The sequence below is a fragment of the Balaenoptera borealis genome (assembly GCF_965194805.1).
Source record: "Balaenoptera borealis genome assembly, chromosome: X".
Classification (NCBI taxonomy): domain Eukaryota; kingdom Metazoa; phylum Chordata; class Mammalia; order Artiodactyla; family Balaenopteridae; genus Balaenoptera; species Balaenoptera borealis.
In genome coordinates, this window is record NC_138881.1 from 114,525,821 (window position 1) to 114,669,999 (window position 144,179).

At 40.5% G+C, this 144,179-nt stretch overlaps 1 long non-coding RNA gene across 3 annotated transcripts; it reads left to right on the forward strand.

The window, feature by feature from the left end:
* The first annotated feature begins 10,882 nt into the window (after window positions 1-10,882).
* Window positions 10,883-114,956, forward strand: LOC309621057. 3 transcript variants are annotated; one of them, XR_014239746.1, is made up of 3 exons: window positions 10,883-11,179; window positions 11,841-11,934; window positions 114,381-114,956. It is a non-coding gene; the product is annotated as an uncharacterized lncRNA (long non-coding RNA). The 3 variants fall into 3 exon arrangements; XR_014239747.1 differs by lacking the exon at window positions 114,381-114,956 and adding an exon at window positions 57,271-59,903; XR_014239748.1 differs by lacking the exon at window positions 114,381-114,956 and having other exon boundaries at window positions 11,841-13,619.
* The last annotated feature ends 29,223 nt before the right edge of the window (window positions 114,957-144,179 follow it).

The window sequence follows — 144,179 nt, forward strand, 5'->3', positions numbered from 1 at the left end:
TCAGTAGTTGTGGCACACGGGCTTAGTTGCCCTGCGGCATGTGGGATCTTCCCGGCCCAGGGCTCGAACCCCTGTCCCCTGCATTGGCAGGTGGATTCTTAACCACTGCACCATCAGGGAAGACCCCCCTTCCATGTATTTTTGAGAATCCTCATGGCATAGTGACAAATATGTCCTTGTTGTCACTAGTCGCCTTAGACTTCTGTACTTTTAGGCCACTTTGGCCACCCTCCCGTATTGCTGGAGCTGAATCATTTTCACAAGCCCTTCTTTTTATTGGAGGTTTGGAACAACAAGAAGAATTTTAGCAGGAGAAAAGCTCAAAATTGTATTTTAGACAATGTGGCTTCTACAGTCCATTTGCCCTAGAATCAATATAACTGTGCCCAGGCGATCTCCTACTAGCCTTCTCTCTTATTAGCTGCCAGCCCACCACTGTGGTGGGGAGCCAACCTACCTATCTTCACTGGGAATGACCTTGACTATATACTCTAGTCAAGTCCCAATACCCTCCCCCTGTACACCAGAGAAAAAAACTTTCCTATCATTATCAGAATCCTTAAAGAGATGCAAGCTTGTAATTAAGATAATTGATATCTTTTTACATTATTGTGCAAATCTGTTTAGCCCCACATTTCCCCAGACTTCTCCATTCCAAAATTGGATTCTGGCTTTATATTTGCATAGATAAACTAATCATCTCTATTAACAATCTATTGCTGTGTAAGGAATCATCCCCCCAATTTAGCAGCTTAAAACAAACAACATTATCTCACAGATTCTGTACATCAGGAATCCAGGAGTAGAGTAGGTGGGTCCTTATGGTTTATAGTCTCTCATGAAGTTGCAGTCAAGCTCTCAGCTGGGTCTCATCTGAAATCTTGCTTGGGGGAACATCTGCCTCTAAGCTTATGTGTTTACTGGTTAGTTCCTCACTGGCTATTTCCTCACCATAGGCTCCCTTGGGTGTTCTCTTGACATGCAGCTGGCTTCCCCAGTGTGAGTGATTCGAGAAGTAGCAAGAGCAAGAGAGAACCCAAGATGGAGGCCATTATATTTTTTAATTCTTATTTCAGAAATGACATACCAACATTTCTGCCATATTCTATTGATCACACGGACCAACCCTAGTCTAATGTGGGAGAGTGTGAATATCAGGAGACAGGAGTCACTGGGGTCATCGTGGAAGCTCGTGATCCAGATATTTACCCCTAATGAGAACTGTGCATCCACTCATAGAAAAACAGGAGAAAAGCTGCTTTCAACCTTAAAGTGGCCATTTTCTCTCTTCTGGCCATCAAGATTTTTTAAATTAATAGGGTCCAGTGTCAGAACATTTAAACATATCTTATTATTTCTAATTCAAATATATTTGGTAAGAAATAGCCACAAAGCTGAAATAAAGGGAGGTTTTTCTTTAACTACCTACATCATTGTTTGAATATACTTTTTTCCTGATCATATGGAAATCTAACTAAGGTGCAGAAAAATTAATTCTAAGTACACTAGCAGCTAGAGACTGCCCCATATCTAATTATGTTTTAGTCATAATTACTTGCATTAATTTTCACTCTTTTTATTAGTCACATCCCCTTGAAGCTGTAACCACTTGTCATATCAGTTTCTGGCTGTTATCTTTGCCCTGGTGCCCAGGCTCTGTAGAGAGAAATGTGAAATCCTTTCTCTTCTCACTGGAATCTATCAGAATCCATACTGCCCCCACTATATACTTTTTGGAAATTAAAATCACTTTTTCTCATATATGACATAATTTAATCCTCACAACACCCTTGTAAAAATGTTTTTTTTTAAATATTTATTTATTTATTTTATTTATCTGGCTGCGCTGAGTCTTAGTTGCGGCAAATGGGATCTTCGTTGCCGCGTGCAGGACGTTTAGTTGCGGCATGCATGCGGGATCTAGTTCCCTGACCAGGGATCAAACCCAGGCCACCTGCATTGGGAGCTTGGAGTCTTAACCACTGGACCACCAGGGAAGTCCCACCCTTGTAAAAATGTCGTTAGCCCATTTTATAGATGAGGAAGCTGAAACTGGAGAGGTTAAGTAAGTTTCCTGAGATCCTACACCTAGCACAGTAAGTGGCAGTGCCAGGATGTGAACCCAGATGCTCTGACCCTCAGGGAAAATTTTTTGAACTTTAAATTGAAATGCAACACCCATTTATAAAGGTGCATAAATCATAAGTGTAAACCCCAGTAAATTATGACAAAGTGAACACAGCTGTGTAAGCAGAGCCCAGATCAAGAAACAGAACTCAGCACCCAGAAAGCCCCTTTCTGCCTCCTTCTAGTCACCACTCCCCCAAGGGTAATCAGTACCTTGATTTCTAATGGCATAAATCAGTTTAGTCTTGTGGAATCATCTACTATGAATTATGTTGTATGGGGCTTCTTCCTTTGTGAGATTCATCCATGCTGTTGATTAGGGTTGTAGTTCATTCATTCTTATTGCTGTTATATCATGTGCTCCCTGCTATGATGCAATGAAAAGGGCACTTCACATCTGTGATATTCTTCTAAAAAATTCATAAGCTTAGTGTAATCATGAGAAAACATCGGCAAACCCAAATTGAGGGATGCTGTACAAAATCCATGACCTGTACTCTTCAAAACCCTCAAGGTCATGAAAAACAAGGAAATACTGAGAAACTGTCACAGTCTGGAGGAGACTAAAGAGACATGACGACTCAATGCCATATGCTGTCCTGTACTGGCTCCTGGAACAGAAAAAGAACATTAGTGGAAAAATTGGTGAAATCCAAGTAAAATCTGTAGTAGGGTTAATAGTACAGTACCATCGATAGTTTCTTAGTTTTGACAAGTGCACCATGGTTAATGAAAAGTGTTTATTGGAAGCTGGTTGAAGAGTATATGAGGGGAAAAAAGAATACATGGAAACTCTCTGTACTATATTAACAACTTTTCTGTAAATCTAAAATTATTCACAAATAAAAAAATTTAAAAATGGAAAATTTGAGTAACAGTTTTACCTAAGATGTACAAATGGCTAACAAACACCTGAAAAGATGCTCAAACTCATTAGCCGTTGCTGGTGGGAATGTAAAATGGTATGGCTGCTGTGAAAACTGTTTGGCAGTTTCTCAGAGAGTTACACATGAAATTACCCTGTGACCCAGCAATTCCACTGCCCAACAATATTTGATTAGGGTAATGTGAAGTGTTATGACTAATTTTATTTTAACTTTCCACAATTAGAGTTATGGATTTGACAAAGATCAGCATATAGATGCCAAGTAAAGCCATTGGAGTAGAGGAGTTTCCCCAGCTTTCTGGCTTTAGTAACGGGGTGGATGAGAGTTCCACCTATTAAAATGGGGAAGGCTGGAGAAAGAATAGGCTTTGGGGGAGAATGCAATTCAGGAATTTTCTTTGGGGTTGTTAAGTTGGAGATAGCTGTAAAGGAATGTTAAATGCACAGTTAGACATATGAAACTGGAGCGGTCTGGTTGTAAATATCATTTTGGGGGTAAAGTTGTATCAGTCTTTATTAAGCACACACTGTCCAGGACATGTTCTATTTGCTATGGCTGCTCTAGGGAGGTGATTTTCTGGGTCCATGAAGGTCAGTTTAAGGGTTCTTATTGTCTTCTGTACAGACAATTAAGATGGCATCGTCTGCTACATGAACTACAGTGTCATTGTCACTTCATCTGAGATGACTGCTTTCTGAAGGCGTTTTCAACCTGCTAATAACGGTTATTCTCCATCAGAGTGCTCAGTCTGTCTGGGGGAAGAATTTTGCTGACTGCGATTTGAAGTTGCCATTAATTTCAAGGTGAGTGTAGATAAGCTCACATGGGGGTGGGGCTCAGCTTGAGGGTTGACTTCCTACTCCCGGATATTGTAGGTGGACCTCACAGTCATGGTGGGCAGTGCCCCCTTTCAGGCAAATCCATCACCAGCACAGTCCCTCCAACAGGGCAAAATATAGAATCTTATAGAAGAGTGGCTCTTCAGTTCTCAGGCCCTCTTTATAGAATGGAATGGTTCCTGGTGTCATAACCAGTCTGAATTGTCTCAGACAGGTGAGGCTGGGAAAGACGGTCTTATTCCTGGAACAGAGGTCTGGTAGGGGAGCTGAACAAAGTGGTCAAAAGCAGCTGGCTTAGGAGAGGAGTAAAACTAAACACTGCATATGATCCTGGATTGAAAGAAAATTGCTATAAAGAATATCATTGATAACATTTGAATATGGTCTGTCTGCATGCTAGATAATAATACTGTATCAAAGCTAAACCTCCCACACCTAGTAATTTAGCTATATTTATCCAAGAGAATGTGCCTGTTCCCAGGAGATTTACAGGGAAGTGTCTAGGGACAAAAGTTCAGGATATCGGCAACTTACTCCTAAATAGCCTGGCAAAAGCAACAATAATAATGATAACAATATGCGCATGTGTATGCACGTGTGGAAAGAGAGAGATGGAGGGAGAGGTGTGGGATGTCAAGTGTGGCCATATGTTAACCATTAAATCTACACAAAGGGTAAAAGTTCACTACACTATACTTTGAATTCTTCTGTAAGTTTGAAAGCTTTTTCAAAGTAAAATGTTGGAGGCTCAAAACAAAAGAGAAAGCTGGTCTAGGTAGCCAGGAAACCTAGGTTCAGGGAGGAAAGAAGAGTCCGATAAAAACGTGGAGGGGTCTGGGGTAACTGCTCAGAGTAGGTGTTCTGTGCTTTTTGGTCTTGATATGTCAGGAAGTGAGTTCAGTGTGATCGAGCAAACCTGAGGCGTCTCAGAATTGAATCGCTTGTGAGGGTGCAGTTTGGCTGGCTGACTGTCTCACAGTCTACTAGTGAGCATGGAAACTGATATATTGATACTTTTCCAAATTCCCTTCCAGAAAGATATTATCAGGAAGGCTAACTTGTCCAGACCTTGTGTGTGTGTGTGTGTGTGTGTGTATGTGTGTGTGAGCACGTATCTCTGTGTTTTTATTTTTTCCCAGCTTTATTGGGGTATAATTGACAGATAAAAATAGCACATATTTAAGGTGTACAACATGATGTTTTGATATACTTACATATTGCAAAATGAGTACCACAATCAAGCTAATTAACACATCTATCACTTCACCAGTTTTTGGGGTGCAGTAAGAACACTTAATATCTACTCTTTTGGCAAATTTGAAGTATACCATGCAGTATTATTAAGTATACCTTTGTTTAAATGTAATTCCATTTCTTTTTGTTAATATATGTAATACACACACATGCAACTCAAAGCATAAACTCTCCCTGGGTATACAGATTTTTGAATTATCTCCCTAGAGGTGGCCATTGAAGCCTAGAGAGAGTATAAAGCGCAAAGATCAAGGAACCTGCAGTAGAATCCCAGAGGGTCCAATAGCAAGGAGTAGCCAATAAAGGAGGCCAAAAAAGAATCCTAAAGAGGTATGGAGAGAGTTGACAACTTTCCTAAGAGAAGAAAATGCTTCAAGGAGAAAGGAGTGGCCTACGGTCTAGAACTGCCTTGACCAATATGGTACCCACTAGCCATAAGTGGATATTTAAATTTAAATTAAGAATTCAGTCATTAGTCACAATAGCCACATTTCAAGTGCTCAGGAGCCATGTGGGCTTAGTGGCTACTGTATTGGACAGCAGGAATATATAACATTTTCATCACTGCAGAAACTTCTGTTGGATAGCATTGGACTGAAAAATCAAGTAAGTTAAGGACCATAAAGTGTCCATAAAGTGGAACTTAGTGATGGGGAGGTCATTAGTAATCTTGATGAGAGCAGTTTCAGTAGAGTTGATGCAAGCAAAGGCCAGAGTGAGAAGTCAGTGGAGCTGAGGAGATGGCGGTAACAAGATTAGACAGTTTCTTCAAGAAGTTGGTGGAGTAGAAACCAGATCTGGTGTAATGACTGAAAAAGGAGGCTTGGTTGGGGAGATTGTCAATTTAGGTGAGAGAGTAAATAATCATTAAAGCAAGGTTCCTGAGAAGCTAGAGAGGCTGGGACTCAGAGCTTGGGTGGCAGGACTGGCTTTATCTTCTTCCATTTTAATAGGAGAGAAGGACGGGCAGAACTCCAGGTAGGTCTGTAGATTTGGTGGCAGGAAGTTTAGGGAATTTCTATCTGAAGCTTTCAATTTTTTTATGTGAATTTGAATGTGAGTTCATTTGCTGGGAGTGAAGGGTGAGGTGGCTATACGACAAGGGGGTATGAAGAGAATGAAGGCTTGACATTACTTCTGTGGAAAGGAGGAGAGAGAGCCTTGTCTAGAGACTTGGTTCTCAAACTTGAATGTGTAGCAGAATGCCCTGGAGGGCTTGTTAGAAAACACTGAGTGCTGGGTCCCACAGTGCCAGGGATTCTGATTCAGTAGGTCTGAGGTGAGCTGAGAATTTGCATTTCTAGTACGCTTCCAGATGGTGCTGATACTGCTGTTTCAAGGACCACACTTCGAGAACCACCGGGTTTGCTAAACAACACTGACATCAGAAACCATAAATATTGATGGTGTTGGTAGGGCAGAGTGTGAGGACAGTCAGGAAGGTTTTCTTTTGTGTGTGTGTGGGTTTGGGTTTTTTTTTACATCTTTATTGGAGTATAATTGCTTTACAATGGTGTGTTAGTTTCTGCTGTACAACAAAGTGAATCAGCTATTTGTATACATATATCCCCAGGAAGGGTTTCAATTGTGGAGAATGTCAGAGAGCTGACTAGAGGAACAATAGTAAGAGTGTTGGTAGAACAGGATATTAAATTAGAAGTTTTGACCAAGGCATCAAGATACAATAGATATTGAAGTGATTAGTGAGACAGGCTACCTTGTATGAAGTTTAAAGTAGAGAACCAATAACTGACTTCAAAACTCTTAAACCCTTCACCCGTAGTAAGGATATAGAAGGATCTGGATGTTGGAGATTAGGGGAGGATTTGTAAGGAAGATTTCTTTCAAGAGGGCTGTGCTGTGAGCTCCTCTCCCCAAGGAGGGGTAGAGGGTCCTTCTTCTCCCTCTGCATCAAGTCAGGAGAGAGGAATTTCAAGAGATTACTTAGAGAGCTTGGTATGCATCCCCTGCAGTGAGGGAGACAGGATGAAATGGTGTCTGACTCTCACCTGGAAAATGTAAGAGGCCGGCCAGTGCTGTAGCGGCAAGAGCGAAAGCGAATTGCTGCTGTGTTGGGGTATACCTGCCTTCCCAGAGGCTGCCAGAGCAAGGCATTTGTGACTGTACCCCAGGGATCAGACGAGGGCCACACATGCATGAGAGATCTGCAGGCTAGAGGTCCTCTGCAATGCGGGGTCTCGCAAGCATCCATGAAATCACAAAAGCATCCAGGAAAGAGTCAGTTTTAAACACCTGCTGGTGAAAAGCCAATTTACAACAGTAGCAGTCAGGAAGGCCCTTCCTGTCTCCCTTACCTCTTTTTCATCTCCCTGCTTTGCTTCTGAACTAATGTTGCCAGATATAGCAAATAAAAATACGGGATGCCCGATTAAATATGAATTTGAAATAAACAGTGAATACCTTTTTATTCCGTGACTTCTATTAGTTCCATGACTTCTGTTAGTCCAACTTATTGGTTACATTTGTATGTGCGAAAGAAATAGGTCTGGAAGCGTGTATACCAAAGTGCTAACAGTACTTATTTCTGGTACCATAGTGAACTTTTACTTTCAACTCTCTTCAATTTTGTTTGAATTATTATAAATATGAATCACTTTGATAATCAAAATCAATAAATATCTTTTAAAACCTTTGCTTTTCACTTAGTATTTTGAGAATATCTTTACATGTTAATATTCTTCTCAAAAGTGTTTTCCAATGGCTGTTTAATTGATCTCATCGTATGGCTATAGTATAAAGCATTCAAGACCCCAATTCAGGTTGTATTCTATTTTATTAATATGAATAATATTGCAATGAAATCCTTGTAGTTTAATCTTGTGTAAGTCTTTAATTATTACCTTAGGATATGTTCCTAGAAATGGAATTACTGAACCAAAAAGTTGCTGTGTGTTTTTTTTCTTTTTTAACATCTTTATTGGAGTATAACTGCTTTACAATGTTGTGTTAGTTTCTGCCGTATAACAAAGTGAATCAGCTATATGTATACATATATCCCCATATCCCCTCCCTCTTGCGTCTCCCTCCCACCCTCCCTATCCCACCCCTCTAGGTGGTCGCAAAGCACGGAGCTGATCTCCCTGTGCTATGCGGCTGCTTCCCACTAGCTAGCTATTTTACATTTGGTCGTGTATATATGTCAATGCTACTCTCTCACTTCGTCCCAGCTTACCCTTCTCCCTCCCCGTGTCCTCAAGTCCATTCTCTATGTCTACGTCTTTATTCCTGTCCTTTGAACCTGTCCTAGGTTCATCAGAACCATTTTTTCTTTTTCTTTTTTAGATTCCATATATATGTGTTAGCATATGGTATTTGTTTTTCTCTTTCTGATGTACTTCACTCTGTATGACAGACTCTAGGTCCATCCACCTCACTACAAATAACTCAATTTCATTTCTTTTTATGGCTGAGTAATATTCCATTGTATATATGTGTCACATCTTCATTATCCATTCATCTGTCAGTGGACACTTAGGTTGCTTCCATGTCCTGGCTATTGTAAATAGTGCTGCAGTGAACATTGGGGTGCATGTGTCTTTTTGAATTATGGTTTTCTCAGGGTATATGCCCAGGAGTGGGATTGCTGGGTCATATGGTAGTTCTATTTTTAGTTTTTTAAGGAACTTCCATACTGTTCTCCATAGTGGCTGTATCAATTTACATTCCCACCAACAGTGCAAGAGGGTTCCCTTTTCTCCACACCCTCTCCAGCATTTATTGTTTGTAGATTTTTTTGATGATGGCCATTCTGATTGGTGTGAGGTGATACCTCATTATAGTTTTGATTTGCATTTCTCTAATGATTAGTGATGTTGAGCATCCTTTCATGTGTTTGTTGGCAATCTGTATATCTTCTTTGGAGCTTTTAAACTTGACAGACTTCCCTCTTGAAAGGCTGTTTGTCTACCTACACCAACTCTACTGCATGTAATTATCAATATGTATCTCATTGTTTCGATTGTATTTTTTATTATTAGTTACAATGATATTTTTAAGTGTTGTATTTTCATATTAGTCTGATGGATCTAACAAATGGATATTACATTAATGGGTGCTCGCAGGGTTTTTCTGTACATCATGTTGACTTTTGTCAACTCCAGCACCCTGTAACACACAGACCCATACACACACAACCATTCTGTGCATTACACAGTCAATAAATGCTGGTTGAATGCATGAGTGTATGCATGAATTATTTAAAGAATCTGGCCAAAGGAAACCCTTCTTGGTTATTTTACTATTGACTTTTTCATGATTTATTCACTCACTCAACAGTTATGGAGTGCCTACTGTGTACATGGCTCAATGCTATGCCATTTAAAAATAATAATAAGCATTGGGAATAATTTCAATCAATAAAATACAACTAGTGAATCACAAATATTCCAGGAATATCTCAGCTATGTAGCACCTTCAGAGGAATGAGCCTGTGTGAATTGGCAAATATTCTAGGTACTCTGAGGTTTATACGCTAACTTTAAAATTGTAAATGGCTGTTGATGAAAATATTTCTACAAGGTCCTCTATGTGTCTGTGCTTTTTTAAATATGGTGCTCCACAGATGTAACTATAAATGGATGGGATGCAGGGATGCGTGAATGAGTTTGTTCCTCGGCTCTGCATGTGGCAAATATCTTCTTCACTCTGTGAAACTTTATTGATTGGGATGCCCTGAGAAACTTTTGGGCGTCACTCCTTCTCACTTGTGATCTTCTGTTGCTGTCCCTGCCACCATCACCATAGCCTCTGCGTCCATCCCGACTTCTAATCTCTGCTGTTTCTGCTGTCAGTGAGTCTGCCCATTTTTGTTTCTTTCTTCTGTTCTTTCTCCAATGCCTCTTGGCTTTCAAGTGTGAAAAACAACCATATATATATATAAAATCTCCAGCTATAAATAGTGTCGCTCTCCTTTTGGGTTGCAGCCCAAGTTGTCACCTCACACTTGGAGTAATTCTGTCCCTTTTGGCCATGTTGTCTGATTCTGGATGCCAAAGGGTACCTTTTTCACTATAAAAATGTTTTTGAGCTCCTTCCTGAGGGTTCTAGAAGTCCAGGTGCTAGACAACAATTGTACTGTAGTACTGCTGGCATCGTATGAATGTGAAGTTTTAGACAAGGGGACCCCAGCCATGGGTTTGGTCCCACCGATAGCTCTTAAAGGCTGAAAGATTTTCAAGCCAGTTCTTCTATCATACTGTTGATAGGATTTTCTGCAGAAAGCCATTTCTGACGTCCCCTAATTCATGTTCTTTAGAGATTTTCTCATCACTACCTAAACCCATCAGCCCCACGGAGGGATGGGAGGTTTCCCCAGTCCCCATCCTGCTATGGTGGTTATAAGCTTCCAGGGAAACGAATCCTCGATCTTCTTCGGCACATGTTTGGAACCCCTTTCTCAGGCACATGAGGAGCCTGCATTTTCTTATCCGTAAAGGAGTCCTGAACCTGAAGTTGTAACGAGGAAGAGAGAAAAGAACCAAACTAATGTTTCAGGTAGGTTCAGACACCGCCGACGTGAGCGGGAAGGAAAACCGTATTGTTAGAAGAAAATCCTCCAGTTTTAGGGTCTTGGCGCCTATGCCTGGAAATTCTGACAAAGGACATTCAGGCACGGTAGATTCTTAATAAAGCGTCTCGCCTGTGCCACCTTTAACAGCCCTTCAGTGTCGCTGAAGCCCCTCTTTCTTCTGCCCGTGTGCCGTGAGGGCGTGGGGCGGGGGAGGGCGAGCGCCTCAGGGGCAGCCGTGGAGGCCGCGGCGGGAAGATGGCCGGGGCCGAGGTGAGTGGGAGGCAGCGGGCGAGGAGCGAGGGGCGGGGCCTGCTGCAGCCTGCGCGCCGCGGGCGGGGCGCGGGGCAGTGGTCGCGGGGATGAACGGGAAGTGCTTTCCGTCAGCGGCCGCCTGCGCCACCGCCACCGCCACGGCAAAGCGTAGCCTTTCCTTACAGATGATGCCACCTGCCTTTGACACCGGGAGCCACACGCCCCGGCCGGCTCGCCGGTGTTTCATTGAAATGGCCGCCCGTGTGGAGTTCAGAGGGGAAACTAATGAAGTAGGTTTTGCCTCTTCCCTTTCTACAGTAGCCCCACGAGAGTATACATTTGATAAGGGCCAAAGTCTGTTTGTGAAAAGGAACCTCTGAGGGGAGATACGGCACCTAAGACCAAAGACCTTAATTTTGCCTCAAATTTTGGCTCTACTGTTCCTATAGAGACCAAAGGGAAGCTTTGGCTCCCCCATTCAGCTATTAAAGTTTCGTGCATTGAAAACTGTCTTCATGCTGTGCTACCCTTTCAGGGAGGAGAATAGGGTCTGAACTAATCCATGAAAGTTGTCATGCTATGAACTAGTAGTCAAGCTTTTTCCTTTCAATTGAATCTAAAACTATACTGTACTTCACACTTGATTGGTCCTTCAGATGGAAGGATTCAATATCCCTGCTGGAAATCAGCTCGTCTTCTATCACACAGTGCTGTTGAACGTGGAAAGAACTTATTTCTGAGGCATAATTACCAGCTCTAACATATGAAAAGTCGTAAGGTTATTTAATTTTCTTCCTTTTCTTAAATTCTGGTCAAACTCTTTAAAGTGCTGACTTTCATTTCCCCCTTTGACAAGCTTGTTTACCAGACTGTGTCTCCATGCTTGGGCTTTTGCTGTTTGTCAATAGACGCTGGGACCTATACATGCCTCACCAGCCTTTCTTTCCCCAGGATGATAGACAGACATACAGCATAAATGTATTGAAGACAAAAAATATCTTCTGAATGCAGCCGTCAGCAAGCCATTGAATGTCCTGTAGCAAAGGTAACGGGTCACTTATTTACCATGAAGACTGGGACAAGAACTCGAGGAATCCGAGCGGTGCTATGCCGATTGTCTAAGGGAAAGGACGCTTTTCCTTTCCCACTCAAAGAGTTAGCTTTGTTTGTTTGCACATGTTTTAGATCAATTAACTGGTAAGAGTAAAGGCAGAACAAAAGCTCTAATAACCATGAGCCATCTGCAGTGTGAATCGACATTTCCCAAGTTAAACACTACTGTCTTGTGAATGAATACACAGAGTGTATATGATTTTTTTTTAATTGAAAAAAAAAATGCCTTGATCTAGCTACACCAAAAGGGGGCACCAAGGTATTAAAGAAGTTATCATGTTTTCGGAGACTATAAATGAAATTAAGTGAAGTTTGGAGAGGTTTTTAGTATAATTAATATGTACACGAGTTTTAAAACTTGTTATTCTAAAAAGTCGGTTGGGTGGTTTCAAGAATTTTGGTAAGAACGTTTTGATATCTCAGTGGAATTTTCTATTGGTTTGGGGTGATTTCTTTGGAGTTTGATGGCATAAAGGAACATATTTTACTTGATGAAAACTAATACAAAGAAAAATCGCATATATGTCTCCTTAGAATTCTATCGATATTAATACTCATGGTATTTTTCATTGAAAGTTTGCTATATTATCTTTAAAATAGAAGTTTGCCGCTTCTTTGTTGTCTAAGACACTTAGTAAATCTAAGAGTATCTGTTTTTATGTATCTGTGTCTAGGTGGAAAATATTCAGCATTCTGTATTGGCTTTTCTGAGAGAAGGATGCAGAAAGCAGGGACCTGGGGGTTATGTCAAATAGTAGCTAATTTAGAGATTGAGTACCATTGCTCCCAGAATCCAGAAGGAATAAGTAAAGAGAATAGAAAGCATTTTCTGGAAAGATTTTCAAACTGTACATTTTGGTTAATCCGGGGTTATTTTTGTGATTCCAGCGAAAAGAATTTAGTGGAGGAAAATAGAGAGAGATGAAATATCCTTAATGAGGTTGTAAATATATACAATGCAACTAGATACCTCTTCTGCTTTAATGTCACCTATGAGGAGTAAAAACCAGTTCGATTTCTAATTTTGTTCGTGATAAAGTGCTATTTATGTTGTCTTCCCCATCACCCTGATCCCGTATCCTTTTCCCTCCCCCACGTGAAATAGAGACCTTTTATATGTAATCAAACCTGAACTGGTTGGTTAGCTAATAATTCCTCTTAAAAATGGAAATCAGTGGCTGCATGATCCTGTTTTCTCTGTATATCTCTACCGTTTCTAAAGATGGCTGCAATCTAAACAAAGTGGGTTGTCTTTTCACAGACAATTTCTCCTTTTATTCTTAGATGTCCAGTCATAGCTTCTTAAAAAAAGATAAGATGATAAATTTAGTTGACATCATGTTTTATAGTTTAATTTTTACCCAGCCTTTGGTCTTGCTCATTATTTTATGCTTTGTGATGATATATGGAATCACATATTATGCAATGCAAGGCAATTTACAAGCTGCTATTACATCCCTGTAACTTTTATGAAATATGTGACTAATTAGTGTATTGTTTAACTGGGAGAATTAGATTAAAAAAACAAATGTCTTTCAGGTTTATTTGAAACATATGGACTTTATTCAACTGAAGTAAATATTCAGGTACAATAAATTGTTATGTGTGGTGCTGGTTGATAGCTGTAAATTTATTTTAAAATATGGCAGTACTAAAAAAAAGTTATAGACACCAAAAAATATGGCAATACTGAGAAGTTTTTATGACTCTTGTTTATTTGACATAAAACAGAATAGGATTATTGAATTTCATGTCTTTTTATTATCAACAGTATAGTGATTAGCATGTACAGAAATGTCCACTTAAAGGCAGGGAAAGAAAGTTACTGTCGATTTCTGTTTTTCGGGGTTCTCCCCACATGTACTATAGAGGATGTTTGGCTTGATCGTGAAATATTTAAAATGTGATCAACAAACACTGCTCCCTCTAACTGGGTATTTTCAAAGTTGTATTTTTAAAAATAGTAGTTGTTTAGTTAATAATAATTGCATTATTTTACGTCTGCTTTAAGGAATTCATAGTCCTTAGTGGTACTGAAAAAGAAAAATCCTGTTTTCAGGGTAATGCTCTGTAACTTGCTTATATATAAAATATTGTATAGATATATAGATAGATATTCATATAAACATTTTATTTCTCTGTGTGCTCTTCAGGAGGTCCTGCCACTTTGACAAGGGGTCGATATGACTGGCTAAATCAGTTGTTACACATTTTTGGAATAACAGAAAACCAGACTAGCCAAGATCTAAAAATGCAATTAATCATGACGCTGATGACCAGTGTTTTGTTGCGGCCTCAGTCTGTGCTTTAGGAGATCTTGTGTTGGGTTTCAGTACTGTTCCATTTTGGAGAAATACGCATATGGTGGTATTTGTATAAAGTCAGAACAGGCAAAATAATAAGAAGTAGGTCCGTTTTTCATCTATGCTTTTTAGTTCTTTTGCCTAGCATTTCTTATGACAAGATTTCACATCAGTAAGCCATAAAGAATTTTTCTTGCCTTAATTTTTTTCCAAAAAGTCACTTTATTAATGCTTAAAAATTTGTCCGTCCACATGCTCAATGGCTTATTTTTGTGGTGTTTTCAAGTCACCTCTCCATGGAAGCAAATTAGTGGCCAAGTAGAGCTTATGAAAGAACCTGAAACACAGAAAGGTCTCCAAAGGAGCTATTCTCCTTCAGGGAAGCTATCTCCGGATTAAAAAAAAAGAATCAAAATCACAGCTGAAAGGGTCCCTGATCTGTTCCCTGGCATGATGTGTTTGTTGAAAACTCTGTAAAGAGCGGTCTCACGTTAGATAGGTAGTTGCTTTTTACAGATCGATTGCCTACACAGGCACAATCTGTGGGAGTTTTCAGTCACAAGTTTTGGGTTTTTTTCCATAATCCAGCTCGATTCCTGTATGTGGAGTGAAAGGGACATTTTGGCCTCTGATTATAAAGACAGGAAAGCAGTATAGAAAACCTGATGGAATTAAGGGGAAAAGAGTGTTCAAGGCAAGTAATCAAAAGGCAAAATTTTCCTTTCAAATGAAGTTCTACCTTATTCTAAAACCAGACATTCCACATAAGAATCTTACCAAAAAGAGCTAATTTCAGAGACTGAAAAATGTGCATCCTGCCCAGCTTCTTGCAGCACCTTCTACAAGTTGGGTTTTGATGTTTGAGGCAGTAAACTAAAACCTCAGAACAAAATTTGATCCCAAAGAAAACAAATGGAGCTACATGTTGTTTCTCTAAAAGAGACAAGCGGAATAGCTGAGGTAAACTTGAGGACTGATTTGACTTGTCATTCGGCAGAGCTACAGTCTCTAAATTCACAATGGACTTTCCAGCTTAACTGGCCTTAATGCAGCTGTTTATTAGAAATTGCAGTGTTATGTCTCGGTGTTGGCTGAGTGATGTGATTAGGAGTGGGATGACCAGAATGAAATTAAAGAGGTGTTCCAAACTTCACAATTTAAAACATTTCCCCGAACTGATGTGGAGACAATACCAATCTCTCTATTTATAAAATTGAATTCTCTCAGTTTGAATAGTGAGAACAAAGGTGCTAATCTGTAGTTCTGAGAAAGGCCAATTATGCCCTCTGCATCAGACAGGGTCTAATATGATTCTAAATAATTGCCAAATCAGATGCACATGAATGTAGTTTTATTATTTATTCAAAACCCATTAACCCGGTGTTTATGTCATGTGGAATTGGGTGCATTTGCAATAAGTTCACCTATATAGAAATGCTCCACCTCAACTTGCAAAAACGTGAAGAGACATTGAGGATCTGTTTGAAGCCATTGGGACTGTTCTGAATTAGAATGAGCTGGTTAGGCAAAGCAGCCAAAGCTGGAGTATCTCAGGAGTCCCACCCTTTGTAGTTTAAAACCACTTTTCTTAATCATTTTCACATTTTTAATTTCATTAGATTCCTTATCACACTCTGAGAAAATAGATATTTAACCCCATTTTCCAGGTGAGAAAACTGAGGCCCAGAGAAGAAGTCACGAGACTTTCACGAAATCAGGTGGCTAGTTAGCAGCGAAACCCCAGTCAGTGTGACTTTGTTAAAGCGAGCATGATACATTGGCAGCCTGCAGACTTCTGCAGTGGGCTCACTGCCCTTGCACATTTGGCCCTTGCATGGTGTTAAATACATGTTTTTAAATTAGTTGCTAACATTAAAAAATTGAGAGAGATTTCACTTTATTAAAAATCAGGATTTCTGGATTTGGGGGAGGAGAAGCAAAAGATTTGGCAACCCTAGACCATTTCTCCAAGACAAGCCCTCACTAGGACTGAGCTGTGGCTCTGCTGCCCCACAGCGCAGACCTTCTCCACTTTGCCAGCCTCTGCCAGGCCCGGCTGGTTACTTGTCTAGGTCTTGTGAATATTTGAGCTCTAAATGCCCCACAATAAACCATTGATTAGCAACCTTTCTTGAGTGTGAGGGTGCATTTTAAACTGAAAAAAAAAATTGGCAACCTTTGCTTTAGATCTCTGTCTTCCCCACCAGGTAGAGATATCTTTAAGGCCAAGTATGGAGTGTCATTCCTCTTGGAGCCTCCCCAGATCCTAGCACGATGACCAGCACACAATGTGCTCTCAGGAAATTGCTAGGGTGGGGAGGGCGTGATAGTTGTCCTATCACTAGAGTTTTCACCATACTGACCTGTAGAGAAGTTCTATAATCGGGTTTTGAGAAGGGAATCAAGTCCATTAGACTTGAGAATTGCAAATCCTACTCCTAACTGAACGGAAACTCAAAAACGTGCATTTTGCTCATCTGATCTGGAGGCTACATCTGCAAGATCCCAGACAACTCTATGGATAAAATGTATCATTGAGATGATGCTCTGGACTTGTGTAGATGTTTCCGGTTGTGTAGACACAACCTCTATGGACTGACTCCTCCAACCTGGGCCCGTTACTCAGAGTATGGGCCGGTCACATGAGGTGCCTGCTTCCTTGTGACCATGGCCTGAAAAGTGCCGGTTTCAATTTTCCAAGCTTTTCCCTCAGAAATAATTTAATAATTTAAAGATGCCAGTCAGCACAATGCCATGTCTGTGTTTTGGGGGTGGAGAGGTAGGGGTTGTAGAATGTCTTTATGTACAGTAGCCTTTCCCCTCTGAACTTTTCCAGCAGTTATGATCTGTATTATTCCTGGGGTATTCACATTCACAGAATTAGAGAATATTAACTGGTGTCATGTTTTGGATACAAAATGGCAGCCCAGAGAGACTTGTCCAAGGCATCTGGTTCCCGGTTTGTGGATTCCATTTGTCTTCACTAGATGACAAATCTCCCTGAGGGCAACGACTGGGCATTAGTCATCTTTGTGCCCTTCCCAGCACATAGTATAGTGCATCTTGCATGTAGTTGGCACTAAGTCAGCTTGAGTTCTCATGTAAGCCGTGACATTTTCAGACTGACTTGGGATGTAAAGGCCATGATGATTTCCTTGTCAGGCTTGCGTTTTAAGACAGGAGACCCTCAGTATGGCTGCACAGTAGGATTTTCAGGTGAGCTCAAGCCAAGCATTTGGTGACATGTAAAATGGCCACCGAAGGCATGCTTTTGAAAAGGATTTGATTCTATTTTTTTAAGAGATTTTTTGGAGGAGTACAGGAGACAGAAAATTGTGTGTTTTTTTCTTTTATTAGTTATCCAATAGATATTCCTTTAAAAAATACTACACACAAAATTTGAAGGCTCCAAACTGATCTGACTCATTAGGTTTAATGAAATCCAGGAGAAAGTACTTCCTGAATCCCGAGACCTTTCATATTATCCTTTACCTAATTCTTTACAAGTGATTTTTCAGCTAGTAAGTGCCAGAAATAGGCCCATCTGCAGAAAGTGAGCACATTTTCCTCCACAATATGACAATGCTATCTGACAGCTATTAGAACTTGAAATTCAGGGGCTTGCAAAGTAATTCTTCAAGTGTAGCTCGTTTCCAATAAAAGCATTCAGTGTTCTGTTTTTTTCACTTCATTGAAATTCATTTAAATTTTCTCTTCCATGGAAACACTTCTGTGTTTCTATAATCATTATGTATGTGCTTTCTGGTCTTATACTTTAATTTGTTTTATTTCCATAAGATCTTTTTAAAATTTAATATTGAGACAACAGAAACATGGCATGTATAAATGTTGTTTTGTTTCTTAAAAGTATTATAAAACCATTCCATTTTTATTCTCCATCACATTTGGGTTTGGAGGTTCCCTCTCCAAATTCTGTTTCCAGTAGGAGTTGCTGAGAGATGCTGAGAACGGCGACTCAGTGCTATGGTACACACGTACAAGTTGACTAACTTCCAAAATGGCAGCAATCCCAAGAGTCCAGAAAGTTCTTTTTCTTTCCAAAGGAAGTATCACTCTATCTCGGGTCAAAATAAATTGGGTTCCGGCCTTAGCTCTGCCATTTCCAATTAGTGCGAACTTCAGAAGTTACTTAGCCTTTCTAGGCCTCATCTATAAAGTGAAGGGTCATCACAGGGACCAAACCCATAGGGTTGTTGTGAACATTAAATAGGCTAATGCAGGTAAAGTGCTTTGCCCAATGCCCAGCACAGTAAATAGCATTTTCAGATTATTATTATCAGTAATAATGTTTGATTCCTAGCTCAGTTCTGAGTGGTATTTGGAACTCTGGTACAAAAAGTCAGGGAGAAAAGGAAGTGGCTTCTCTGGCTGGTGTTATAAAAAGACACGAGGCTTTTAGAAGTACAGTCAGTCCATAGCTCTATCCTCATCCCCAGAGAAATGGCAAGAGATGAGCAGGACTGCACAAAACCACCCTTGATTGCTGCAAAACAAGCCTAAATCGCTCCAGTATATAGCTACTGGAACCCACGGGATGGTCAGCTACAGCAACCCCTGGCCTGCCTAGACCCCTCTCGCTCACTTTAAACTCGCTATCTTTAAGGCAGCAAGCAGGTGGTATTGCTTCTGTACCCACGAAGCTATCAAACACTCAACATAAATTGTTTCTGGGAAGAGATTATCTTGCAAACCTAAAGGGCAGTCTTCGGCCGGCTGTATATGTAATCATTTATCATTTTGCTAAGCACCCTTGAAGACCAGGGAAACATTTTGCTCTCAGGAGCTCCAAAACACGTCAGCATCTTTTCATTTACAAAAATAAAAGTTGGTTTAGAGTTTTAGAAAAGTCTTCATTTGCCAGCCAGTCTATGTGAACATGATTTTAGATTTGGAAAAGTCATGTTGCAATTGGAAGTGGCTTTGCTCTGTCTGGGCGTTCTGCCTCCTTGTCCTCGTCTTGATGACTTCTCTACCTACATGTCCTTTCAAATGCACACTGGCACCTCTGGGCCTCACACTGTAGATTAGACACTGGGTGTACCTTGTGCCTAGGGTTGGGGGGAAACAAGAGATGTGGCAAGAAGGAGAACTAAAAGTAATGTAAGCAGCCATTTATTAGGCATTTTCCTAAGCCAGGTACTGCAATGAATGGCTTTCATGAGTTCTTACTTAATAACCGCCCAAACCTGTATGTTGTAGGAACTATAATTTTCATTTTACAGAGGAGAAAACCGAGGCTCAGAGAGGTTAGATGACTTTCCCAAAGGTTATACGGCTGGTAAGTGATAGAAATGGAGATTCAAGACCAGGCTAGTTGCACTCTCATTCGTGTGCTTTTAACCACTGTGCCATATTCTTCTTCTGATAATATAAAAATATTGGGTCCCCTTCCCCCCACGTCTCAGGAAATCGGTTCACAGTTTGGATTTCTCATCTTTGTCTTGGAAGACTTTGACCTCAGTTCCCTTGGTTGAGTGAAGAGAGGACACAATGGTGAAAACTTGAGGCTAGAAGCCTTGTCCAGGTCAGACCAAGCAAATCCCTGTACCTTACTCTACCAGATTCAAGATGAGATTTTACAGAGAAACAAATTAACTTCAAATCCTGCTCTGTCACTTGCTAACTGTGAGAATGTAAACAAGTTTCTCTGACCCACAGTGTCCTCTTCTATAAAATGGGATAACTCCTACTTCATAGAACTAGTGAGAGAATTAAATGAGACATTGCACAAAAGAGAGATCATGGGGGTACTGCTTAGAGCCCAAACTACAGCACCAGAATCCCAGCTTCCCTGATTTACCAGTTGTGTGACCTAAGGCAATTTGCTTAAACTCATGTGGCCTCATCTGTAAAATGGTGGTAATAATAGCACCTACTTCATAGGACTGCTGTGAGGATTAAGTGAGTTAATATATGTCAAGCCTTTAGACAGAGTCTGGCCCATAATAAATATTCCGTAATTTTGCTCTTATGCAAGGTACTTGACACCAAAAAATGGCAGTTTCTATTGTCTTGGTATTGGCCACCAGTTCCAATTGCCTTCAGAAATTGTCCTAGCCTACACACAGTTCCTGAGAACTCAAACAGAGACCTATTTCAGATAAGTCCCAAACAACTTGCTTTAGTTTTCCTCAAGCAAGGAGCCATGGCTCCTTATCATATCATTATGTCCAGGCAGAGGGAGACAGAGGAGAGACTAGGAATCCATGGCCCCAGGATTTGGGTATGTGCTGGGGCAAAGGGGCAGGGAAGAAGATACTCAAAGTCACCCTGGAGGAACTCTCTCTGGAATTGTGATTTCCCATCTACAAGCTATCCAGAAGCAGGAACTGGCATGTGTCTCCTTCCTCTCAGGCCTCTTACAGGTCCTGGGAATTGTTCCCTTTCTCCTGAGGCACAGGATGGGTAGCACAGAATGGTCTGAATAATGTATAACTCCCACCGCAGACTAGATTCCCTGTGTAGGAGTGGAGTGGAGAGGGCTGCTAAGGGTGACTGGGGCAATCTTTCACTTCGGTGAAGAAACCTTCCAGAGGGATGCTGTGTGGTTCATGGATGTGCCAGATTGCTGTCGCGCAGTGTTAAGTAGTGGCTGTGAGCTCCATAAAGACAGAGCCTGGGTCTGTTTACCACCGTACGCCTAGCCCAGGGCTTGGTGCACCGTAGGAAGGCTCAGAAAGGCTGGGGAGCGTGAGAGGGGGGAATGATTTGCAGGGATACCGTCAGAGCATATACATTTAGCCTTCCCTCCAAAAAGAGGTGGCATTAAGTCCCAGCATCCATTGGTTACCTCAGTACCAACTTAGACAAAAATCTTTCCCCAAATCTCCCTTCTTTCCTGCCAGATAAACACAATTTAGGGCCAACCATTGTTTCTCCTCAGTTCGGGTTACAAGTTATTTTCCTTAGTTCTTTTCTTCCTACAGAACCTTGATTGCCGCTGGGCATAGCGTTTATGTAAATTTCAAGTGCCACTCCTATTTGTCTCTGGGTTAACCTAATGGTTTATGTTAATGTCAATCAGGTCTGCCACTCAGACCTCTTATCCCTTTCACCTTTCACCTAATTGCTGGGAGCCGATTTCCCTCAAGGACCTGGCTGTAGAGGCCCAGTCTATTTCTTCATTCTCTTGCTTCTTTCCTTCCTTCCTTCCTTTCTCCCTTCCCTTCCTTCCTTCCTTCCCTGTTGAATATCCTTTCCATTTGATTGTTCCCAGAAGCAGTGAGTGGATGATTTCCTGTGTTCCTGACACATAACTATGTGCAACCATCATGAAAATGTCTAATTGCTTCCAGAAAGGTCTATATGCACAGTTACATGCAATAACAGGACCGATCTTGCAAACACAATGTGAGTGGAAGAAGCCTGACACAAAGGAGAAAATACTATCATGCTGCAAGATTCCATTTATATGAAGTTCGAAACCAGGCAAAATTACTCTTTAATCTTGGGGGGCAGTGACTGGGAGGGGGAACTGGAGGGGCTTCTGGAGTGCAGGTCAGGTTGTATTTCTTGATCTGAGTGCTGGTTACGAGAACATATTCAATTTTTGAAAATTCATCAAACTAAACACTTGCGATTTGTGCATATTTCTGTATGTAGGTTGTACATCAATGACGTTTTCCCCAAATAGGGGTTTATCGAGCCTCCACTATGTAGAAACTCCTGTGCTGTGTGACACTGGGGATTCTTTTCCCTTCCAAAGAGGTCAGAAAATAAAATCTGAGATAAGCAAAGTACCCCTTGAGTTTCCCCTTGATGGTTAGAGTACCTGCAGCCAAACCCTAGTCTGTCTTTGGGGTCCTCCAAAGACCCATCCAAGTCTACCTCAGCCCCCTCATCTTCCCTTGCTCAAATGCTTTACTTTTCTACTAAATGCTGTTAAATAATGTCTCTTCCCTTGCATTGCAATTTCCCAATTTCCAGTGAACTCGCCTGGACTCCCCAGCTTCACTTTAAGCCCCTCAAGAGCAGAAACCTAGTTTTACAGTTCTTTGTAAATTCCCACAGCATAGCATAGCACAGGGCTGGGCACAAATGCCCCATTCATAGCTGCAGTCAAAATAGACTCTAATACCCAGACAAGAGGGAGCTGGAAAGCTCTTCCATGATCAGGACGGATCTGATTTTCCTTTCTCTTCCATTTCTAGGCCCACTCAACATATTCTCTGCTTTCACGTGTAAGTCGTGAGCCAGTAGTTTTCCAGATTTCATGTTGGCATAATGTGGTCTTTCCCTTGAATTGGGACCTGTGACTCAAATACGTATTCAGGTTTGGTGAGGCTGTCACGTAGACCCTGAGCATTTTTTGATATAACATCCATAGCTTCAACTATTTATGAGTGGGTCTTAAAGGCCCATGACATGTAGTAATTTGTAATTTTGCTGAGGCATAAATTTGAATTGCACACATTTCAAGGCTGATGTGATAGAGCAATTGGCTTAGTAAGAATGTGATGGTCCTTAGGAGAAAAATAGAAGTTTTATGGAGGAAATGTATGCCAATTATATAATTGTGGGATTTGTGAATTGGAGGGGGGTTAGAGATGAAGTTTTCTGGATGTCCTTCCTGAATGTCAAGGGTTCATTGTACTTAACAATTTCCTAATCCCAATAGTCAGAGATTTAGTCTTGAGATATTTATTTCTCTTTAGCATTCATTTGTTTAAAACGTTCTTAAAGGCAAGGCATATAATGAAATACTTATTGAGAGGTGGGAAGAGATTCAGAAGAAAATGAGCAGATTTTTCATAATGGGTGAGAGAGGAAGGGGGGGGAGAAAGAGAGAGAGAGGGAGAGAAAGAAACAAGAAATGACATTGAGCAAAGAAATTGGGGGTCAAGGATCTTGGGGTTTTTTTGGTCCCAGCTCTGCACTGAAATCTGTTTGATAGATAAACCGACCAGCTTTGTGGCTTTGGGCCGGTTGCTCGCCTTCTCTAGTCTTCAGTTTCCCTATCTGTAAAGTGAGGTGGTTCAAGCGGATTATCTCTTAGGTACTTTCAGGCATGACATTATAGGAATTTATGACCAAAAGTTGCATTTCTGTTTTCATTTGAGGCTCTGTTCTCAGTGATGCCCTCCAGAACAGATTGATAAGTGTAATTACTGAGTATCCACTGGGCTAAAGCCCTCAGAGCATGAGACTGCATTCACAAGTGGCTTTTCACCTCAGGAAAGGCGTGGGCAGCCCCTAGGGCACCATCAGGTTTAAATAAACAACCAAATGAACAAATGACTCATATATTTTAATTAATTTGTAATTTTTAAAAACTTCTCTGGATTTTCTTTTGATTTCAAAAGAGAAACATTTTTACACTCTCTGTCATCTCTTCTGAGATTTAATGTATAGTTTCAGGAACTAGAAAAGTGGACCGAAGTGCCGTTAATTTCAGGAAGCTCAGCAGATAAAATGCAGTGATCCAGAAAGGTTGCTGACCTCAGGAGTTGGAGGTGAAAAGTGGGAATGGTGTCCAACCTGGAATCACAAACTAGTCAGAAGTGGAAGAGAAAGTAGAACATTATCTATTCTTAGATGGAGGAGGAAATTGAAGCTTAAAGAAGAGAAATGACTTCCATTCAACTTTTATTTTGAAAATACATATTCAGTACCTACTATGTGCCAAATGCTGAGGATATAGCAGTGAACAGGGCAGACAAAGGCCCATCCTTACAGAGCTGACATTACGGTGATTGAGAGAGTAACATTATTAAGTCACACAAATAAATATGTCAAGTCCTAGAAAGGAGAGATACTTGGTGCCCTGGGAGCTGAGAATGAAGTGCTTGACTTGGTTAGGAAAATCAGCAATGCCTTCCTGAGGGAGTCATGTTATGGTGAGAGCAGGATGAGTAGGAGCTGAGCAGGTGACAGAGGGGTAGTGTGTTTGAAGGCTCTGTGGCAGGACAGAACACAACTAGACCCAGGAACTGAAGGCACGGCATTGGGGCTGGAGAGGAGAGAATCCGCGCAAGGGCAGTGCAAGATGAGGCTGCAGCTGTGGGAAGGAGCCAGGCTGTGCAGTCTTTGTCCTACGGGTAATAGGAAGTCATTGGAGGGTTTTAAGCACAGGAAGGGCGTGGTAAGATTTGTGTTTTTAAAAGATCACTCTGACTACTGTGGGGCTGAGAAGGTTATGTGGTGAGAGGCAAGGCTGGGGAAGTAGTTTGGGTCCAGCTGTGAAAGAGCTTGAACAACAGGCTAAGGTATTGGACTTAGTTCTGTGGCCTCATCAAAAGGAGAAGCTGGCACCACCAGCCTCTGGGCCACTCAGGGGGATGGTTATAAGAGAGGCCTGTGTGAACTCAACAAATATTCTCTTTTTTTTAATAATTTTTTTATAGATTTATTTATTTTTATTTATTTATTTTTGGCTGCATTGGGTCTTCGTTGCTGTGTGCCGGTTTTCTCTAGTTGCGGCGAGCGGGGGCTACTCTTCGTTGCGGTGCGTGGGCCTCTCATTGGGGTGGCTTCTCTTGTTGTGGAGCACGGGCTCTAGGCATGTGGGCTTCAGTAGCTGTGGCACGCGGGCCTACTTGCTCCGCGGCATGTGGGATCCTCCCGGACCAGGGCTCGAACCAGTGTGTCCCCTGCACTGGCAGGCGGATTCTTAACCACTGTGCCACCAGGGAAGTCCCCTCAACAAATATTCTTAATATTTGGTAGGCACCATGAAGGGGTAGATGAGAAATAGATGCCCTGGTCTTCACCCTCCATATTCTGATGTTAGCAGCTGACCCAGATAATCACTTAAAGTTCCTGGCCTTCATCTAACAAGAAGTGTGATGCTGTTTTCCCAAACATTTAAGTCACTGAAGAATATACCAAAAATATAATTCTCTCTCACATATCTCTGATTCAACAAGTGTTTATGGGGCCCTTGATATGAACCTAGTAGCAAGGTTCATAGTATTAGTTATCCATTGCTGTGTAACAAATTACCCCAAAATTTAGCAGCTTAAATCTAAACACATTTATTATCTCACAGTTTCTATGGGAGAGAAATTCAGGCATGGATTAGCTGAGTATTCTGCTTAAAGGTTTCTCACAGGCTGCAATGGAGGTATGGTCCAGGGCTGGAATCTCATTTGAAAGTTGGATTGGGGAAGGATATGCTTCCTAGATCATGTGGTTGTTGGCAGATTTCAGTTCCTGGAGGGTTGTTGGATTGAGGGCTTTAGTTCCTTGTAGGCTGTTGGCTGGAGGTCACCCTCAGTTCCTTGCCCTGTGGGCCATTCCATCATGGCAGCTTGTGGTAACCAGTGAAGCAAGAGAGACTCTTGATGCTTGCTCTCAGGGACTTTACGATCTCCTTGGGGAGGTGAGATCTGGATCTAGGAAACAATCAGCAACAATGTACATTACAGAGTATAATTAAATGCTCAAATGTATAATAGGCATGAAAGATTCACAGACTTTTGGTGGGGAGGGTTAGTGACACAGGGAGGGGTATAGTGTGTACAGTGATGTGGAGGCAGGACAGTATGGTATGTTCAGAGAACAGTGAGACCGGCAGCCTGCGTGAGTAGGGGGTAAGTTTGGGGGTGTAATGGAAAGCAGGAGAACTAAACAACAGACTCCAAGTGTACCTTAGAGATCTGAGAGAGAATCAGAGCCAATGAATGTTCCTGTTAATCCCCAAGGGGGTGACCACATGACTGGACCTCAAAAGCACACATGTTGATGAGTATGTACTTTGACAAGAATTGTGATTTTTAGCATTTACAGTGTAATTTTATTTAAGTAATCATTGCTACTTTCAGGATGTTTTTCTGAACACTTCCCTTTCAGAACAAAATAATTGGGCCGTAGCTCTTCCTTTGATTATTTTACATTTGTTTTGTTCCCAAATGTAAGTGAGAAAGCCTTTTCTTGTCGTGGTACTATATGATTTCTCTTTGAGGTCAATATTAGAATATCTTTCTCTCATGTCTGGTCCTCTAACCCTGAGCAGGCTCACGCCACTTTCAATACACAAGATTGTAAACTAATAAAATAGCCATCATTACTAAATAGTTGAAAATGATGGAGTTGGCGCATTTTATTTGTAGTTCTCTATGGGGATTAAAAGCGATTTGGGGAAATGATTTGCTTTGTTCCAGCCCTGAGCACAGTGCCATGTAGCATCTGATAAATGTGCCCAGCAGATGACTTACTGAGTGCAATGCCAATGATGGTTAAATTTGACAAGGAATTTGACTTGACCTGGTACAATTTTACCCAGTTCCTTGTGCAAAATGAGAAATCAGTCCAGATACCTATTGCATTTGTATCATTTAAAACTGCTCTGAGGGATCTCCACCTCCCAGGTAGAGGCTCTGTACAACAATAAGCCAGTTTATCAAAGATGGGATTTAGTGCTCGTTGTTTTTCTATTAGGGAGGAATTACGCTAAGCCCAGCAGCAGACATTTTGTGTTACCATGGCAGCCCATATTTCCTGCAGGGTTGTGACCCCTAATGACTACAGTGGGAAGGCAGGAAAAATAGAGACTCTTTGAAGATTAGTAAATAAATGCATTACTTATGCAAACCGTCTCTGAGATGGCACCACAGTACAGAGGGAAAATGAGGAAGCTCTTCAGATTGAACAAATGGTTATATGTAAATACCTGCATTGGAAGAAAACAAATCACCTTTCATTTGATTATTTCTTTAAAAGTCCGTTTGGTCTGATAATGAAAGTAATATAAACTGGACTTCATACTGAGAAAATAGTATTATTGTGCATGAAAATACAAACAGCCATTGATGTTTTCCTTTCATTCTCAACAACTAATTTTTTCCCCCATTGGTTCTTCGAATGTAATATGGCTCCTAGAATGATTTTGCAATATTCCTTGATGGATCACAGACAGGAAAAAATAAATGAGCCTATTCAACTTTATGTAGGCATTGAGAATTCTGTCCGCCTCTCCTTGGTGAAAGTGGTTTAGTATTGTTTTTGACAGACTTGATTTGTCTTAATTGACCTGATACATTTCTGAACAAGAGCTGAAAATAAGAGAAAATCAAGCATCAATCTGGGCCTACTGTTTGCAAGTGATTTTCTCAGTACATATTTCCTTTGAAGTCACACCTACATTTATTCATACAAGAAATATTTATTGAGTGCCTACTATACTACTACTGTTCAAGGCACTGTGTTCCGGTGAAAATGAATCTGAACTTGCATTATGTGGGTAGATCAAATACAAATGGATTGTGTTTGCTTGGTATACGCTCTGCTGCTCCTCAAATGAGTTATTTTGTTGAGAATAAAGAGGGAAAATATGGTATAAAGTGGTTAACCCCATGTCTGGGGTGTTGCCGGTCCATTTCTTTTCCTGGTGTATTTATATCAGAAACGTTTATTTACTGGGGAGCTGTTATGTGCCGGGCAGAGCTCCAGCCATTGGAGAGGGAGTTGTAGACAAGACCTAGCCTTTGCCCTCAAGGATAACACAGTACAGCCATGGTTGCAGCAGCTCACTTTGACTTAGCAGTTTGCCCTGCTGGTATTCTAGTAATCAGCAAGGGCTGCACTGGGTAGAGTGTTTCCAGTGGTTTAGGTTGATTCGTGCTAACCTGTCAGTGGCCTCTTACCTTGTTCTCCTTGTATTAAGGGCACAGATCTTGGCCAGGCAGTGTTCACTTCCTTTTTATTACTTAGTCCTTCTGTAATACTTTTTTTTTTACTATATCTTCTGCACATTCTCTCCAGTCAGGAAGATTTTTCAGAGCTTTACTCTCTATAGGTGATTTTTTTTTAAATTGGAGGAATATTGTCATTTTATTCCATACATTACCTCTGTCCCCTTCTTCAGAGATTCTGATATACCCTTCCTTTACCGCCCGCTACCCCAGCCAAAGACTGAGACTGACTGGGAGAACTAGTCTAGAGATCCATTCTTTAATTTTGGCTTTAATAGCTCTTGGTAGGTCTAGAATGAATCTGCTGAATGAGTAAGCCAGTATTTTAAGTACTTGAAATTCCTTGGCCAAAAGTGCTAAATAAAATTGTACACGTTACCACTCTAAGAGGCAGGATGTCCTTTTAAATAATAATAATAATTTTAAAAAACCTCAACTATCAACACAATCCAAAATCGTTGTTGCACTCCGGCCATAAAGTTATGAGGTTTCAGTTGGAACAGTCCATTCCTTGTATGAATAAATCTGTTTACACTGGTTCCTTCTCCATCCCATCCATCCCAAAGGGTTGCTAGAGAAGGGAAGAAAGCTGAGACTAGACAAGACCAGAGTGGGAAGGCGGTGCCCTGGAAAATGGGAAGGGTCGATTGGGTTGAACACTACTGAAAGCAATGATGTCCTGTCTCCGTGCTAACGAGCCACAGGGTGGTAAGCCTTGACTTGGCTGACTTGGCTGCAGCTGACTGTGCTCGTAGATACCATTAGGAGCTATCCATATGGTGGCCTCTGAAGCCGCCTCCTACTGCCTAGCTGTAAGGCTAATAAATAAATACCTCTATTCATCAAGCGAGGGACCAACAGACCATAACCACGCTCCTATCTTTCAGAGACAGCAAATAAGCATCATAAGTCATGGTGAAAATATTTATGAAGGTCCTTTCCAACTTTAAGACTCTTTGATTTTATGATAAAATCTTGGAGAGCAGTTTCTAAAACTCACTTAATATTCTGTCCTTTCTTGCCTTCTGGCTTTCCATACAATAATTCCACACAGCTTCCTAGATCATGGCCTTAGCAGGAAGAGAGAGCCTTTATCACTGTCCCTTTGCAAATTCTCTGAGATTACTAGGCTTAATTGCTGAGCGGCTGTGCAGCTGTCAAACACAGGGTTTGGAAAACACTAGGGATTGGCATCAGGAAAAGGGCATATGGAGGGAGCTGTGCCAGTGAGAGTGATGTTTTGCCTCTACCTTGCCTCTACCTGTTCCCACCAGGTTCCAGGCATCTTTCCCAGACACCCCAGTACAGCTTCAAACCAGAGAAGTGGAATGGCTGAATTTGGGTTGTCCTGGCCTGTAAAAGGAAAAGGAGGAAGGGCAGCCCAGCTTCTGCACATCCTAATGTGTTTGCTTATGGGACCTGGCATTGGTCTCACTCCTGTGTGTAGCTGTGACATCACAGAGACATCACATTTGAAGCCAGGAGTGAGCCTTCCAATCTGTTATTGCCTCAGAAGTGAAAGATTAGCTGGAGGAGATAATGAAGAAAAGAGCAAGTATCCTTAGCAGGCCACACATTCTAGAGAAAAATCTTTCAAAATCATATATGGATGGACTTGAGAGTAGTCTTCTTCATCTGGGCCAGAAGTGCTCGTAAGGGAAAAGAGACCTTAACAGTGTTCATAGCACTGAAGAACTATTTTGCAGGCAATCTCCATGACAAGCCTGCTGGTGGCATCCGATGGCAATTCTAGCGGGAGGGGATTTATGGAAAGAAAAATAGGGCTGTAGAGAGAAATCGGGGCTCAGAAAATGTAAGGAGACGGGTGAGGCGACAGGACGATGGATGCAGCATGTGGCGCTGCACACGGGCTCCCAGGAGAGGAGCCCATTCACCGACCAGAGGTGAGTCAGCCGGCAATGGTTTGAAATCGAAGAGCAGTGGTGAGGGGATGGTTCGCTGGCTGGCCGCCAGAGCCTGAGAAGAGGGCTTTGGAAGTAGCTCAGAGGAGGGTACAGTCACTGGGTCAGGACTAGAGTGGCTTGGGGCACAGATGGGTTTGCTTTGCATAAGATCAAATTTTCCTTTCATACTACAGATGTAAACATGCTGATAGTAGGAATTTTGGAACATGCAGAATATTATGCAGAAACTAAAAACAACTCATAATTCTACTACCCAGAGTTAATCACTATTAACATTTGAAGTAATCCTTTCGGACTTTCCACGCTAAACCCATACGTATATTTCTATACAAATTTGGGGTTGGTATGTTTTACAACCTGCTTTTATCCACCACTTAATAACATCTTGTGATTGTTCTCCTTTTCTTCACTTGTCTGAATCCTACTCATCTCTGAGAGCTCAGCCTAAGCCCCACTCGCTTATAGCAAATTCCCCTGAACCCTAAACATGGTGCAGTCCCTATCCTCAGGCCCCCCATGGCGCCCTGTTCTTGACATTTGACAGCATTCATTTCTTTTGTTATTTCTTATCTCTTCTGTGAGAGTACAAGTCTGTCTTGGGTGCTGCTGTGTCCCAAGAGTCTGGCCCATATGGGCAAGAACTCAAAAATGTCTTTGTTAAATACGTGAATGAGAGCATTTCTGACCTGCAACTTGGTGGCCCTATAATTTAGGGCCAACATAAATAGATTTAGAAATCCCGAGCTTGGAACCTAGGCCGTGGGTCAAGAGAAGAAGCAACCAGAGCCAGAGTGCTTGACTAATGATTTCTATGTGTCGTGCTGGCTTCGCCTACAAGGCTGTCCACCCACAACTTGCCCCATCGGAATATGGTTTGAACGCTGAAGACTCCTTACTTTGCAGTCGACTTACTTCATTCCCCACTGGCAATGAACCTGTGATGTGGGGAGGAGGTTCCAGAAGCACGATGCTAGGCTAAGGGAAAGGCTATGGTACAGAGGACATCATAGGCCATGGGGAACCTGGACACATTCATTCGATTGGCTTTGCTTCAGCACTGAGGTGCTGTCAAAAAACATTCATTGGGTCTTTAAACCCCAAGGTAAGGAGCTACTAGATGCAGCCTGAGAGAAGGCTGTGTGGATGGTGAGAAGATCTCAGCAGCTCAAGTACTTGATGGAACCCTAGCAAACTGCGTAGAGGAGGATTTTGCTCTATTTCAGGAAAGCAAGGCTACCTGAGTCACATCTTGCTTAGCACAGCGCTACTCTATATTTATGTAAACAATCCAGTCACCAGCTAGTTTCTTCTCATACTTTTGATGAAGCTGGAGAATAGTAGACTCTTCTGACAATAATTGCATTGAGCAGAGTTTTTTTTAAATGTCCAATAAAGTCTCACAAAGTCAATTTCTGTTACTGATGTTGTTCCTGCAACAATGAAGTTAAGAGAAAATGATCGTTTTGATTTTTGATGAAGAGAGAGAATTGTAAAGTACAATTCCTAAGCGTTTGATCATCTGATAAGACTATTCTCTGGCTTTTAAAGGCCAGTAACCTTTGCAGAAGTGGCAAAGCACATTTAGTCTCCAAGCAGTGTATGTTTCTTGTGCATTTCTACAGTTAATTACCTTTCTTGTTTTCATGTTCCTAATCAAGTTTAAGACTACACTGAAATGTCCTGTAAATTTAAAAATAATTCCATTTGGAATTCTCTCTACAAAGACTAACCTCCTTAAGGTCGATCATAATGACTTCATCCATTCAGGATCCTATCATGTGCAAGCACTGTGCTAGGAGCACGGTGACAGATGAAGGAAGACAGTTGAAGGAAGCAGGGCCCCTGCTGCCAAGCCGCTCACCATCCTGCTCCAAAGCTTTCAAGGGCTTTAATGTCAAAATTCTTCTGCTGGGCTTTCATGGCCTTTTGCCTCTGAAAGGGATACAATGCCACCTTCCCTGGCTATTCTTTCCTTTTCCTCTTCTTCCAGACACAGCCTCTGTTCCAGTCCTATTACAGACACCGCATGCCACCTTGCCTCCCTGTGCCCATGCTTGTTCTCCTCTCCCATCCTCTGAAGGCTCAGCTCAAAATCTCTTCCACGTGTCTTCTTGGCTGTACTTGCAAAATACATATCCAGAGTCTGATCACCTCTCACTGCCTCTACTGCTACCACCCTGATTCAAGCCACCATCGTGTCTCCCCAGGACTATTTGGAAGAGTCTCCTACCTACCTCTCTGCTTCACTTCTGCACGCCAAAGTCTATTCTTCACACATTAAAGTCATATCATGTCACCTCTCTGCTTAGAACCCTCCATCAACTCCCCATCTCACTCAGAGTCTAAGCCAAAGTCTTCTCCATGCCCTACAAGGCTCCACATGATCTGGCCCCTCTGTTACTTTTCTGACCTTATTTCTCACCACTCTTCCCCTCGTGTACTCTACTCTAGAGGATCTCAACCCTAATAGATCTAACACCCTCTTTTGATAATAAATACTTCTAATGCCCCTTTTACTACCTTGGAAGGAGAGGTATAAATAATATAACTGCCTATCCACATATTTGTAAGATATCAATGCCCCCAAAATAACATAAAAGAAATACAAGGAAGTAATTTACAATAAAATAGTACATATTTTAATATATAAATCCTGGGGCACAGCTACACTTGAAAATATAAAGAAGTAGGAAGAAGTTTTGTACCTCTAATGAAAAAGCATAGTGAAAGTGACAGCTCCAAATGCTGATTGATAAAAGCATGTTGTAGGGACTATTCTAATGTCCACAACTGCGTGGCTGTCAGTGATATGATTTTTTTCTGAAATGGTGAATTTTCTTGATAAAGTTCCAAACAAAATGAAATATGGTCTTTCCTGCCACCAACATCCCTCTTCTAAGTAACGTCCTCCAATCAGTGGAACCGTTAAAAATCAAAACCCAAAACCATAAAAAAAAAAAAAAATCCCAACACCACCCACTCACATTTTCAAAATGCCCTCTAGGGGGCACTGATGCCACATTGAGAATGATTGCTCAGCTCCTTGACCTTGCTTCTCCTCCACTAAGCAAAGCTTGTTCCCATCTCAGGGCCTTTGCACTTGCTGTTCTCTTTGCCTGGAAGGCTCTTCCCCCAAACATAAATAGATGACTCCTTCTCTCTTCCCTCAGGTCTCTGCTCAAATGACACTGCTTTAGAGAGAGCTTCCCTGACCATTCTGTCTAAACTAGTACCCCTGCTCCATAGATCTCTATCTTTTCACTCTTCTTTAATTTTCTTCATAATGCTGTAACTGTTGCTATCTGACATTACTTTAGGTATCTATTTGATTATGTATTTATTGCCTGGCTCTCCCACTAGACTCTAGTGACTAAAAGGAAATCTTCGAGACTTAAGAGACTTCCATCTTTTGCTTGGCTCTATTTCCAAAGTCTGGTAAATGGTGCCTGGCCTATAGTAGGTGCTCAGTAAATATTTGTTGAGATGATGTCTGTCACCTCCACCTCCTGTGCACTCTTATGCAAGTCAGCACCATTATGAATTATGTGTGGCCACAGTGAGGTCGGTGACTGTTTTCTTCTCTGTGGCTTTTCTTATTATGAGCAGGTACCAAAGTATCCAAAGGCAACCAGGTTGCTAACCAGCCAATCACTTGTCTGTGCCATGCTTATTTTTATCCTTTTCTTTTGTTCCCATCTAGGGTAAGCATTTATAAATCAGCATTTGAATTATACACAAAATGATGCTACTGCACTGCTTAGGAATGGTTTATTTTCCTGGATAGGCTAAAACATTGTCCCTATAGCCTGGGTTACCTCTTTGATTTACCTAGTACTTCAACAAACCAAACAAGATGGTGTACTGGGTGTCTGATCCCCGATGTGGGGAGGGGGTATCAGCCAAGTGAGAAGATTAGGTCCCAAGGACAGGGGCTTGATGAGCGGAGGGGAGGGGCTCCCAGAGTGGCAAGAGATAGAGGGGCCAGAGTGTGAATGCAAACTGCATACACGAGGATGCTCCAAGAATCAGGAGAAACATACCTTGTCTTTTGGTGGCAGGGACAAAAGAGAAGAGGGAAAGAAAGATAAAAGGTCAGAAGTTGGATCAGCATAGGAATAGAATGGTGGTTGAAGAACAAGTTTTGGCAACTTCTGCCTGGAAGACTCTTCCTCCAGGTCGCCATATAGCTCCATCCCTCACTTCCTCTGAGTCTCTGTTGAAATGTCATCTCATCCACCGGATCATCCCTGAACACCTTAAACAAAATGAGACTCCTTCACTGTCACACTGTATTCCTCTCAACACACCTCTTCTTTGTAGCATCATTACCACCTGACATCATATATTTAAATTGCTATTTGTTTATATTCTACCTCCCTGCCCAGCACACCCTCCCCCCAACTAGGATGTCAGAACAGTGGTTGTCACACAATCCTCAGTAAATTTTTGTTGAATGAATGAAAGAAAGAATATACCAAGGTATGACTGACCAGGATATTATTTGATCTGGGTACTCCCAAGAGATATCTGCTTGGTGTCCTATGGGAAGGTGGGAATACCCTAATTCCTCTATCCCAGTGAGCTATGAGAGGGACCAGAGAGTAACATGGGAATAAACGTGTTTGGGAAAGTGTGACCGCTGACTTTAATTGCAAGGGTCATCCGTAGATACATTAATTGTAATTGCTTACTTTTCCCAAACATATTCCTTTGTTCCCCTCCTTTCCTCTCTCTTTCACACTAAGATAGATTGAAAAACCACAGAAGAGGCCGTCACCAAAAGTGGTCCCTTGCCCTCAAATATTTGTGTAACTCAGACCAGCTTTTGGGTGATTAGAAATTCTACAGGATTGAAAGATTAGCATCCAGACCAAATTTTTCCTGGATGTCTAGTTCCTGCTCTTTTAGGAATTCATTCAAATACTGGGAGAATATATTAATGAATCCAGGTTTTCTATGATTCCAGGATGGGACTAACAAACAGGCTTCCTAACCATTAAATAATCATAGTAAGAGCTACAATCAGGCTTCCTAACCATTAAATAATCATAGTAAGATCTATGCTGTTTATTGACCTGTTGCTATACACCATGTACTGTGCTATGTTCTAACAACAGCACTACGAAGTACGTATTATTATCATCCCCATCTTACAGAGGGGCAAACTGAGGCACAGACAGGTTATTTCATTTGTCCAAGATCACAGAGCTGGTGATAAGTGACAGAGACCATGATTTTATTCATTACATCTTGCAGCAAGTGGGAAGGCTAGGAGTTAATGAAGAGGCAGTCCTACTCCGGACGGCTCTGCCAACCCAGGTCAGGAGTGGGGACTGATATCCAACCAGAAACCTCTAAAGTGATGCTCCACATAGTCAAACCTACAGAAATGTCAGCAAGCTTTGTACCCACCCAGCCTCTGCCAGGAGTGTTGGTAGGCTCAAAAACAAATGCTACTCCCTCCCCACCCCAGAGTCTCTCCAACCTTTCTGCTTTGTTGTAACAAGGAAACAAAGAATCAGGAAGACTGTTTTCTCTGCATGGGTACTTTCTGAACAACTGTGTGTTGTATTCTGCTCCCAAGTTCTTCCATGAAAGAGGTTTTAGCTGCTTTCAAATACAACTTTCTGCTGCACATTACTATTATTTGTTTATACATACCCTATGTTTCCTACTCAGTTGAAGCTCCTAAAAATCAGGGACCAAATCTTAGTCACCTTGTACTCTCCTCAGTAACCTTTGACCTTCAAGCCAGACTAATCCCCTGATCCCCCGTTGAACTTTATACATCTCACTAGATGGTTCCCAGAGCTCCATGTCGTGCCTTGACATGCAGTAGGCACTCAATATATACTTCTTGTTTGCTTACTTTATCTTGGTCCTCTTTATAGCAAAACATTAGATCCTCTCACTTTGTTTTTGCCCTTAATCATTCACTCATTCATTCATTGTTTCTTTCATTCTTTTATTCAACAAATCTCTCCCCTTGGGGTTCAGAGAGAGTAGGAATTTCTCTCTCTCTCTCACTTTCTTCAAGGTTGACTCCTATAGTCTGAGTTCTGTGCAAATATATACCCATTCCTTTACACCATCAGTGTCCCCTGAGGGGGAGAACACTCTCCCCAGGGGCTGGGACCCCCAGGTAGGGACAGCAATGGTACCTGACACTTAAATTGATATTATCAGTTTCCTGAGTACCTTCTTACACCTCTTGTTTGCACACTACAACATTATTGTGAGTTAGGCATATATTATAAGAATTCTCATTTTACAGATAAGCAAACAATCTTGGGGAATTTTAATGATTTCCCCAAAGTCACACAGCAAATTGAGTGGCAGAAGTGGGATTCATACCTGGGTTTTTGGATGTCTAGTTCAAAAGGTACTCTTTCCGGGGCATGTTGGGGAAGCAGAAGAACCTGGGAACCACCTTGCCTGCAGACCTCAAATCCAACTTGCTGTCCCCAATACCTCAAAGTTTGGATAAACGGGAAGAACAGTTTCACTCTTCATTAGGTCTCTGTTGGGCAGTGTCCAGTTTGTTTACTAGGAACAAAAAACCATAAGTAGGAAACTGTTCCAGATCTCCCAAGCAGAGATGTGTTTATATTCTCACCATAAGCCTGAGACCAGCCTTTCTGGACCAGGCTCCCGTCTAAGAGCTATTGCACTGGGGCAGACCACAAGGGGCCTCTGACATCTGCTGAACACCAGACCCATGCTCTCTCAGGCACCCCCTACTTCCATTCTGGGCTTCTTTTTCCTCGTTTGAAAATTGCTAATATCATCAACATTTTGAAGTTCATCCCCATTCACTCCTGTTGGCAGCATGTGCTAAATTCAGCCTGTGTTAATCTAAGAAGATGCCAGTCCCAACCCAAATGACTCTGCTCCAACTCACGTCAACACAGCTTCACTACAGTTTCTGTAGAAAGTTGAGCATCGAAATCCTTCTCCCTGAAGGAAATTAAAGAAGACCTAAATAAATGGAAAGGCATCCTGTGTTCATGGATTGGAAAACTTAATATTGTTAAGATGACAGTACTATCCAAAGTAATCTACAGATTCAATGCAATTCCTTATCCAAATCCCTTCTTTTTTTTTTTAAGAAATGAAAATGCTGATCCTAGAATTCATGTGGAATTACCAAGAATCCTGCATATCCAAAACAATCCTGAAAAAGAACAAAGTTGGAGGACTTACACTAGCCAATTTCTAAATGTACTACAGAGGTACAATAATCAAGTCCTTGTGGGCTGGCATAAGCATAGATATATAAATACATGGAACAAAACTCAGAGTCCTGAAATAAACTCATATATCTATGGTCACCTGACTTTTTTACAAGGATGCCAGGACCCTTCAATGAGGGAAGAATCAGTTCTATGGGAAATGGTGCTGGGACATCCAGATATCTATTTGCAAAAGAATGAAGTTGGGCCCCTATCTCATACCATATACAAAAGTTAAGTCAAAACAAATCAAAGACCTAAATGTAAGTGCTAATACTATAAAACTCTTAGAAGAAAACATAAGGATAAATATTCATGACCATGGATTTAACAATGGATTCCTAAAGATGAAGTTGTGATACATGCCACAACATGGATGAACCTAGAAAATATTATGCTAAATGAAAGAAACCAGACACAAAAGGTTATATATTGTATGACTATTTAAATGAAATATCTAGAATAGGGAAAACCATAGAGACAGAAAGCAGATTAATGTTTGCCAGGGGCTGGGAGCAAGGAGGGGAAGTGACATGGAATGTGACTGTGACTGTGACTGCTTAATGTAACAGGGTTTCCTTTTGGGGTGATGAAATGTTTGGGGACTAAATGGAGGTGATGATTGCTCAACATTGTGAATGTATTGAATGCCAATAAATTGTATACTTTAAAATGGTTAGCTCTTCCGAATAGCCAAAACAATCTTGAGAAATAAGAACGGGGCTGGAGGAATCATGCTCCCTAACTTCAGACCATACTACAAAGCTACAGTCATCAAAACAGTATGGTACTGGCACAAAAAAAGGCACATAGATCAGTGGCATGGTTTAGAGAGCCTAGAAATAAACCCACACATTTATGGTCAATTAATCTATTTCAAAGGAGGCATGAATATACAGTGGAAAAAAGACAGTCTCTTCAATAAATGGTGCTGGGGAAACTGGATAGCTACATGCAAAAGAATGACATTAGAACATTTCTGACACCATATACAAAATAAACTCAAAATGGATTAAAGACCTAAATGTAAGACTGGATACTATTAAAACTCCTAGAGGAAAATGTAGGCAGAACACTCTTTGACACATACTGCAGCAATATTTTTTTGGCTCCATCTCCTAGAATAATGGAAATAAAAACAAAAATAAACAAATGGGACCTAATTAAACTTAAAAGTTTTTGCACAGCAAAGGAAACCATAAACAAAACGAAAAGACAACCCTCAGAATGGGAGAAAATATTTGCAAACGAAGCAACTGACAAGGGATTAATGTCCAAAATATACAAACATCTCATACAGCTTAATATAAAAAAAAACAACCAACCCAATCCAAAAATGGGCAGAAGACCTAAACAGACATTTCTCCAAAGATACACCAGATGGGCAACAGGCACATGAAAAGATGCTCAATATCGCTAATTATTAGAGAAATGCAAGTCAAAACTACAAGAAGGCATCACCTCACACCAGTCAGAATGGCTATCATCAAAAAATCTACAAACAATAAATGCTGGAGAGGGTGTAGTGAAGAGGGAACCCTCCTACACTGTTCGTGGGAATGTAAATTGGTAAGCCACTATGGAGAACAGTATGGAGTTCCTTAAAAAACTAAAAATAGAACTATCATATGATCCAGCAACCCCACTCCTGGGTGTATATCAGGAGAAAACCATAACTTGAAAAATACATGCACCCCAATGTTCATTGCATCAGTATTTACAATAGCCAAGACATGGAAACAACCTAAATGTCCATCGATAGATGAATGGAAAAAGATGTGGTATATATACACAATGGAATATTACTCAGCCATAAAAAAGAATGAAATAATGCCATTTGCAGCAACATGGATGGACCTAGAGATAATCATACTAAGTGAAGTAAGTCAGACAAAGACAGATATCCTATGATATCACTTATATGTGGAATCTTAAAAAAATGATACCAATGAACTTATTTACAAAACAGAAACAGACTCACAGACTTAGAAAACAAAGTTATGGTTACCAAAGGGGATAGCAGGGGGTGGGGGGGAGATAAATTAGGAGTTTGGGATTAACATATACACACTACTATATATAAAATAAACAGTAAGGACCTACTGTATAGCACAGGGAACTATGTTCAATATCTTATAATAATGGAAAAGAATCTGAAAAAGATTATATATATATGAATCACTTTGCTGTACACTTGAAACTAACACAACATTGTAAGTTAACTGTATTTCAATTTAAAAAAATAAACTTCCCAAAGAGAAAAAAAAAGGTTATGTCTACGTTATGTGAATTTTAATTCAATTTATAAAATCCCGTTCCCATTCTATGCAACACTGTCACCAAGAGGGCCTTTCTCCACGTACCAAGGAGTATGGCAATCCAGCTAGAGTCACATGCAGTAGCTCTGCTTCTGTGGCCTTTCATATTTTCTCAACAGACTCGGCAGATTCTTCATGATCTGAGTTTCTAGCCAGCAGGTATCTTTGACTGAGGGACAGAATTCAATCACCCCTGCTCTGTGCACATAAATGATAGTGCTGAATCATCTAAATGAGGATATGTCACACTCAGAGTGCACATGTATCCCCTCCAGACTCACACATCATAGATACCTGTGAGTAGCACAGCAAACCCCCCATCCCATTCTTCCCATAACAACTTTCAAGATTTGAGTTTTCCTCTATCTGAAGAGTCACTTTGGAGTTGATGGGCTTACGAATGCCCCCTCCCTTGGAAGCAGGGAAGAGCACGTTCTGTCCTCAACAACAATGTCTCAGCTAAGCCTCCTTTTGTCAGTGGAATCAGAGGTTTGTAAATGATCCTAATGTGTTGAAGATGAGAAATCGGATCTCCGTTTCAGTGAAGGATAATGTTTATTGCATACTAAAGAGCACTCAAGGAGATGGCAGCTAATACAGTAGTTGTATGAACATGTGTGCCATTAAAAATTGTAATTAAGCCAGGTCCCTGAGCACCAATAACGAAACCCAATGAAATCGTCTGTGGGAGGGTTGGGTTACAATTCCACATTGTGAAGGGATTTGTGGCAGCATCTGCAATGGTGGTAAAAGCACCAGAGTTGACCATGGGTCTTGGAGCAGGAAGGCCCAGAAGATCCAGGGTCAGTGGGATTCACTTGCCTCCACTTAGGATTTGGCAAAAGTAGACACAGTGGCATAGATACAAATGATAGGAAGTTCTCAGGAAGTTATTGAAAGGGAAAGCAAATATGTTTGGAGATCTCAGAAGTAATTTCCAGGGAACACAAAAACAAATGATAATATTCACTGTTATTTTACTGTTAGCAAGCTTTTATTAAATGTTTACCACATGCAAGCACCCTGCTGAGCTCTTTATAGGAATTATTTAATTCTTACAACCCTGTAAGGTAGGTGTTGGTATTAGCCCAAATTTACAGATGAGGAAACTGAGGCTCCAAAAAAGATTAAGTCACCTGCCCATGGGTTAACCAGCTCATAAATTATAGACCCAGGAATCAAATCTAGGACTGCTGACTCCAAGGCAGGTAAGTGGGGCCTTGTCCCAGTCCCAGGGTCTTACTTGGTGCCTTGCTAGGGATGAAGTATGTGAGGGATGGGAAACCAACCTTTATTGATAGCATAATTTGTGTCATTTCATCCTCACAACACCCCTGGTGAGTTGGGTACTACTATTCCCACTTCATATATGAGGAAACTATTGAGTCTATCAGTGGCTGAGTCTCATGGGGAGAGCTGTTTTTCAGGATGAAGTTTTTTAAACCTTAAGAAAGAACTTTAGGGTACCTCCACTGGCATCCATAGACCTCCATAGGATGCTTTCAGGGTCTCCACTGAGCTTTCCTGATTTTGAGTACCTAGTCTATGCATATATGCACATAATGGCCATAATGGCCAGGACATAACACATTAGTGGCCCCACTACTCTAGGCCTGGCTATCCTCTAAGTGTGAACTGGAGGAGTAAATTGTGCTCAAGTGACCCCCTCCTTCTGGAGGGGGCGTCTGTTGGTTTGGCCATTTTATTGGGATCTCTTTTGATACTCTAAGTTTCAAATAGACTACTGGAAAACTACTGGCTGCTGAGAGGGCAGGGCTGACATCAGAGAGGGGAAGTTCCTGAGACTGGAGATGGGAAATAATAAGGACTTAGGTGGCTGGTTCATGGAAACCATCAAATTCATTCCTCTCTTCTTAGCCATCCAAATTGCCATCTAAAACACCACCAAGTTGCTCTGCTTCCTGTGGTCTAACTGGCGGTGGGTGGAAAAGAAGACCCCATTTGCAGTTACCTGACGTAACCATAAAAACAACAGTTGCAGCAGCAACTAATGTCATCGAGCAGCACCCTGTATGTTTCATGTCCTTACATGCTTGGATGTGATCTAATTCAACCCTCACAACAGCCCTCTGCAGTAGATACTATTATACCGCTAGACCTACCCTGCCCCATTTTTACTGATGAGGCACATGAGGCCTGGAGAAGTCAAGTGACCTGCCCAAGGGCACAGAGCTAGTAAGTGGTAGAGGCAGAATTCAAGTGCAGTCTTCCACTTCAGAACTAGTGCTCTGATGCTCTCCTGTTCCTTGGGGCTGCAGGATGTCTACTGCCTTCCATGCTGCCATTTTGTCATGGTCCTCCACCTCTTTGAGGATCTTCTTGAGCCTCAAAGCCATAAGAGATTGCTCTGAGTGGGCTCAGTGGACAGAAGTCAAAGATGCAGAAAGACAGATGCTGATGTAGGTGGGAGAGGCCGGGGTTGGGGGAGTTAGACAATTTAAACTGAAAATTGCCAGCTTCAGAAGTACATCAGTAAGTGGAGTTGGGGAGAATGGGTAGGGTGAATTAAATAAAATTGGTATTTGTCTTCCCTAATTCTTTTTCACTTTTGCCCTGAGAGGGCAATTAAGGAAACAAATGGTTTGTGGAGATTAGCTGACTGGTAGCTTTGCATATTAATATAATGACATTTGGCTATACCAGGCTGACTTTCTGTTTAAGGTAGCTTTGTCTTTTCAGGCTGAAGAACTGATTTCAGAGAATTAGCTCCTGTAGATTAAAAATAAAATAAAATTAGTCTGCACCCCATCTCCACCCTACTTGTGTCCCCACCAAGAAAAATAACGACCATTGGCAGAAAGCAAAAGGAATTTGAAAGGCTGAGATCCCTTCTGCTGACTGTCATCGGAGTGAAACCAGCCTAGGGGCCCACAGTGAGGCGAGAAGTGAGCCCAGGCTGGGGTGGGGGTGGGTGCCATCAGTTTGCAAGAAGATCCCCATCCAACATGAGTCAAAGTTTAACTGCATTCAGCAAACCTTTGCTGGGCCCCATATTTGCTAGGCACTGCAGGTGCAGAGAAGGTTAATGCTGGGCCCCTTCTCTCAGGAGGTGTCTAGCCTAGTGGGGGTGAAGGACACATGATACAGGCTATAATGTTGTCTGAGAGGCATCAGGGCGTTGACATCTGGCTTAGTCTAGAAGAATGGATAATAATTGGACAGCCATGGTACAGGGAATGGTTTCTTTCTAGAGGCAGAGGATGGTGATTCTAGTGCGTGGTGGGCACTGCAGTGCCCACAGTGACCCCCTCATAAGAAACCTGAGCATGCCTGTGCTGCCTGCCCAAGGATCAATCAATCCATTGGCAGTCCTAGCATCTGTGGCTCGATCAGTAAGCAAAATCTCAAAACACTGATTGAATCTTACCTCATGCCCACTCCCACTCCACCTGCAGTCCTTTTTAAGGAGCAGTTTGGAAAGTGGTTAAGTACATGCACTTTTGACTCAGATCCAGTCTAGAATCATGTCTGTGCCTCTGCCAAGCTGTGTGACCTTGGACAGGTAATTTAACCTCTCTGAGCCTCAGTTGACTCACTTTCTTCAGGTGAAAGTAAAGATAAATAATAGTATCTGTCCCGTAGGGCTGTTGTGAAGATTGAGATCCTGCTTATGTAACACAGATGTCAGCTGTTGAAGTCTTCTTAGCCTTGAGATCTTGGTAACATTGGCTTAAACTCCCATTCCCTCTCCCCAAGACATCTGCAAATTTCTGGGGGGGTTTACAATTGCATGGGAACCTCTGTCTCTGGCTTTCTCCCACTTCTGAGTTCCTATTCTTCAAATTATGGCCATTTGAGGTTTTCTAAACCTCTCTCCCAGTATTAACCCAAACTTAGAATCGAAATTCTTTTTTTGATTTCAACAACCCCCCAATATTAACAACAACAAAAGCAATGATTCACAGAGCCTGTATCGTATAACATACTTTATTGAAGGTTTAGGGAAGTAGAAGAAGTTGTTGCAGCACAGCAAACACCTTGAATTTGAAAAAAAGTCCTTTGGCTGCTCCTCCAAGTTGCTTAGCTGGCTTCTCTCAGCTCTCTCCTCTGCTCCCTCTCTTTTGTAAACAAAGGCACCAAATTTTTTCCATTTTCTGATGCAAAGCAACTCATCTCTCTTTAGCCCTTAATCCCCAAGCTTAGCATTGGGCTTTTTTTGTATTTGAATAAGCAAGTGTCTGGCTGAGGCTTAGAAATGATCCCCTAGAAGGACCTAATTAAGTTTTTGGACAAGTTGCCATCCACATCCCTGTTTTTATGGAGAGGAGGGTGATTTTTTTTCTCATTATACATGTTAAGCACTTTATACAAATCTCATCGATACTAGGCACACAATAAAATAATAGCTGTTGTTATTGTAATAATTTTAATATTTTGGACTGATTTGAGTATAAATTAATAAATGTATTATACATTTATATTGGTGGAAAAGTCAAAGGAGATTATCTCTAGAAGAGCCCTTAGAGATCCAGTATTTCTCAAAATGTGTTTCTTGGAACACTGCACAGGCTGTTTGTAGCTCATCCAAGAAATAAGGTTTCCTTCCTTAATTATATTAGAGTCATGCTGCATACTGTATCCCACTCTTGGAAATCTGAAATTCACATTAGCCCATTAAAGGCTATAAGAAATCCTGAAATAAAGATGATCTATTTAACTTTGTTTAGCCTTGTGTTCTCCAGTTATATATGACTACAAAATTTTTTTGTGTTCAACAAACAAATGCTGCAATTACTGTGTCATGAAATTTACTTTGGGATATGTTAACCTGCCTCCAACCTATCATTTTACAAATGATTAAAGTGAGATGCAAAAAGGGGAAGGACCTGAACCAAGGGCACCCAGCTAGCTAGCAGTTTCTGATTGTGAGGCAGCAAGTGGAATGGAGATTGTGAAGAGTGTCTCAGAAAAGATCTAAGTACACCCACAGTCTTTTCACACTATTCACCTACTTCAGTTTGATACAACCTGAAGGCCTTTGTTCAAAAAGAGTCTACTGTAAAGAGTTTGGTCTACATTCCCTGTCTACCTTTCTTTATCTCCTCCTATCTACACTAATCAGGCTTCAAATCCCACTGTTTAACTAAAACTGCTCTTATGAAAGTCATCAATGAACTTCATGTTAACAAATTCAGTGGTCATTTCTCTGTCTTCATCTTACATAACTTCTTGGCAGCATGCAACACATCTGACCATTTCATTTTTCTTGAAATACTCTCCTTTCCTGGTTTCATATACTATGGAATCTTCTGGTTTCCCTCCAGCCACTCTTGCCACAGTTCATTGTTGTTGCTTTTTATTGTTGTTATTGTTTGTTCAGTGACTTTTCTGAACAAAATATGTAAAGTCTTTATTCTTTGTCATGTGTGACCACTGAAGTCTCGTTTTGGTTAGTTTAGTGGTCAGCTAATGGGTGGACAGAGATGTCTTTAAATGTCTGGAAATGGTAAGTCCCCTAATCTTTTTGAGGGGCTATGTGTACATGTTGGGGCACATCGCCTACATTCTGGCAGGCAGTTGTCAACTCTGCCTTAGCCTTCACTTCCTGCTTGCATATAGCTTCAGAGTTGTTCAGAGGTGAGAGATTAGGGCTTTCTCAGGTGAGAGGTTAGGGCCTTCTCAGGTGTGAGTATGTGCACAACCTTGTGTTCATGTGCACAGTCCTACACATGCATATGGCCTTCTAGATTCCCAGGAGTATGTCAGGTCTCTTCAAAGGCCATTATGGACATCTCATTTCCCAGATTTTCCTTTTAAGCTTTTTAGTTAGTCTTTTGTTTGCCCCAGGTTTTACATACTGCCTCAGGAAGCTGTTTTGTTAAACAATTGCTGCTGATTGTTTTTGACAAATACCCCCGGGGAAAAAACTATTTGCTCTAGGCATACTTGAGTCCAGCTGGTGCTCTCTTTAGTCTATATCCTGAATCCCAGCACTTCTCACCACCCTACTGCCATCATCCTGATCCAAGCCACCATCGTCTCTCACCTGAATTACTGTCATAATCTCCTGTTACTCCTGACTCCATTCTTGCCCTCCTATAATCCATTCTCCACACAGCGGATCTTTTAGAAATGCTCTTCAAATGAGGTGATGCAACTGTTTAAAAACTTTTAGTGGCTTTTCTGTTGTCCTTTGGAGAAAAGCCAAGCTCTTCCCATGGTGCGCCAGGCCCTGCATAATCTTGCCCCTGCCTGCCTACTTGCCTCAACTCATTTTTCCCCTAAGCTATCAACCTTGTTTGTGTCTTTCAATTTCTTGACTACATCATACTCTTTCCCACTATAGGGCCTTCACACTTCAGGTTCTGACATGCCAGTTTCCCAGGGTTTTCTGGTTCTAGCACTGCAAGTCCCATATTTCAGGAATCCCTCAATCCTGGGCACACCAGGACAGTTGGTCACCCTACTTCACACACAGTGTTATCCCTAATTAGACTACTGCTCTCCCGATTCATCATGTGGATATATCCTGTTCACCCTTTAATCTCAGTTTCAATATTCCTCCTTTAGTGAGGTCTTTCTTGAACACTCAGGTGAAGTAGGGCCTCCCTGTTTTTCCCTCCTATTATTCCCTACTATTCTCCTTGGCACAACTTATAATGATTTATAATTATGTATTGATGTGTTTGTTACTTTTATTGCACGTCTCTTCCACTAGACTGTACCCTATGAGGTTTTCCTCTGTGGCCTATCTGTATTCCCTAGACGAGGTTAATGCACCCTTCTTAGATAGCGATGTTGTGTGACTCCTTCATACTTTTCAAAATCCTAAAAACCCAAAGAAGTAAGCAAGTCCAGTGGAAACTGTTTATGGTACAACTTTGATCTGAACAAGAACACGGCTAGCCCATATAGTGCCTTCATGTGAATTGGAGAAAAGTGTCCCCTCAACTTTTACAAGTTGGCTTTTAAAAAGCCATTTAAGGAGATGGAATAAAGAGAGATTGGCTCAGTTCTCTCAACTCATGTCTTACTCTCTAGCTGCATGGCCTTGTACACTCACAGATCGCACAACTGTAAGCCACAGCCCTGATTCTGAGGGAAAATTTGTTAGCAAGGTGAGAGGAAGAGTGATGAGAAAGCAACAGAGCCCCAGGAGATACAGTGCCTGCCTCTGGTAGAAAGTGGGCTTCTTTTGCAAGTTGGCTTTTAAAAAGCCATTTAAGGAGAGGTAATAAAAACAGATTGACTCAATCATCTCAACTCATGTCAGCGGTTAAGCATCAAGAGCTCATAATCTGGAATCCCACAGGCCTGGGTTTGCATTCTAGCTCTGCCTTTTACTAGCTGTGTGACCTTGGAGAAGTGCCTCCATTTTCTCATCTGTAAAATGGCTCATAAGGTCATTATGAACATTAAATAAGATCATGTGTATAATATATGTTTATTTCAGTGTCTTATATGTAGCAAGTCTTAAATAACTAGTTATTAGTAATATTGATACATAATATTATTTATATTATATAAAATATAATATACAGAATACTAGATTTCTAAGAAAAAGTCAGAATGAGCTTCAAAGGTAGCTTTGAACAGGCAGCCCCTTCCCCTGCAGCCAGCTTGGAGTTTGCAACTTGGGTTTTTATTAAAAGATAGAATTGGAAAGCTTCCCAGATTGTACAGCTGGCCCGGTCCCTAGCCAGCCTGGTGACGGTGTAGGGTGACGAGCAAGGTGACTCACTTGTCCCAGTAGAGGCCTCATCTCCTGTGAAACAGCAGGGGTGGGGGCGGGGATGCTGAACAAGATGTAAATAAGGCCCCCCAGAGCCATGCCCATGCCAAATATCCAAGTATTGTACAGGTGGCTGGCTACAGGCCTGTCCTCAGGAAGAAGGCACATAGGCTCCAGGGATGACTTATCTCTCTTGTAGTGGTCCAGGCTTCCAAGACAGCTCTTTGCCAGGGGAAGGCATAACCCAGAGCCCTGTGGTACCCTGGGTGGTGTCTAGGTGGCAGACTGGGTGGGCAACAGGAAGGTGTTGGGCCTAGAGGAGGCCAAGGACACGGAGAGGAGAGAGTCAGCCCAGAGTTGGAGCACCTCTGTGTGCTACCACTTTGTCTCCGACTCAGGAAGACATCTAAACCCAGGGAAAATGATTCAAGTGAACAGCCATAAAGGCAGCCTTGAAAGGGAAAGAAAGGATGGAAGAATAGCTTGGGGTACCAAGTACCAGGACATTTGAGTTTTGATAGGGATACCACATCCTTTACCCAAGATCACTCAGGCAGTGGAAATCTCCAAACCCGAGTTGGCTTTATAATACAATGGATAGTGACAATACTAATAACAATGACAACAATAATAATAGTTAGCAATTGATGAACATCATAGCCTGGCCCTGCACTAAGCGCCTGCACAGACTACCTTGTTTTGTCCTCTCAACAGCCCAGTGAAGTGGGAACCATTACCATCCTTATTTTACAGGTGAGGAAACTGAGGTTTAGAGAGACAAAGAAGTCTAGCCCAGGTCAGGCCACGGAACCCACATTTGAACCAAGGTCTCTCTGACACTAAAGTTCCTAACCCCAAATCAGAACACACAGCCTAACATTCCACAAACATGGGGTTCATCAGACATCTCCAGGAGGAAAATTCAGGGCCTTTGGTCACCACCTCCCTGCATAGCCTGGGCTCTGAGAGGCCCAGGTTTTTTTTTTAACTTGTTCACTCTATCATTTACCATCACGTAACTTTACTAGCCGTGCAACCTTGAGCAAGGGCTTACACAGAACCTAGCACACAGTCAGCACTCCATAATGCTAGCTGGTATTATTATTGTTATTAGCCTCCCTGAGCCTGTTTCACCTGGATAAATATGGGATAGTAGGGCCCACACTATCTCTCTCACAGGCTTATTGTGAGGTCAAATGAGATGATGAATGAAAAGGACTTCGTAAACTGAGGTCAGTGGGAATGCACTATGCTCTCATTAATGAATTCATTAGTTCCTTCAACAAACTTGTCCTAGATGATTATTGTGGGCTGGGGTAGACACTAAGCTGAAATAGACAGAGGCTCTGCCTTTGTAACCTTCACATTCTCCCTGAAGATCTTAATAATTATGTCTTTCTGTACCACAGGCTAGAGATTTTCACTGCCATTTCACAGATGAGGTTAAGTAATATATCCAAAATCATATAGTAATACAGAATTAATAATAATAGGTATCTGGGACTTTCCTGGTGGCGCAATGGTTAAGAATCCACCTGCCAATGCAGGGGACTGGGGTTCGAGTCCTTGTGCAGGAAGATCCCACATGCTGCAGAGCAACTAAGCCCGTGCACCACAACTACTGAGCCTGTACTCTAGAGCCCGCAAGCCACAACTACTGAGCCCACGTGCCACAACTACTGAAGTCTGCATGCCTAGAGCCCGTGCTCCGCAGCAAGAGAAGCCACCGCAATGAGAAGACCGCGCACCGCAATGAAGAGTAGCCCCGACTCGCCGCAACTAGAGAAAGCCCGCGTGCAGCAGTGAAGACCCAACGCAGCCAAAAATAAATAAATAACATAAATAAATTTTAAAAAATGATAGGTATCTGTGTGATCTTGGGCTGGTTACTTAACCTCTTCATGATAGGTTGAATAATGGCCCCCAAAATATCTAGGTCCTTATCCCTGGGCCTGTATATATTACCTTATGTGGAAAAAGGGACTTTGTCCATGTGATTAAATTAAGGATCTTGAGATGAGAAGATTATCTTGGATGATCTAGGTGGGTCCTAAATGCAATCACATGTATCCTTGTAAGAGAGGGGCAGAGGGAGATTGGACATAGACAGAAGAGGAGAAGACAATGTGATTGTGGAGTGATGGCACATTAGGGTGATTTGGCCAAAAGCCAAGGAATTCTGGCAGCCACCAAAGCTGGAAGTGGCAAAGAATGGATTCCCCTGCAGAGCCTTCTGAGGAGTGGCTCAGCTGACACCTTGATTTCCACCCTATAGTACTGGTTTTGGACTTCTGGCCTCCAGAATTATTCTGTGAGAGATCATTTCCTTTTGTTTTAAGCCAACAAGTTTGAGGTACTTTGTTACAGCAGCCATAGGAAATGGCTAATATACTCTCCATGCCTCAGTTTCCTCACTTGGAAAATAGGGTTAATAATAAGATCCATTTCATAAGGTTGTTGTAAGGATTCATGGGGTTAATACATGCAAATGACTTTCAAGCAGTGCATGTCATATGGAAATCACCATATAACTATTAACTATTGTCACTGCTATTATTGTTGTTGTCATCAACAGAGTATTTACTATACGCCAGGTCCTATACTTAGGTCTCTAGATACACTCTTCATGCAAGTGAAAGTGCTGGACTTGTAACTCAAGTTTTCTGGATTCCAAAACTGTGCATTTATTTTTCACATTTAATTATAGTTATTATCACATAAAGGTCCTATAAAAGAAGTTTATCTCCAGCCTTTGCAGCACCTCTATTCTACACCTGGCCCTCAACCTATTATCCCAGAATTCAGGCTTTATTGGGCAGGAACTCTACCTTAGGAGGGCAGGTGCTCCATGCTGAGTGAATCCAGCCCATCCCCAGCTCCGAGCTCCCTGCTGGAAATGCTGGAGAGGAGTGGGCTGGAATGAAGCACCGTTCCCTCCGGAGACTGAAATAGCATCTCATATTCGTAGGACCAAGGGCATCACTGCCTTTCTCATTTCTCCTCTGAGCATCTGGCACATACTAGCATTCCATAAATATTTGGTGAATTACTGAATCTCTCTGGGATGGTTGGAAAACAAAATTCCATTACCCAAACAGAGACTTTGAGGCCAACAGATGTTACATGAGTGGTGCATTTATCAGGGCACTGGGAGGAATGAGACGGTGTACCTAAAGGGGTAACTTGAGGAGAGTCTAAGGAGGGGACTACTTACAAAAGTGTTTGTTGGCTGGGTAAAGGGAACCCACAAGGGAAGGTGAAAAACCCCGGGTCTAGGCACAGCAGGGAGCTGTTCCCACCCCTAGCCAGAAGGAGCAAGGGGAGGGAGTAGACACAGAACCCAGTGAAAGCTGTAGCTGTGGGAGGGGGAGTACGCAGCAGAAGATGTGGCTTTTGGTGAAGGATTGCAGGCTCTGCCAACCTGTGGCCCAGTGTCTTAGTGTAATCAGGCTGCTATTACAAAATATCATAAACTGGGTGGCTTATAGACAAATTTATTTCTCAGTTCTGGAAGCTGGGAAGCCCAAGATCAAGGCGCTGGCAGATTCAGTGTCTGGTGAGGACCTGCTTCCTCGTTCATAGACTGGTCTTTCTGCTGTGTCTTCACATGAGGGAAGGGGTAAAGGAGCTCTCTGGGGTCTCTTTTATAAGGGCACTAATCCCATTCCTGAGGACTCTGCTCTCATGACCTATTCACCTCCCAAGGGCCCCGTCTCCAAATACCATCACATTGGGGATTAAGTTTCAATTTAGGAATCTGGGGGGAAGGGGGACACAAACATTCAGTCTATAGCACCCAGACAGTAAGGGAGCCAGGGAAATAAATACCCCATTTTCTCTCTCCTTCAACCGTTCAGTCTTCTGCCAGAGCTTTTCATTGACCGGATCCAACCAGAAGCCAGAGGGCTAGGGAACCCAGGTGCAGTCCTCTTGGGTCTGCCTCTTGGGGCACAGAGCAGGATGGAGAAGGGTGGAGAGCAGATCTGGAGGGACAAATGGAGAACATCTAGAAGGGCTACCGTCCCAAGGTCATCTAGCAAGACCAGTGCTAGGCTGAAAATAGGGCTTTTAGTGTTTCCAGGCTCATTTCCTGACACTTTCATGCTTGTAAACAACTTAGCCTCATGATGCATTTAGTGATTGGCCAGGTACTTGTTATTTTCATTTGGTCTTAGAACTTCTGACAGTTTTTTTCCCCATTGTCAATGGGTTTGAAAAGTAAAATCTCCCTAGCATTGCTCAATTCTTTTAATTGTTTTCTGTGACATCTCATTTTTAATTATACTTTCCACAGGCCATAAATGAATTAATATAGGGGATAAATTAATAAAATCTCTGTAGTCTTCCTACAGGCTATACTTATACACTTAGGCAAAATTAGAACTAAACTCTATAGATTTTTCTGAAAGTTTTAGTTGATGATAAATTAGAATCAGAAATGGGAATTTTTTTTGTCCCCTGGGAGATTGAACTTAATTGCCTGGAGATATGTTGGCAAAGGACAAAAAATCCTGACCTTGATGATGATGATTTCACCTCTGACTGCACTCAGCAGTCCAGCAGTGGATCCTGAAGGTACAAGTGACAAAGCTCGAGCTTGGCACAAAGGCACCCACAACAGACACTCTTGCTGCAAAGCCCCCTCCATCTTTGGGGCCCTCTTCCTCCACCCCACTAGCAGCTCTACCCTCTCCATCCATTCCATTCCCACTTCCAACAATGGCAACACTGCCCTGGAGCTATAAGGATCAGTTACCAGATGACCAAGCATTTGGTTGAATTTTTCACTTGTTCATTTTCCATTCATCTTCCTCATACTTATGTGAGTTGGGCCGAAAGCAGGGCTTATGGGTTTTTTATTTTGTATTTTTTTGGACAAGAAGATAGACCATTTTTTTTCTCCTCAGCAGGGTCAACCTGGCAGCCCAGGAGTTGCCAAGTGGGTCTCCAGCATAAGAGACCGTCCGGGCCTTCTGGATTTTCTTTTTTTTAAATATTTATTTATTTGGCTGTGCCGGGTGTTAGTTGCAGCGTGTGGCATCTGGTTCCCTGACCAGGGATCGAACCCGGGCCTCCTGCATTGGGAGCGCGGAGTCTTAACCACTGGACCACCAGGGAAGTCCCTTTCCGGATTTTCATACCATCATTGCCTGGCCTGCCTGGGTACCCCACGGGCTCATCCTTGTGGCGTGCAGCCCCATATCCATCTACAGTCAACCCCGAGGAGTCTGCTGTGGTCATCGGCCAGCTCCCCACATCTAGCAGATGGAGAGAAACCCAGAGGACAGAAGCAAGGTGACTTGCCCAAGGTTACCAGCCACTCCGTTGCCCGAAAACTCTGTCGCTTCTCATTCTAGGAGTAGTTCATAGCACGTGACAGCACCAAGTAGTTAAGAATGGGGGCTCCGAGAGAGTGGGGCTCCTCCTCTGGCACCACCTCTCATCACCTGGCAGATCTCGGACAGAGTACTTGACCTCATTGAGTTTGATTTCTCTGCTGTAAACGAGGAAGGATGGCGGCCTCTACCTCACAGGGCGATGAGGATTCCAGTTAGCCCAGGCCTGAGTCATGGTTCTGGTAGTTATCCGTGCACCTGAAAGGCCCTGAGGGTCCCTACGCAAAGAGTGAAAGTGAGACCCCACGTCACTCTGCCCCACACGGCCTGGCAAGTCGCTCCAAGGCCACCCCCTTTCCTCCCTGCCGGCATCCTTAGTGCGGCTCGTGTGTGAGGGGGCCATCAGCCTAGGTGCCAGCTTCCAGGTGAAAACGGCACTGACATCCCTTGAGTCCTCACTGGACCCTAACCAGACTGTGTTGTTCTCAGACAGCAGGAGAGTGACCCTGCCGCCTCCGCCAGGGGCCTCAGATCTAGTCTGTGCCGCCAGATTGGGCAGCTGCCTGCGGTCCTGCTGGTGCTTCCCTCCCCTGCCGCACCCCAGGGTGTAGAGGGACCACTTAGTGCCGGGCCCCGCGCTGCATGCTTCGCACACATTACCTCATTTAATCCGCACAGCCATCCCCTCCCTCAGCCCTGTCCACTCGTACTGGCTTCCTTGCTGTTCCCACGCCTGTCAGCATGTTCCCACCCTAGAGCCTTTGCACTTGCGGTGAACCTCTGCCTGGAACGTCCTTTCCCCAGGCATCCGCACGGCTTGCTCCCTCACCTGCTTCAGATCAACTTTTCAATAAGGCCTTCTCCGACTACCCTATTTAAAATTGCAATCCCCACTTCCCACCACAACACTCTAGCCCCCTCTCATACATGCATAGCATTTATCACCATGTAACATGGTACATATTTACTTATTATCTTGTTATTTGTCTGTCTCCCTGAGGACCAAGATTTCTGTCTGCTTTATTCTCTGCTGTATCCTCAGAACCTAGCACCATGCCTGGTACATAGTAGGCACACAATAAGTATTTGCTGAATAAATGGAGGATTCCATTTATGATGCCCACTTTACAGCCAGAGGTACAGAGAACTAATTTTAATTTGCTTTACGCCACACGGTTGGGATCCGAACACAAAGCAGTCTGATCTTAGAGCTCTAACACGCAACTCCTACACTGTGCTGCCTTTGGCCACACAGGGCTTCTTGCTGAGCCAAAAGCAGATCCTCAAACTGGAGCTGGCTGTGGAACTGGAAGCTTCTGTCCATTCACCAGGACCCAGCCCCCAACTCTGGGAAGCAAAGGGGGAGCCATAGGCAGGGTGTAAATGCCAGGGTGCAGAGTGTTTCAGCCTCTGATCTGGGGACATGTGGGTGGGTGGCCCTTAATCTGCCCATCCAGTACCCCACCAGCCTTCCAGACAGACATTTCCCAGAGACTAGAGAAGGCCCAAGTTTGTTTTTTTTTTAATAAATTTATTTATTTATTTATTTTTGGCTGTGTTGGGTCTTCGTTTCTGTGCGAGGGCTTTCTGTAGTTGCAGCGAGCGGGGGCCACTCTTCATTGCGGTGCGCGGGCCTCTCACTATCGCGGCCTCTCCTGTTGCGGAGCACAGGCTCCAGACGTGCAGGCTCAGTAATTGTGGCTCACGGGCCCAGTTGCTCCGTGGCATGTGGGATCTTCTCAGACCAGGGCTCGAATCCGCGTCCCCTGCATTGGCAGGCAGACTCTCAACCACTGCGCCACCATGAAAGCCCGAGAGGGCCCACGTTTGAATCCCACTTTCTTTGTCTCCATTACTCTCGCTGAAAAGAGCAGTGCTTCCTTGATACTGAGATCTGCTCAACCCTGTCCCCAGCCACCTGACATCCTGGCCACCTTTGAAAAGCCTCTGGAGCTTGCCCACTGCCTCCAGTCTCTAGGGCTTTGGCTTCTGGGTCATAGTCTGTCTACACTTGCCTTTGCCAGAATCTTTGGGGACTTATGTGTCTCTTGTGATGACCCTGCAAACACCCAATTCTCTGAGTTCCTTGACCTTCTTACGTTCAATGACCTCCCCCTTCCCTTCCCTTGGACCATAGAACCGCACCAAAGGCCTCAGCATCTCTCAGAACTGCTGCCACCACCCCCATGATCTCAAACTCCGCAGTTCCTCCTGCTCGTTCACGATCCCCTCGTCTCCTCCCACCTCTGCCACTGAAGCTGCTCTTGTTTCACGTCCCTTTCACTCTCCACTTCCCCTGGTTCCCTCCAACATTCCTCTTCTTCCAGACAATGGATCAAACTTCTAGTGTAGGCCATTTCAGCTACACTGGCCCCGATTCTAGAAACTCTCCTGCCTGAACTTCCAGTGGGACAGCCCTGCTGATCCGCGGCTGCACCCAGGCTGCCTGCCTGCACCTCTGCCCCTTGCGCTGCCCTCCTGCACTTTCCCTCCTGTGGACGCCGCCTCCGCTCTCTGCAAACCCAGGCCTCACCACGCCCCTTACCTCCAGCAGAGGCCCTCGCCTTTGACTGAGGGGGTCTAGGCTCTTCAGGTCTCTCTCCTGCATTTCCCTATGAACCTGTGCCCTCCAAAGTCACTGATGCTCTCCTCCCCAGCCAGGGCAATGGCCTTGTACATTCTTTTGTATTTCCTCAACGGTGGCGTTTAGTTTTTTCCTTTCAGGAGAGATAGGATTCTGGGGAGAGGGGTATGTTTAAAAGTCTTTATGTCCATCCCCGTGGATAATTTGGGGGATCAAGCTGGCAGACCATCGGTAGGTAAATAAACAAACCTCCTCCTTCATCCCAGGCCCTGCACTAGGTGCTGGAAGTGCTTCATAGATGAGACCCGGTTGCTCCCCTTAGGCAGCTCCTGGGCTCATGCGGTAGGCCCCTATCCAGGAGGGAGAAGAGTGCAGGGGAGGGCAACAAGAGGTAGTTTTGAAGTCAGACAAAATCAACGGCAAATTCTGACTTACTAGCTATGCTACTTTGGACAAGTCACTTCATCTCTCTGAGCCTTAGTTTCCTTGCCTGTAAAATGGGAATAACAGTAGTGCTCATTTTATTTCTGAATTATGTTTCCATTCTTCAATGTCAGGAAAGAGGTGACTCATAGTAAACTAGCTAAAAATGGGGAAACCTTTTAATAGCTGCTCTGGGCTGAATTGTGTGTGCCCCCCTCTGCCGCAATTCTTATGTTGAGGTCCTAACCCCAATGTGATTGTATTTGGAGGTAGGGTCTTTAGGTGGTAATTAAAGTTAAATGAGGTTATAAGGGTAGAGCCCTAACCTGATAGGACTGTGACCTTATTAGGAGAGGAAGATATTCTCTCTTTTTTCTCTCTCTCTCCACCATGTGAGGATGCAGCAAGAAGGCAGCCGTCTGTAAGCCAGAATGAGCATTCTCATCAGAAATCAAATCAGCCAGCACTTTGATCTTGTACTCCCCAGCCTCTGAAATTATGAGAAATAATTTCTGTTGTTTAAGCCACCAGTCTATGGTATTTTGTTATGGCAGCCTGACTTGTCTGATACCATAGCTTGCCTTGCAATATGGAGATATGCTTCAGTCAACAAAGATGGCAGGTGGAATCTAAAAAAGCCAAACTCATTGAAACAGAGAGTAAAATGGTGGTCATCAGGGAATGGGGGGTAGGGGGGATGGGACAGATGTTGTTTGAGGATACAAACTTGCAACAAGTAGTGAATAAGCCCTAAAGATCTAATGCACAGTGCAGTGAAAAGACAACAATGTTGTATTATAATCATCAAACTTGCTGAGAGACTAAAACTCAATTATTCCAACCACCGAAAAGAAAGGATAATTATATAACATGACAGAGGTGCTAATTATAGCTACATGGCAATCATATTACAATGTAAAATTTATCAAATTAACATGTTGTACACCTTAAATTCACACGATGTTATATGTCAAATACATTTCAATTAGAAAAAAACAAAGATGGTAGAACAGGCTTAACTCTAAGGAATGCACAGAAATAGTCAACCTGGTAGCTTAAGCTAAAGCATTGGTAAAAGCCAAAATGTTAAAACTTGGTGTAGACAACATCTGAGTGCCTAGGCTAAATTTGCTATAAATTTTAATATAATTTTATATTTATTTTCATGTATATATCTATGTACATTCACACCCAGAAAGCCTCAGAGTCAAATATTTGCAGAACTCCTGAAGCAATTGCTCTGAACACTTAGGTTCATGGCCACCATTTGCAAACTATTGCACTGGAAAATAACAGGTGAATGGAAAGCCAAATGCTTAAAATGTGTGGAAAGACTCTGGCTCCAGCAGATCACAGGGGAAGGAAATGTAGGCTAGTCTAATTCATAAGGGGGTGTTTTCTCAATAAATTCAAATAAGAAGCTTTCTGAGGCTGGACTGCATTGCAATCTTTTGGAAGGGGTGTGGGCAAGTGAATAGAAAATGGGCAAGGTTATTTTTGTAAAGGAATATGCTAGAATGGCATTCTGGAATTTCTGTCTCCAAATGATGCAAATTGGTAGCAGCATCCCCAAGCATCACTTCTTTTTAAGGTCCATCAATTGCTGGTATAACAAAACACACCTATTAAACCATTGAAATTTTATGCCCTCAAATCAATTGAGAAAAATACTTGGCAATATATTCATATATCATGAAAGGAGCTGTATTTTTTCAGCTGTTTTCCTTAAGCCAGTGAGCAACTGCCTTTCATTTCATGATTTATTTCTATTTTTCTCCCCATATCCACTCGTGCCACCCTAGAGTCCATTCTCCACATATCAGCCAGAAGAATTTTTAAGATGACCTTTGGGCATTTGAAAAAAACAATATGCCTTGGGGGCATTTGACATGACAAGCATATACCCCTTCCTACCTGCACCCCTTCCGGTTGAGTATCACTACTTTATTCCTATACATTTTTTCTCTATTTTTTCCTTTAAAAGATTTTCCTGAAAAACTATGGTTAATATGTCTAGACCATCAGTTTCCTTTGATCCCACTCCCCACAAATTTCTAGTATATGCTACTTATTGGTCATCACTTTGATGTGTAGCTCATAGAGTCAACTTTGAAAGGGAGTGACACAGGGACTCATGAGGGGACTCATGAGAGTCATTGAGTGTCAAGACACCTGAAGTCAGCGCAACTCAACAACTGTTTACTGGCCTTCCATGGGCAAAGCACCGCACATAGCCCAGTGGAGACTGCAGAGAAGATCATGTGTTCTCTGGCCTCATAAGCTCTCAATTTAGTTCAAGCCCCAACTCTGCCCCTCATTTGCTCTGTGACCCCAAGCAAGCCCGTTACTGTGCTTGTACATCAGTTTCTTCATCTATCAAATGTGGGGACTCACACATGACCTTTCAGTTTCTTTGCAGTTCTCCCACTGTAGGAGACAGTGGTGCCATGGAACTCTGCTTCTTCACCTTGCATCATGGAACTTCCCTGGCCTACTTAAAGGCAAGGAAGCAATCACACTGACAACCACATGCCCAGTCAACGTGTTAGGAAAATACCTGTGCTCAACTCCTTCTACTCTCTTCTTTCCTCCTAGGTTCTCCTCACAACTCCCTAGATTCTCTTGTGTCCATTCCTTTTCATCCTGCATCCTTATACTTTAGGAGGAGACAGCGATCAGGGCATCCTCTGCGGAAAGAGTCCATAGATACATGTGCAGAGAGGCTTAAAGATGCCTCTCCCCTTACTGAGCACTCTTCTCTTGGGAAGGGCTGTCTCCAGAACGGCTCAGAAGAAAGCCACTGTTTTATCTACCCGCATATGCCAAATTGCTTTAAAATAGAAAAAGTCTCTTTCATTATCTCAATCTAGATCAATCCTGATAGTCTCCTCCCTATGGGACATTAGTGAATAATAGAATTAAGTGCTAATAAGTTACAGAGAAAGGAGGAATATTCCTAATGGTTAGTCTCATCTTTTTAATATTCGTGGTCATTGGGTTCCTTATTAATATTAGAATTAGGTACTGTTAAATATGGTTAAGAATAGTAACCTTTCTAGGCATTTCATTTCTTCTTCAATTGGGACTTACTTATGGTGTATTACATTGTATATAAACTTTGCCCCAGGAATTTTGATAACATGGGTCACTCCATTCCTCAAGTACACATGCATTCCCTGAAATAATGAAAGAGTTGCTATTAGAAATATGTGGGTGACTGTGCTGAATACAACCTCCTCTTCTGATTTTCCCCCTTGAGATGGAGTTGGTTATGGCATCACTGAAACCCCCATCTTGGTGCCCTAGTGATGTGATGTGAAGAGGAAGGAAAACATTTCATTTTACAGACTTGTTCCTTAGGACTTTATTTAACAGTCTGATAAAAGGGGAGGTGATGAGATGATATGGAATATTGAAGGACACTTTGCTAAATGACCATTTGGGAGGAAGAGGAAATTCTTTTCAAGTCAAATTCCTAGCTATCTTCCTATTCTGGTTCAAAAGAGGAAACCCAAAGCTGTACATGACCATGAGTATTCTGTCTGCAGTGTTCAAGGGAGAGTAGAAATGGGCAAGTTTTATGCACTATTATATCAATATAGACATATAAGTATGGATAATTGTGCTTCTTGAGGTACAATTTTGGGTGACTAAATAACTGAATCCTTGAAGTAAATTCTATAATATCTGGATTATTGAGACTGCCTCTTGGCATTGATGGAATTAGCCAGATAATTGCCAGCCCTCATATGAGTTTGTACCATGGAGTACACTATCTGGGCTGAACTTTCCTGGAGGTTGACCCGTTCATCAGACACTGCAGGTTAAGCTAAGAGAACAGGCAGCCGCTCCACATGATTGGGTTTACCAGTTACAAGAACTGAGCATTTAGGTCAGGCCCTTACATTTGACTGGTTATAAGCCAGGATGCACAGTTAATGGAAAGTGTCATCATTTTATCTGCTATGATAACATCCAACCATGCATTGTACTATCCAGAAAGACTTTGGAAATAATAATGGTAATATAATTTTGTTTTGGCTTTAGCCAAAAAAACACCTCAAATTCATCTGACTAAATTTTGTTCCACTAACATTTACTCATGTAATGGAAATTTACCTACTGGGTTTGGCTCATGGACTGTGTCCTCTGCTAGAGTTTCTTTTTCTCCGCTCTGTTGTTATAGTAACTGAACATACAACAGCAAAAAAGATTATAACATGCTTCTTCAAAAGTTCTCTTTGTTACTTGAAATATTCATCCACACCACTCGCTTTGCACACCCTTTGGGACAACCAAATAATATAGAGCTGGGAAGTGGTCATGCACCCAAGAGAAGAAGAATAAGAAAAAAAGGAGAGAATAGGTAAGAATAATTAAAGGCCTGAGGGTCATTCCATTACTCTTCACCAAAACACACACACACACACACACACACAATAAAAAAACTGCTTTTATTATGCAAACAAAAGGGATCTTACTCTCTACCTTATTCACTTTAAAGAAGATAAACGCAGGAACAAAACATGCTTTTAATATTCAAATTGTCTGACAGAAGCAAATAGCGTATATCTCACACCTTGTCTTCAAAGGGATGATGTATTATTTTTATTTTTACCATGTAGCATTATGTTTTCCAAAGGCTTTTTGATCTTTTCTTGCTACTCTTCCCCCAACAGTCCCCTGGACTCAGCATAACCAACTCATTTTGGGTTTCCAGAACAAAAGAAGTAGTGGATACGGGCCTCCATAATGGATCTTCCCAGAGACCTGGGAAGTCTCCAGTAGCAGGATGGGCCTCTTCACTCTTCCTTACCATAGCCACTATTCATTGAGCACCTACTTTGTACTACTATGTGTGAGGCATTTAGCGTACTTTATTGAACTTAATCCTGTCAGCAGCCCTGAAAGATAGGTAGTGTTTCTGTTATCACTTGCTTTTCTAACTTCATGTCTTAAATTGTTAAATGGCAATAAGAACACAGCTATAGGTAAAAAGCTACTAAGAAACATTTATTATAATTGTAGCTCCAGAGATATTAAATAATTTGGGTACCCCTGATAGAAACATGGAAAACATCAATTGGAAAATTTGCTTAAACTTTGTGATAGGCAAAATTCTAAGAGGGCCCCAATAATTCACATACTCTGATACCTACAGTCTTATATAAGCCCCTCCCCTTGAATGTAGGTGGAGCTTGTTACTTGCTTCTGACCAATAGAATATGCAAAGGCAGTGGGATTTTGCAGATGTAAATAAGGCCTCTAGTCAGTTAACTTTGAGTTAATTGAAAGAAGATTATCTTGGGTGGGCTTGACCTAATCAGGTAAGCCCTTTAAAAGAGGTTCCAGGCCTTCCCTGAAAAAAAGAGACTCAGACTGTCTCCTGCTGGCCTTGAAGAAGAAGCTGCCATGAGTTTTTCTGCAGCAAGAAAATGAATTTGGCCAACAACCATGTGACCATGGAAGAGGACCTGGAGTCTTAGATGAGATCCTGGCCCCAGCTAATACCTTGATTGCAGCCTTGTGAAAGCCTGAGCAGAGGACCCAGCCCCACTGTCCCCAGATTCCTGAGCCATGGAAGCTATGAGATAATACATGGGTGTTGTTTTAAGCCACTATGTTAGTGGTAATTTGTTACATAGCAATAGAAAACAAATACAAAGTTCACGAGCCTTACTTATCTCCTCTAAAAAAACCAGGAATGTTTAGTCACACCTCAAGAAGAGGTTGAAAAGATTCAGGTAGTAAGTGCTTTAGCTATTTCAGCATTATTTGGGTAGTGATTAAGAACATGGACTCTGGAGTGAGATAGACTTGAGTTCTGACACTTACTAGCTGTTCGACTTTAGCTAAGTCATTAGATCTCTCTGAACCTCTGTTTTCCCACTATTGATGCCATTTCCCATGGCTATGTTTCTGTTGCCATTAACAATTAAAGACATGAAATTCCAAAGAGTTTGACATGTTTACATAAGCAAATAGAGTCTAATTGGGGTTAATCCAAACACTGAATTCTCCAGGCCAGGGTTTCAATGGGGAAAAGTTTTGTAAAATGAATTCCTGGGCCTTTCTTGTTTTAGACAAGGTAGAAATGGTGAGGATTGGGATTAGCGTAAATTCATTTTAAGGCCTCTTTAGTTGCTCAGTTTTTAGGCTTCTAGAATCTAGCTGAGTGTTTGCTGACCGCTCTTACTCCCTGTTTGTTATCCAAAGGCAAATAAACAAATCATCAAATTATAGAGAGGGGAAGTGGCCTGTTCAAAGTCACAGACCCTACTAGCGTCAGAATCAGGACCAGAACTCATGTTCCCTTGCCCTCCCTACCCTGCTCCTTCAACTATATCGTCCTGCTCTTCCTAGAATTTCTCCTGATTTGCTGTGAGGCCCCTAGAAAATAATTTCCACACTTGGTTTCTTTCTTTGTTGTTTTGCCCAAGGCCTGTATCCTTTAACTTGATTACATCTTGTCTGCCTGATAGAAAGTAATTTCAGCAAGTGCTTAGCTCTAATGGTTACCGCCAATGCAGACTGCCAGCACCCGCTCACACATCCCACAGCGCAATTCATCTCCATGATTTTTCACTTCCTGCTTGCCCCAAGATGCATACATGGCTCACATGTACTTTCCGTCGAAAAGTAAAGGTAGAAAAAAAAGACATAATGAAAAATATACTCACTTGGAAGTGAAAAAAAAAGTGAAGATAGAGCTTACTGGATTGCTGGAAGGGCAGTGTTGTTCTTGACAAAATCCTACTCATCTTTCAAGACCCAGCTTAGTTGACACCTCATCTAGGACTCATTCTCTGTCCCACCTCAGGCAGAGTTTATCTCTTTCTTCCTCCACCGTGTTCGCATTGCATTTTGACTAGAACTCTTCCTCGGTATTTATCAAGTGTTGCCTTGTAGTAAAGTCATTCTCCCCAACACAGAGGCGGTATACTCTCAGAGAACACAGACCAGCTTTCACTTATCTTTGCATCAGCTACCTGTAGTGCAGTGCCTGGCACAGAGAAGGCACTCAATCACTCTTTGCTGAGTTGAATCTAAAATAAAAAAATTTTAACTTGGAAATTTGCTGTAGCATATTTTGGATAAAGTTTCTTTACTGATTAATGAAATTGTTTATATTTTCAGAGTTAAGATCTGGGCGGGGGAACGTGATGCATAAACATCTTCCAATTATAGACTTTCATCAGCATCTTACATGCAAAAAACCAAAGTTGATGAATGCACTTTTGTTTTCAGTCTGCCCTGTTTTCCATTCCATATGGGTGCCATACACAGTTGGTATATCAGTCAGGGTTCAGGGCAAGAAACAGAAACCACTCAAGGTATACTAATCAGAAATTTATACAGGGAATTCATACTGAAAAACTACTTGAAGGACTAAAGGAGGGGACTCTTTGCTGGACATCCAAAAATGACTCCCAGAGATTGGGATTGTCATGAATACACTACTATATACAAAACAGATAACTAATAAGGACTGACTGTATAGCACAGGGAACTCTACTCAATACTCTGTAATGGCCTATATGGGAAAAGAATCTAAAAAAGAGGGTATATATATATATGTATAACTGATTCAGTTTGCTGTACACCTGAAACTAACACAACATTGTAAATCAACTATACTCCACTAAAAATTAATTAAAAAATAAAAAAATAGAGAGTAGAGGGAAAGGAGGAAACTCTTAAACCCGATTGAATAAAAATTCCTGGGAAATAAATATAGCAAGAAATTGTAAAAAAAAAAAAAAAATGACTCCCAGAACAAGGCCACCAATGGAATCATCAAATTCAAGAACACACTGCTGTTGCTGTTATCCTGGAATCAGGAAGATGGAATTAGGAAGCTGCTGCGGCCACCATTTCTACCCCAACTGCCTCTAGGCCCACACGGAAACGGTGGCTGGGCACTAGGCCATGCACTGTGGCAGGTGCCTCGGCTGCAGCTGCTTCCCAACATCCAGGAAGCTAGAGAATGGACAGAAGATCACCAGTACAGAAAAATCTCGCACCTCTGAGACCATGCTTGCTAGCAGAACACAACTAAAAGGGCAGAGAGATGGCCTCCATTTCACTTTTGTCTTCAAAAAACCAAGCAAGTGCATCCAATTGGTAGTGTCTATTTTGCATTCAGAGCCCCAGTTGCAAGAGAGAATGGGAAATGTAGTTTCTAGCTTTCTTCTGAAAGTAGGAGGGTGGGATGGAGACTGAGTGAGCTAAAACGCGACATCCCTACAAGCCGATTCTGGGATAGTCTGTCGGCCTTGCACGGCCGTGGCACTTAGGAGCTTCCTGCCCCGTGGTCAGATGGACACATTGTCCTAAAGATGCGATTGTACGAAATATGTCAGTCATTGTCCGCTCTGCCCACAGCAGGAGAAGCTTCAAGGGAAACTTCCTGTCCCATAGCCTTGTTGAGTGGTCAGTGGATTATGTGGCCTGGTCTCCTTTCTGTACCCTACGTGACCAGGTTGGGCCATTGGCCCAACTGTGTCTCATATATATAGGCTGGCCGGGGACCCAAGTGGCTCAGATGGCCTGGTTTGAAAAAAGGAGCTGAGCCAGTAGATTTCTGCCCTCAGGAACTTAGTATGGGAAACTGAGAACCTGTGCTGGGACAGCTGAGCCGGAAAGTCATCAGGGAGACTGAGGGCTGGAGTGGCCATTGTAGGCTATGTACAAGGTAGAATTGTTATGAAATCAGATGGCTAAAAAGGTGAATGAAGCACACAGGCAGCTGTGAAACAGGCATGCCCAAGAGGAAAAAAAGCAGCCTCTGAGTGATCCCCAGAGAAAGTAGCTGTCTCTGTTCTTGGCATCTGTGAGGCCAGTTCCAATCCAAGCTGCAAGACTCTCTCCATTTGCCTTGGGAGTAACTTGAGTGGGCTTACCACGTAGGAAAAGAGCCCTGACTAATACCAGCACACAAGGGAAAGTGGGAGAGTCACTTCTTCCCCTGGACCATGTGGCAAAGACAGTGCCATGTTCACCACCCTATTTCCTCTTCCTTTAGCAGGAAGAGTACATTTGCCAGCCTTTCTTAGAGGGCTACTGTAAATTCTTACCAATGGGGATGTAAGCTGAAGTGATGTGTCATTTCCAGTCCAAGGTAGTTTTTTTTCATATATTTTTAAATTAATTAATTAATTTGGCTGCGTCGGGTCTCAATTGCGGCACGCGGGATCTTCGTTGCGGCATGCGGGATCTTTCACTGTGGTACGTGCGCTTCTCTCTAGCTGTTGCAGCGTGGGATGTGGGATCTTAGTTCCCCGACCAGGGATCGAACACGCATCCCCTGCGTTGAAAGGCGGATTCTTAACCACTGGACCACCAGGGAAGTCCCCAAGGTAGTTCAAAATGGTGTGATCTCTCTTGCTCTGTTCCTCATCCGTGCAGCTGGAAGGTAAAATCCCTGAGATGGCGGCATTGCACTATAGAAGTAGCCAGGATCTCTGAGTCACTTGTTGGAGGAAAACTGCCAAGGAGATCTGCTTAACCTTCATCAGACTGTAACATGACCTTTGTTGTGCTAAAACACAGATTAAGGGGATGGGAAGAATGTGTAGATTGCAGCAACTAGTATTAATTGCCCCAATCAAGACAGGCTGACATCCTGGACCACCAGCCCAACACAAGAGCTGCTGGTGTCATGTCTGCATTGCTCTAGGGATGCTGTCGTTCATTTATGCTTGGGATCTATGTGTTGTCTGTCAGTTGCCAGGAACACGCTTAGTCTGATTTGGATGTGGGAAGAATTAATACCAGCAGCTGAGAAGAACTGAGTTTGCAGTGACATACCCTGGAAGCATTCCCTTACAGCTCTCTGAAAAACAAGTGAGGCACAAAGAACATTTAAAGCCCTCTGTATGCCCAGGGAGTGTTTCTCCCTTTCAGCAGATGGAAGCTACTTCTACCTAAGGGAGTCAAAAAGGGAAGAACGTGGGCTCCTTAATTGAAGTCAATGGCAGTATTTCTGTGTAATTCAGTGAATGACTTGACCATGCAAACTTCATAAGGAAGGGACCATGACTGCCTTGTTCAGCACCGTATCTCCTGAATCAGGAACAATGCCCACTGTAGGTGGTCAATAAACATTTGTTGAATGAAAGAGTGAGATGAGATGAAGTCAGATTCTCACATCTTCGATTAGGAGATTATTTGACTTTAAAATCTCTGTAAAGGACTTTTAGTTAGCCAAGAACTGTAAGCTGGTCCTCGTGAGCATTTCTAGGTGTTCATGAAAAGCTCATCAGAAGCACCCTTAAGTAATTATTACAGGCAACACCTGTAGACATGGGCGAGCTAGCTCTCTCAGCAATTCTCCTAATTTGCTGTGTGAACTTGAGCAAATGATTTCACTGAGCCTCAGTTCCTTCATTTAAAAAAGAAGTTACGAATCTTTGCCCTGTCTGCCTCAGAGAGTTGTGAGGTTCAAATAGCCCAATGGCTGTGGAAGACCTTTGTAAACTATAAAGTGTGTGAGGTTTTGTGTGTGTGTGTGTGTGTGTGTGTGTGCATACATATATACACCTATGTGTGTAGGTATGCATATGTAAAATAAATCATTAGCAGTCATGTGTTCCCCAAAGAACATAAAGCCTTATTCCTCCCACAGCATTTATATATTTTTATTACTCCCTTTGGATATATATCCCCAAATTCTATGTCAGTGTAAGGGCAATTAGCTGCCACATCTGTATAATTGTGGACAGATGAAGAAGATAAAGGGGAATAGGTGATCCGCACGTCTCAGGGTTACAAGTGAAGGACAGGGATGAGTGAAGCCAAGGTAAATCAAATAGGTCTAAGTGGTGTAGGAAGCAGAGCTGCCATCACAGATTTGGGTACTGTTTGGACTTGGTAATTTGTGTATACTTACAGGTGTGCCTCACTCTGTATAATGGATGAGTTCTCATGACTAGATATGTAGACATTCAGTCACTTTAAGGGCAAGAGGTACTCACTAATTCATTCACTCCCTCATTCATTCCCATGGAGCACCCCTCCTGTGGTTTGATAAAGCAAGAATTACTGTTTAAAGGGAATGTTTACTCTCTGATTTTTCTAGTCAGCAACTTTCATCTATTCAGTGCTGTTCATTGTGTGAAGCCCTGCATGAAGCACAGTGAGGGGCATGGTGATGTATAAGGCATGCTCCCTGTTCTCAGCAGACCATATTAAACTGGGATTAGTTAGGGAAGCCTTGTCAGCAGAGGTGGTATATTCATTTTCAACAAATTACCATATATATAGTGACTTCAAATCATACCCATTTGTTAGCATGCACTTCTGTAGAGTATAGCTCAAGTGACTTCTCTGCTCAGCATATCACGAATCTGAAATCAAGGTGTTGGCTGGGCTGAGTTTTCATCTGGAAAGTCCGGGAATAATCTGCTTCCAAGCATATTCAGATTACTGGCTGAATTCAGTTCATTGAGGTTGCAGGACTGAAGTCCCTGTTTCCTTGCTGAATGTCAGCCAGGGATCACAGTCAGCTCCTAGGGCTGCCCACGTTCCTTGCCACGTGGTCTCCTCCATGTTCAAAGCAATAGTCATGTGTCAAATCCTTCTCAAGCTTCAAATCTCTGACTTCCTCCTCTGCAACCAGCTGTAGAAAACTCTGCTTTTAAAGGGTCCACCTGATTAAATCAGACCCACGGAGGATAATCTCCCCTTGCCATATAATGCAACGTAAATGTGGGAATGTTATCTCACTATAGCCACAGATTCCACTCACACTTAAGGTTCATGGAGGGCATGTACACTGGGGGCAGACATCTTAAGGGCCATTTTAGGAGCTTACTTACCAGAGGTGGATGTCAAGCTAGTCCTTGAGAATGGCAAGCTGTACATGCTACAAAACCACGGTGGAGAGATCTGGAAGGTGCAGTTTTCCTATTCTGAGTCTCCCATACCTGCTTCCTTCATTGTTTTCTGATGATGGCTCTCCCTTCTTTACATTACTGAATACCAAATAAGGCCAGTTGGACCAGTTAGTGTCTATATCAGGTCTTTGGGAGTGGTTTTCTGTATGACAACTTTGAGGAGTGCTTCTCTCTGTAAATGCCTAGAAGGCAGGCACTGCATTTCTTTTATCACTCCCACTCACAAACTAAGTCAGAACAACAAATTTTCCCCAATCCTCATATTTCTGACAGTTTTCTCTCCAAAACTTGATAGCCGGGCTTGGAAAAGAATCGTCTGTGTTTCCCTTCTTTGTCTCCTTGCTTACACATATCTCCCCCATCCACTGCAATCTAGCCACTGCCCCCCACCATTCCATTTGGTTTGGCCCAACAAAATAGACTGACCTGGATTCAAACACTGGCTCAGTCACTTACCTGATGTGTGACCTTGGGCAAATTACATAAGTCCCTTGGCCTCAGTTTCCTCTTCTATAAAAGGGAATGGTATCCATGCTGCAGTGTCGTGATAAAGTTTAGCGATATTGCATATGAAGCACCAACACATGGATGCTATTACTCTTTCATGATTCTAAGCTTCTTGGTAGCAGAAACCATATTTTAAAGGGGCACGGGACATTCTGATGCAGCTTTTTGGTGCTGGCACTTTGATAAAATAGGAAGAAAATGCTCCCATGTCCAAATGAGTCTAGGAAAACATCCTTATTGAGAATTTCACATCCTTATCTCCCACATTTCCTTGCACAGTGCTTGACGCATAATAGGAACTCCATCAGTGTTTGTTAATGGTAGAAATGATGAATTAATCTGTTTTCTTCATCTCAATTGTACTCTTCTTGAGGGCAGATAATTTTTTCTTGTTACTAAGATCCCATGTGTTTTGTTCTCTCAAAAGGAAATATTAATTTTATCATGACATTTTTCAAAAGATAAGCAACATTTGGTGATGGATAATTCCTTCATTCATCCAAATTCTTAGACTTAGGTGAACCCTGAGGGAAGGCTGAACTCAAGCATCCCAGTAAGAAAAGATTAGCTCTTTAACGTTTAAGAGTCATCAGGGAAAACGAGATTCCACAACCTTCCTCAGTAACTTGGTTCAGAGTTAGTTTAGATAGAAGGAAGACAATAAGGATTATTAAAATCCCTCACGCTCTACTTAAGTCTATTTCCAAATGCTAATGGGGTCCCCAGGAAGTCAGGCAACTTCCTTTTTCCTTCTTTCCGGTGTGTGTGTGTGTGTGTGTGTGTGTGTGTGTGTGTGTGTGTGTGTGTGTGTGTGTTTAATGGACTGGAGAATGGAGAAGAGATTGTTTGCCCTGCCTGAAGTAGGGAAGGAAAATGGGCTCCCCCAGAGAATCTGAATCAAAGTTTTCCTATAGCAAAGTGGTTAAGAAATAGAGCTTAGGCTTTCAAAAATATGGATTCTGTTTCAGATTCAAGCTCCACTGTCTGATTTTAGGTAGCAGGTTATTTAACCCCTCTGAGCTTCAGTTTCCTCATCTGAAACAGGGGGATGATAATAGTAACTTCCCCAAGGATGGTCATTAAGATTAAATGAGAGAATTCATGTAAAGCCCTTAGCACATGCTTAGTAGTATAACAATAAATGCTAGCTGTTTATATCACAAGTAGAATTCTCTTTGAACAAGAGTATTTTAATGCCTAACTTGATATTGCGGTCATCATGAAGTTATTCCCGTGCCTTGGCAGACAGTCAACATTATACTGCTTTGCTGATGGAAATAAGCAGTCCTGTGTGAGCACCACATTCCAAAGACCCCCATCACTTAGCAGGGGGATAAAATTATCGTTCTGTGAAACCAAAGGTAGGTCTGTGTTAGGACCACGTTTGGACAAAAGCTTCACGTTAAATACCATGTTAGTCATAATAAAATGTTATGCTTTTCCCAATGGGTTAGTGATATTTTGGTTGGGTGGATTGGGAAAAGAATTAGAGGGGTTGTTTTGGTTTTGTTTTAAGAATAAGTACTTCCTTAGAGGACTGAAAGATGCCTGGTCCAAATGGAGTTCCTATTTGGGGGCCTAATCCTGGCAATAAAGTACCTCCTTCCTTTAAGGAAAAGGCAAAATCCAGGGCTGATCGGATGTTTAGCTGGATGAGACATAAGGCTGAGTTATTTAGAGGGCTTGGAACAGCGGTTTCTGATTCAGTAGGTTTTGGATGCAGCCTGAAAATGTGCATTTCCGACAAGTTCCCAGGTGGTGCTAGTACTGCCGTTCCAGGGAGACACTTGGAGAACCACTGCCTTAGAATACAGTGAAGGAATAACAGCCCTTTCCACCTGTATAGTGTTGTTTACTTTTGCCAGTCCTGTTCACATCCATTATCACATTGGAACCTCACTGATGTCCCGTTTGACAAAAAGTACTGTGGATGTCAATTGCTCGTGAGAAATAAGAGGTTAAACAGAAATGCACAAACTGTGGATTCTGCAGTATATTGTGATCCATATCTTATAAGCTGATATCCTATCTGTGGGACAGTGATATTTTGTGTGTGGCGGAAGGCCCTGAGGGAAAGACAACTCTAAAAAGGAGATGGGGAATGTGGGTCACCTATGCTTACTTCTCCCCACTGCATCCGTGAGAACGTTGCCAGCAGTCTTTTCCCATTGGGCCCACATTTGCTCTCAGAACCCTTCTGACCAAGGTGCTCCAGGCAACCACTACCAGCCAATCGGAGTTGACACAAACTGCTATGTTCCATTCATTCTCCAAAGGGAAATGAAGATGAACTAAATTGAATGGAACTGACTGTGTAAATTACCAACTGTAGCTTAAACTGAAGATACAGTCACAAGACACAGTGATTCTAGTGACTTTCCAGGTACTTTAGCAGCCTATGAAGTCCTTTAGAGGAAAACAAAGCTATTCTGGTAAATGAACTTCTCCAGACCAGCAGATTCCAAGAACAGGCCAATATCAAAATATCATTCATTCATTTATTCAACTATTATTTATTGAAGCCCGCTCTTGTGCTAAACGCTGTGCTAGACACTTTAGGCTACACAGATGGGTCGAACACAGATCCTGCCTGATCGAGGAGAGAAGATAAAAGATGTGCAAAACTATACCTTAGGGCTTCAAGAGGCAAAGGTAAGGGGTATGAGATGTCACTTTCAGGTGTGAACTTAGATCTGCCTGTGTTGTACCCATTTCCATGCCTAAGTCACAATGTCTCAGGGAACATTAGTTAACTCCCTAAAACCTCTGCTCTTTTTGGTAATTGTTATTGAAGCAGAGGTGTAGCAATTGGCAGGTGACCATTAGCTCAGTTCCCTGTTTAACATTAGCCAAGATTGAGACTAAATGGGATGGTTCTTTGTCATGACTTTCATGATTTAGCTGCAACCATCTTGGGTTTTGGTGATGAGAAATCATAGGTGTATAACATTCCCACAACTCAAGTCTGAAACAGAATTTGGGTCTGGATGGGAGTCTTCTGCAAGAATGGAGGAAAATGCGACCTAGAAAGGAAATAGGCTCTGGGGGAAAAAAAGGGCCATTCATTATTTTTGAAGGCCAAAGATTAAAAATTTCTTGTTGACTACCTGGAAATGGGTTTCTGCAGTAATACTGTAGCAGCAGGGCCCATAAAACAAATGGTACAGGCTTCAGAAGTATTGGCAATAGCCAATTATTGGTAAAGTCCAACCCAAAACCTCTCTCTCACTCTCTCTCTCACACACACACACATCACTGTTGTTTAAATATACGTACTCATATGTTTATATCTCTTTTTGTGTTTTATAATAAGGAGAGAGACACTAGCATTGCTTCTAGAATCATGTCAAACAGCATGAGGAATCAAGAAGCCATGGAAACAGCATCTCTGGTTATATGTAACTATAAAAAGCAATTGGATTTTTGAAAAACTAAACAACAATAAAAAAACCAACTAAGGGTTTTCTTATGAACTGTCTCACAACTACAGTAATGATTTGTTCATTTGTACCTCATTCCATATATATATATATATATGTATACACACACACACACGCACACACACATACATATATATATAAAGAGAGAGAGACTGAGAGGGATATATATTTATATTAATATATATTAGAGTCATCCTGAAATAAGCCTTAGTAGCTTAGCTTTTCCCTTGATTCTGAGATTTTGTTTTTCTGTAAAGTTTGTGCATTTTTACATGTTAATAATCTCTTACACATGTACAACAAAGTTCTTTCACATTTGCTACCTCGTTATGTCCTAACACCTTTGTGAGGCAGATAAAGCCACCAAATTTCAGACAAGGAAATTGAGGCTCTGAGAGGTAAAATGGCCTGTCCAAAGTCACATAGTCACCAAAAGTTGGAGTCTGGACAATGATCCCTATTCTCAGCCTCTCAAAGCAATGTTCTCCCTACTCTACTACCTGGGAGTGTGTAGTATCTGTATCTGTCCCATTGAGTAAGTGGAACTCCCCCACTGGCCATTCAGATCCACTCTGTGGGACCTATGCTTTATTCCTCCCCTGGATGAAAACCAGGGCTAGTCCTGTGACTTTTCTGGTCACTCTTGGATAATGAAAAGTTCTCTCATCACTTCTGGTCCCCAAATATATCCCATTTTCAGTAAAGAGTCCAGTCCAGTCTCACTTAAGATTAAAACCCCAACAATCTAAATGTCCATCAACAGATGAATGGATAAAGAAAATGTGAGATACACACACACACACCCAACACACACACACACAGGGGAATATTATTCAGCCATGAGAAAGAAGGAAATCCTGTCATTTGCAACAACATGGACGGACCTTGAGGGTAGTATGCTAAGTATATAAATAATAAGTTAGAGAAATATAAGTACTTTATTGTGGTAATCATTTCACAATATGTATGTCTGTCAAATCATCACAGTGTACACCTTAAATGTACACAGCGCTATATGTCAATTATATCTCAATAAAGCTGGAAAGAAAATACATTTTAAAATTTAAAAAAAAAGTCAAAATCCCTATCTTCATTTAAAGCAAAACTGTCTCCATTCCCTCAACTAGAGCCTGCAGTGGAAAGGGGGATAGTGGTCATCTTATTCTCAAGTTCCATGCCTTGCACTTCTACTCCCCACCCTTGCTTAGCTAACTATGGCTTCTGAGTTCCTCAGATGTCAAAGCAGAGACAGAAGTAAGGGGGCAAGAAAGACCTTATTTAACCAGTGCTGCCATGATAACCCAGCATCAGCGCTCTCTGATGTATTATGTAGTGTTATATTATGATCTTCCCATGTCCCTGCTTTAAAAAAAAATACTCCTCTACCCACAATCTCAACTCCTTCATTCTCAACAAACCAACTTACTTTCTTCCTTAACGAGTTGCTTGAGACTCTTTAAAGTACATTGATTTAAGAACAGAGATTCTGAAATCACAGCAGCTTAACTTCAAGTCACAGTTCTATTCCTTACTAGCTGTGTGACTTTAGATAAGGCAGCCAACCTGTTTGAACCTCAATTTTCTCATCTGTAAAATGGGGACAATAATAGTGTTACCTTGCAGGTTTATAGTGAGGATTACAAGAGATAATGTATATAAAACACTTGGCATAAGTCCTGGAGCACAGTAAGTACTCAGTGAATGTTGCCTCTTATTGCTTTTACTATTACTCATGCAACAATCATTTATTGACTACCTACCATGAGCTCCTCATTGTGATAGAACTTAGAGAGAGGAAAGGCGAAGACCCAGTTCCTGCACTCAAGGAATTGACAGTCTACAGCAGAGGTCCTCAAACTTGCACATTAGATTCACCTGAAGGGCTTTTAAAACTGTCAATGCAATTAAATCCGAATTTCTGGGTGTGTGTGACCTGGGCATCAGGATGTTTTCAGGTGATATGACTATGTGGCCAGGGTTGAGAACCACTGATCCAGAGCAGCAGTTGGCAAATGTTTTTTGGAAAGGACCAGAGAGTAAATACTTTTGACTTTGTGGGCCATGTACTCTCTATTGCAACTAACAAACTCTGTGGCAGAAGCACAAAAGTAGCCATAGACAGTACATAAATGAATGGGCATGGCTGTGTTCCAATTAAACTTTATTTACAAAAACAGAAGCCAGGCCCTAGTTTGCTGATTCCTGGTGTAGTCTACTGAAGTAAATCAAAGATTACATTAAAGCATGGTGGGAGCAATGATAGGTCAGGCAGCACATTCCAGAAGCAGTGAAGTCTAAGCTGGATCTTGCAGTGTGTGTAGCAGCTAGTCAGGAGAGGCACGGGGTGGGGGGCACAGATGGAGGATAGATCTTCCAAGGAGAAAAAAAAGGACAGTAATAGCTATTAGGTAAACCTGGAGAATTGGTGGACCTGAAAATAGTTGGTATAGCTTGAGTGTACAGTAGTTGCTAGGGGAGAGGTAGTAGATAAACCTGGAGAGATATGAACAAATATGCAGGAGCCAGACCACGATGAACTTTATTTGTTGAGTTAAGGAGTCTAAACTTTATCTTGTAGACCATGGGGAATAGTTGAGTTATGAGAGTCACATTTTTGAATGGGCACTCTGGCAGGTGAGGATGAGGGATGGGGGGATGTGTCACAGCAGACTGGTAGCAGTTAGGAAACAATTATAGTGATCTTGTAAGACGTAATGAGTGTGAACAAAGTAATTGCTGTAGTGATGAGAAGTAGAGGAATTCAAAATACATGAAGAACTAGACTCGACAGCAGGAGATGGATTGATTGAATTGAGAGAGGGCAGTTTAAGGAGAGGAGTGCATCAAGAATGGAGCCTACCTTTCTGGCTTGTGCAGAAAGCCATTAGAGCATTTGGTGGTGTTTCCTGAGATAAGGAGCACTGGAAGAGGAGCACTGATGAGAAGATGACAGGAAGACCATGAGTGTGATTTCAAACATGTGGGGTTTGCGATGCCAGTGGGACGTTCATGCGGCTATATCCAATAAACAGTCTTGAGCAGAGGAGTGAGGTTAGGATGGATAATAGAGATGGGCAGTCGATAGCATATAGATGTAGTTAATGCAGTGGTTTTGGATGAGTTCACCCATGGACTGACTCCAGAGAGGACTATGGTCACCGCTTCCATTGCGATGGGGAAGAAGGAGGAAGGGCTACATGAGGAGTCAGGAAATCATTGCAGGTTTTGAGGGAACTCCTACCCAATGGTCTCTACTGTCTCTGAAATAGGAGATCTATGCCTCCAGATCCACACTCCGCCCTTTTCCATCGTGCTCTGTAAGCAAGAGGCTGGCCTCCATGACACTTCAGGCTGAGTTTGGTCAATGGAAGTGAGTAGCAGGAGACAGAAGAATGTGAGAAGAGTGAGCCGTGGGTATTTGTTCCCCTAGTTCCTCCCTTACTGGGTTGCTTCAGGCCAACTCTTTCTCTCTACCAAAGTCCATAGCACCCATCAGTTGCCCTCCCAAGTTCTGGTGACTGCTTGTTTTCCTAGCCCCTGAAAACCCAGACATCTAACACTGCACACTGTTGCTAGCCCCAGAGTCTGTGCTATGTCATATCGGTTTCCTGAAATTCTGCCCCCACCTTTCTAAATGATCCCTTCATTAAATTAATTTTAACTATCCAGTTTGGATCTGACATCTGATGTCTGCAAGGACGCAGACTGATAGAGGAGGCAAAGTCATTTAGCGAGAATGAGGGAAATGATGTGAGAAGTAGTTTAAGAAGAAGGAAGAAGGTTTGGAATAACTTTCATGGGGAACGAAAGAAGGGGCTGATAGGAGACCTTGACAGGATTGCTGAGCAGTGTTGAGGGAAAGCCCCAGTGGTGGCCGGAAGCTGCTCTTATATAGGATCAGAGAAACAGATGGTTGGCTTGATCCATGGGAAGAGTTATTTACCAGAGGCCAAATGAGTTCAGAGTATTGGTAAAGAATAGTTGCAAAGCAAGCTAACTTAGAAACAAGACTGGAGAGAGAAGTCATAAAGCTATCTGGTTACTGATAGACTAGCGAAAATGGATAATATAATGACTACATTTCTCCCTACAAGTACACAATCCAATAGTCATTTGAAAAAGGGTTATCTAAAGAGTTCAAACCTTCACATCTCAGTCACCCTGGCAGGGCCCAGACTAGGATGAGGCAAGCAAAGTGTCTAGGGTCCAAACATAAGATGCACTCACTGTCAGGTGCCAATGCTGCACTTCCATGACCCTGAGAGTGAGTGCCTCCTTATATTTTGCACCCTTAGTGCTTCCGTTTCTCACCCGAGGAGCCCCTGGCACACAGAATCCTGATCCCGGACATAACCATTAACATTTTGGTACATTTCCTTCCAGTCTGTTCTCCTAATCATTTATCTGTTTCACTAAGTTGAGGTCATACTGCTCACGCAGTTTTGTATCCAGCTTCATTTATTTGACATTATAATGAAATTGAGTCTCCTTTAGAACTGCTTTTATGATGTTGCTGTTCATTGGTAATGCATACTCACTGCAGCAAAACCAGACAATACAGATAAGCAAAAAAGAAAAAAAAAAGAATCATCTGTAATCTCACCATCCAGAGACAATGACTGTCATCACTGTGCTGCTTACTGAGATTGATTCATGAATCAAAAAAGTATTTCTGTTGTAGAAATATACTGCCAGCTTGTGGAAGGCTGTGCAGAGAAAGTTTGCAGTTAATCAAGTATAGGGAAGTTGGGAGAAGGATTTGGGGGAAGAAGGGAAGGCACAGAGCCACAACCTCGAGTGGAAAACAAACACACCCTGCCAAAGGACCCTACATTTTACTCCCAACATCAAAGAGTCTGTTCTCCCACTCAAAGTGAAAAGATTTCATCTGTGGTGAAATTACATAGTAAAAAAAAAAACAAAACCCTGTTGGTTTGAATACTTTGTAATAATGACACACTTCTTAACACTCTGTAAGCTAGTTTTTCTTTTGGGAGGGTGGGCAACTGTTCTCCTGTAGTCCTCCAAGTGAGAGATACATGATGTCACATTCCCCGGTGAGAGGCAGGATGTCTGGTCATGGCCACGATAAATGTGACTTATGATCTTCCTTAGTAATATGTGACCGCCATTTATAGAAGTATTTTAGATTCTAGTTTTCCATTAGAAAACTTTGGTAAGTCTTGATGGCTCCTCCATTACCTAGAGAATAATTTTTTAAGAACCCTCCTCATTATCTGGCCCTAGGCTAGCTTTTCAGCATTTTCTCTTTCTCCACTACCACCACCACCTTCGCCTCCATTGCTACCACCTCTTCCCTTCCTCCTGTAATTCTAGCTAGTGGGGTTAGTCCCCCGCCCCAAATTTATCCCTATTTTCCAGCTTCCCTCTCTTGTTCTGCTCAGATTGCCTCTAAAGCCTCACCTTCCCCCAGCTTTACCTGTTGAACTCTGCCTTCCCCAAAGATCCAACCCAAATGATAATTCTAGTGTGAAGTCTTCCCAGATCCAGCCCATCAAAAGTATTATGAATTGGATTTCTGATACTGCTCAGGTTCTTATTGAAGTAAGGGATATAGTTTTGAGTAGAGTCAATAAGTATTTTCTTGTTAGGATATTTGATGTTAAGGCACAGAGATAAATAGGAAATTCTAATCAATAAGATGCAGTCTATAGATATTCTGATAAATGACGATGTTTATATATGCAACCTAAGCAGGGTGTCACTTTGAAGGGTTGATAGGTGCTGAGGAAGCAAAAATTATGTCTCATGGAGGTGGATGGTATAGGACCAGTTAAATAAAAGATGAGAATTGGGACCCACATGTGGGGATGTGGGTGGAGAGAGGAAGACTAAGAGATATGAGACGGGAAGGAAGACTAAGAGATAAGACAGAGAGAGGTAATATCCTCTCCCTTCACTAACAGTAGGTATAGTAGGAAACACCTGGAGTTTGGAGGGGAGGAATCTGAGAGCCGGGCCAGACCTTGCACTAAACATTTTATAAACACTGTCTTCTCTAGTCTCAAAAGCACACTTTGTTGGAATTGGCCAACCTAGATGTGAGTCATGGGTCTATCACTCACTAGCTTTGTTCATTTGGGCAAGTAACTTCATGTACTCCCAAGTCTCAAATTTCTCATCTGTAGAATAAGACAAACAATGATGGCTCTCCAAAGGGTTCCTGCAACAATCAAATGAGATAATGTATGTAAAGGATCTCTGTATACTCTATATGCATCACCACAAAAATGCCTGTTATTATTATGATGGGACAAGGTACAAGTAAAAGAAGACATTTTTTATCATTACTTTATTCATTCTGTCAATAAATTTTTCCCTGTTTGCCAGGAATCAAGGATATAGAAGCTTTCTTCACCAAGTACAGTCTATGACTGCTAGGACCTAGCTGGGACTTGTCATTACAGGGGACCTGGGTGCTTGGGGCATTTTTCCTGGGTTACAGTTCATAACTTGGAAACCTACCTATGGGAATCTGCTTCCCTGAGGGGCTGAAGGGACCAAAAAATCAGAAGAGAGTGCAGCTGTCCCAACAACCAGGGCCAGAGCTTACCCGGTTGAGTCTTCAAAGAGCAGGACCAAATGGTCCAAAAGCTGACTTGTCTCCCACCCACTGGATGAGTCTGGATACCAGACATGTATTGCATGGACATGCTGGTCTGCTTGTCATGTGACATGCACCCTTATCAGTGTCACACCTACAATAATGCATCTGGGCACCCAAGACTGATGCAGTTGTTCTTGAGGATGGACTTGGATGTGAGAAAGATAAGAGGCTCAGGGCTATTTTTCCCCAAGGCAGTTCCTTGCAAAAGGAGGCCCCTAATCCTCAGCAGTGTCAGTGAAAGTAAAAGTAAACACAGGTTGATAAAAGCCTAAACCTGGAATTTGCTCACAGGCTGAGTGAGTGGGAAATTTATTCTGGTGCTATTTCTACTCCTAGCTAGATTTGGACCTCTGCTTTCAGGTGGAAGGGACATCCTGGCTCCAATGCCACGCTTTCTCTCTCTCTCTCTGTTTCTCTCTGCCTCTCTGTCTCTCTCCCTCCCCTTCTCTCTTTCCTCTCTCTTCTCTCATTTTAACAGCTTTATTGGCATTCAATAAAGGGAACATATTCAATATTGTACACTTTGATAACTATCGATGTATATATACACTCAGGAAACCATCACTACAATTAAGATAATGAACACATTAGCACCCCCAAAATTTCCTTCCCTTTCCTTCAGTAAGTGGCCTTTTTGTTTTGTTTATGGTTTCCTTTGCTGTTCAAAAGCTTTTTAGTTTGATGTAGACCCACTTGTTTATTTTTGCTTTTGTTTCCTTTGCCTGAAGAGACATATCCAAAAACATATTGCTAAGACTGATGTCAAAGAGAATACTGCCTATGTTTTCTTCTAGGAGTTTTATGGTTTCACATCTTACATATAATTGTTTAATCCATTTTATTTTGGTATGTGTTGTGAGAAAGTAGTCCAGTTTGATTCTTTTGCATGTAGTTGTCTAGTTTTTCCAACACCATTTATTGAAGAAGCTGTCTTTTCTCCCTTGTATATTCTTGACTCCTTTGTCATAGATTAATTGACCTTGCAAGTGTGGGTTCATTTCTAGGTTCTCTATTATGTTCCATTGATATATGTGTCTGTTTTTGTGCCAGTAACATACTGTTTTGATTATTGTAGCTTTGTAGTATAGTTTGAAATCAGGGAACATCATACCTCCAACTTTGTTCCTCCTTCTCAACATTGTTTTAGATATTTGAGGGTTTTTTGTGTTTCCATTCAAACTTTTGAATTATGTACTCTAGTTCTGTGAAAAATGCCATTGGTATTTTGATAGGGGTTGGATTGTATCTGTAGACTGCCTTGGGTGATATGGTCATTTTAACAATATTAATTCTTCCAGTCCATGAACATGGTTTATCTGTTCATCTGTTTATGTTGTCTTCAATTTCCTTTATCAATGCCTTATAGTTTTCCAAGTGCAAGTCTTTTACCTCCTTGGTTAGATATATCCCTAGGTATTTTATTCTTTTCGATGCAATTGTAAATGGGATTGTTTTCTTAATTTCTCTTTCTGATAGTCCACTATTAGTGTATAGAAATGCAACATTTCTGTATATTAATTTTTAATATATTTTTATTGAAGTATAGTTGATTTACAAAGTTGCTTTCTGACTTACTTCACTCTGTATGACAGATTCTAGGTCCATCCATCTCACTACAAATAACTCAGTTTCGTTCCTTTTTATGGCTGAGTAATATTCCATTGTATATATGTGCCACATCTTCTTTGTCCATTCATCTGTCGATGGACACGTAGGTTGCTTCCATGTCCTGGCTATTGTAAATAGAGCTGTAATGAACATTGTGGTACATGACTCTTTTTGAATTATGGTTTTCTCAGGGTATATGCCCAGTAGTGGGATTGCTGGGTCATATGGTACTTCTATTTTTAGTTTTTTCAAGGAACCTCCATATTGTTTTCCATAGTGGTTGTATCAATTTACATTCCCACCAACAGTGTAGGAGGGTTCCCTTTTCACCACACCCTTTCCAGCATTTATTGTTTCTAGCTTTTTTGATAATGGCCATTCTGACTGGCGTGAGGTGATACCTCATTGTAGTTTTGATTTGCATTTCTCTAATAATTAGTGATGTTGAGCAGCTTTTCATGTGCCTCTTGGCCGTCTATATGTCTTCCTTGGTGAAATGTCTATTTAGGTCTTCCACCCATTTTTTAACTGGATTGTTTGTTTTTTTGATATTGAGCTCCATGAGCTGTTTGTATATTTTGGAGATAAATCCTTTGTCTGTTGTTTCATTTGCAAATATTTTCTCCCATTCTGAGGGTTGTCTTTTTGTCTTGTTTATGTCTTCCTTTGCTGTGCAAAAGCTTTTAAGTTTAATTAAGTCCGATTTGTTTATTTTTGTTTTTATTTCTGTTACTCTAGGAGGTGGGTCAAAAAAGATCTTGATGTGGTTTATGTCAAAGAGTGTTTTTCCTATGTTTTCCTCTAAGAGTTTCATAGTGTCTGGTCTTACATTTAAGTCTTTAAACCATTTGGAGTTTATTTTTGTGTATGGTCTTAGGAAGTGTTCTAATTTCATTCTTTTACCTGTAGCTGTCCAGTTTTCCCAGCACCACTTATTGAAGAGGCTGTCTTTTCTCCATTGTATGTTCTTGCCTCCTTTGTCGTAAATTAGGTGCCCATATGTGCGTGGGTTTATCTCTGGGCATTCTATTCTGTACCATTGATCTATATTTCTGTTTTTGTGCCAGTACCATACTGTCTTGATTACTGTAGCTTTGTGGTATAGTTTGAAGTCAGGGAGCCTGATTCCTCCAACTCCATTTTTCCTTCTCAAGATTGCTTTAGCTATTTGGGGTCTTTTGTGTTTCCATAAGAATTTTAAGATTTTTTGTTCTAATTCTGTGAAGAATGCCATTGGTAGTTTGATAGGGATTGCATTGAATCTGTAGAGTGCTTTGGGTAGTATAGTCATTTTCACAATGTTGATTCTTCCAATCCAAGAACATGGTATATTTCTCCATCTGTTTATGTCATCTTTGATTTCTTTCATCAGTGTTTTATAGTTTTCTGAGTACAAGTCTTTTGCCTCCTTAGGCGCGTTTATTCCTAGGTATTTTATTCTTTTTGTTGCAATGGTAAATGGGAGTGTTTCCTTAATTTCTCTTTCTGATATTTCATTGTTGGTGTATAGGAATGCCAGAAATTTCTGTGCGTTAATTTTGTGTCCTGCAATCTTACCAAATTCACTGATTAGTTCTAGTAGTTTTCTGGTGGCATCTTTAGGATTTTCTCTGTATAGTATCATGTTGTTGGCAAACAGTGACAGTTTTATTTCGTCTTTTCCAATTTGTATTCCTTTTATTTCTTTTTCTTCTCTGATTGCTGTGTCTAGGACTTCCAAAACTATGTTGAATAAGAGTGGCGAGAGTGGACATCCTTGTCTTGTTCCTGATCTTAGTGGAAATGCTTGCAGTTTTTCACCATTGAGTATGATGCTTGCTGTGGGTTTGTCATATATGGCCTTTATTATGTTGAGGTAGGTTCCCTCTATGCCCATTTTCTGTAGAGTTTTTATCATAAATGGGTGTTGAATTTTGTCAAAAGCTTTTTCTGCATTTATTGAGATGATCATATGGTTTTTATTCCTTCATTTGTTAAAGTGGTGTATCACATTGATTGATTTGCGTATATTGAAGAATCCTTGCATCCCTAGGATAAATCCCATTTGATCATGGTGTATGATCCTCTTAATGTGCTGTTCGATTCTGTTTGCTAGTATTCTGTTCAGGATTTGTGCGTGTATGTTCATCAGTGATATTGGTCTATAAGTTTCTTTTTTTGTGATATCTTTTTCTGGTTTTGGTATCAGGGTGATGGTGACTTCGTAGAATGAATTTGGGAGTGTTTCTCCCTCTGCAATTTTTTGGAAGAGTTTGAGAAGGATTGGTATTAGCTCTTCTCTAAATGTTTGATAGAATTCACCTGTGAAGCCATCTGGTCCTGGACTTTTGTTTGTTGGAAGATTTTTAATCAGAGTTTCAATTTCATTACTTGTGATTGGTCTGTTCATACTTTCTATTTCTTCCTGGTTCAGTCTTGGAAAATTGTACCTTTCCAAGAATTTGTCCATTTCTTCGTGGTTGTCCATTTTATTGGCATATAGTTGTTTGTAGTAGTCTCTTATAATCCTTTGTATTTCTGCAGGGTCAGTTGTGATTTCTCCTTTTTCATTTATAATTTTATTGATTTGTGTCCTCCCCCTTTTTTTCTTGATGAGTCTGGCTAAGGGTTTATCAATTTTCTTTTTCTTCTCAAAGAACCAGCTTTTAGTTTTATTGATCTTTGCTATTGTTTTCCTCGTTTCTATTTCATTTATTTCTGCTCTGATCTTTATGATTTCTTTCCTTCTACTGACTTTGCGTTTTCTTTGTTCTTCTTTCTCTAGTTGTTTTAAGTGTAGGGTTAGATTGTTTATTTGAGGTTTTTCTTGTTTCTTGAGGTGAGGTTGAATTGCTGTAAACTTCCCTCTTAGAACTGCTTTTGCTGCGTCCCATAGGTTTTGGGTCATCGTGTTTTCGTTGTCATATTTTTCTATGTATTTTTAAATTTCTTCTTTGATTTCTTCAGTGATCTCTTGGTTATTTAGTAGCGCACTGTTTAGCCTCCATGTATTTGTGTTTTGTACAGTTTTTTTCTTGTAATTGATTTCCAATCTCATAGCATTGTGGTCAGAAAATACGCTTGATACAATTTCAATTTTCTTAAATTTTCCGAGGCTTGATTTGTGACCCAAGATGTGATCTATCCTGGAGAATGTTCTGTGTGCACTTGAGAAGAAAGTGTATTCTGCCACTTTTGGGTGGAATGTTCTATAAATATCAATTAGATCTATCTTGTCTATTGTGTCATTAAAGCTTGAGTTTCCTTATTTATTTTCTGCTTGGATGATCTGTCCATTAGTGTAAGTGGGGTGATAAAGTCCCCTACTATTATTGTGTTACTGTTGATTTCTCCTTTCATGGTTGTTAGCATTTGCCTTATGTATTGAGGTGCTCCTGTGTTGAGTGCATAAACATTTATAATTGTTATATCTTCTTCTTGGATTGATCCTTTGATCATTATGTAGTGTCCCTCCTTATCTCTTGTAGCAGTCTTTACTTTAAAGTCTATTTTATCTGACACAAGTATTGCTACTCCAGCTTTCTTTTGATTTCCATTTGCATGGAATATCTTTTTCCATCCCTTCACTTTCAGTCTGTATGTGTCCCTAGGTCTGAATTGGGTCTCTTGTAGACAGCATATATATGGGTCTTGTTTTTGTATCCATTCAGCCAGTCTGTGTCTTTTGGTTGGGGCATTTAATCCATTTACATTCAAGGTTATTATCGATATGTTCCTACTACCATTTTCTTAATAGTTTTGGGTTTGTTACTGTAGGTCTTTTCCTTCTCTTGTATTTCCTGCCTAGAGAAGTTCCTTTAGCATTTGTTGTAAAGCTGGTCTGGTGGTGGTGAATTCTCTTAGCTTTTGCTTGTCTGAAAAGCTTTTGACTTCTCCATCGAATCTGAATGAGATCCTTGCTGGGTACAGTAATCTTGGTTGTAGGTTTTTCTCTTTCATCACTTTAAGTATATCCTGCCACTCTCTTCTGACCTGCAGAGTTTCCACTGAAAAATCAGCTGATAACCTTTTGGGGATTCCTTTGTATGTTTTTTTTTTGTTTTTCCCTTGCTGCTTGTAATATTTTTTCTTTGAATTTAATTTTTGTTAGTTTGATTAATATGTGTCTTGGTGTGTTTTTCCTAGGGTTTATCCTGTATGGGACTATCTGTGCTTCCTGGACTTGGGTGACTATTTCCTTTCCCATGTTAGGGAAGTTTTCAACTATAATCTCTTGAAATATTTTCTCAGACCCTTTCTTTTTCTTTTCTTCTTTTGGGACCCCTATAATTCGAATGTTGGTGAGTTTAGTGGTGTCTCAGAGGTCTCTGAGAGTGTCCTCAATTCTTTTTATTCTTTTTTCTTTATTCTGCTCCTTTCCAGCTCACCTATTTGTTCTTCTGCCTCAGTTATTCTGTTATTGATTCCTTCTAGTGTATTTTTCATTTCAGTTATTGTGTTGTTCATCTCTGTTTGTTTGTTCTTTAGTTATTCTAGATCTTTGTTAAACATTTCTTGTATTTTCTCAGTTCGTGCTTCCATTCTATTTCTGAGATTCTGGATCATCTTTACTATCATTACTCTGAATTCTTTTTCAGGTAGATTGCCTATTTCCTCTTCATTTATTTGGTCTTGTAGATTTTTACCTTGCTCCTTCATCTGTGACATATTTTTTTGCCATCTCATTTTTCTTTTTTTATGAGTTAGTTTGTGCTCCTGTTTTACTGGTTGTTTGGCCTGAGGCTTCCAACACTGGAGTTTGTAGGCTATTGGGTAGAGCTGGGTCTTGGTGCTGAGATGAGGACCTCTGTGAGACCTCTCTGTGCGACCTCACTCCTATGAATATTCCCTGGGGTCTGAGGTTCTCTGTTAGTCCAGTGGTTCGGACTCAGAGCTCCCACTGCAGGAACTTCCGCCTAACCCCAGGCTCGCAAACCAAGATCCCGCAAGCCTCGTGAGGTGGCAAAAAAAAAAAAAGAGAACAATAACAAAGTAAAAAAAGTAGACTAGGAAACTAACAGAAATGTTAGAAAGAATGTAAAAATAAAAATATAGATGAATCAGCAACCAGAAGGTACTTCAGTACCACAGTATTAAAAAAGAGGACAAGGGAAAAGGATAAAAAAAAGGGGAGGAGGCCTTGGCTGTGGAGGGCGGGGCCTAAGCAAGGGCGAGTTTTGGGTGGTGGGCGGGGCCAATGCTCAGGACCCACAGGGCTGGAAAAGGCCCTGGGGACTGTGGGGGGGTGGGGCTTAGGCTCAAGGAACAGAAGGGGCCCAGGCGTGCCCCCCACCCCTGGTCTCAGCGGGCATGGGACTTCATCTGGGAGCCCAGCAGGCTTCCTGGGCTCGAGTGGGTGGGGCAAATGCCCTTGTCTCCTGCCCTGCTCCTTCAGTCTGGGGTCTGGGAGGGCCCCTCCCACCTGCCTCTCCTGATCTCCCCAGTCTCCCTCCTATGTCCCCCAGCCCAATGCAGCTGTCGGGGGGGACTTGGAGGGCAGGGTACCGGCCTGGGAGCTCAGCAGGTTCTCTGTGCCCAAATGGGTGGGGCAAATGCCCTCCACTCCTCTCCTGCTCCTCCTGCAGGGCCCCTCCCACCTGCCTCTCCTGATCTCCCCGGCCTCCCTCCTATGCCCCCAGGACCCACGTGGCCTGGAGGGGGCTTTGGATTGCAGGGGACCGGCCTGGGAGCTCAGCAGGCTCCCCAGGCCCCAGTGGGTAGGGCAATCGCCCTCCGCTCCTCTCCCACTCCTCCTGGATGGCTCCTCTCGCCTGCCACTCCTGGTCTCCCTGGCCTCCCTCGCCTTCCTCCTATGCCCCCAGGACCCACGCAGCCTGGATGGGGCTTTGGAGTGGGGGGAACCGGCTTGGGAGCTCAGCAGGCTCCCCAGCCTGAGCCCTCTGCTCCTCTCCCGCTCTTCTGGAGAGTCCGTCCCACCTGCCTCTCCTGATCTCCCTGGCCTCAGGGATACCAATCCTGTCTGGCCTCCACTTCTCCTCCTCCCTCAGTCCCCCTACGTCCTACCGGTTCACTCTGGGGTTCCTCCCGTCTCCTTGGGCACTAGAGTCCCCCACCAGCGGTGGCAGCTGCCCTAGTTGTGGGGAGACGCTAACTCAGCATCTTCCCACACGGCCATCTTGACTCCGCCTCCCGGGATTGTTTCTTAATTTCTCTTTCTGATAGTTCACTGTTAGTGTATAGAAATGCAACATTTCTGTATGTTAATTTTGTATCCTGAAACATTACTGAATTCACTTCTTAGTTCCAATAGTTTTTTGGTGGCATCTTTAGGATTTTCTAGGTATAGTATCATGCCATTTGCAAACAGTGGCACTTTTACTTCTTCCTTTCCAATCTGGATTCCTTTATTTATTTTTCTTGTCTGATTGCTGTGGCTAAGACTGCCAATAGTATGGGTGCTGGCCTGCTGGTATGCAGGGTTAGGTCCTGGGGTGAATGGCTGCAGGGTCCATGAGGTCCCAGGACTGATGCCAGACTGCCAGTGGACAGCACTGTGTCCCAGGATGGCTGGCTGTGGGGCCTGGGGTGGGGGATCATGGGACTGGTGCTGACCTGTTGGTGGGTGGTAAGCCCTGGGTGCTAATAGGCTAGAGGGAGGGCTCCAAGATGGCACCAGTGTCCTCATGGTAGAAAAAGCTCCCGAAAATGGCTGCTCCAGCATCTGTGTCCCCAGTAGGAGTCCCAGTTGCCTCCTACCTCTCCAGGAGACTCTCCAATATCAGCAAGTGGGTCTGACCCAAGCTCCTTTCAAATTACTGCCTCTGTGCTGGATTTGGAGCATGTGAAATTTTGTGCACACAATTTACAGTCCTCTAGCTCTTCTGTATGCAAGCCCTGCTGGCCTTCAAAGCCAGACATTCTGGGGGCTTCTTTTCCTGGTGCAGGACCCCTAGACTGAGGAGCCCAATGTGGGCCTTGGACCCCTCACTCCTTGGAGAAAACCTCTGCAATTGTGATAATCCTCCCATTTGTGGGTTGCCTGCCTGGGGTGTGGGTCTTGACCATACTGCATCTCCACTCCTCCTACCCATCTCATTGTAGTTCCTTCTTTATATCTTTAGTTGTGGGAAATCTTTTCTGCAAATCTTCAGCTCATTCTCATAGATAATTGCTCTGTAAACAGCTGTAATTTTTGTCTGTCCACAAGAAGAGGTAGGCTCAAGGTCTTCCTACTCCACCATTTTGGCCATACTCTGAACAGTTGCTTTCTTTTATCTTGGGTAAATGCCTAGGAATAAAAAGCTTGGCTCATATGATAGGTATGTGTTTAGATTTTTAAGAAACTGCCAAGTAGTTTTACAAAGTGATTGTGTCATTTTACATTCTTACCAGCAATAGAAGAGGGTCCCAGTTCTTCTTCCTGGCCAACACTTGGAATGGTTAGTCTTTTAAATTTTTGCCATTCTAATAGGTATATAATTGTATTTTTATTGTGCTTTTAATTTGTATTTCTGTAATGATTAATGATTTTGAGCACCTTCTCATGTACTTATTTCCCATGTGTGTATCGTCTCTGGTGAAATGTCTTTTCAAATATTTTGTCCATTTTTAATGGATTATCTTTTCTTATTGTGTTTTGATAGTTATTTATTTATTCTGGATACAAGTCCTTTATCCAATACGTGATTTGCAAATATTTACTCCCTGACTGTAGCAGCCTTTTAATTTTCATGTTAGTGTCTTTTGAAGAGCAGTAGTGTTTACTTTTGACGCAGTTCAGTTTATCAGTTATTTTCTTTGATAGATCGTTCTTTTGGTGCCCTAAGAAATCTTTGCTTAACCAAAAGTCACAAAGATTTTTCTCCTACATTTTCATCTATAAGTTGTATAGTTTTAGGTTTTACTCAGGTCTGTGGTCCACTTTGAGTTAATTTTTTATATGGTACAATTTTCTTATATGGATTGACATTTTATTTATTTATTTATTTATTTATTTGCATGTAGAATTGTTCCAGAACCATTTGTTGAATGGATTATCCTTTCTACATGGATTTCATTTGCACCTTTGTCAAAAATCAGTTGTCCCTATTTAGATGGGTCTATTTCTGGAGTCTATATTCTGTTGATATTTCTATTTTGATGCCAGTACCACACGGACTTGATTATTGACATTTTATAGTAAGTCTTGAAATTCCCCAACTTTGTTATTTTTCAAAAGTGTTGTGTTGCTATTCTAGGTTTTTTTGTACTCCCATATGAAATGTGAAATCTGATTTTTGGGTTCAACAAAAGCCTACTGGGATTTTGATTGCGAGTGTATTGAATCTATAGATCATTTTGGGAGAATTTACATTTTAACAATATTATGTCTTTCAACTGATGAACAAGATAAATATCTCCATTTATTGAGATTTTGTTTAATTTCTCTCAGCAATGTTTTGCAGTTTTTAGTATGCAGGTCTTGCACTTCTTTTCTAAAATGTGTTCCTAGGTATTTTATTATTTTTGATGCTATTGAAAACTCAATTATTTTCTTAATTTCAGTTTTGGATTGTTCATTGTAAATGCAATTGATTTTTGTATATTGACCTTATATCCTGAAACCTTGTTGAACTTGTTTATTAGTTCTCATAGTTTCTAATGGATTCTTTAGGAGTTTCTATATATAAAAGAATGTCATCTATGAATAGAGATAGTTTTACTTCTTCCTTTCCAATCTGGATGCTCCCCCGCTTTTTGTTGCCTTATTGCACTGGCTAGAACCTCCAGTACAATGTTGAATAGAACTGATGAAAGAGATATCCATGTATTTTTCCTGAACTTTGGGGAAAGCATACAGGCTTTCATCATTAAGTATGGGGGGTTAGCTGTGGGGTTTTTGTAGATAGCCTTTATCAGGTTGAGGAAGTTGCCTTCTAGTTCTAGTTTGCTAGGACTTTGACCCATGGATTGTTTAGAAGTATGTTATTTAATTTCCAAATATTTGAGAGTTTTCCAAATATCTTTCTGTTATTGATTTCTAGTTTAATTCCTTTGTGCTCAGAGGACATATTTTGTATAAATGTTTCATGTACTCTTGAAAAGAATGTGGATTCTTCTGCCATTGGGTAGTGTGTTCTGTAAATGTCAGTTAAATCATGCTGGTTGATGGGGTTGTTGAATTCTTCTATATCACTGTTGATTTTCTGTCTAGTTGTTCTACGAGTTGTTGAAAAAGAGGTATCAAAATCTCCAAATATTGTGGATTAATTTATTTCTCCCTGCAGTTCTGATTTTGCTTTGTGTATTTTGAAGCTCTGTTATTAGCTGCATAAGTTTTTAAGATTGATAATGTTCTTGGTGAGTTGACCACTTTATTACTAAGAAATAAATGACCTTTTTACCCCTGCTATTAGTCTTTGAAATATATTTGCTTTGAAATATATTTTGTCTGAATTTAATATAGACATTCCAGTTTGTTCTTTTGGGGGGACTAGTGTTAACATGGTATATTTTCCCATCTTTTCAGGTTTAACCTTTTGGTGTCTTTATTATCTAAAGTGTGTTCTTAGACTTATAGATACAGAGAGCAAACTGGTGGTTGCCAGAGGGGAGGGGTTGGGGGGGGTGGGCAAAATAGGCGAAGGGGATTAAAACATATAAACTTCCAGTTTTAAAATAAATGTCACAGGTATGTAATATACAGCATAAGGAATATAGTCAATAATACTGTAATAATTTGTATGGTGACAGATGATTACTAGACTTGTCATGGTGATCATTTCAGAATGTATTTGATTGTCAGATCACTATGTTGTACACCTGAAACTACAATAATATTTTACATCAATTATACTTCAATTAAAAAAAATAAAATGTGTTCTTGTTAGCAGGGTATAGTTGGGTCTTGTTTTTTCATCCAATCTAAAAATCTCTGCGTTTTAATTGGAGTGTGTATTAGTTATCTATCATTGCATAACATATGACCCTAAAACTTAGTGGCTTAAAGTGACAAACATCTCACAGTTTCTTTGGGCCAGGGATCTGGCTGGGTTTGTTGATTCAGGGTCTTTCATAAGGCCATAATCAAGATGTTTTCTGGGCTGACAGTCATCTCAAGGCTCTACTGGAAGAGGATCTGCTTCCAAGTTCACCCATGTAGCTGTTGAAAAGACCTCAGGTCTTCATGGGCTGTTGGCTCATGATACCAGATATCAGTTCCTTGCCACATGGGCTTCTCCATAGGACTGCTCACAACATGGCAGCTGGCCTCCCTCTGAGCAAACAAAAAAGACTGAGAGAGGGCCAACAAGATGGAGGCCACAGTCTTTTTATTACCTAACCTCAAAAGTGATATCCCATCCCTTTTGCCATATTGTATTCATTGTAAGTGAGTCTCTAGTTCCATCCCACACTCAAAGGGAGGGGATTACATAAAGGTGTGAACATCAGGAGGCAGAAGCCATTGGAAACCATCTTAGAGGCTGCCTACCACAGGGTATTTAGACCATGTATACTTCATGTGATTATTGGTATGGTTTAGTTTAAGTCTATAATTTTGGCATTTTTTTCCTGTTTAATTCATCTGTTGTCAGTGATATTTTTCTTCTTTTTCTGCCTTCTTTTGGATTAACTGAATATTTTATATTATCCCATTTTATCTCCATTGTTGGTTATAATGTCTATTTTGTTATCTTAGTGCCTGTTTTAAAGTTGATAGTATACACTTTCAACTTATCACAGTCTACCTTGAAGTGAGTTTATATCACTTCATGTGTTGTATAAGAAACTTTTAATAGTATCCTTCTATTTCCTACCTCCTGACCTTGATGCCATAGATTTTCTTTTCCATAGACTATAAATCCCACAATACAGTGTATAATTTTCATTTAAATGGTCAGTTATCTTTTTAAGAGATTTAAATAATAAGAAAAACATCTTATAGATTTACCCATGTAACTACCATTTCTGGTGCTCTTCATTCATTTGTGTAGAACCATACTTCCATCTGGTGTCATTTTACTTCTGCCTAAAGGGCTATCTTTAATATTTCTTGCAGTGCATGTCTTCTGATGATGAATTTTTCCAGCTTTTATGTGTCTTTAAAAGTTTTTACTTTATCTTCATTTTCATGGGGTATAGAATTATAGGTTAATAGTTTTTGTTTTGGGGGCTTTTTTTAGTACTTTAAAGTGTTGTTCCACTGTCTTTTCACTTACACTCTCTCTCATGAGAAATCTTCTGAAATCTTCATTTTTGTTGAGAAATTTGATTATGATATTCCTTCTTATAGTGTTCTTCATGGTTTTCATACTTGGGGTTTGTAGAGCATCTGGGATCTATGAGTTCATAGTTTTCATCAAATTTAGAAATTTCTCAGCCAGCATTTCTTTTTTTTTTTTTTTTTGCATTTTGATTTTTTTATTACTCAAAGAAGCTTCATTTTTTTATTTAGCTTTCTGACTCTGCGCTTGTGCTTTCAACACTTTCACAACGATTTTCTGCTCCTCAATGAGGAAAGCGCTCAGCCAGCATTTCTTCAAATATTTTTTCTGTCCCCTTTCCTCTTTTAGGGACTCCACACATATATTAGGTTTCTTGAAGTTGTCCCATAGTTCATTGATGCTCTTTTCATTAATTTTTTTTCTCTGTGTGTTTCATAGTGGATAGTTTCCATTGCTATATCTTCAAGTACACTGTTTTTTTTTTCTTTTTCAATGTCTAATCTGCCATTAATACCACCCAGTGTATTTTTCATCTCAGACATTGTAGTTTTCTATCCGAGAAATTCTTTGGGGGTCTTTTTTGACCTGCCATATCTCTATTTTTTTCTGAGAATTTGTATCATGAATGGGTGCGGGGGTGGCCTCATTACCACTGGGAGGTGGTATCCCAGCTCCCTGCTGGGCTTTCTCTTACACCTTCTCTGTGAGGGAGTTGGGGTGCCTCATTTCGGAGTGGTGAGGATAGAAGTCTAGGCTCCCCACTTTGGCCTTTGCTCAGGTGGGAGTCCACAGTTTTTTCTGGAATGTTTGGCTGGCGTGGAGTGGTTATTGTCTAGACGTTTTCTCTCTTGCTAGACTGCCCCTTTCCTGGTCCTTTGGCTAGAGAGAGCAGGCTTTTGTTGTCTATATATCTGTTGGTGTTTCTGGGTTGCCACCTTCTCTAACACCCAGTCCTAGATACATAAGGCAAAAAGAAAATCCAGGGACCACACACTACTATGTTGTTCCTTGGGTCCTGTGGTTTGAAGTTGGTCTGACTTCTTCTGTACAACTTTCAGAGTCTTATTTTTTTGATATACAATGAGCAAGGGTTTTAGCTGTACTTAGCAGGAGAAATGGGGGGAGAAAAACATCAAAAAGGCTTAAGGCCTCCAACTCAAGCCAGCAAGGAATGAACCTATAGGTATGGAGCTGCAAAGTTTTATGCTCAAGAGAATAACATGAAATTGAGATTTTAAAAAGTCTCCTCAACAGTAGGGTGCTTGTGGCTTTGGGAGGCAGAAGAGGCTGGAGGTGAAGGAGAGATTCTGGCAATAGTCCCAGCTATAAGGTGATAAGGGCGTAAACAAGACTGGTGACAGTGTTAAGAACTGACTTGAGGGCATGGATGTGAAAAGTATTTGCATGAAGAATATTGTTTAGGGAGAAAAAGTTGAAAAGTTAGTCTGAGGTGAAATTTTAGAGCACCTTGAATGCCTCACTAAGGAGGTTTTTCTTGGGAAACTCTTAGCTTTTCTTACATCATACAATGAGGAATTATAGGACTGATGCCCTTTAGGGTCTTGTATTAGTCAGCTCAGGCTTTTATAACAAAATACCGTAGACTGGATGGCTTAAACAACAGAAATTTATTTTCTCACAGTTCTTGAGTCCAGAAATCCAAGATTAGGGTGCCAGCAAGGTCGGTTTCTGGTAAGAGCTCTCTTCCTGACATGCGTTTGGCTACCTTCTCCCTATATGCTCACATGGCCTTTCCTCTGTGTGTGTGTATGGAGAGAGAGAGAGAGAGAGAGAGAGGGTGGGGGGTCTTTGTTTTCTCTTCTTGTTAGGACATCAGTCCTATCGGATTAATGCCCCAGCCTTATAACCTGATTTAACCTTAATTACTTCCCTAAAGGCCCTATCTCCAAATAAAATTACATTGGGGGTTAGAGCTTCAACATATGAATTTTGCAGGGGCACAAACATTCAGTCCATAAAAGGGCGACTTCTAAAAATACTGCTAAAAATATTGTGAAACTGTTGGGCAAAGAATTACGTTCATGATGGATAACGACGACTATAATCACTGTTAACATGGACCATTGTTATGTAGAAATCTTTTCTAGCTAGGGAGGGGTGTGATAAATAAAAATAATCTGTGTAGAAATTTAGGAAGTACTTTAGTATAACTATCATCTTTCAGACCCTGAAATAGTAAATGTAGTAGAATCCACTGGTTGCCTTCCTTACTCATATTTTGTGTTTTTGAGATAAGAGAATTGTTCTTTATCGGTAATGTGTCACTGATGTGTTTATGACTGCAGAAGTCATCTCAATTGTTTTGGAAAGAAAGTGTTTTCACTGGTATGACTAATGCGGCAGGAATCAAATTCATTGGAAATGGACATTATCTGATGATTGTCCTCTTTAACATATTAAATAGCTTTTATTTCACATTGAGATATCCTGGACTCTGGCTTGAGCTATTATTCTATAATATCAGCTTCACTGAGAATTAGCACTTAATTGTGAGACACTTGAGGCTAATACCACATTGTGATTAGCTGATGAATTCTTGGGGAAAGGAGACCGATGTGCATAAACTTCATACATACTGCCCTCATCCTTTCATTAATCTTAGCCACCTCACTTTTCCTCTAGCACTTTAAGAACGCTGTTTCCCTGACTTTATCACAGAATCTGTCCTTGGCCTCACTAAGGTGCCCAAAATGCCCGCTCTGGCTACTTCTGGGATTATACAGAGTCAACTGAAACCAGTTCCTCTTGAGGACCCTGGGCCAGTGACTTCAAAGTCATTCCCATTTGTTCTGCTCATTAAGTTGCTTCTTGTCCTAAGAGCACACTGAATCCAGTTCTCTCTCCCACCCTAGGCCTCAGTGCCAAAGCTGACAGGATGTCACCAACTGAGGACTGGGAATTCAACTCCAGGCCCCAAGCCAGGTTGGTGCTTCCTGGATGAGCGTTTACAGGGACACTATGAGGCCTGGAGAAAGGGAAAGCCTGAAATAAGAGAAGAGTGGGAAGACAAGGCAGCTACTGCTGCTGAAAGGAGGGAGACAAGATTAGAAGCATGCTCGGTAGATAAAGAATGGCCGCAGGGATTTGGTTATTTACTGCTGTCATCACCTCCGGCAGCCTTCCTAAGACAATGGCAGATCCTATAAAGACTGTTGGAGGGACAGGTGAAATCTAATGGCAAGGGCTTCAATCTTGAGGGCTCTGGTCTTGTCTCTGCCTTCGATTTACTGAAAGACCTTTGACTTTTCCTTCCTGCCCCTCCTGCCCGCCACACCCACCCCAACATAAACCATTCCTTCATAGTGCACTGGGGGCAGTATGTTCCGCTAGCTGGAACATGGGTTTCTGGAATCCCATCATCTACTGTGCATTTGGCCTCCACTCAAAGTAAGTACACTTAGAGGTCATAGGGCTTTGGGGACTAAGGGGTTTCTATTAGTACAGTATATATATGAAAATTTACATGTGTGTTGGTGCTCCTAAAGTTGAATGAGATATTCTTCATCATAATTTTGATTGTTTATTGTTTGGGGTTTGGTTTTGTTTAAATTGAATGAGGAAACTGGGAAATTTCCAGACTTTGAATTTCTTGAGCATGTCTTCATTATATGCAGGTCGGCTTATGTTTCATGGTTAATGAATCAGGAAAATTGGAATACTGCTTCCAGATCAAGAAAGCAAGTAGAAAATAGAAATGTCCTTGGAGACATTCAGCCACAAGGAGAAGAAAACTAGCATCATTTTCAGCACTTACTATGTGCCTGGCAATCAACGCACATTATCTCTTTTAGTCCTCTCACCAACTCTGGGAGGTAGAGGTGGATATTTCCCCCACTGTAAAATGAGGAAACCGAAGCATGAGAGAGTTAAATAATATGCCCCAAATCATGCAGCTAGTGAGTGTCCAAGCGGGGACTAAGAGGTCTAGGAGAGTCTAAAACTATTACACCATGCAGCCTCCAAGAAACATGCTTTCTCTTTTGCACAACCTGTTACATTCTTATGTGAACAATCTTGCTGCTTGAAGAAGCCATTCTGAAGTTTGAGCCCTATTCACACCTCTGATGTGACTGAGCTGAAGCCATCACAAGCTTAGAGCATCTGGCGAAATCTGCCAGGTCTGGGCCAGTGGAGAACTTCTCAGAGGCCCAGGCCATGTGAAAGGGGCTGGGTTAGCAATTGTGAATGCCAAGGAGTGACCGGGCCTGATAGGGAGAGTGAAAAAGAAGCCGAGCAGAGGAGCTGGGAGAGAAGGGCTTCAGACCCCAGGCTAACCAGGCCAGGCAAGAGATTCTGCAGGGTGAGTGGCGGCCAAGATGCGGAGGATCCAAGGATAGAAGCAGACAGATGGGTGGGGCAGATACCACCCTCTACAGAGGTCCCTGGTGCTGAAATGCGGGGTGTGGGGTGACAGAGAGAGTGAAACCGAGGTGGAGAAAAGGAGAAAGACAGAGACAGAGAGATACATAGGCAGAGAGGAACAGAATATATCCAGGTAGCACTTTGGCAGCCCAACCAGGTCAGTGCGAATGTCACAGAGCACTTCAACAGTCCCAGAAATACCATAATCCTCACTCTGAGGACAACTTCCCCATGCAGACACATCCATTAGAGAGTTCCCAGATCTTGAGAATACTCTTCTGACTTTCCTTCTGCCGTCCCTAACCAGAAAGCCTGAACAACAATGAGCTTCCAAATTACAGATGCTTAGATAAAACATGAAATTTTGTCTCACCACAAAAATGTCCTAGCTGAGCTCACTCGTGTTTACCCGACTATCTAGTTTTGCCACCTTCCAAAATATCATCACACAACCCCTGGTGGGGAAGCATCTGCATGTATGGGATGGGGAGGAGGGTGGGAGACAAGAAGAAGGCAGAGAGATGCACATTTTAGAGTTGAACCCCTCCCTCCTTTAATGATTTCCCTGCGTTGTCTGCACAAAGCCCTTGCAGCCATTGTAGAGCAGAAGAACATGCAATTTACATGTTCACGTGTTTTTCTTCTCTGGTTCTCAGCAAGTCAGCAGGTATTCGTAGAGATGGCATTAGCAGAAGAAAGAATGTTGCCAAAGAAGGACCCAGGCACTGCTGAGCAGGAAAGGTGGTTACTGTCAATACAAGGCAATTCTGCAGCTGGATCCCCACCCCTCAAAGAGCAGGCAAAGCAGAGCCTGCCTCTCTCCCAAAGCTGCCGTCCACTTTCTGGACCCCTTGGCAAACTTGGAAAAAAAAAAAAAAAAGGACATCTCTTGTATGCTTTTAAGTGACATTGTTTTTCAGGTCATATTTCACATTTTATCCTTTTAAAACAGGCCTCCAGACATCAGTTGACAATGACATTAGAAGTGGATGATTGGGTTTCCCAGATTTGGGAGCAAGGCCCTAAACTCCCTCCAAACCTGGGCCTTCAGGAACTACCATGCTTCCCCATCACCCAACCCACTCTTAACCCACCAATCATAGAGAATCTTAAACAGCTGTTGGATTTTCTGGGCAGTCAGGTTCAGTGTTATTTTGTAATCAGTGTGGAGAAAACTTCCTCTACTTACTAGGAGTCAGGTGGTTGTACTTAGCCAACTCATAAATGAACACCCACCCCCCGACCTCCAATTTCAGAATCCCAGAACTCAGCAAGGTTCTCTCCTGTCAAAATGTATTCTGTTCTCTCTAAAAAAGGCGTGAGGGCCTCAACGGGCATTTTTGGATTCTTCTCATCTGCCTACAATTACCTTTAATAATAATGACGCATGAATGGAAACGTAATGAGTTAGCCTGGAACACTGGAGTGGGTGTTTTAATTGGCCCTGCCATTCTCAAAATCTGAGATAAAAAAAAGACTGCTAAGGAAAGCCCTCTCCAGCTGGGCACTTTGGGAAGAAGTTAGCTGTGCCACCAATTCCCGAGCAGCATTATATGCCCCTCTGCCAGTCCTTAAATTAGCCCATTCTGAGCCTGGGCAATCAGGCTGTTTAGCTTCCTGGACTGATTCAGTTCATGGAGGGCTATTCTTTTTTTTTTTTTTAACATCCTTATTGGAGTATAATTGCTTTACAATGGTGTGTTAGTTTCTGCTTTATAACAAAGTGAATCAGTTATACATATAGATATGTTCCCATATCTCCTCCCTCTTGTGTCTCCCTCCCACCCTCCCTATCCCACCCCTCTGGGTGGTCACAAAGCACCGAGCTGATCTCCCCGTGCTATGCGGCTGCTTCCCACTAGCTATCTATTTTACATTTGGTCGTGTATATATGTCAATGGAGCCAAGTCTATTTTTGTGGTGGTCTGGCAGCTCTGAAATGTTTTTCCTCCTGAAAAGGCCTGGCACTCTTTTGTTTTCCTTTGGCATAGATGTGGCCCTAATATAATGTTTCCAGGTAACAAGGAGACTTTAGGAGAGCAAGTCTCAAAGTCTGGGTTCTCAAAGTGGGATTGGAGGAACCCTGGGGATCCCTGAGATGCTTTCCTCCTTTTCCCAACTACATACCTGTGTGTGATAGGTTTTTCTACATATATTGCATCCCAAACAACATAGCTGCAGACTGAATGCAGAAGCAGATATGAGAATCCAGCCGTCTTCCGTTAAGCCAGACATTAAAGAGATTTGCAAACATAAATGAATACCACTCTTCTCACTAAATTTAGTGTGGTTGTGGAAAATATAGTTATTTTTCATAAAAATATTTGTGATGGACTTCTGATCTTCTTCTTCGTAAATGAAATAATAAATATTTTTCAATTTTTCAACTTTAATTTATAATCTGATACATAGCAATAAATATGACCCACAAAAACCAAAACACTTTGGAGGTTCTCAATAATTTTTAAGAGTGTAAAGGGATCCTGAGACAGAAACGTGTGAGAACCATGGTTTTAGAGGGTTTAGAAGAAATTCTAGAAAAAGATCAAAACACCTGTGTGTTGAAGTTCTACCACTGAGGTGTGGTCCTTCAGCAGGGAGACAGGCGTACCTCTGTCCTTCCTTGGCTCCTGCGTCCAGACTTCTCTTGCTTCTGCTGGGTGTGGCTGGAGCACAGGGACATTTGGAATAGGCGTCAGAGAGACTGCCAAAAGGCAATAAGCACCCAACTTAAAGTAAGCACAGCATTTTTCAGCTTGGTGGCTATAAGCTCAGGATTTGGACTCAGACAGATTTTGTTCAGAAGTCCTATCTTTGCAATTTATTAGCTAAATGACTTTGAACATGTTACTTAATCTTTCTGAACCTAGTTACTTCTTTATGTATAAAATTGGGATGCCTATTCCAAAGGGTTTTCATGAGAATTAAAGGAGATGACACATACGCCAAGTACCAGGCGCAGAGTAAGTGCTCAGCAAATGGTGGCTCTTATCATTATTATTCAGTGTAGCATCTTAGGAGGGCACAGTAGTTTATGGAGCTGTGTAAATACTCTCGTAACCATCCAGCCCTTCCTCCAGGCTCTTCTTACCAACTGCCATCCCCTACATGCATATGCACTTGTGTATTTGCACATGTGTGTACAGACACAAATTCACTGGACAAGTATTTACTGAGCAATTTACTGAGCAGATATTCTTAGGAGTGAGAATAAAACAGCAAACACAACAGACCTGGTCCCTCCTCTCCAGGAGCTTCCCATCTAGCTGGAGAGCCAGAGAAGTAAACAGGCAATTGCAACCCGATACTAGGACAGAGGTAAGCCAGGTGACTGTGGAAGCCAGAGGAGGGCTACTCATTCTCAGATCTCAGCTCAAGCATCACTCTCCTCTGGCAGTCTTCCTTGTCTGTTCCCCTGTCATCAGCCAGATCTCATAAGGCTGTGTGTCCTTCCCCATTAGAGCAGCTATCTCAAGGTATTATTACATTAATGGGATTGCTTGACTGAAATTTGTCTTTCCCACAAGACTGTAAGCTCCCTGAAGACCGAAAAGTGTGTGTTTTTGCTCACCACTGACTATTACAGTGCCTTAGGCATAATAGCTGCTCAATAAATGTGAGTTGAATGAGAGAGTGAGAACATGAATGCTCCTACTTACCAATTTATGCTGTCTTTCAGCCAACCCACCTTCACTCTGCCCTAGAAAAACACAGGCTTATCGGCTTATCATATCCACTTCTGCCTTTCCTCTACCTCATTCCCTGTCTGAAATGTCTCAGCCCAATAGCTTCATACTTGCAGTACCTGGCTCAGAAAACACCTGCCCGTTAAATGGATGGACTAAATCATCCCCAACCTGCCAGGCCCAAGCTCTCCCTGACTGGCCCTTCTCTCTCTCTCTCCATTAAATTTATGTGCTACTGTGTAATATTAGAGGTCATATTTTCATAAACAGGTCTTGTTTCCCCTGAGAAAGGAAGGAGACCTATTCCATATGTACAGTGTAGTGGCTAAGCATCTGACTTTGAACTTGGCCTGACCTGGCCTCAAATACTGGGTATGCCACTTACTAGCTGTGCACCCTTGAGAGGTCACTTCCCACCCTCTGGCCCTCAGTTCTCTCATTTGAAATATTACAGAGTTGGATGACATGACCTCTTAGGTCATTTCCCACTCTGGGGATTCTAGGCGCTCTATGAGATGTTAAAGAAATGGGTGCTCCTTTATTCCCGTGGAGTCTTGATGCACGGTCCCATGAAAAAGGGAGACGTGAAAAAAGACAGATATGGTCCAATGGACCATCAAAATCAAGAGAAAAACAAAGACTATTCTAAAATGTGAAGAGTGGTAATTTCTGGATGGAATTGCAGGTGACTGTTCTCCATTTTCTGAGGTATTGGCTCACCACTCCATGGTTTCTAGCCTCTCCTTCCCACGCTTATTAAAACCAGCTCCCAAACCCAATGATATTGCCTATTTTTAGATTCTGTACACATCTTGGGTCTGCTTGCGGTCTAAGTAGGAGATATGTAAACAGCAATCCCGTGAGCTCCCACTGCAAGCCAGACCCTGTGCTGGGCTTGGAGCAGTGAAAATTCAAGGATGGCAGGCATGTGGGCACAGGGGGGAAGAGAGAGCAGCATGGCTCTCTGGGGGCAGAAATGGTGGAACTCCTCCATCCAGGACTGCAGTCCTACACTGGTCCTGATACAAGTGTCAGAGACAGAGGCATGATCGCTGGACGAACATTTCTCCACACGGAACCAAAGCATTTGCCTTATTTTTCTTTACGGGGATGGTTTTCCCCGCTTCTGAATGTGGTATGCGTTTCCCCTGATCTGCTTTGCTCTGTGGCAGGCTTGCTTCTTTTTTTTTTTCTCGTTTCCCTTCCTTTATTTGTTAGTCACAACAAAGCAAAGAATAGCCAAAAGGAATGATTTTTTCATTGGCTTTACAAATCTGGCCTGGCCCCAATAACATCATTCCCTACTTCTGAGGAACTGGAAACCTGAAGTGAACTTGAACTCTTATATTGTGCTACTCGCTTTCCATGAAGTGTTATGAATAAAAAAATAAGCTGCTATTGTTGAGATGAACCCACTTCCAGCATCCTGTGGGTGCTCATTAAGTGTTAAATAATCATATGTTTGGTGACGCAGCAAGCTTGATTTATACTCATTATTATAATTTTTGCCCCCTTCCTAATCCATGGAGTTGGATCATGTGGGTTGGGCCACCCCATCGTTAGGGGAAATTAGTGAGGGAAATTCGTGATGGGCTACACACATTTCTCTCCACCTAGCACACCATAATCACAATTTACCTGTCAGCCTTCCTGACACTAATCTTTGCCTGTGGCTCTTTCTGGTCTGACTTTCTAAATCCCCTTGTAGTTATTTAAATCTTTGAAGGCTGATTCTTTAGGGAGATGGAGAAATGATGGTCATGGGCAATATATTATTTCTGGAGTGGAAAAAACAGCCTTTTCAAAGCTTTCTCTCATTTCCATCAGAGCTTGAACTATTTTGTTTTTCTCCCAGGTATCAGCAAGTATGTGGGTGGTTGCGTGGAGGCGGCTTTATAGAGTGTGGGGAATTGCTTGGTCACGCCTATCAATCAGCAAGGGCTGTACTTGAATTTCTCTGATTATCTACAGACATTTTGGGGGAATATTTGACTTGTGACCAGGTTTCCAAGACCCACACTTTCTCTTGAGGCTCATCTCCACATCTTAAAACATAACAATTAGCAAAGGACCTATTTGATGGTTTTCAGCATATGGACAATATGCTTAAATTGTCTAATTGTGTGGATTAGAAGGAGAAGGCAAAAATCCCTATACCCTTTTTAAAAAAAAAAAAAAGCTTTTAAACAGTCAAGTTGGATTTGGTGCCTTTCACTGCATGACCTTGGGCTGTCTCTGGGCCGCTGACTCTATAGCGCATCTGTTTCAAACTTCTTTCCCTTTGCCCTGTTCCTGCAGACTCTTATGTACAGCTCTCCAGTGGTGTTGGAGACAGGCTTCTACAATCAACCCATTGGGCTTTCACAGAATCCAGACAAGACAGAACATGAGCTTTTCATGGGCAAAGACTGGGCCCTGTCTTCTTTCTCTTCTCTCCCCACACCACACCCCCCAGCTCATAAGGGAAGAAAAACCTCAAGACTGGTGGACTGGATTTTCCAGATCCTAAATGAAGACACTTCAGTCGGAGGGGCACAAGCATGAGGGTGAGGACAAAAAAGGTAGATGGTGTAAAACGGGGATGAGCATTCAAATTCTAAGCCCTTGGGATCACCATATGCTCAGGCCAGTGACCTCCTAGTATTGTGATGCTCTGGTATCTTGAGAGCTGACATGAACCTATCAAGGCAACACTTATATATACACTTGTGGATTAGGAGGCAGAAGACCCTGCCACATGAGCCTGCGGGGCCAGCCAGATCCAAATTCACACCCTGGGTCTGCCCCTTACTAAATGCATAACCCTGGACTGGTGACAACCTTGGTGCCTCTTAGCTGTAAAATCAGGGTCATAACAGTACGTACTTCAGAGTTATTGCGAGGATTAAATGGGATGATGTGAGCATGTAGAGCAAGCAGAACAGTGCCCAGCATACAACAAGGGCTGAGTAAACATAAGCTATTGTACACATCATTGGATCTTCTTGTCTTTTTGCTGAAAAAAAAAAAATCAAACAGTGTGTAACCACTCAAGTGTTTGTAGTGGGAGAGGTGCATAGAGGAGTAGAATAAGCATGGCCAAATCAAAAGCCCGCAGACTCACAGGAGTCAAGGTATCAGTTCAATGCACAAAAGGTGGTTCTGTTTTGAGACTGAAAGTATGCGAGTCTGTGTTTGGTCTCACCTCGTTCTCTCTGGGTGTTCCAGACCATTCCTGCCCAGCCAAGACATTTGGGCTCTTCTGAGTTTAATCTTGATGTGTCAGGGTAGACCGGTGCTGGCCCATGCTGACAATGATGTCACTCTTGTTGACACCAGTCAGGGAGATTAATTTTGAAACTGGTGGCTTAATGTCCTGAGAACGCCTGCAAGTGAGGGGGATTTTCAGGGTATGATAATTATTAGGTTAGCCCCAGGACAAACTTGTGATTAAATGACAATTCATTTTACAATTGCTAAAGGAGAATATTTAACAATAGTTAATCTAAATTGTCATTACATTTAAATGAATACACGACAAGGTTTTTGTTAATGTCATCTTAAGGTCAACATAGAAAACACAGGAAATGCAAAGAAAGGAAGGTGCCTTTAACAAAGCTCATGCCCGTCCCAGGCGATTTTGGATTATTAAGCTATCAATGTCTTCAATCCAAGAAAACTGACGTCCTCATCTTAATCTAAAATCAGGCTGTGATTCTGGGCTGAGAACTTTCATTTCTATGTCCTGGGTGCTTTCTGACACCCACTTTCATCTTTCTCCTACCTTTGTTTAGCCTTGCCTTTTCATGTCCAGCCTCCAGATTTCTCAAAGTCAGTGCTTCCCATCTCCGAGCTCAGGTGTCCTCCAGCATAAAATCAGGTCATGTGGCTGGGAGGGTCTCCAGGGTCTCCTCAGTGCTGGCACTCATACATGACACCTATCAAGACTCACTTAAGGCTGTGTTTGGTTTGCTCGGCCACCAGGGGCAAGAGAGAGAAGGGGAGAGGTCCAGTATCCGAGCATCCTAGGGTGATAGTTGGATGCTAAAGGCGTCCTTGAGGGAACAATAAAACAAAATCAAAAGAAGTGTAAATGTCCGCGGGCTTTAGGTCCATCAGCTGCAGCGTTTGAAATGCCACTGCAGTTGTATTGGAGTGTGCTAATTTTTAAAATGAGCACCTAACCTTTTAGGGCTTTGTCGTGAGAGCTTTTAATCCAAATTCATATTTCAGTTGCATAACCAAAGTCCATTGCTCAGACATTCCTGGCCTAAGTCAAACACTCACAGTACTATTTGAGAGTTTACGTTTGCCGGATGGCTGAATCGAAGGAGATCTTCATTAAAGTCAATGGAGAAGAAAATTAAGTCATTCAAATTGCTATTTCTGGAGTTGTAGAACCTGAAAGTGTCCAAACAAGAAATATTCCATTATTTATGGTGGTGACTCCACTTGTGACCATTGAAGTGCTCAGCTAGTGCTGGGCCATCTTCCCCACAGAGTCTGCTGGCGGCAGCGCAGAGGAAGGGAAAGGTAGCACATAAAATAAATAGTGGCTCTGGGGCCCAATACTAATTCTTCTTAGTGCAAATGGTGGAGATATAAAGAGGTAAATGACAGATTGTGAGCTGAAATTCTGAAACCATCTCTCGCCCAACAGGGAAGATGACTTTTCTGGAGTTTCACTCTTCTTTTATGCCTCCTTATTAGAATGGCCTTTAGCACCCACGAGGCATTCACTAGAGATAGTATGGTTCCTTTGGTGGAAACTAGGGGTTGTTTGGTAATGAAATGGCACTGTTGCTTGGGACGGTTAGGCCCCAGGTACTGATGAGGAAGTTTAACTGAAATGGGAAGCATCCCATTTCATTCAATACTGAGCTAAACACTGGACAGCTATTTTGTTATCTCTTGAGATTTGGAACTCCCAGCACATCTTGTGATACCAATTCCAGTCTAACCTATCTCCTTGGATAGTAGGGATTCTTAATCTGAGCTTAATGTGGTCCATAAACCCCTTGAAATTGCATGTAACATTATGTGGGTAGGAGTACATCTGCTTCTTTCCTGGGAGAATACATAGCTTTCATTGGATTTCCAAAAGGATCTGTGGCCACGAAGAGACTAACAGGAACTTTGCCGTCTGAAGAAACTTGAACTAACCCCATCATGTTTTGTCTCTGCTCAGAAGGCATTGCATTAATCCAGAATGACTGCTGCATATGCCATTGATTCTGGTCTTAGTGGCCTCTTTGTTTCTAAGAGACCTGTGTGTGTTCTTCTCCTGATAGAGGCCCTGATCAGTCAAGTCAGACCGCCTTGCTGCTTTGGATCCTCTTAAAAATTTCTTTTCTCCATGCCTAGACCCCTGTGGTCCTCTCCTGCCATTCTAGGCTGCTGGGGTTGGAGGTGACTCGTGGAGATCTGCCATGGATGTCAGAACTCCTGTGATCCACACTTAAAGAGAAGACTAAGGCCTCTCCGCCTTCTGTCCGTCACATCACGCCATGGGAAGCAGTGAAGCTGGCTTCCTCCCTCTGTCGGATTGCTTCAGCTGGGCAATCTGCTCTAACCCCTGCTTCTCTTAAGCTCACTCTCTGCATAAGGGTAATGAACCTGGTCTTTCTTCCTTTCTAGTTACCTGCCCCTGTATATTGTACCTGCTGCCCAGACCAACTGTCTGATGCCTGCTACAGCCATTCTGTTTCCAAATAGCTGCCTTGGGCGTGAGAGTGTGAGTGCTTCTCCCACAGAGGATAAGTGATGAGTTAAGATCATTTTTAAAAGCTACTACAAGTAGTAGCTACCATTTATTGAGTGCTTACTATGTGCCAGGCCCTGAGTTGAGTGCTTTATACACATTATCTCCTGGAATCCCCACAACAATCCTGGGACGAGTGAACTGGTTTTTTTGTTTGTTTGTTTGTTTGTTTTTACAGCTAGTACAGCTGAATTTCATAGTTAACAAGTACAAGAGCTGGGATTCAAACCCAGTCTCCAAAGTCAGTGCTTATATTCTCTGCACACCTCGTATTGCCCTCCCAGTGCAACCAAAGGTAAAATGGCTGCTGCTCGTTGTTTGGCTAAAATCAGTATCTAAAGCTCCTCTGCTAATGGATTTGCTGCCATCAGCCCCCACTTTCTGAGCTGATGCGGAAGTCTTATCTGTGGTTACTTCGTTCATTTCCATTTAAATTCTTTTTCCGGAGTCAATACTGATAGTCACAAAGGTTTCCTCAACTACTAGATCTCGAGTGAGTGACTCATCCAAACACAATTACTGTGCCATCCTATTTGCCCATCATAATTACCTATCCATTTTGAACCTCCAAAATGCCTGTTTCAGTGGTTAATAGCAATGGAAAAATAAATTAAGGCATATATGCCAGCGTGTATGTGCGGTCGTTACCGCCTTATTATGTGCACCAGTGCCATTGTCCGCCTCGGAGCTGTGATCGCAGACGAGCCTCCCCTTCTCCCCAGCACACTCCAGCCTCCTGCTCCTGCTGTTCAGCCAGTGTGTGCTTCGTGAATGCAAATTAATATTAATATCAATCAGCCTAAGCCAAATCAGCCTCTCCTAAGTAGGGAAGTGAATCTGCATAAAACCAAATGAGATAATGCATGTGAAAGTACTCTGAAATTGATAAAGCACTATACAAATCAAGGTATTTTTACAATAAAATCATAACGTATTCCTAAACCAAATATGAATTATTTTTTTAAATGGTTTGCTGTTTTAGATGAGCTGTACCGTTTACAAATGTTCAATAAATATTGGTTCAATTGTATTGTTGAACTGAGGTAATCAAGAGTTGACTGTATGTGAAAACAAAGGCGTCCATGGAAGATTTGACTAGTACAATAGGTTAGAGAGTGTGTGATAAATGAAGTTTAAAAGAAGATGGGTGATTCAAATACAAAAGAATATAATTTATGTTTTCATTCGAGAATAGAAGACTCTCTTGAAATCTCTTCCTTTTCAAGATCAGGTGATTACAGCTTACCTTGTGAAAATCTTTTACAAGTTACTATACAACAAGAGCGTCACTGGATTTCAATTTGAAGCAAACTGTGCGATCCTAATTAAACAATTTTTAATACTATTCAAGATGAAAAAGATGTCAGCTCATGTCAAAATACTTCGGTGGCGGGACTCAGGTTTGTGATGAAGCTTTTTGATGTTTTGTCACTTCTTTTCATCCCCCATCATTTACTAGTTTATAACTAATTTTGAAACATGCTGAAGGAGAATTCTGGTTTATCTCAAGACATACTGTTTTTAACAATGATACATTTTATTTATTTAAATCCAACCGGTTACTTTCAGTTCTAAAATAGTGCCCATGAGAAATAAAGTGTAAGCACATTAGTGATTAAGGCACAGATTTTCTTTGTCTTATGGTATATTTACCCACCTTTTAGAAGGAAAACAAAAGATACCTGGACAATTGACTGAAATTTCTCAGTGAGTAAACAGATCCTTGTGCTTGGCATTTGGAAAAGTTGAATAGCTTGGTCTCTGGGTGCGTCTTAAGAATTTGATTCCAAATATGAATTCCGAAATTTTTGTAGATCTTATCACTTGGAAGCTGTAAATGAAAACTGCTAACATTTGGAACATTTAAGTTAGGCTTAAAGAAGCAAGCTAGGCAGCCTAGTGGAAAATGGTAACAGCAGAAATAGATGAAACTTGCAAAACCCTTCCTGTGGCTTTATTTGCTAAGCGGATAAATCAGTAGCTTGCTAAATTTATGAACAGAGGAAATCCCAAGTGCAATTTCATGAGTTTCTGGAAATACATTTGCTAAGAGCATTTTTAAGAGGAATTTTGGGAAATGATGATGATTAGGGAATTAATACTGTAGCTTTTTTAAAGATTAAGAGTGCATTTTCTTACCCATTTCTTTAAAATCAATGTACAACTAGTGTCAAACAGAAAATCTGACACTGAGCTAAAATAAGGATCCTATTCTTTCCCAGCACAACTATTCACATTAATATATGAGTATAAAAAGTAACTATATGTCTCCAGTATAACATTGTCTTAAAGTAGTGATTTAAAAAAAACAGTTTTTAACATAACATTGTAAATCAACTATACTTCAATTTAAAAAAATTAAAGATTAAAAATAAACAGTTTTTAAATCATAGTGCTACCTTGGTTTAGACCATTTTCATTTACTGTGGAATGTTGGGAGATTTAATGTAACTCAGCCATGGATTTTAGGAATATAATATAATATAATATAATATGACTAAATATTGAGTCCCATATTTATAAATTAATGTCAAATATAATATTGATTTCAAAATCAGTGTCATACCAAGTCACAATGAAAAGAAATATGAAAAGGTTAAAAGCTTATCACTTGGGCTTCCTTGGTGGTGCAGTGGTTAAGAATCCGCCTGCCAATGTAGGGGACACGGGTTCGAGCCCTGGTCTGGGAAGATCCTGGACATGCCACGGAGCAACTAAGCCCGTACGCCACAACTACTGAGCCTGCGCTCTAGACCCGCAAGCCACAACTACTGAGCCCGCACACCACAATTACTGAAGCCCGTGAGTCTAGAGCCCATGCTCTGCAACAAGAGAAGCCACTGCAATGAGAAGCCCGCGCACCACAACGAAGAGTAGCCCCCGCTCGCCACAACTAGAGAAAGCCCGCGCATAGCAAGGAAGACCCAAAACAGCCAAAAATAAATAAATTAAATAAATAAATGAAAAAAAAAGCTTACCACTTATCTCCCCTCCCAGTTCCCCCAAGGTCTAATATTGACTGGTATGAAGAAGACATTTTATTTGTCTTCCCTATGATAGTATATTTTGCTTCAACCACAGTAGGACTACCAGAACTATGATTGCAACCAGATGATTCTGTTGCCTAAAGAACACGACACTTGGTTTACACATGATAGACTGTGGCCTGATTGCCATATAAAAACCTGCCTACAGAGGAGCAAGCAGGTCAAAGGAAGGCTGCCATAAGCCCTTGCTTGCATCTCATGGTCTCTCTATGGCTCAACAAACAGGTGGAGACCACTTTTCTACATTATACTTCCACAAGCTTTTGTTTATTCACACCTCTCTCCCTTAAAACACTCTCTTCTCCTGTTTTGGGGGGCATACTCCTACTTCTCTACGTCTGTTTTCTCTTCTTTCCAACTTGTGGAATGTCTTTGAGGTTCACGCCTTGAACATCTGCTCACCTCTCTACTATCTGCTTCAAGGTTCTCACCCACTCTTATGGTTCCACCTATCACCCACTGAAAGGGGACTCTTCTAAACTTTGTCCAGCCCTGACGTCTGCTGTAAACTTCACTTTCCTGTCTTCAGATGCCTAGTACATGCTGCAACTCAAATGTCGAGCCATTTCCTCTACTCTACTTGCCTACAACTGGACACATCTTACTCTCTGACTACTCTTTTCCCCAAATCCCAGTTCAACTTCCCTGTGTCTGTCAAGGTTAGCACCGTTCTCCTATTTACCATTCATCAACACTACTGATCTTGACGACAACTTTCACTCAAGCCCTTGAGAAAGAACCCTATTATTTATTAAGAACTTGACTATGTGCAAAAAAAAAAAAATCAAACTAGACTCCTCTCTCATACTGCATACAAAAATAAACTCAAAATGGAATCAGTAGTTAAGTGTAAGCTCTGAAACCATGAAACTTCTAGAAGAAAACGTAGGCAGTACGCTCTTAGCAATATTTTTTTGGATGTGTCTCCTCAGACAAAGGAACAAAAGCAAAAATAAACAAATGGGGTTACATCAAACTGAAAAGCTTTTGCACAGCGAAGGAAACTATCAACAAAATGAAAAGGCCGCCTACTGAATGGGAGAAGATATTTGCAAAAGATATAAAACATTTCCATCACCTCGGAAAGTTCCTTTGTGCTTCTTCCTAGTCAAATCTCTCCACCCAAGATAAGCGCTGATCTGATCTTTTTCCACCATAGATTAATTTTCATATTCTAGAATTTCGTATACATAGACTCATACAGTATATACTCTTTTGTATTCAGCATAATGCTATTGAGAGTTATTCGTGTTGTCAGGCAACCTATCACATTTTTAAAAATCTCTGTGTAGAACAAAAAATAAAACCCACATTTGCAATCCATGAGATGTTAGGGTGCAAGCTCTGCACTGTGCTTGAATGTCTCTCCTCTCTCCTCATACCCAAGTGCCATCAAATTCATGTTCTTTTGAGAGATCTCATCTCTCTTCTTTTCCTTTCTCACTGCTACCCTCTGCCATCATTCGGTGATATTTTGGTTCCAGCAGGAACCAAATTTTGTCATTTGGACAAAATCTCATATGACATCCTAGAGAACAAGATGGTGATATAAGGGCTAAATGGTGGTTTAGTTAGCTATATCTACAACTGCTTAGGTAGCTATGGCCAGAGTGTACAATATTCGATGGAGGACAGCTTGGAGGAAGGCTCTCTATTAGAGCGCCCTAGAGCTCTCTTCTTGATCTTGCACTGTTCAACTTGGTTTTTTAAGACTTGGATGAAAATAGTTGTGTTTGTCAAGCTTGTAAATGACACAAAGATAAGGGAGAGTGTAACATAACGGATGACAGAACTGAGTTTCAAAATCTTGACATGCTATAAGGATAGGTCAAAACCAAGAAGATGAAATTTAACAAGGATAAAGTGAAAGAACTGCATTTACGTTTTAAAAAGTCAATTGCCAAAGTACATCATGAGGAATATTTGCCCTGACAGCACTCCAAGTGAAAAATATCTCAAGTATAGTGTGAGTCACCAGTATTTTGATAAGAACAAAAACAAATAGACCAAAGGAAAAACTAATAATGCAGTCACAGCTCACATTAATAGAGGTGTATAAGGAAATAGCTCTAATTTAATACAATGGTTAAAAGCATGGGTCTTGGAGTAAGAAAATATTGTTTTTGCCAGGTTAAGTTAAAGATCCCTCTTAGACCTCCAACTGGAGATGCGGCATAGATAGTTGGCTATAAGGAATGGGTAGGCTAGTGATATAAATTTGGGACTTGTCAGCAAATAGATGGTATTTAGAGCCATAGGACTAGATGAAATCAGAAAGATGATGAATATAGACACTGAAAACAGAGAAGAGAAGATGTCTGTATCAGTTTGCTAGAGCTGCCATAACAAAATATGATAGACTGGGTGGCTTAAATAACAGACATTTCTTTTCTCACAGTTCTGGGGGCTAGAAGCCCAAGATCAAAGTGTTGGCAGGGTTGGTTTTTCCTGAGGCCTCCCTCCTTGGCTTGTAGATGGCCACTTTCTTGCTGTGTCCTCACATGGCCTTTCCTCTGTGCATGTGTGCCCTTGGCGTTTCTATGTGTCCAAATTTCTTCTTCTAATAAAGACACCAGTCAGATTGGATTAAGGCCCACCCCAAAGGCCTCATTTTAACTTAATCACCTCTTTAAAGGTTCTATCTCCAAACACAGTCACATTCTGAGGTACTGGGGGTTAGAGCTTCAACATATGAATTTGGGAGGACACAATTCAGAATAATAAGGGCCAAGAATTGAGCCTTCATACTCCAACATTTAGAAGTCAGGCAAAGAAGAAAGGGGAGCCAGCAAAGAAGACTGAGGAGTAGCAGCCAAATAAGGGAAAAAGCATGAGAACATGAATTTCTAGAGGACTAAGGAAGAAGGAGGTTTCAGAAGGGAGGAGTAATCAGCCATGTCAAATACTGCTGAGACATGAATAAAGATAAGAACTGAGAAGGATCATTGAATTTGGCAAAGATAGAGGCCGTTGTTGGCCTTGATAATTGCCATTTCAGCTGAGTGGTGGAATTGGGAGCCTGAGAAAAGAGGAAGGGAAGTGAGGAAATAAAGGTAGCAATTAGAGACAACCATTCTGAAAAGTTTTTCTGTGAATAGGGAGAGAAATTGAGAAGTGAGAAATAAGAAGGTTGCAGGCACAGAGCCCTTAAAAAGGTGAGATGAGCTGGAATCTAGTGTTTGAACTTGGATAAAAGAAAGAGCATATTACCTATTACTACAAGAAGGAAGGCAGAGTGGGTGCATCTGGGTTGATGCAATTGGTGGTGAGAAGGTGAGGTAGTTCTGCTCTGATGGCAAACATTGCTATATCTGTATCTCTTTTCCTGCTGTACCTCCTGCCTCATACTCTCTCTCCCTAACCAAATCCTCTCTACCTATCCAGGCTTAGCCTCTTGGCTTTGAAAAAAGCACTGCACCTGGAACCAGAAAACCTGGATTCAAGTCCCAGTTCTTCCCACTATAAGCTGTGTGACTTCAGACAAGTCACTTACCTTCTCTGAGCTCATTTCCTCATCTGTACACTTAGAACAAAAATCTCTCTTCATACATTTTTAAAATGCAAAGATGAAAATGAGATATCGTCTATAAATCCTACCTCCTCTAAGAAGCTTACATGACCACGTTAGCCTTTTTGGAACCCCTTCGGGTCTTTACCGTTCATCTGCTGTCTGACACTCTTATCTAATTGTTCTCAAGTGTATTATTGCTGATTTGATCGCTAGATTATACATTTCTGAAGAGCAGGAACTGAGTTTTCTATGAATTATATTGGGGGAGTAGGTAGGAAGAGGAAGAGACGAATTCATTGAGCATCTGCTACTTGCCAGGGTATTTAGGTACATTATCTGATTTAATTCTTACAACAATCTGAACATATGGACATTATTTTACAGATGAGGAAACTGAGTCCTAGAGGGATTAAGCAGCTTTCCCAAAGTCACCCAGCTAGTAAGTGGCAGAGCCATAATTTGAACTCTGAACTCCAAACTCCAACCTTATACAGGCTTTCCACTACTCCAACCCACACTCTCTGATGCCAGGCAATTTTGGCTGCAGTTGGATTTTTTTTGCCAAGGCTTTAATTACTGAGGGGAAATGACATTTTGATTAGCACATGTTTTTGCGGTTATAATGCCAAACAAACAGCTTCTGCTTTTCTCATAGAAATTTATGATAGTGCTGGTTCATATCCAACTCTCTGGAAATTGGTAATCTTGCTACAAATAAAACTATTTTTATTTCATTTGCTTTTCTTGTTCCATCATCATAAGAAAGTCAGAAATGATGACGAATCATAAATTGTTGACCCTCAAAGGGACCTCAGAAAGCATCTATCCCAACCTCCTTCCTTTTATAGAAGAGAAAACTGGGTCCCAGAGAGGGCAGTTGACCTGTTGAAGAGCACACAGTAGAAAGTGGCAGAGCCAAGACTGACCCTTTTTAATCCCCAGTCTCACACACTTTCCTTCAGTCTACCAACCCCTCCTTATAAGCTGGCCCTTTGTCCCTAAATTGGTAGCCCTAAGAACCCAGAGATTTTCTTCATTTCTGTATAGAGTTTAAAGGGCAAAGCCTCAAAGCATGCCTTGCTGGGTTAATGTCTAAAGAGGCTGGGAGAGGAGTGCCAGGAAAACCAGGGAAGTCTGTACTTCTGACATTTACTAGTTTTTTTTTTTAAAGCATTGTTTTATTGCTTCTATGCAATAAAATTCAAGGAATTAATGTATGAACTCTTTGGAAGCAAGGTAATATTTACTTGCTTTAAGGTTTCATCACTGACCTTTTCTTCTCAAAACAGCCCTGAGAAATGGGCAGCTGCGGGTAGATTTTAAGGTTATTTTAAATCCAGCTCTCCTCCCTGGAATATTGGAACAACTCCTCTGATCAATTGCCTCCCTTTCAAGTTTATAAATGATGTGCAGGAAATGTCTTTATGGAAGACTGAACCAAGGGGACATCTAGATGAAGAATGGATGGTGCCAAAGGGCTCAGTTGCTGTTTCCATCTATCTCAGGAGATGAGCTTCTCCCTGACCGCTTTCTGCCCTTGAGTGAAGACAGATTAACATTAGTTGGAAGAGGCTTCCTTCCTTAATTAGGACTACCTATGGCCCTGCTGGCTCTATAGCTAGACAGTATGTGTGTGTGTGTATGTGCGTGTGCGTGTGCGTGTGCGTGTGTGTGTGTGTGTGTTGGGGGTGGGTGGCGAGCACTTCTATATCATTGTGAACTTGGCAAAGTGCATGCTACAGTTTTCCCAAAACCATATTGTGACATAGGGTTAATTATCTCACACATTATAATTGAAATCTCAGGATTTCATATCTGGAGCCAAGGACAGAGTACTATACACAGATCTGCTTGGAGCTGCAGTTACCCAGTGTATGGAGGGAAAAAACAATGCAAAGAAAAGCAAATAATACTTGCAAACTTTCTTCTGTTTCATTCAAAGAGCCTCACAGAAGAGCAGATATCTCCTTTATGTCCTCTTTTATGTTTCTCAAGTCCTTCTAAAAAGTGGGGTCCAGCCTTTGAACCTTGGTAATTTGAGCCAAACCCACCCATCAGTCATTGAATCAGCAATTATCGAGCACCTACTATATGCTATGATCTGTGTTTGTGCCGAGAGACTGCAAAGCATGGACCAGGAGATAAATGGGAGGACAAATCCAACACAATATGAAACCATTAGATATTCAATCTGAAACCCAATTCATTGATTTTCATTCGAGACCTGCACCAACCTTGGATAAACCCAGCAACTAAGTGTTGACTTCAGGCTTATGTGAAACACGTATTCAAATCCCTTCCAAAGAACCTCACTCTGCCTTACTTAAATATCGACCAGCATTCAAGCATCTAGAACAGCAGCCAAAATACATTTTCTTATTTTTAATAGATAATATTTTTTCTGGGTTTATTGAGAATGATTTTTGAAACTGCTCTTAGCTTTTCCCTAGTAATGGATGTACCGTGTAACCAGTGCCTAAAGCAGCCAATGAACTCAAGTCTATTGAATCATTTTCTGCACAAAGACGGCTGTTCTGTGCCCCACTATCGACCCGCTTCCATTTGCCTGAGTATGCCCATTATGCAGCAGTGTACCCAGAAAGGGCTATTTTAAGGGACAGAAGATTTTCCTTTTTTCTTTTAATGAATAAGCTTTGCAAGACAAAACCAAGGTGACTTCCTGCTTGGCTTTTGTTTTTAGTTTTTGTTGAACAAAGAATATTGATTTAACTGTCAGGAACATGTTCTGTCTCCCTGAAGAGCTTAGAGGCTGGAAGCCATAGAAAGGGCACTAGATTAGGTGTCAGGAGGCTAGGCTTATAGCCCTGGAAGAAATAGCTGATCATCTCTGGGCTTCAGTTTCTCTTTCTCTAGAATTAAAAAGACAGGACAGGACAGAAGTTAAGAGGCAGTTCTTCCACTTACCAGTTGTGTGGATTTGAAAAAGTCACTTAACCTCTCTAGGCCTCAGTTTCCTTGTCTGAGAAATGGAGATAATAACAATATCTACCTCATAGTGTTTCATGGGGATTAAATAAGAAAATACATGTAGATGATGAGTACAGTGCCTGGCACATAGTGATTGGGAAATATAAGCAATTGTTAGTGTTCCAGGTTAAATTAAATCATGATAGCCCCTTCTGGCTCTAAGTTTCTGTAAACACTTAAGATCAGTAAAATTTTTAGTATCATTTTAAGTGAACATTTTTCTTCATTTTTTGATTATTGCATTTATTAACTGACCATAGCATGTTAAACAATTGCTACAAGTTGATTAATATGAAATCTCATCAATAGTAACTCCTTTGCTTTATTTCATAGAATTGTTTCTGAAAAAAATTCTTCTCCCTGAAACTGAAAGAATGAGAAAGCAGATATTTAATACTTCATGTCTACAGAAGAAATACCAGCAGATAGAGGCCACTGATTCTCACACCAACTGGTACTTTAACCCATAAGAAAGAAGAGAGTAAAGGATTTACTGTGTTTTTGAGGAATCCAAGACTTTTCTCTGTGATCTTTGTAAATGTAAGATTATAGAAGTTTGCCTTGAACTATGGCTATGTTTTATCAGTATTCAGTGAGCGGTGTGTGGTTTGGGAGACATTCATCTTATATATGTGGGAGAATAGATTGACTGAGGCAAGCCTATGGAACTTCCTAGAATAAAAATCCTCAAAATCCTCAAGACAAACCCAATACTGTTTTAAAATGCTGAGCCCGTGTATGCATGTCCGTGCGTGCGTGTGTACGTGTGCGTGTGTGTGTGTGAGATTACTGAATTCAGGCTAATGTTCCCTATGTAGACCTTTAATAGTCAATATGCATAGAATATAGAATAGGACTGTGAGAATTATTTTTTGATCCAGGTAACTAATTAAAAGTGCTTTATGACAAGACAGGAGTCTGTGTCTTTCTCTGCATGGGACTTTCCTGTTTTTTCCTTGTCAGCAAAGTTGAAGTCAAAGTGGCCATGTGAGATTGTGGAAGAGCTTGACATGAAAAGATGAGATCTAGGGTTGGTGCCAGGAGATCTCATTTTGCCCACCTAGGTGGGTATTATGTAATGTGTCTCCTAAAAGAAGAAGCTGTGTGGTAATTGTCTTTTAATCTGTTGCTGAAGAGCCTCTTGCTCATGTTAACATTTACAAGGACAGGATGGCCAGATCCAGTTGAGATCCAGCTGTTTCTTAGCTTTCATCTGACCTTGGTAGCACTATCGCATCATTTACCAGTGCCCTCTGGCAAAGAGGACTGAAGCAATCATTTTGTATGTCCACGTGTGGAGGTGCAAGGTGGAGTTGTCTCTTTAGACTGAATCTGCACATAACAACATTGCTAAAAGCTTTGCTCTTTACCCCATCCGCGTCTTCTATTATATATACTGAGCTAGTGACGGTTCAGAAAGTAATTGTCAGCTTGCCTGGAAGACCCAATTTGTGCATTAAGATAATGCTGTCCTGATCTCTTGCACCAGTTTGTTTATTGTTTCCTTTGTGAAATATTTTTATTCATCAGACCATAAACCCATACTCACCATGTTGAACAGATCACCCTCTAGATATGAAATAAAAAGTAGAATCTCCCTCTGAGGGCAGTGGGAACTCCAGAAATGTGAATTAGTGGTAGGAGTGATAGGGAAGACAGCTTCCTGTGACATTAGCTTCTCAAACTAATAGTGTACATGTGCAGTAAGTAATAACTCTTCAGGTTTAAGTGTAGATATTGCATCTTAGGAGTAACATTAGTAGAATATACCTAGGAAAGTGACCAGGCTGAAGAGAGATCTAGAAAACATAACGAACAAGAAAGGGTTGAAGTAACTACATGTTTAGCCTGGAGAGAAGACTAAGCTAAGCCATGCTGACTCTTACAAGATTTGACAATGGAAGAGATAGTACACTTGTTTTGTGTAACTACAGAAGCAAAATCTAGACTAAATAGATAGAAATTGCAAGAAAGCAAATTTCAGATAAACAGTACAAATAAACAAAACCTTATAAAAATGAAAACTATCCAAAAATAGAATACATTTACTCAGAAAGTAGCGGCTGCTTCCTAGAGATGTTGAAGTTAGGTGAGCCTTTGGTAGAGATGCTGTAGAAAGGATGCTTGCACGAGTGGGAGACTGGTTAAGTAATCTCTAAAGTTATCCCTTTCACACTCTAAATTACTTTTTTCTATGATGCTGATCAAGAACTAGGAAAATAAGATCATATACCTTCATTCATTCATCCGTCCAAGCGTCCATTCTTTAATTTATTTAAAAAACACTTCTTGAGTGACTACTATGTGCCAGGTACTATGTTAAGCACAAGATATATGACACAGAAATGTATGATACAGAAATGTAAATATTGATAGGTCATTACAGTATAGGATGATGCGTGCAAAGACAGATGTATAAGTAACAGAAAGAGTCATGGAGATGTTATGGGGAAGTGGAATCTAGGAAGATCTGACAGAGGAGAAAGTCATGCCTGAGTAGAATCCGAAGGGATTAATTGGAATTTGCCCGGAAGACACGGTGGTTAAGGTGGGAAGACCATTCTAAATGAGGGGTAAATATGTTCAAAGACATGGAGCAAGTTTGTAAAATGTTAGGTAACTCGTCATTGCTGGAGCATAACGTCTGTCAGGAGATGGGGGAGAGGAGATGTGATGAGGAGGAAAGTGTGAAACTGGGCTAGATCTTGAGTGGCCACTCCAAGGAGCCTGAACCTTTATGGATGCCAGGAAGCTGGGCACGAATGTGCCTTCCTTCTATTCCTGCCCTTGGCTTTGCTTACACAATCCTTGCATCTGAGTTGGAAGTCATTCATAGCAAAAACAAAATGAAAATAGAGATCAGTTATTTTCTGCTGCCACAAAGTCAGCTTAATTTCCAGAATCTCATTATCTGATTTCTCTATATCTGTTATCATTTTGATCCGAATGTAACAACAACAAAAAATCGAACGTAAGAATTTTACCATTTACCACAAATTGAACAATATTATGTGTTTTCTAAGCTATTTCAAATGTCTGTGGACAGGAAATGAAATAATATCTGTAGCTGTTCCTTCATAGAAAGCCTGTCTCCCAGTTGATATGCTGTGTTCTTTTTAAGTTATAAGCAAATGGAATCATCTTAACAACAACAGTATAAACCTTCCAGAGTTTAGCATTTTTTTGGTTCTGATTTTTAAAGAAAAGCTCTTATCTCTTTAGTCATACAATTCAAATGAGCTTTAATTTTTGTAAAATCCCCATAATTGGCCTTATTAATTAGATGGTCAATCAGATTTGGGGAGAACACAGACTTATGGACTTTTAAAAAATAACCTGCAATGTTATTATTTTCAAGTATTGTACTTGAGAATCCTGTAAGTGCTTTAAAAAAAAAAAACGCACATTCTTGTTTGAATGCAAATGCTGCTGTAACTACAGTTCTTGAAAACAGTTGGTCTGTATTGGGTTTTTAATATTCATATTTATTAATTTTATTCTGAATGCACACAGGGAGTGTTCTGGATCAGAGACAGCTTATCGTTATTAAGTTAAAAAGCAAATAATGACCTCGATTCCCCATACCCTGATTTTTAGCCCTGGAGTAACACAATGAAAGCCACGTCAAATCTCCTACACATGCAAGGTCTGTATCACAGGTGAGGAACAGGGAAAAATGGGTTTTCTCTTTTTTAAATACAGAAGAAAGAGGCAGCTACCTCCTGCTTCCCTCTTGAAAGGAGGGAGTGAAACCTTTCTCTTTGGAGACAAAATGGAAAGTATTCTGGCTTCTTACTCCAGCCTTTTGGACTATAAATGCATCTTTCCAAGGACCAGATGTGTCTCTAAGTTTTATGACCTAGAAATGTCTCCAAGGTCCCTGGCCTCGCTTTTCCTTGAAATGTAAACATTTACCTCCAGAGTTAGATAAATCCCCCTGGAGTTCTGTCACTATCTATACAGTTGTAAATTACCTTCCCAAGGCTTACTCTTAGCCCAAGATCCCAAGTTTTCAACAACATTTATTTATAAGTCCCCAGTCTCTGCAGATACACAAAAATATTTTCTCTATACCCCATAGTCAGCCTACCCTATCAATGAGGCTAACATTTCTTTGTGTTAAGGATGCATGCTTGCTTAGCAAATCTTTTTCCCTATGCTCAGTAAAAATAAGCTTCAGCTCAGTATGTTCTCATCATAATAAATTTTAGTATAATTCATTCAACAAATTCAACAGATACTGGCGGAGTGCCTACTGTGTGCCAGGCCTTATTCTAAAGAGGTATTTAACTTAACTTGTAAGTAGATTTGTTCCAGAGTTGGCATTTTACTGTTGCCTATATACCTTCCCCCTCCATTAGAATGACTCTTCTCCAGTTAGATCAATTCTTGTTTCATTTGCTATTCCAAAAGTTCTAAATGATCACAGTACCAAAAACATGCAATCTGAAAAAAATTTTGATCAAGGTTTGGAACATTGGTCTTTGGGGACTATTAAATTCAATCATTTTTCTTTGTACTTTGCCATCCTTCCTTATCACTTATAATCCTAACTGCTAATCTTCAAGACATTCACATATCTTCCTTCACTAAACTCAAGCACATTAATTTGCATGCTAGACTAACTAACTCAAATGACTTCTCAGCTTTAAGGCAAGGAAAGTTTTTCTCCAAAATATTTCCAACTACCAAACAGTTTTGTTTGCCAGATCTTAAAGTCCACTTTTATCACTAAGTCCATGGTTGCTTAAAAGTATATGGTTTTTTCATAACCTGCTTATCCTTCACTAAAAGAAAATCAAAGTATTTATACTGACAGCATCATAGGTAGTCAAAATCAAAGTGACCCTTCACTAACATGTCTCTGGATCATTTCTTAAGATCATCTTAGAAAAGATAGTAGTTTAATGAGCAAAAATAAAAATACAACCAAAAAGATAGTTTAGTACAGCTAAAGGACAAAACTTGGAATTCCAAGCATAGCAAACCATAACGAGTTATTTCTCCTAAAGCTTTGAATTTAGTGCAAAAATAGGTTGAAACAATAAGAAGTTTTAGTTATAGCATAGTTTTTGTTACTTTCCAGTCAATAAAACACCTGGGGAATTTAATATGATTTTTTTAATGTTTATTTCATCCATTTATATCTTTCCATTATAGTTCAGAGCAAGTAAATAACTTGTGCCAGAAAATAATCAATAATAACATGCGTAGTGTATATTTTCCCAACCAAAGAGTGATTATGAGTTTGAGCCTAGGCCAGCCAGGTTAGCAACACATGGCTGAGTGTTGAAGACGTGCTTCGACACACATATAGAGCCCTTTGACAAGGCTGGGAGACTTACTGCTTCCAGGAATTTAAGGTAAATTCTGTCCAATTATTAGCTGACCACTAAGCTAACCAAGCAGTGACTTCAGTGCCCACACACAATAAAGAATTTACATAATTTATTCAGAAATGTCTCTAAACAAACAAACAGCAGCAACAACAACAATGACAAACAGCAACAATAAGAAACCCTCAGGAGAGGGGAATCTGATTTTCAGACTTGCCACATTATATTATGTAAAATGTCCAGTTTAAAACAAAAAATATGAGGTATACAAAAAAAAGAAAAAAAAACAAGAAAATATAGCCCCAGGGGCAGGGGGGAGGCAATCAATAAAAACTGTCCTTGAGGGAGCCAAGACTTTGGACTTATTAGACAAAGACTGTAGATCAGCTATTTTAAACTTGTTCAAAGAACCAAATAAAAGCAGCTCTAAAGAACCTAAGAAAGCATGAGAATGATGTCTCACCAAATAGAAAATACCAGTAAAGAGATAGACTTTATAAAAGGGAACCAAATAGAAATTCTGGAGTTGAAAAGCACAATAATTGAAATGAAAAATCTACTTGCAGAACCCAACAGCAGATTTGAGCAGTCAGCAGAAAGAATCAGTGGACTTGAAAATAGGTCGATTGAGATTATCCACTTCAAGGGACAGAAAGAAAAAAGAATGAAGAAAAATGAATAGAGCTTCAGAGACCTGTGGGACACCAGCAAGCATATTATCATATGGAAATCCCAGAAGGAGAGAAAAGAGAGAAGAGACAGGAAGAACATTTGAAGAAATAATGCCTGAAAACTGTTGAAATTTGAAAAAATACATTAATTTACACATCCAAGAAGCTCAGTAAACTCAGAAAGATTCTTACATAGATACATGATAATCAAAATGTCAAAAGAAAGAGACAGAGAGAATCTTGAAAGCAGCAAGAGAGAAATGACTCATTGTGTAAAAGAGATCCACAACAATTATAAGAGCTGATTTCTCATCAGAAAACATGGAGGTCAAAAGGTGATGGGATGACATAGTCAAAGTTATAAAAGTGCTAAAAGAATTCTATATCCAGAAAAAAACTATCCTTCAAAAATAAAGGAGAAATTAAGACAGTCCTAGGTAAACAAAAACTGAGAGATTTCAATTCTAGCAAACCTGCCCTACAAGAAATCAGGCTGAAATGAAAGGACATTAATTCAAATCCACAGGAAAAAATAAAGAGCAACGGTAAAGGTAACTACATAATTAAATATAAAATAGTATAAATCTATTTTTGTAACTTTTTCTTGTATTTGATTTAAAAGACTGTATAATACATAAATACATCTGTATAATACATAAATACATCTGTGTTAATGGATACACAATGCATAATATGCAATTTGTATGAGGATAACAGCACAAAAGAATGGGGAGGGAATGGAGTTATATAGGAGAAAATATTTTGTACACTATTGAAATTAACTTGGTGTCAATCTGAATGAGATTGTTATAAATTAAGATATTATTTTTTTTAATATTTTATTTTATTTTGACCACGCCACATGGCTTGCAGGATCTTAATTCCCAACCAGGGATCGAACCCGAGCCCCCTGTAGTGGAAGCACGGAGTCTATTCACTGGACCGCCAGGGAATTCCCAAGATATTATTAATTGTAATTCCCAAGTAATCCACTAAGAAATCCATTCAAAAACATATAGTGGAAATAAAATAAAATAAAAGATACCCAGATTGAAAGGAAGAAATAAAACTATCTCTGTTTGCTGATGACATGATCTTGTATACAGAAAATCATAAATAATCTACTAAAAAACTGCTAGTGTAATGAGTTCATCACAATTGCAGGATACAAAATCAATACACAAAAATCAGTTTCTATACACCTGCAATAAACAATCTAAAAACAAAATTAAAACAATTTTATTTACAATAGCATCAAAAACATTTTTTAAATATTTTGGAATATATTTAACAAAAGAATAATAAAACTAATACCCTGAAAACTATCAAAGATTGCTGAAAGAAATTAAACAATATCTAAACAACTGAAAAAATATCCCACGTTAATTGATTGGAAGACTTAATATTGTTAATATATCAATATTTCCCAAATTGATATACAGATTAAAAGCAATCCTTATGAGAATCCCAGTTGGTTTCTTTGTGGAAATTGATAAACTGTTCCTAAAACTCATGTGGAAATTCAAGGGACCCAGAATAGCCAAAGCAATCTTGAAAAAGAACAAAGTTGGAGGACTCACACTTCCCAATTTTAACACTTGACTGTAAAGCAACAGTAATCAAGACACTGTGGTACTGGCCTAAGGATAAACACATACAACAGTGGAATAGAATTGAGAATCTAGAAATAAACCCATGTATCCATGGTCAATTGATTTTTAAAAAGGGTGCCAAGGACCTTTAGTGGAGAAAGAAGAGTCTTTTCAAAAAATCATGTCAGGAGAACTGGATAGCCAAATGCAAAGGAATGAAGCTGTGCCTTTACCTTCACATCATATGCAAAAATTAACTCAAAATGGATCAAAGGGTTATGTACTCTTTTTTAAATATTTATGTATTTATGTGGCTGCATTGGGTCTTAGTTTCAGCACTCGGGATATTTGTTGCAGCATGCGGGATCTAGTTCCCCGACCAGGGGTCGAACCCCGGCCCCCTGCATTGGGAGCACGGAGTCTTAGCCACTGGACCACCAAAGAAGTCCCGGGTTATGTACTCTTAACCTATATAAAACTCTTAGGGGAAAACTGAGGTAAATATTTGTGACCTTGGACTTGGCAATGAATTTTCAAAAATGACACCATAAACACAAGCAACAACAGAAAAATGGATAAAATTGGACTTCATCAAAATTAAAAACTTTTGTGCATTGAAAGGACACTATTAAGAAAGTGAAAAGTCAATTAACATTTTGGTAGAAAATATTTGCAAACTATGTATTTGTTAAAGGACCCGTAGCTAGAATATAAAGACCTCTTACAACTCAATAAGGAAAAGACAGATAACCTGACTAAAAAATAGGCAAAAAATCTGAATAGCTACTTCTACAAAGAAGATATACAAGTGGCACATAAAAAGATGTTGGAAATCATTAGCTATCAGGTAAATGCAAATCAAAACTACAATGAGGTATTACTTTGTACTCACTAGGATGGATAATTCAAAAGGTGAGGTAAATGTTGAAGAGATCAGAGCCCTCATGCACTGCTGCTAGTAACGTAAAATGGAGCAGCCACTTTGGAAAACAGTCTGCAATTCCTCAGAAAGTTAAGCATAAAGAAATGAAAATGCACGTCCACATAAAAACTTGTACACAAATGTTCATAACAACATTATTCATAATAGCTAAAATCCGGAAACAAGCCAAATGTCTAGCAACTGATGAATGAATAAATATATAGTATGTTCATATAATGGAATATTATTTGGCTATAAAAATGAATGAAATATTGATACATGCTACAGCTTGTATGAACATTGAAAATCTTATGCTAAGTGAAATAAGCCAGATACAAAAGTCCACATAATTGTATGATTCCATTAATATGAAATGTCCAGGACAGGCATATCTGTAGAGACAGAAAGTACATTACTGGTTTCCAGGGCATGGAGTATGGGGGTGGGGGAATTGGGACTAACTGATGAAGAATACAGGGTTTCTTGTAGGGGTTATGAAAATATTCCAGAATTAGAGGGTGGTGATGATTGCACAACCTTGTGAATATACTAAAAAACCAAAGAACTGTGTAGTTTTCAAAAGGTGAATTTTATGACATATGAATTATATCCAAACAAGAAATGAGTTAAAAGGAGAATAAGAAGAATGAAGTTTTGTTATATTACCATTTGTTGGAGTCAAAAGTTTTACCAAAAAAGTTTTACCATTAGCCCAGTACAAGACAATATAAACTCTAGTTACATCACAGTATGACTTCTGTTTCTAGAAGGAACAATATATTGCAGGTAGGTGACACAAGTGGCAAGGAGATATGAAATAAAGCCTATCAAAAAATGAGTTTAACTACCACCTACATCACAGGTAAGATCAGTGGCTTTGTATCAGAGTGTTCTGAGCGATCTGCCTAGGCAAGTAAGTGTCAGTGACAAATAGAGTGACCAACTGTCTTAGTTTGCCTGAGACAGGGTTTTCCTGGGATCCAGTATTTTTGGTGCTAAACCTGGGATTATCTTGGACAAACCAGGATGATAGGTCACCCTAGACAACAGTTGGGCCTATGCCATGAATCTAGACTGCTCATGTACTGGGCTATGCCTGAATCTGCCCAAGCCCCTGAGGATCTTCAAAGCATCAGAGAAGAATGGAGTATTCATGGGTTCCAGCTATCAAAAACTCTCTTATATCACCCCCCTCCCTACACACAAGAAGAACGACAAGTAGGGAGGCTATAAATGATTTCATAGGAGGGACTATTACTCTAGGTGACGCCCTGCCTTTTTGCAGTCATTTTCTTGCCTTCTAAATTCAAAAGTGGCCAATGATAAGAGTGAAAGGGCAAGTGCTTGTACACAGAAGTGTGCACACACCCCTTTTGAGGAAGATCTTCATTCCAAATGAAAAAAAATGTAATAACACACTTACCATGTGCCAAGCCCTCTTCTAAACAGTGCAAATATAAATTCATTGTATCCTCTTATAACTCTATGAAGTACATACTATTATTATCGTCATTTTTCATTATCCTCATTTTATGTATGAGGAAACTAATACGCAGACAGGTTAAGTAGCTTACTGAAGGTCACACAGCTAATAAATATTAAACTCAAGGATTCGAACCCTGGAAACCTGACTCCAGAGTCCAAAGTCTTAGCCACTATGCTAAACTGCATCCTGAAGTAAGACATATTATGAGTGGACAAAGAAGTGCAGACCCACAAAGACAAAGCAAGTGAGGAAGGGCTTGAGCCTGAAGAAATAATTCAAATAAATCAGGGAAAATTACCTTCTCAGTCCTCTAATGCTAATTGACTCATAACCCATAATCACACCCTGCCAGAGGATCATCTTCTCCCCACATCTCTAATTCAAGATGCCTACATTTGGGGCTTCTATTAAAAAGGGCAATGTGTAATTTCCAAAGAGATGAATTTGAATACTTGAATATAAAATATTCAGTGTTTTTCAAAGTGATTGACATCTTTAATTCATAGTTTGTCTTGACTGTTGTCAGTCAAAACATAAAAGTTCAGAAAATGGCATGGACAGGGGTGACAGTGGTGGGGCTTGGACAGTGGAGTGCAGTGGGGATCAACCAGGAAGCACATTAAAGGAAAACATTAAAGCCTATTTCCAGCAGAAGTTCTCAGAAACACTACAGGAAATTAATACAAATGACTGGCATAATCACACTCAATAAAACCAGGAGCAGGTGTCTGGTAGTCCTACAGTCAAAACAACTTAATAAGATTATAGTGCATAGAGGGCTTAAGGATTTCATGGCTTAGGATAAGTAGGATTCAGTTTTCATTAGAGATAGGTTAATAGGAGACATTCTGCTACAACTAAAAAGTCCCTCATTCAACAAGCATTTACGTTGAGTGCCTACTATGTGCCAGGGTCTGTAGTAGTGTTAAAGATACAGTAATGAAAGAGGCAAACACAGTCCCTGCCTTCGTGGTCTTAATAAGTAAAATAGACATTTTAAAAAGCATCACAGATAAATATATAAATTACAAATTCTGATAAGTCCTTGAAGGAAAAGAATAGGATTTTATGAAAAAGACTAACTACAGAGGCTGATTTGATAGAAGCCTCAGAGTCAGCTCCTCTGAGTCAGTAAAACTTAAGCCAAAACCTAAAGGATGAGTAGGAATTGGACACGGATTTGGAGGTAGAGTTGAAAGTGGACTTCTAGGTAAACAGTCTTGAGGTGGGAGAGAGCTTGGCAACATTCTAGGAATTGAGAAGGCCAGTGTGGCTGCAGAGAAATGAGCAATGATCAGAGTGGTGCAAGATGAGGATGGATGGGTGGGAACAGGCTAGAGCATATAGATGCTTGTAGACCAAGGAAAGGAGTCTAGATTTTATTTTAAGTACAATGGGAAGTCACTGTAGAGGTTTTTTGGTTTTAACATGGGGAGGGGGGTGTGACACTAGCCAATGTATAGTTTAAACATCTCCAAACTATATACAGGTGACCCCTGAACAATGAGGAAGTTAGGGATCCCAACCTTCCATACCCACGAAAATCTGTGTTTAACTTACAGTCAGTCCTGACAGAATTTGTTCCCAGAATTTCATATCTAGATGCACGGTTTAGAGCAGGAGTCAGCAAATATTTTCTCTAAGGGGCCTGATAGTAAGTATTTTAGGCTTTGCAAGTCATATGGTCTCTCCCACAACTATTCAAATCTGCCATTGTAAAAGCAGCCATAGACAGTCATACATAAATGAATGTGGCTGTGTTCAGTAGACTATTTATGAAAACAGACTGTGGACCAGATTTAGCCACAGACCATAGATTGCTGACTGTGGCTTAGAACAATAACAATATGTGTTGTGTTTGTTACAAGAAAAGAATTACAGACAGATATGACTGATAAACATAGAGGGAAACATTCTTTCCAATACTAACAACTGAATCCAGCAGCATATAGAAAAGATTTTACACCATGACCAAGTGGGGTTTATCTCAAGAATGCAAGGTTGGTTTAACATTCAAGTCAATCAATATAATTCCCTGTATTAACAGAATGAAGGAGAAAAACATATAATCATCTCAACAGATGTAGGCATTTGACAAAATTTAATATCAGTTGGCAACTATACTCCAATAAAACTTAATTAATAAAAACATTTAATATCAGTTCATGATAAAAATTCTCAACAAACTGTAAATAAAAGGGAACTTCCTCAATCTAATTAAGGCACTGATGTAAAAATTACAGCAAATATCACTTACTGATAAAAAGACTGAATGCTTTTCCTCTAAATTCAGCAACAAGACAAAAAAATCAATTCCTAACACTTATATTCAACAGTGTACAGGAATACCTCAGAGATATCACAGGTTCGGTTCCAGACCACCACAATAAAACTAATACCACAAAAAAGTGAGTCACGTGAATTTTTTGGTTTCTGAGTGCATATAAAAGTTACATTTACACTATACTGTAGTCTATTAAGTGTGCAATGGCATTATGTCTAAAAAACAATGCCTTAATTTTAAAATACTTTATTGCTAAAAAATGATAATCACCACCTGAGCCTTCGAGTCATAATCTTTTTGCTGGTGGAGGGTTTTGCCTCCATGTTGAGGGCTGCTGGCTGATCAGGGTGGTGGTTGCTGAAGGCTGGGGCGGCTGGAGAAATTTTTAAAAATAAGACAACAATGAAGTTTGCTGCGTCGAATGACTCTTCCTTTAGTGAACCATTTCTCTGTAGCATGCAATGCTGTTTGATAGCATTTTACGCCCAGTAGAACTTCTTTAAAAATTGGAGTCAGTTTTCTCAAACCCTGCTGCTGCTTTATCGATTAAGTTTATGTAATATTCTAAATCATTTGTTGTCATTTCAACAACCTTCACTAGGAGTAGATTCCATCTCATGAAACCACTTTCTTTGCTCATCCATAACAAGAAATTCCTCATACATTAAAGTTTAATCATAAGATTGCAGTAATTCAGCCATATCTTCAGGCTCCACTTCTAATTCTAGTTCTCTTGCTGTTTCCACCACATCTGCAGTTACTTCCTCCACTGAAGTCTTGAACCCCTCAGAGTCATCCATGTGGGTTGGAATCAACTTCTTCCAAACTCCTGTGAATGTTCATATTTTGACCTCTTCCCATGATAATGAATGTTCTTATGGCATCCAGAATGGTGAATTCTTTCCAGAAGGTTTTCCTAGGTCCATCAGAGGAATCACTATCTATGGCAGCTATAGCCTTACAAAATGTATTTGTTAAATCATGACTTGAAAGTCGAAATGATTCCTTGATCCATGGGCTGCAGAAAGGATGTTGTGTTACTAGGAGTGAAGACAACATTAATCTCGTTGTACATCTCTATCAGAGCTCTTGGGTGACCAGCTACATTGTCAATGAACAGTAATATTTTGAAAGGATTCTTTTTTTTCTGAGCAGCAGGTCTCAATAGTGGGCTTAAAATATTCAGTAAACCATGTTGTAAACAGATGTGCTGTCATCCAGCCTTTGTCCTTCCATTTATAGAGCACAGGCAGAGTAGATGTAGCATAATTCTTAAGGGCCCTAGGTTTTTCAGAATGGTAAATGAGCACTGGCTTCAGTTGAAAGTCACCAGCTGCATTAGCCCCTAACAAGAGAGTCAGCCTGTCCTTTGAAGCTTTGAAACCAGGCACTGACTTCTCCTCTCTAGCTATGAAAGTCCTAGATGGCATCTTCTTCCAATAGAATGCTGTTTCATCTCCATTGAAAATCTGTTGTTTAGCCGCCTTCCTGAATTATCTTTGCTAGATCTTCTGGATAACTTGCCACAGCTTCTACATCAGCACTTGCTGTTTCATCATGCACTTTATCTTATGGAGACGGCTTCTTTCCTTAAACCTCATGAACCAACCTCTGCTAGCTTCAAACTTTCCTCCTTCAGCTTCCTCACCTTTCTCAACCTTCACAGAATTGAAGAGAGTTCGAGCCTTGCTCTGGATTGGGCTTTGGTATAAGGGAATATTGTGGCTGGTTTGATCTTCTATCCAGACTAAACTTTCTCCATATCAGCAATAAGGCTGTTTCACTTTCTTATCATTCGTGTGTTCACTGGAGCACACTTTTAAGTTCCTTCAACAAGTCTTCCCTTGCATTCACAACTTGGTTACCTGTTTGGTGCAAGAGGCCTACCTTTTGGCCTGCTTGGCTTTCAGCATGCCTTCCTCACTAAGCTTAATCATATCTAGCTTTTGATTTAAAGTGAGAGATGTGCAACTGATCCTTTTACTTGAACACTTAGAGGCCATTGTAGGATTATTTTTTTTAACATCATTATCAGAGTATAATTGCTTTGCAATGTTGTGTTAGTTTCTGCTGTATAACAAAGTGAATAAGCTATATGTATACATATATCCCCATATACCCCCCCTCTTGCATCTCCCTCACACCCTGCCTAACCCAACCTCCTAGGTGGTCAGAAAGCACCGAGCTGATCTCCCTGTGCTATGCGGCTGCTTCCGACTAACTATCTGTTTTACATTTGGTAGTGTATATATGTCAATGCTACTCTCTCACTTCATCCCAACTTACCCTTCCCCCTCCCCGTGTCCTCAGATCCATTCTCTACATCTGCGTCTTTATTCCTGTCCTGCCCCTAGGTTCATCAGAACCATTTTTTTTTAGATTCCATATATATGTGCTAGCATATGGTATTTGTTTTTCTCTTTCTGACTTACTTCACTTTGTATGACAGACTCTAGGTCCATCCACCTCACTACAGAAAACTCAATTTCATTTCTTTTTATGGCTGAGTAATATTCCATTGTATATATGGGCCACCTCTTCTTTATCCATTCATGTGTCGATGGACTCTTAGGTTGCTTCCACTTCCTGGCTACGTAAATAGTGCTGCAGTGAACATTGTGGTACATGACTCTTTTTGAATTATGGTTTTCTCAGGATATATGCCCAGGAGTGGGATTGCTGGGTCATATGGTAGTTCTATTTTTAGTTTCTTAAGGAACCTCCATACTGTTCTCCATAGTGGCTGTATCAATTTACATTCCCACCAACAGTGCAGGAGGGTTCCCTTTTCTCCACACCCTCTCCAGCATTTACTGTTTGTAGATTTTTTGATGATGGCCATTCTGACTGGTGTGAGGTGATACCTCATTGTCATTTTGATTTGCATTTCTATAATGATTAGTGATGTTGAGGATCCTTTCATGTGTTTGTTGGCAATCTGTATATCTTCTTTGAGGAAATGTCTATTCAGGTCTTCTGCCCATTTTTGGATTAGGTTGTTTGTTTTTTTGATATTGAGCTGCATGAGCTGCTTGTATATTTTGAAGATTAATCCTTTGTGAGTTGCTTCGTTTGCAACTATTTTCTCCCATTCTGAGGGTTGTCTTTCCATCTTGTTTATGGTTTCCTTTGCTGTACAAAAGCTTTTAAGTTTCATTAGGTCCCACTTGTTTATTTTTGTTTTTATTTCCATTTCTCTAGGAGGTGGGTCAAAAGGGATCTTGCTGTGATCTTGCTGTCATAGAGTGTTCTGCCTATGTTTTCCTCTAAGAGTTTTATAGTGTCTGGCCTTACATTTGGTCTTTAATCCATTTTGAGTTTATTTTTGTGTATGGTGTTAGGGAGTGTTCTGATTTCATTCTGTTACATGTAGCTGTCCAGTTTTCCCAGCACCACTTACTGAAGAGGCTGTCTTTTCTCCATTGTATATTCTTGCTTCCTTTATCAAAGATAAGGTGACCATATATGAGTGGGTTTATCTCCGGGCCTTCGATCCTGTTCCATTGATCTATATTTCTGTGTTTGTGCCAGTACCATATTGTCTTGACTACTGTAGCTTTGTAGTATAGTCTGAAGACAGGGAGCTTGATTCCTCCAGCTCTGTTTTTCTTTCCCAAGATTGCTTTGGCTATTCGGGGTCTTTTGTGTTTCCATCCGAATTGTGAAATTCTGGCTAATGGTTTATCAGTTTTGTTTATCTTCTCGAAGAACTCAAAGCTTTTAGTTTTAATGATCTTTGCTATCGTTTCCTTCATTTCCTTTTCATTTATTTCTGATCTGATCTTTATGATTTCTTTCCTTCTGCTAACTTTGGGGGTTTTTTGTTCTTCCTTCTCTAATTTCTTTAGGTGTAAGGTTAGGTTGTTTATTTGAGATTTTTCTTGTTTCTTGAGGTAGGATTGTATTGCTATAAACTTCCCTCTTAGAACTGCTTTTGCTGCATCCATAGGTTTTGGGTCATCGTGTTTCATTGTCATTTGTTTCTAGGTATTTTTTGATTTCCTCTTTGATTTCTTCAGTGATCTCTTGGTTATTTAGTAGCATACTGTTTAGCCTCCATGTGTTTGTTTTTACAGTTTTTTTTCCTGTAATTGATATCTAGTCTCACAGCGTTGTGGTCGGAAAAGATCCTTGATATGATTTCAATTTTCTTAAATTTACCACGGCTTGATTTGTGACCCAAGATATGATCTATCTTGGAGGATGTTCCGTGTGCACTTGAGAAGAATGTGTATTCTGTTGTTTTTGGATGGAATGTCCTATAAATATCAGTTAAGTCCATCTTGTTTAATGTATCATAAAGCTTGTATTTCCTTATTTATTTTCATTTTGGATGATCTGTCCATTGGTGAAAGTGGGGTGTTAAATTCCCCTACTATGATTGTGTTACTGTCGATTTCCCCTTTTATGGCTGTTAGCATTTGCGTTATGTATTGAGGTGCTCCTATGTTGGGTTCATAAATATTTACAATTGTTATATCTTCTCCTTGGATTGATGCCTTGATCATTATGTACTGTCCTTCTTTGTCTCTTGTAATAGTCTTTATTTTAAAGGCTATTTTGTCTGATATGAGAATTGCTACTCCAGGTTTCTTTTGATTTCCATTTGCATGGAATATCTTTTTCCATCCCCTCACTTTCAGTCTGCACGTGTCCCTAGGTCTGAAGTGGGACTCTTGTAGACAGCATATATATGGGTCTTGTTTCTGTATCTATTCAGCCAGTTGATGTCTTTTTGTTGGAGCATTTAATCCATTTACATTTAAGGTAATTATCAATATGTATGTTCCTATTACCAGTTTCTTAATTGTTTTGGGTTTGTTTTTGTCGGTCTTTTCCTTCTCTTGTGTTTCCTGCCTAGAGAAGTTCCTTTAGCATTTGTTGTAAAGCTGGTTTGGTTTTGCTGAATTCTCTTAACTTTTGCTTGTCTGTAAAGGTTTTAATTTCTCCGTAGAATCTGAATGAGATCCTTGCTGGGTAGAGTAATCTTGGTTGTCGGTTTTTGCCCTTTCATCACTTTAAAGCTAGTAAAATAATTCATATAGCAAACATTTACATAGCATTTACTATGTGTCAGGCATTGTTCTGTGAGCTTCATATTAAATTAATATGTTTGATCCTCCCAACTCTCTGAAATAGGTACACCATCATTATCCCAATTCTACTAATGAGGAGACTTAGGCACAGAGTGATTAAGTATCTTATCCAAGGTCACACAACTAGTAAGTGTAAGAGTTGGGATTCAATTACCTTTGTTTACAAGGAACTTTGTTCTTCAAAGTATAGAACTTTTATAATAAATACAATTGTCAGTCGGTTCTGTGGCAAAGAAAATGGAACAAAACATCATTCTTTTTATTGCAGCCATGAAAAAGAAGAATTTGAACAGTATGTATAATACAACTCCAATTTTGTTACTGCATAGCACACACACAAATGGATGGATTGATAAAAATCCATTGACAGGTCTTGAAAGATAAAAACCAAAATGATAACAAAGACTATATCTGGGTGGCAAAATTATATATGATATTTTTTCCTTCCTCATGATTTTCTGTATTTTCCAAATATGCATTACATTTATAATTTGAAAAAAAAAAGTCAATGTGTTTCAACTATGTGTGGCTTTTAAATATTTCCTGGCATTCTATGATATTGAAGAATCTATGCAGTTAGTCAAAAGTTCTCTTCCCACAAACTATACCTCACAGTAAAGAGCAAGGAACATTCAAGTTTTACCTAATGTAATACCTGTTTTTTATATAGATTAATTTCATATACTTTTATACTACTCATAATACTTTGGCCTTGTGAATTTTAACTAGGATGGCTTTTGAGCAAATGCTGCCAACAACAGTATGACAATCAACTTGTTTTGCCATACATTTTGGAAGAGATGGATTAATTGAAAATTTATATGCAATAGCATGGGAGGAATTATATGTACTAAGCCAAATTTACTTATGATAATAGACTTAACTGGAAAATTCTTTAATGTACAATTTTAATAAAGGCATTAAAGAAACTGGGAAATTTGAAGAACATCTAATCATTTCTGAATTATAATTGTAAATGAGTGCAGATGACCTAATCTGCTTACGTAAATGATAATTATTAATTTAGCAATTGTACAAATGAGCTCAAAACATGAACTACAGTAATTACAATACAAACCAATAACTTCCTTGTCTGCCATTTGCACAAATGATTAAATTATATGAGGAATGTTTTCTCTATACTTTAAAAGCTAATGTAAATTTAAGAACCCAGGGAAATTATTAGTGTAATTAAAACTAATAGGTATACACAAATATGGAAAACAAACAGCTGGATTTGTAAAGCTTGAAGAAAGAACATTTCATTCTACTTTAAATCCTAATATCATGCATCTTTCATTATAACTGTAATGAGTAATGAATCACTGGAAAAATATCACTTCCTGTAGTAGGTTACCATCCATAGTACTGGTTTTAAAAAAGCATTTTGCACTTATGGCTTTCCCCAAGAATGATGTCTTCTCATTTCCATCTCACCACAAATAATTTTACACTTTGAAAATAATACTCTGTATTGTCAGTTAACCAAGAGCCTCAAGTGGAAACCCAAGGTAATTTTCAAAGCGTCTTTAAATGCCAGATGCCTTTCGTTATGATTCTGGTTCAAAGAGTTTGTGCAGAAGAAAAAAAAAACTGGGGGGGGGGGGTGAAGTATCAGAAAAGTACAGCGTTTAAATCTATTTATTGTTGAGGGGTGGGGATAAAGCACAAAATCTCAATGAAGGAGTAGCAGGACTGGGCACAGCGAGCCCAGACGGGGCACGCAAGGCCCAGGCGCTGGGGGGGCCGAGCCGCTCCTCTGCGGGGCCAAGAGCCCCCAGCGGCTCCTGGGCCGCGCCTTTGACCTCGCACTCCAGCGGCCCTTGGCGAGCCTAGCCTTTGTTTCCTTCTCCAAATCGCCCCAGTGCGGCCACGGAGCGACCCGCCCGTCCCTGGGTAACCGCGCGCTGCGAAGGGCTCCGGAATTCCCGTGGCACCGATGCAGGAGAGTCCAAGACCTTGATCGCCTTCTCGGGAGTGTGTCCTTCTAACCCGGGAGCGGTGCGGAGTAGGGATGGCTCAACGGCAGGCCAGGCCCGTTAGCCACCAACTACCCCACCACCACTATCACCACCGCCACGCGCCTGGAAGCCACATGAGAGCGGTAGGCGCAGTCTACCGAGGGGAAGGGCAACCGATGGCGTGGCCTTGAGGACCGGTCCAAGGGCCGTTCCCCCGGGAGCCACAACTGCTCCGGCGGCCCGCGCCCTCCGTGTTCAGGGCAGCCGCCCAGAGTCCTCCTTCCTACTATGGCAGAAACCCGGGGATTCACTAATCTTCATGCGAAGCTTTGGAATGCGGGTTTTGGAGATTAACAGAAGCTTTTCGAATCCCAGATATACCACCTGACCTCTCTGCATCTCAGTTTCCTTGTTTGTAAAAAGAGGACAATTATAGAACCTACGTTGAGGTTGCTTTAAGATTCAGTGAAGTAATACATGTATGGTGTCTGGCATAGAAATGCTCATTATTAGCATTTTTATTATTATTATTATATATGATATGTACATGTGACTGGAGTTAGATCAGAGATAGACAACTGTTCTCTTGATAGCCTGATGGAATCTGAATCAACCTAGGAGCATATGTTTAAATCATGAGGTATATCACACCCTCAGAAAAAGTGCACAAAACATGTGTAAAGTTCACAACAGGGCTTCTCAAACTTTAACATGCACAGAAATCACATGGGTATCTGTTAAAATGCATGTTTGGGGTAAAGTCTGATATTCTCCACTTGCCACAAGGGTTGAAACAATAAATATAAATCAAACATCTATGTAGTTACCATCTACATCAAGAAAAAGAACATTGCCAGTATGGCATAATGGCATCAATCCATTCCGCTTTACTTTCAGAGTTAACCATTCTCCTGATTGCTGTGGTAATCACTACCTTGCTTTTCTTTATATTTTTGAATCTATGTATGTGTCCCGAAACAATGTGGTTTATTATGCTTGACTGTGTTTGAAGTTTATGCAAACAAAATTGTAATACGCATGTTCCTTTGTAATTTGCCTGTCTCTCATAATATACTTGTGAGATTCATCCATGTTGATGAGTATAGCTGCCATTCATCCTTTTTTACTATTGTATGGTATTCTTTTGCAAAATTATACCACATTTTAAGTTTGATTATATAGATCATAAAATTTGCTATTTTAACCATTTTTAAGTATACAATTCAGTGGCACTGACTACATTCACAATGTTGTACAACCATCACCACTATCAATTTCCAGAACTTTCTTATAACCCCAAACAAAAATTCTGTAACCATTAAGTGATAGCTCCCATTCACCTCTTCCTCCAGCCACTGGTAACCTCTAATCTACTTACCATTTCTATGAATTTACCTATTCTCGATATTTCATAGAGGTGGAATCATACAATATTTGTCCTTTTGTGTCTAGCTTATTTCAATTAGCATAATGTTTTCAAGGTTCATCCATGTTGTAGCATGTATCACAACTTCATTTCTTTTTATGGCTGAATAATTGTCCATTGTGTGTATATACCACGTTTTGTTTATCCATTCATCTGTTGATGGATTCTTCCTATCTTTTGGCTACTGTGAATAGTGCTGCAATGAATATTGGTGTACAAGTATCTGTTTGAGTTCCTATTTTCAATTCTTTCGGGTTTATATCCCTAGGCGTGGAATTACTAGGTCATATGGTAATTCTATGTTTAGCTTTTTGAGCAACTGCCAAACTGTTTTCCACAGTGGCTGCACCATTTTACATTTCCACTACCAATGAATGAGGGTTCTAATTTCTCCACATCCTTGCCAACACTTCTTATTTTCTGATTTTTTAAAATTATAGCCATCTTAATAGGTGTGACGTGGTACCTCATTGTGGCTTTTATTTGCATTTCTCTAACAACTAATGATATTGAGCATGTTTTCATGTGCTTATTGGCCATTTGTATTTCTTTGAAAAATTCTGTTCTTGTCCTTTGCCCATTTTTTATTTGGGTTCTTTGTCTTTTTGGTTAAGTTTTAGGAGTTCTTTATATATTCTTTTTTCCCCAGTTTTACTGAAATAAAACGGATAAATAGGAATTGTATATGTTTAAGGTGTGCAACTTGATGTTTGATATATGTTGTGAAAAAATTAAAAATAGAACTACCATGTGATCTTTATATATTCTTGATGCTAGACATTTATCAGATATATGATTTGAAAATACTTTCTCCCATTCTGTAGATTTTCTTTTTACTTTCTTGATAATGTCCTTTGAGGGACAGAAGCTTTAAATTTTGATGAAGTTCAATTTATCTGTTTTTCCTTTGTTGTTCAAGCTTTTGGTGTTATATCTAAGAATCCTTTGCCAAATTCAAGGCCATGAATATTTTTACCACTATGTTTTCTTCTAATAGTTTAGGTCTTATCTTTAGGTCACTGATTCATTTTGAGTTAATTTTATATATGTTGTGAGGTAGGGATCAAACTTCATTCTTTTGATTGTGGAAATCCAGTTGTCTCAGAACCATTTGCTGAAGAGGTTGCTCTTTCCCCATGGAATGAATTTGGCACCCTTGTCAAAAATCAATTGGCCATAGGTGTATGGATTTATTTTTGTACTCTCAATTCTGCTACATTGGTCTATATGTCTATCCTTATGCCAGTACCATGCTTTAAAAAAATTTCTTTAGCTTTGCAGTAAGTTTTGAAATAAGAAGTGTGAGACCTCCAACTTTTTTCTTTTTTAACAAAATTGTCTTGGCTATTTGGAGTCCCATGCAATGCCATTTGAATTTGAGGATTGGCTTTTCCATCTCTGAAAAAAAATGCTGTTGGAATTTTGACAGGGATTGCATTGAATCTGTAGCCTACTTTGGGTAGTATTAACATCCTAACAATGTAGTCTTCCTACTCATGAACAACAAATGTCTTTCTATTTATTTAGGTCTTCTTTAAATACTTTCAGCAATGTTTTGTATTTTTCAGTGTACAAGTATTTCACCTCCTTGACTAAATTTATTCATAGGTATTTTATTCATTTATATGCTATTGTAAATGGAATTGCTTTCTTTTTTTTTATTGAGGGGAGAATTTCTTAAATTTATTTATTTATTTATTTATTTTTGGGTGTGTTGGGTCTTCGTTTCTGTGCGAGGGCTTTCTCTAGCTGTGGCGAGCGTGGGCCACTCTTCATCGCAGTGCATGGGCCTCTCGCTGTCGCGGCCTCTATTGTTGGAGAGCACAGGCTCCAGACGTGCAGGCTCAGTAGTTGTGGCTCATGGGCCTAGTTGCTCCATGGCATGTGGGATCTTCCCAGACCAGGGCTCGAACCCATGTCCCCTGAATTGGCAGGCAGATTCTCAACCACTGCGCCACCAGGGAAGCCCCTGGAATTGCTTTCTTAATTTCCTTCTCTGATTGTCCACTGCAGGCGTATAGAAACATAACTGATTTTTGTGTTAATCTTGTACTCTGAAATTTTGCTGAATTCATTTATTAGCTTTAGTATCTTTCTTGTGGATTCTCTGGAGTTTTCTGTGTATAGGATCACATCATCCTCAAGTAGAAATAGTTTTACTTCTTTCTTTTCAATTTGGATGCCTTTTATTATTTATTTTTCTTGTTTAGTTGCTTTGGCTAGAACTTTAAGTACAGTGTAGAATAGCCATGGTGAAAATGGGCTTTCTTGTAATGTTCCTGATTTTAGAGGGAAAGCTTTCAGTCTTTCATCATGGAGTGTGATGTTACCTGTGGGTTTTTTTTTTTATAAATTCCCCTAACCATGTTGAAGAAGTTCGCTTATATGCACAGTTTTCAGTGTTTTTATCATGAAAGGATGTGGGGTTTTTGTCAAATGTCTTTTCTGCATCAATTGAGATAATCATGTGGGGTTTTTTTTTCTGCATTATATTAGTGTGGTGTATTAAATTGATTGGTTTTCTTATGTTGAACCACCTCTTTTAATATGCTGTTGGATTCATTTTGCTAGTACTGTGTTGAGGATTTTTGCACCTCTATTCATAAGGGATTAGCCTATAATTCTCCTTTCTTAAGATATCTCTATCTGGCTTCAGTATCAGGGCGATGCTGAGTTAGGAAGTGTTCCGTCCTCTTCTGTTTCTTGGAAGAATTTGTTAAGAATTGGTGTTTATTTTTTAAATGTTTGGTAGAAGTCATCATTGAAGGCATATTTTTTTTTCTTTTTCTTTTTTGGAAGGTTTTTGATTACCGATTAAATCTCTTTACTTGTTACAGGTCTGTTGAGATTTTCATTTCTTCTTGTGTCAGTTTAAGTAATATGTGTGTTCCTAGGAACGTGTCCATTTCACTTAGGTTATCTAATTTATTGGTGTACAACAACTTGTTCATAGCATTCTCTTTAATCCTTTAATGTCCCCACTTTCATTTCTGATTTTAGTTATTTGTATATTCTTTTTTTTTCTTTGTCTAAAAGCTTATCTAAAGGTTTGCCAATTGTGTTGGTCTTTTCATTGAACCAGCTTTTGTTTTTGTTGATTATCTCTATTATTTTTCTATTCTCTTATTTACATCCATTCTAATCTTTATTATTCCTTTCCTTCTGCCAGCTTTGGGTTTACGTTACTCTTTTTCTATATCCTCAAGGACTAAAGTTAGGTTATTGATTTGAGATCTTTCTTTTTAAAATGTAGGTATTTATTGCTATAAATTTCCCTCCAAGTACTGCCTTCACTGAATCCCATAAGTTTTGGTATGTTGTGTTTTTATTTTCATTTGTCTCTATTTTCTAATTTCCTTTGTGATTTCTTCTTTGACCATTTGGATTTTTAAAGAGTGTGTTGTTTAATTTCCACATATTTGTGAATGTTCCAGTTTTCCTTCTGTTATTGATTTACAGCTTCATTCCACTGTAGTTGGAAAAGGTACTTTGCATGATTTCAATATTTTAAAATTTATTGGGACTTGTTTTGTGGTCTATCCTGGATATATTCCATGTGCACTTGAGAAGAATGTTTATTCTGCTGTTGTTGAGTGGATTCTTCTATATATGTCTGATAGATCTCATTGGTTTTTAGTGTTATTCAAGTCCTCTGATTTCCTATACCACATTTTATTTACCCATTCTACTACTGCTGGGCAATTGCATTGGTTACAGTTTCTTGCTATTATAAACAAAGAAGTAGAAAAATATCTCCCGGTGCACAAGTTTCTCATAACATATACCAAGGAGTGGAATTGCTATGTGTAGATATTGCACATGTTCAAATTCACTAGCCAGTGCTTATTTCCCAAAATGACTGTACCAATTTACACTCCCATCCCAGTGTATAAGAGTTCCCAGTACTCCACAACCTGACTGCAGTTAGTATGGTCAGACTTGTTAGTTTTGTCAATCTGGTGGGTGGGTTATGGCATCTCGTTGTGGATTTAATTTTTATTTTCCTGACTACAATAAATTAAATTTGTCACTTTGTCCTTTTCTCTCTTTTAGCTTCTCTCATATCCAATTCTTTTCCTCCATTCATGCCGTGTTCCTCCCCCTCCCATATGATTCAGAGAGTCAGCACAGTGGTTAAAAATGCATGTTTGGAATCAGAGTTGGGTTGTAGTCCTGCGCTATCACTTTCTAACTGTGTGATGTCTGGCAAGTTACTTAACAGAACTTGGCCTAAACACTTAACAATTGCTCACTATTATTATACAGCTTAACTTTAAAATCAGAAAAATTGACATTAAAATTCCGGCTTTGTTCCCAACGTTTTAACAAACTTTTAAAAAACTTTTTATTTTGCAATAATTGTAGTTGCAAAAAATGTACAGGGAGGTCCTGTACACCTTTCATCCAGTTTCCCCCAAGGGTTTTATCTTACGTAATTATAGTGCAATATCAAAACCAGAAGTTTGACATTGTACAATGTATATGTATGTCATTTTATGACATGTAGATTCATATAGCTACCACTGCAATTAAAGTATACAACTATTCTCTTACCACAAGAATCTCCTTCATGCCTTTATAACCACACACACAGCACTCCTCCCACCATCCCTAGCCTCTGGCAAGTACTGTAATCTGTTCCACATCTCTATAATTTTGTTATTTCAAGAATGTTATATGAGCTGAATCCTACAGTATGCACCCTTTTGAGACTGGCTTTTTTTCACTCAGCATAATTCCCTGGAAATACATCCAAGTTGTTGCTTGTATAAATAGTTCATTCCTTTTTACTGCTGAGTAGCAGTCCATGCTATGAATGTACCACAGTTTGTTTAGCTATATACCCACTGAAGGATATCTTGGCTACCTCCAATTTGGGCTATTATGAATAAAGCTGCTATGAACTTTTGCATAGAGGTTTTTTTTTGTGAACATAAGTTTTCATTAGATGAAATTGAGCACATTCAGAGTGGTATGGCCATAGGCCATAAATTTCATTAGGAATAAATGCCTGATAGTACAATATCTGGATAATGTGGTGAGCTTATTTTTAGTTTTGACCAGAACTGCCAAACTATTATCCAAAGAGGCTGTACCATTTTACTTTCCCAACAATAATGTATGAATGATTCACTTTCTCCACATGCTCATCAGCATTTGATGTTGCCACTATTTACATTTTAGCCCTTCTGATTGTTGTGTAGTGATATCTCATTGTGGTTTTAATTTCCCTAATGGCTAATGATGTTGAACAGCTTTCCATATGCTTATTTTCCATCTGCATACCATCTTTAGTAAGGTGTCTCTTCAGCTTTTTAGCGCATTTTTAAATTGAGTTGTTTGTTTTCTTACTGTAGAGTGTTGAGTTCTTTGTATGTTCTAGATACTAATCCTTTGCCAATATGAGGCTTGCAAATATTTTCTCCCATTCAGTAGCTTGACTTATTTTTGTTTGTTTGTTTGAAGTATAGTTGATTTACAATATTATATTAGTTTCAGGTGTACAACATAGTTATTCAATATTTTTCTAGATAAGTCTCCATTTAAAGTTATTACAAAATAATGGCTATATTTCCTTGTGCTGAACAATATATCTTTGTTGCTTATTTATTTTATACAAGTACTTTGTATCTCTTAATCCCTTACCCCTGTTTTGCCTCTCCCCACTTCCCTCTCCCTACTGGTAGCCACTAGTGTGCTCTCCATATCTGTGAATCTGTTTCTGTTTTGTTATATACATTTGTTTGTTTTATTTTTTAGATTCCACGTTTAAGTGATAACATAGAGTATTTGTATTTTTCTGTCTGACTTATTTCACTAAGTTCTAAGTCCATCCAATGTGGTTGCAAATAGCAGAATTTCATTCTTTTCCATGGCTATTGTTAAAATGTCCAGATCTAATGCAACCCCTATCAAAATACCCACAACATTTTTCACAGAACTAGAACAAATAATCCTAAAATTTAAATGGAACTACAAAAGACCCAGAATTGCCAAAGCAATCTTGAGAAAAAAGAATAAAGCTGGAGGTATCACGCTCCCTGACTTCAGACTGTACTACAAAGCTACAGTAATCAAAACTGCATGGTACTGGCACAAAAACAGACACATAGATAATGGAATATAATAGAGAGCCCAGAAATAAACCCATGCACTTATGGTCAATTAATCGACAACAAAGAAGGCAAGAATATACAGTGGAGAAAAGACAGTCTCTTCAATAAGTAGTGCTGGGAAAACTGGACAGTTACATGTAAAAGAATGAGATTAGAACATTTCCTCACACCATATACGAAAATGAATTCAAAATAGATTAAAGACCTAAATGTAAGGCCTGAACCATAAAATTCCTAGAAGAGAACATAGGCAGAACACCCTTTGACATAAATCATAGCAATATTTTTGGGGATCTGTCTCCTAATGCAAAAGAAATGAAAGCAAAAATAAACAAATGGGACCTAATTAAACTTAAAAGGTTTTGCACAGCAAAAGAAACCATTGACAAAATAAAAATACAACCTGGTGAATGGGAGTAAGTACTTGCAAATGATATGACCAATAAGTGGTTAATATCCAAAATATATAAACGATAACTTGTCTTTTTAATAGAGTATTTCACATAGCAATCGTTTTTTATTTTTATGAGGTCAAAAATATCAGTTTTTCCTTTTGTGGACCATACTTTTGGTGTCAAGTCTAAAAATTCTTCACTTAGCTCTAGGTCCTAATGACCTTCTTCTATTTTTTCTTTAAGTTTTTATAGTTTTATGTTTTACATTTAAGTCTATAATCCATTTCAAGTTGATTTTTCAATTATAGTGGAAGGATCATTGTTCTTTTTGCCTATGGATATCGAATTGCTTAGGCAGCAATTGTTGAAAAGGCTGTCTTGACTTCATTGAGTTGATTTTGTACCTTTGTCAAAAATAAGCTGGGTATATTTGTGTGGGTCTATTACTGGGTTACCTATTCTGTCCCATTAATCTATATGTCTATCTCTCAGTGCCACTCAGTCTTGATTACTGTAGCTATATAACAAATCTTAATATTGCCTAGAATGATTCTCCCACTTTTTATTTTTCTAAATTGTTTTAGCTCTTCCATATGAATTTGCCTTTCCATATAAATTGTATATTTATTTTTTAGCTTTATAGAGATATAATTGACATAAAATCTTGGGTAAGTTTAAGGTGTACAACTTGTTGATTTGGTGCACTTATATATTGCAAAATTCTTACCACCATAGCATTAGCTAACATCTGTATCATGTCCCATAATTACCATTTTTTTTTGTGGTGAGAACAGTTAAGATTGACTCTCCTAGCCACTTTCAAGTATATAATACAGTATTATTAATTATGACCACTATGCTGTACATTATCCTCAGAATTCATTCATCTTATAAGTGGAAGTTTGTACCCTTTGACCAGCATCTTTCCACCAACCCAGCCCCTGGTAACCACCATTCTCCTCTGTTTCTATGGCTTTGGCTTTTTTAGATTCCACATATAAGTGATATCATACAGTATTTGTCTTTCTCTGAGTTATTTCACTTAGCATAATGCCCACAATGTCCATCCATGTTGTCACATATATATATATCACATCTTCTTTATCCATTTATCCATTGACAGACACTTAGGTCATTTCTATAACTTGGCTTTTGTGAATAATGCTGCAATAAGCATGGATGTCCAGATATCTCTTTGAGATCCTGATTTTATTTCCTTTTGATATACACCCAGAAGTGGGATTGCTGGATCATATGGCAATTCTATTTTTAATTTTTTGAGGAACCTCCATACTGTTTTCCACAGTGGCTGCACCAATTTACATTCCCATCAACAGTGTACAAGGGTTCCCTTTTCTCCACATCCTCGCCAATATTCATGTCTCTTGTCTTTTTTATAATAGCCATTCTAACAGGTGTGAGGTGATATCACATTGTGGTTTGGGTTTGCATTTCCATGATGATAAGTGATGTTGAGCACCTTTTCGTGTACTTGTTGGCCATTTGTATATTTTCTTTGGAAAAATGTCTATTCAGCTTCTCTGCCCATTTTTAATCCAGATTATTTGTTATTGTTGTTTTGTATGAGTTATTGAGTTGTATGTTATATATTTTGGATATTAACTCCTTATCAGATACATGATTTGCAAATATTTTCTTCCATTCCTTAGGTTACCTTTTCATTTTGTTGATTGTTGTTATAAATTTTAGAACTTTATTGTCTATTTACACAAAACGCTTACTGGGAGTTTGATAGAAATTGCATTCGACCTGTAGATAAATTTGGAAGAGAAATGACATCTTTACTCTTTTGAATCTTCCAATTCATGAAAATAGTATGTCTTACCATTTATTTAGATCTTCTTTATTTCATCAGCATTATGTTGTTTTCATTACATAAATCCTGTATGTGTTTTGTTAGATCTACATTTAAGCATTTTACTTTTTTAGTGATTATAAATTGTATTGCATTTAAAATTTCCATGTCCACATGTTCATTGCTAGTATATAGAAATTCAATTGATTTTTGTATGTTAATCTTGTATCCTACAACCTTGTTAGACTCACTTATTAGTTCTAGGAGTTTTTGTGTGTTCTTAAGGGTTTCCTATATGGACAATCATGTCATCTACAAATAGGGACAATTTTATTTGTTCCTTTCTGATTTGCATACTTTTTAATTTACTTTGCTTGTTTTATTGCAGTGGTTAGGACTTCCAGTACTATGTTGAAAAAGAGTGATGAGAGCAGACATCCTTGCCTTTTTCCCATTCTTAGAGGGAAAGAATTCAGTCTTTCACTGAATTAAATATGTTAGATGTAGGTTTTTTGTAGATATTCTTTATCAAGTTGGAGGATTCCCTCTCCAATCCTACTTTGCTGAGAGTTCGAATTGGCATTGAATTAGGAAACATTTTTATGATAATTACTATGTGCTATGCAAAGTTCACAATTCTTTTGATTAGCTCATTTAATTATCATAAAAATCTTAAGAGTTAGGTACTATCAATAGCATCTTCTTTTCAAAGATAAGAAAACTGAGGCACAGGAAGGGCAAATAAATTAAACAAGTTAAAACAGCTAGGAAGTAGCAAAGTCAGAATTAAAACCAAGCTGTCTAATTTCAGAATCTATGTACTCAATCAATGCCATATGCCAACTTTGAACAATTTACATTAGCTTTGGGGACTTAGGTTTCTTCATTTGTAAAATGGAGATGATGAATCCTAACTCATTGGGAAGATTAAGTGAAATAATGTATGTGCTTGGCATATGGTAAAAGTGCTCAATGGATGTCAGCTATGTCAGTTACTGTAGCCTTACTATCAACTCTCTGGGCTGAAGAGA